This window comes from Podarcis erhardii (genome assembly GCF_964252035.2).
Source record: "Podarcis erhardii genome assembly, chromosome: 15".
NCBI classification, from domain to species: Eukaryota; Metazoa; Chordata; class Lepidosauria; order Squamata; family Lacertidae; genus Podarcis; species Podarcis erhardii.
In genome coordinates this window covers 11,456,574-11,564,728 of record NC_138505.1, presented here as the reverse complement: position 1 = coordinate 11,564,728, position 108,155 = coordinate 11,456,574, and the positions used below count along the sequence as shown (strand labels likewise).

The window sequence follows — 108,155 nt, the reverse complement described above, 5'->3', positions numbered from 1 at the left end:
GCTTGTTAGAACCACCAAACTAGTCAGTGGGTAGTCAAAAGGCAGTGTGGTATAGTGGTTAGTGTCGGACTGAGACCAGAAGAGGGTTCAAGACCCCACTTGGCTAGGAAGCTCATGGGGCGGCCTTGGGCCAGTCACTGTCTCTTAGCTTAACCTACCTCACAGAGTTGTTGTGCAGGGATTAAATGAGTGAGAGAAGAACCGTGTACACTGTACACCTCCCTGAGGTGGGAGGAAAAGATGCAATAAATCAGTCGCTCAGATGTAGACTTTTCTTTGTGTTTGGGGGTCACGAGGTGTATGGCTTATGGCTTATGCAGCAGGGAGTAATCCGTTCTGCCCCTCAGCTACCCTGTTTTGTCTGACTCTGCCTCCACCCAGCCACAACTCTGGATCTGGTAGTGTTGGGTGGGGGTAAAAAGGTTCGTTATAAAAGGCAAGAGACCTAACAAGAACCCACGTGCCTGAACTAAGTACAGTGGTACCTTGGTTCTCAAACCTAATCCATTCCGGAAGTGTCCGTTCCAAAACCAAGGCATGCTTTCCCATAGAAAGTAATGCAAAATGAATTAATCCGTTCCAGACTTTTAAAAAACAACCCTAAAAAACAACAGCAGTTTAACATGAATTTTACTATCTAACGAGACCACTGAGCCATAAAATAAAAGCAATTATCAATGTACTGTAGTATAAAATAAATAAGACAGTATTGTAGATGATAAAAATGAAAATTTAATTTTTTTCTTCCCTGCACTGATGATAGTCATTGTTGGGAGGGGGGGCTGTTATCCATTTCCGCAGTCACACAATCAATAAATCAGTAGCTGAACTGGGTTCCACAGAGTCAAAAAAACAAATTAACCGAAAAAGCCTCAAAAACAAAAATGCAAAATGGCAAAAACAAAAGCGCCAAACTTAATCCATTCCGGAAGTCCGTTCAACTTCCGAAATGTTCGAAAACCAAGGCACAGCTTCTGATTGGTGCAGGCGCCCTGGACACAATAGCCGACAACCGCATTGGACGTTCAGCTTCCAAAAATTGTTCAAAAACCGGAACACTTCTGGGTTTTCGGAGTTTGAGAACCAAAGCATTTGAGAACCAAGGTAGCACTGTAGTTTATTATTTGCTGTCCTTTAAGGCCATGTGGGCTGCCTCTCCCTTCCTAATGGTGCAACCTGAAAAGGCACTCTCACCTTATACTGCTTCTCTGTCTCATAATCCACCTGATAGGAAACAAGTTTCTACCTGGTGAAGCTTTCCTGATGCAATATAGTGGCTAAGGCTTCATACCTTACTTTTAAAGTAACCCTCCCCCCACAAAAGAACCCTGGCGACTGCAGCTTTCTATAACTCCCAGCCCCCTTATCAAAAACTACAGCTCCCAAGGTTCTCCGAGGGTGGGAAATAACACTTCAAATATACACCCACACTTCAGAAAGGCCCCAGTTCAAATTTCACCTCTGCCACTGACTGACTACATGTCCATAGAAGGGGGGGGGAGATAATAGTACTGTATATTTTGCTCCATAAGACACACTTTTTTCCTCCTAAAAAATATGGGGAAATGTATGCGCGTCTTATGGGGCGAATGTGTGGTCCCTGGAGCCGAATTGCCCAGGGGCAAAAAGCAGATCGTGCTTTTTTTTTTTCAGAAAGAGGGAAGTGGGTATTGAAACAAAGCCGCTGAGCAGCTGATCGGCAAGGGATCGGGAGGGAGATAAGGGACTCGAGAGATAAAGGAGGCTGCCTAGGAGGAGGGAGGTAAAAGCACTTGGATCCTCAGGATTTTTGCATTGGATCACCCCAAATTCTCCATCAGATCACATAGCATGTCCACGGCTACAGCCTGCACCAAAAAAACCATGCATCCACTGTTTTGTGGGGCCAATGGCACAAAAACATGATTACAAAGCATGGATCCACATGGATTCTCAAGATTTTTGCACTGGGCTACCCCAAACTCACCGTCAAATCACATGTCATGTCTTGTGGCCACAGCATGAACCACAAAAATCAAACATCCACTGTTTTGTTCAGAATATTTTTTTTCTTGTTTTCCTCCTCTAAAAACTAGGTGCATCTTATGGTCAGGTGCATCTTATGGAGTGAAAAATACAGTGCTTCCAGGGTGTTGGTTAAGGATTACTGAGACAATGCATGCAAACTGCTTTGAGCCACTCAAGCTATTTGATGGGGTTTTTCTGTTGCTGGAAAATGCACGTTCTGGGTTGGAAGGCTGCGACAGGACCAGACAACAAGCTCCAGCTTGCCAAACCCCATCCCCCACCGTCTTGCAGCCTCCTTAATTACTATTATTAGCTACGCGGTGCCAGAAGGCATGCCGTAAACAGCAATTTGCTCAGCCTTTTCAAGGCATAACCAGGAGCACCGGCGTCGAGGAGGCAAAAATGTGTGCCTGGAAGGCAGGAGAAACGAACTTGCTATATCCTACCTGCTTCTAGGCACTGAGCGGGGAGGGATTAATTATAGGAGGGATAATCTGGCACCCCCCCTCCTTCCTCCACTCCATTTTACAACCCAGGGCTTGGTGGGAACACACCTCTCTCCAGTGTGCATTGCAAAGTGTTGCAGTTCAAATATGAAAACACAGTGAGGTATGATCATAGATACCAGGGATAGGGGACTTTCACTGTCTGAAGGGCACATTATTCTCTGGAAATCAATGGGGCAATGTTCCAATGGTGCAGGAGTGTCAAAGTCTACTATTTATTGCAGGAGAGACCCCTCTCCAGTAACCTACAACCACCTGAGGATTAAAGGGGAGCTTTTTATCCTGTGTACAGGTTTCCTTCATGACAGTCACAGTCAGTCAAGAGCTATAGATATATATGGACAGAAAACATACTGGCATATATACTCCGCTGCTGCAAGACTTTGTAATAAGGCTTCATCCGTAAATCTCCACACACTCCGTTCATCCCACGTTCCCAAGACCAAGCAAGAACGCCTAATTTCAAAATGCTCGTTTTTATTTTCTATCTTGATCTTAACATTTACATGTAGTGGGGAAATAAGGTTCACAGTTTCAAAGAGCAAGACGGATAAAAACAAAAGGACGACGTTAAAAAATAGCTACCTCGTTTTGAGCCTGCTGTGGGGAGACTTGGCCCTCCCGATGTTGCTGAACTACAATCCCCATCTTTGTTGGCCATTCTTGCTAGGGCAGATGGGAGCTGTAGTTCAGAAACATCCAGACTGCCAAAGCCTACTCACCCATTTTAATTAAAGTTGGGGGGGGGGGGGAGAGAGGCAGACAGGAGCACAGCCACCCCTCCCTTTAAAGGTGGCAGCGGTACCAGACAGAAATATCTAGGAAGACTTTTGGAAGCCTTTGGGGGCCAAAATGAAGAATTGGGGGGGGGGGGGTTAAGACCTTCCCTGTGCAGGGTTAGTTTGCACTAGGAATGGGGGGGGGGCTGTGGCCTGCCTGATGCTGCTGAACTTCAGGCCCCTGACCACTGGGCCCGACTACCGAAGGCTTACTTATTTCATTTATTTCATTACAGTGGTACCTCGGGTTAAGAACTTAATTCGTTCCGGAGGTCCATTCTTAACCTGAAACTGTTCTTAACCTGAAGCACCACTTTAGCGCCGCAATTTCTGTTCTCATCCTGAAGCAAAGTCCTTAACCCGAGGTACTATTTCTGGGTTAGCGGAGTCTGTAACCTGAAGTGTCTGTAACCCGAGGTACCACTGTATATCAATTTTTTCTCCAAGGAGCTCAAGTACAAGATACTCCCCCCTCCTCATTGAATCCCCACAACAACCCTGTGAGGTAGGTTAGGCTGACTGAGGCAGTGACTGGCCCAAGATCACCCAGTGAGTTCAACGGTTGAGTGGGGATTCGAATCCTGCTCTCCCAGGTCTTAATCCGATACTCTAACCACGACACCACATTGGGTAGTGATATGAGAACTGTAGTCCATTGGCATCCAAAGTGCCACAACTCTGCATTATACCCTTCCTGGAAAAGGAAGGCAATATAAAACCTTGAAGAAAAGGCAAATTAATACCACTTCAAAATCACGATTTGCAACCTGTTAACACAGCTCCCTCCCCACCAGGGACACACAATGGACCCCCCTGCCAAACCCCTCTTTGGTTTCCACCACCTGCTTCGAACTGCCAAGAAGAAAATTCCAAGGCGGTGGTGGATGGTGGCCAGGGAATGACTTTGTTGGGCAGGCTGTGAGTTCCTCAGAACAGGCTGCACATTTTATTTATTTAAATAATTTACATGCTGCCTTTTCTAAGCGTTGTACAAGAGAGATAAGAACATAAAGCAAGTTAAAATTAACCACAGAATCACAGGGCTGGGGAACCCCCTCGCAAACTGTGTGCTGAAACAGAAAAAGTTGTCACCAAGCGCTGGGAGTTCAACAGGGAGAGAGGGTGGTCGAACCACAATACGAATCATGTGTCTGAGCCACGGGGAACCATGAAAAGCGCCCTCCTCCTCCTCAAATACCTCAGTAATTGCCCAGGGATATAAGGCATGGCCTGGATCCTAAAATAATAATAAAAATACTTATGGAGATCTGTGTGCTTCCCCTACCATATTGGTGGTGGGTGGGAACCCAAGGCAAGGCAAAACTTTTAAAGGACATTGGGGGTAGAAGATTCAGCATATCTCTGACCCTCATATTGGCTAGGCTGCGAGACTACCATAACTCAAGGGTTTCAGTGGAAGCGGGTACATGAGGGCGGAGGCAATGCTGTCCCACTAACCTCAGTCTGCCCCTAGCCAGCCCCCACCCGCCTGCCTTGTTACATCCAGTCCAGGGGGTGGCACTGCCTGCCCTTTTCCTCAGTCTCTGCGCTGCCCCTTTTACAATTCAGCAGGGGGCATGGGGACAAAACTAGAATGTGTTGGTTCTGCCTGCCACTGGCTCTCTGGCGCCACCTACTGTGGGGCTCCCCACCTGCCACCCTATCAGTCCCAATATCGAAGGAGACCTGGAGTTCCATGTCCATCTTTGGTTCTTGTTTAGGCCAGTGAGAAATCCTGAGGCATAAAGAGTTAATGTCCAAATTCAAGGATGTACGTAGCAATAAGGGTGCGGAAAAAACTCGGGAGACAACCCCCGTTGTCCAAGGGGATGGGGAAGCTTGTCTAAGAAGGTCAATCAAGAAGCCTCAAAAATGCTTAAGAAGCTTCTTCACTTTTTACCTCCTCCACTCACCCACCCAACACATCTTACAGCCCTTTTGGGGCGGAGGAAAGAGTCACTTGGTGGTCCTGGACCCCTTGAAGGAGCGTGACATCATTTTCTTGAGCTCCTTGAAGGAGCGGCTGCGCCGGAGCTTGAAACTGCGGACTGGCAAGTCGGCAGAGTCCAACGTGGCCGCAGTGCGAGGCCACCTGTCCCCAAGCTGATGGAGGATCCAGTCCCCGTTCAGGCTGACGGCGCTTGTGGCGTCCATCTCTCCAAGGCTGCCGCCGGCAAGTCCAGCCCGCTGCCGAGGCGGTAGGTCAAGATGGCTGCTGCCCAGGAAGCAAAACGATGTTGGCGAGTCAGAGGAAAAGGCAAGGTGGCGGTTCAGCACTTGGGGCGGGTGGAAGGTGCCGGCTTTCAGCCGCTGCCGTCCGGGGGCTTTGCTGGAAATCTCCAAGACCGATGTCCATTTCGGCTTGACTGCTTTGCCTCTGCTGGCTTGTGGGTCGCTGTGGCAACCCAGCCCCGCCACCGCGTGGACGTTGATTTCCGAGCTGGCGCGGGCCCTGCTCCCCATGCGAGCAGACGGCCTACGGCGAAGGCTCAGCCTGCGTAGCAGTTCCCGGGGGCTCAGCCAGCTCCTCTCGGCCGGCTTCTCCTGCCTCTCGGCTGCTTTCACCAACTCCCGCGAGGCATGTTTGCCTTTGTACAGCCTGTCAAAGTTTATAGCAGCCTGCGGCAACGAGGCCTCCTTTCTGAAGGGAGCCTCGGCCTGGACAACATGACAACGGGCCACGTTGACCCAGCCCAGGACCTCTCTCTCCGATCCGCCATGTTGCTTATTTGGGTAGGGGATGACGGAAGGTTCCGGATATGATGGGAGAGGATCAGGCAGGGACACCACCGACGGCTCGGTAGCCTTCATGAGGTTGGTGGTACTGGACTGGACTGAAGCGATCTCCAGAAATGGAGTGAAATCACCTTGGCTATCCAAAACCCGCGAGTCCCGTGCCCCTTCGGAACCTTCTGGAGAACGCAGATGCGAGCAGGTAGAGATGCGCCGCCGGATCTTCCACCCGGGCGCCGGTGCCAGGAGCTGGCTGGCACCCAGGACAGAACTGCAGACGGAGGACATTGACAAGCTCTTCTGATTCCCCGCCAGGTATCCGGACTCCGGCCTGCTGGCTGCTGAGCGGCACTTGTAACGCAGCACCAATTTGGCCACGTACTGGTCCAACCGGGCTCTCTGCTGCTCTTTGGAGCATGTGGCCGCTCTCTTTGGGGAGCTGTTGCCAGGCTGCTCCAGCGGTCCCTCATCCAGATCCTCCTGAGACGAGCTCTGGGAGAGGCTGCTGGTGAAGAGGGGGCTCTGGAGAGCCACGGCATGCAAGGGGCTCGGGTAGTGGTAGATCTCGTTGGTGTTCCGGGAGACAAGGTCCGACTTGTACTGCAGCAGCTGGAGACTCGGGTTCTTTGGGAGTGGGAGGGACAAGTCTCCGAGGCCTAAGAGGAATTCAAGGTCACCTGCAGCAAGGGAACACAAGAGACTTATGGGTAACAGGAACCAACAACCGTAGGCCGGGCAAGGTAGAAGATGGACTGTCTCTTTAACAGGGATTCAAGGCAGGCAGAAGCTACCTGGTTGTAGCCAGCTAAGTTAGACTCACTGCAGACCCATTGCTATTAATGTTCTTAGCGTAGTCATACCTATCAATTTCAATGGGTTTATTTTCAGAAGACCTAGTATTGGGTATTGCCCATGTTCAATCATTCTTTGAACTCACATGGGCATAAAACAGGGATGGGGAATCTGTAGTCATTCAGTAACATCTGAATTGGGGTTGGGGTTGATGGAGTAAAACAAATTTAAAAGATCATATTTTGGGGTGGCACAAATCTGTTTCTGCAGCCCATGGCAGCAGAGTCCAGTTGCCCTGGGGGTCAGGTGCCATCTCGTAACTAAAACCTAACACCTGAGTTGAGTTTGCTTTCTTCCTCCTCCCCTTTTTCCTTGTGTGTCATGTCTTTTCAGTTATTATAAGACTGAGAACAGGGTCTGCCTTATTAATGATCTTCATAAACCACTAAAGGTAAGGATGCTTCAAAAAGGAAGTAATAATAAAGAGAAAAACTTCCCATTTATCGATTCAAACTGAAAGGGAGGAAGAAGGTTCTCAGGAAGCTGAACATAGAAGTCAGGATCACCTCATGGAACTGGGGGGTCATAGGAAACCTGTCTTATGGACAACATCCACACTATACACTTTAAGCACCATTATACCACTTTAACAGTCATGAGCTTCTAGGAGGTGTCATTTTTTTTAAGGGTACTGAGAGTTCTCAAGGTAAAGGTAAAGGGACCCCTGACCATTAGGTCCAGTCGTGGCCGACTCTGGGGTTGCGGCACTCATCTCGCTTTATTGGCTGAGGGAGCCGGCGTACAGCTTCTGGGTCATGTGGCCAGCATGACTAAGCTGCTTCTGGCGAACCAGAGCAGCGCACGGAAACGCCGTTTACCTTCCCGCCGGAGTGGTACCTATTTATCTACTTGCACTCTGACCAGTGCTTTTGAACTGCTAGGTTGGCAGGAGCAGGGACCGAGCAACGGGAGCTCACCCCATCGCGGGGATTCGAACCGCCGACCTTCTGATCAGCAAGTCCTAGGCTCTGTGGTTTAACCCACAGCGCCACCCGCATCCCTATTCCCTTCACAGAGCCACAATCCCCAGAATGGTTTAACAATCTTCCAAGGGAGCTCTGTGTGGGGAACAGGGGCCTCCTAACAACTCTCTATACCCTTCACAAACTTCAACTCCCAGAATTCTTTGGGGGAAGCCAAGCTATTCCCCCAAAGGACTGTGTATCCAACTGCTCTATCTGTACAGTGTAAACGTGGTCTCAGTTTTTTCTAGCCCTACCTGGAGATACCAGGGATTGAACCTGGGACCTTCCACATGCAAAACAGGTGCCCTACAACTGAGCTACGCTCTTGCCCCAGACATGTGCAGCCCAGTCTGTGTTCTTTGTTGTACTCTCCCTCATTCCTCCCTTTTAACTCCTCTCTTGGTTGGAGCAGAGGAGACAGGCTCAAGCACACAGCCATCTGCAAAGCCTGAGAGTCCCTGTTCATGCAAGCACGTCTCACCTGTCGACACAGGCCTCCTGCCGTCCGCGCCAGAGGCGTTTGCCAAGGTGAGACGCTGCAGCTGGAGGTCTAGGAGGCGGACAGCAGCCTCGTCGGTAGAGCGCGGGCGGGAGAAGGTGGCCTCCCGCAGGCCTGGCAAGTGGGAGAGGGAGCCAATGCTGCAGCGGGAACCCCCAGGCCCATCGCTGTGGACGGAGGCACAGGAATCAGACAGGGAGCCCATCTCGCTTGTCTCATAAAACCCTGGAAAACACAGAGAAGGAAGATGCAGTGCTCTGGCCGTGGTGGAAATTTGAGGTGGCAAAAATCTGGCCACATGTCAAAAAAGCAAACACAAAAAGTCTTGTTTACACAGAGGGAAATCAAGAAAAGCCACGGTTTATCCTGTCTAGTTTGACGTTATTAAATATATACATGTGGGGGCAGAGGCTTCAAATATGCCAGCCAGAAATACACATTTATGGATCTCTTAATAGCTAAAAGTTTTGACACTCAAGATCAGTGACTGGTATCTTGGGAACTCTATGCTGCACACTATGAAACTTGGGAAGAGAGGCAGAACAAATCAGTCTAACCCCTGATTTTTGTTCTCTATTTTATTTATTTTTACTTTGCTGCAATTCTGGGCATTTCTCCTATGTATTTGTTATTTATTGTTTGCAGCCTTGTCTTTTACATTTTCAGTAAAAATTAGATAGTGCAGCATTCCGGACGGACGTTTAATCGGATTTAAAGAAAGGGGATCAGATGTTTTCTGGGAGAGGGACCGGTGTATCGTAGGGATTGCGACCTGTGAGACTAGGAAGCGAAGTATTTGTGGAGATATAGGGATGCAATGCTCATAAATGAATCTTTGAGGTGCATGTTGTAGCTGTGTCTAGTGGAGGGTGTCTTCTTTTTGGTCAGAAAATATTGTTTGCGTTAGCTTTGTTTCGGAAAAATCCTTAATATTTTCAGACATTCACCTACTTTTCCATTCCATTGCTCTGGTGCAAGGACTTAACAGATGGGACAATGGAGGTGGATCATGCAAACCCTTCTGGTTGCAGAGACTTAGGGTTGTGTCCAAATACTATTTCTACTCAGAGCAGAACTACAGAGGTTAACAGACATGATTAACATGTTCATTAGATTCAATGGGCCTACTAACTGAATATAACCTTTATATCTCAAGACTAAAAGGTTCATAATTATAAGCACCATGCTCTAATCAACTGCCCTTTCTACATTTGAACATATATAATGCATTCGTCAGTCTTGTTTGGATAGCTATTTGGACACATGAACTGCCTATATTAATATAAACATTTAAATCAGAACCGATGGACAATTCTTATTGCTGATGTGAGCCAGCTGCCTGCATTTTCTTTCTTTTTTTCTGTTAAATTTACAATACAAATAAATCAAACAATTCACCAGGCAGGTAGATTCCTCCCCGCTGAACCTGGAGCAGGCATACCTGAGCTGGGCCTGGAGTCTGCCTCCAAGATTTCTTGGGTATCTCCCCCATTGACTCCAGCTTTCTTGGAGGAAAGGAGTTGCTCGCTGACCATCCGCAACCCAAGGCATCCCTTCTCTGATCCGTCCCCCATGTGAGCACGGAGCACCCCGGGGTCTGCCTCAATGTTCTCTGATGAGCTGTAGGTGCGAGGCTCCTTTGGGATCCCCAGCAGGTCCTCAGATTTGCTCCGGTCCAACTTAGTGGTGGTGGGCAGTCGGTTATCGCCCAGGCTGCTTTGGTCCTCCTGTTTTTTTGCAGGGGGGGAAAACAAGCAAAAGTTTTGTGAGACAGAACAGCAGAGGAAAAAGGAAATGGCTGTTGATTTTTTTAATCAGGCCAAAGTTTTGCTATTATCATACATGCCCACTTGACCACTTTGATTTGCGCAGCCAGCTCTTTCGCAAGTGCTACATGATCTCCATTCCACACTCATAAAGTATCAATCTTCCAGCATGGCAGCACCTGCAACCTGGAACTCCCTGCCCATTGAAATTAGGCAGACATCTTTGTTGTACTGTGTTTTTTTAATTTAGGCAGGCCTACCCAGATATGTGAGGGACACAGGTAGTGCTGTGGTCTAAACCACTGAGCCCTTGGGCTTGCCAATCAGAAGGTCGGCAGTTCAAATCCCTGTGACGGGGTGAGCTCCTGTTGCTCGGTCCCAGCTCCTGCCAACCTAGCAGTTCAAAAGCATGCCAGTGCAAGTAGACAAATAGATACCGCTCCGGCAGGAAGGTAAATGGTGTTTCTGTGCGCTGCTCTGGTTTTGGCGTTTCGTTGCGCCAGAAGCGGCTTAGTCATGCTGACCACATGACCTGGAAAAACTGTCTGCGGACAAACGCTGGCTCCCTCGGCCTGTTAAGCGAGATGAGCGCCGCAACCCCAGAGTTGTCTGTGACTGGACTTAACTGTCAGGGGTCCTTTTCCTTTACCTTTTTTTTACCCGGATATGTGACATTGACATATACCAGTGTGGTGTAGTGGTTAAGAGCGGTAGTCTCGTAATCTGGGGAACCGGATTTGCGCCTCCCCTCCTCCATGTTCAGCTGCTGGGTGACCTTGGACTCGTCCCACTTCTCTGAAGTCTCTCAGCCCCACTCACCTCACAGAGTGTTTGTTGTGGGGGAGGAAGGGAAAGGAGAATGTTAGCCACTTTGAGACTCCTGAAGGCGGGATATCAAATCCAAACTACTCTTCTTCTTCTTCTTCTTCTTCTTCTTCTTCTTCTTCTTCTTCTTCTTCTTCGTCTTCTTTAATATGCAATTTTATTTTATTTTATGTATATACTGTATACGGAAGATTGTCTCATTCCTTATATACCCAATTGATTCCCGCACTTTGCAGATGAGGGCCTCCTGTAGATGCCATCTTAGGAGGAGGTCTGCTCCTCACAGTAGAGGAATTGGGTCTTTAGCACTGTGACACCTACCACGAAGTTCCATTTCCCCAACCCGTGATCGTTTCCTCCTCCAAACAGGCAGTCCTCATTTGCCTGTTTCCATTTCTCCACCCCAATTTTTTTCTTTCAAATGGTGGAGGTGACGATGAATGGACTCACCTGTGGCCCATCTCAGCAGCATTAATTTTTTTTTTATTTTACTTACTGATGACATTTAAGCCCCACCTTTCCTCCAAGGAGTTTAAAGTAGGGTACAATCCTCCACATTTTCTCCTGTGAGGTCAGGCTAGGCCTTGGCCCAAGGTCACCCAGTGAGCTTCATGGCTGAGTGGGGATTCGAACTCTGGTCTCTCTCCAAAGTCCTAGTCTGACACTCTAACCACTAGGCCACACTGGGCTCTTGGATTTCTCCACCGATGTCTATGAGCAACACCCGCTTCTGTCTGCAGGCGTGAGCCAGGACGTGACCTATCCAGATAAATACGAAAAATGCAGAAGGGAACCTCATTCTTTACGCCACTACCTTCAGCCATTCCATTCTCCTGTCCACCTGGTTTTCAGTCCTGCCCCCCTCCAGTCGAGCCCTCATGGGTCTATCTTTGCCTGTTCCCCCCACATTTAAGGGTCTCTCCCTTCAATATTTTTAAGTATTTGTAAACCTCAAGGTTGACCCTTCTCTTTTGTGCAGTGGTAATTTTTCACTACGGAAGGAATGCAACTCTTCTCCCAGAGAGCGGAAAGAGAAGGAAGGAGCCCCACGCTCTGTACACAGAGGTTTCTGATGCTTTTATCTTGCGACTGACAGATGTGTCCCTTCATTGGATTTGTCTAATCCCATTTTGCAAAAGCCAGCTAACCACCCTCAGGCTTTTCGGGGCCCCTCACTAAGCCCCACGCTGGAACGTCTCCCCCCACCACCACACGATAGCAGGCCTGCAATAACAGCTTGAGAGATAAATCATGGCTTCCCCCAAATAATTCTGGGAAGTGCTGTTTGTAAAGGGTGCTGAGAGTTGGTAGGAAGCCCCAGTTCCTCTCACAGTCTTCCCAGGATCAAATCAGAGCTCAGTGAGGAGAATTGGGCGGCTCTTAACAACTCCCAGCACTCTCAACCAGCTCCAGTTCCCAGGATTCTTTGGGGAGAAGCCATGACTGTTTAAAGCGGTCTCATAGGAATACAGGTGGCCGCCATTTTGGGCGTGTTCGATTGACGCGCGACTGCTGACCAATGGGTTGTTTTGGATCTGGAGGAGGGGGGAACAGGGGCAGAACGTGGCGGGCTTATGCGCACGCCGCCGAGACGTTCAGGGGCCAGGTACAGAACCCGCACACAAAATGGCTGCCACCTGTATAAGAAGTTGTCCTACAGCAAATCAAACTTTGGGCCCATCTGTGGCAGGGACCGAACTCTATACTAAGAGTAAACTCATTCGCTATCTGCTAATCCTTATGTAGTCAAAAAAGTGTGACTTTTGCAAAAAAAAAATGGGGGGGGGGAGAAACAGATAGCAGCAGGCTTGGGGAAACTCCAAGGTTTCTCGAAGTACAAACAAATCTTTAGATTAAAAAAAGCACCCTAGGGGAAGGGGGAAACCCCAAAGTAGCTCAAAAGGCAGCTGAGAATGCTCAGCTGGACACAGGGAGTCCCCACTCAGCAACAAAGCTCACTGGGTGAACCTGGGCAGGGTGAACAATGGAATGGAGTATCCTGAAACAGGGCATGGCTGGCTGGCTGGCTGGCACCCTACACAGTTCTCTGTAAACCCTTAAGGTGTTTTATTTACAGTGTGCACATTTGGATGGCCACCTGTCAGGAATTCTTCATCTGCAACTCCTGCACTGCAGGGAATCGGACCAGATGACCCCTTGAGGGGGTCCCTTCCAAATCTTAGGTTCCTAAGGCAGGCTGACAGCAAGGCCTGACTCCAAAACCGAAGGTATTAACCGGTGCGGAAAGCCAAGAGGAAGCAAACATGCTGCAGCTTATCTACTAACCTACCCTGCCTGTCCCTCCAGACTGCACCTGGGCCAGATTCCAAGATTTATTGATCTCTGTGGGGCGTTGGAGGGGTAAAAGTTGCAACATGCCTACGGAGTTTTCCCCCTCCCCACCCCACAACCGTGAAGACAGCTGCTTCACGCAAGGAAAGGGGGAGCGGGGAAGAGTCCCATTTGCTGAGCCAGCAGGAATGAAACACGAACAGGAGAAGGGGGATGGTCTATCCTCCTCCTCTTTCTTCTCCTAAAGCCAGGCAGCTGTCACCATTGTCTTGGGGCCTCCTGGCTACCCATTGAAATGGCTAGCGAGACGGCCGGACGCACGTGCCATGTGGCAGGTGCATGGCGTGTGTGGCTGGCAGAGGGAAGCAGCCGTTCCTCTGGGCTTGGGCCCCCAAAGCTAACAGGGCCCAGGTTGGGGCTGCCATTTTGTCTACATTAATTCATTACCACCCCCAAATCTGCCCCGTCGGTGGAGCGAGATGCAATGTTTTGTTTTCTACATCAAATTTTTGGTTGCCTCTTTTCCCCCAAAAATCAAGTTAATGTGACTGACATTATACAAATTTGCACATTGAAACCAGCGTTTAAGAGAAAACGAAGACAAAATCCAAACGTCAGTTTTGCTTTCAGAAGGTGGGTTTAAAACATCCTGCCAGCTCAAGGAGGCTGCAAGTGATTAGAAGCCAAAAACCTGGCGAAAAAGATATGTAAAGATGGCACCGGGCGAGCCTCCCCAGGGTGAGCATTCCACAAGTGGGGAGCCACCACTGAAAAGGCCCACTTTGGTTTTGCCACCCTCTGGACCTCCCTTGGAGTAGGCACACAGAGAAAGGCCTCAGATGATGACAGGCCTGACACCTCTGTGAAGGCCAGACACGCTTGTAATTCTCAAGAAGGAAACTGTTGCAAAGAAGACTCTCTTTTGCGTGTTTACGTCATTTTTAAATTGAAATTTAACATTCACTAATAAAGAAACAACCCAAATGCTTGTTTCGAGACTGCTATAACATTTTGGTTATATAGTCCACCCAGGAATAATAATCAATCATAGAATTGTATTTATTATTCCAAAAAGGCTGCTGAGATGAGAAGATGGGCTCAGGTGGGGATATAAGATCAGTGTTAGAAACTCAGAGATGTATAAACTAGGCGTCAAATGGCTCCTTAAACCAGAGTTACAGTCAGCAAAATAAAAAAAAAACAAAAACCATGTAGGCCACTTTGAGCTCCTTGGAGAAGGCAGCGAGATATAAATGCAATAAAAATATAAAAATAAAAATAGTAAGAAAAAGTGTCAGATCCAAGGTTCATCTAAACCAGCAAATCCTAATTCTATAGTGGCCAGGCAGGAGCTTCTGGGGGAAGCTCACAAGCAAGGCAAGAAGGCAAATACATTCCCTTGCTGTCTCTCCCTGCCATTAGGTAATCTGAGATATATTCCCCCTGCACTTGGAGGTTCCAGTCTTTGCCGGCTAATGGACAATGGCAGACGGAGCCCTTCGCTGGTTTTCTGGTTTTCTAATCCTTTTATTTTGATTTTAAAGCCAGCTAAGCCAGTATCTACCACCACATGTTCCGGCAACACATTCCATAAATTAAGAACGTGCTGTGCGGACAAAACGCTTCTTTGCACATTGAGCAAATGTCAGCCTTTTTTTGTGCATGACTTAAAACAGGCAAACCCGCCTTATACTGTTTTTTTTAAAGTCTTTTGTTTACCTTCATGAGAACTTTGTGAACTGGATCGATGTTGTTCTCACTTTAGAGATAAGGAGAGCAGAGGCCGACAGATGAGAGCCAGAACAGTATTTTAAGAGCTATTGTGTGGCGTACTGGTTAGAGTGCCTGGGCTTGGGAGAAAGAGACCAGGGTTCAAATCCCCATTCAGCCGCAACGCATGCTGGGTGACCTTGCACCTGTCAACTGAAACCTACCTCACAGGGTTGTTGTGAGGATTAAAAGATTAAAAGAGATGGAGACCTCCTTGGAGAAAAAAGTGGGACATGCAATAATAAATAAATGCAAAGTTCTGTTGGTTAACCAAGAGACGTGTGGCGAATGCGGTGGAAGTCTTTTATAATATTTTAACTAGGATTTATATATTGTAATGTTTGAAGTATGAATTTGGAATAATTGATTATGAAAAGTATTTATTTTCTTTTTTCTTTCTTTTATCTTTTGTCTTTCTTCTTTTCTAGTCAGCATTCTGGAAAATTGTGTAGATAAATGGTTATGTATTGTTTCTATTTCTTTTTTCTATTCATTTTTTTGGTAACATTTAATAAAATTTAATAAAAAAATAAATGCAAAGTTCTGATCGGTCTTCACTACAGCCCTCGATTCTGGGCAGGAATGATGGAGGCCCAAGTTTGCAAAACACGGCAGGCCCAGGCTCAATCCCTAGTTATCCCCAGGTAGGATGGGGATGACGACTCTCTGCCTCAAACCCAGAGCAGAGCCTCTGCCAACCAGTGCAGACATTCCTGAGCTAGCTGGACCAAAGGCCTGATCTCATGCCACCCTCGGCTGATATGCCACCCTTCCTCGCCTAGCCTGGAAGATAGCGCTGTTTGCCCATGATTAGGTCACTGGGTGTGTGCGGTGGCCTCTCCCTGCCACGGGTGGAGCTCCCCGCAGGCAGCTGCCATCTGTCCATTTGACCAAGAGCTCGTTCTCCCATAAAATGAAGCGAGCTGTTTAAGAGGGGTGTGTCAGCATGCAGCAGGGAGAAAGAAGAGGGCTCGAAAGACAAATCAACTTTCAAGCCATTAGCATTTCTCTCCCCCCCCCCCACCTGCAATAAAACAAAAACAGAAGGCTTCTTCACACAACACCATTGAGCAAAGATAGAAGCTGTGTCTATGGAAGAGCTAAGTGCACAGAGCATCTGCTTTGCATGAAGAAGGTCCCACGTTCCCTATTTTCTAGGGACAGGCATGGATTTACAGACGCCGTCCCGGTTTCTGATTTGATCCCAGAACGTCCTTGGGATGTCTCTATTTTCATCGGAGAAATGTTGGGGGGTATGTCAGTATAAAAATGCAGCATCGTGTGTACACATGTCTGCAGCTTTCCCAGCGGGATGAAGAAGTCTCTGCCATGGGCATCCCATTTTGTATCGCTTTTAAACTCATCTCCTGTTATTGCTTCCCCTGCTGTAACTGCTTTTACTCTTATTTTCTACCCTGCCTTGGAACCTATGTGGAAAGCAATCACTTATTACTGACCATTTATACACCCCTGAATTTCAAATGTCTCTTAGTAAAAAGTTTCTGAACAATAGGATAAAGATAAAAATCAGTTTGAGCTATAAAATCAGAATTCAGTTATTATGCCTGCTGATTATTATTTTTTTAAAGTCTTCAGCAGCAGCAGCAGCTGGAAGTTCAACAGGGAAGGGGCCCTGTCTGACTTCAAGTGCAACTGAGTTCCATAAAGCTGGACCCACGATACTGTGCAAACAGGTCCTGGGGGGTACGAACAGCTCCTGATAATAACATTAAAAAAGTTAACTCTGCCACATTAAATGTGCATTCTGTAGTTGACCTTTTTGGTAATGTTTCATTTTGAAATCTTTAAGATAATATTTTAATTTCCTGTTCAACATGTTGCTTTGATTGTATACTTTACTCTCTTCACTAATGCTTAATTCTGGATTGTTTTATTTGATGTTTTAATGTAGGTTGCAAACTGCTTTATGGTTTTTTCTTAATACAGAAATAACAACAACAACAACAACAACAACAACAACAATAATAATAGGTCCTCCATATTAAAAAAAAACTGACTCCAATATTAAAAGATAAATAAAATAGCATGTCAGGAAGAAGCAGCCTCAGTCCTGATATGCTAAATGCTTTCTCTTCAGGGAGCTGGAGTTTTTTTTTTTAAAGAAATTAAAAAATAGTTGTAATAGGTGCCAATTTAAACAGGCAACACCCCTCCACCTATAGTCTAAAAGCTGTGCAATCAGTGTGCGATTTTGTTTCTCACATGAGTCAGCTCTACATGGGCTGCTTAGGAGGAGCCATAGCTCAATGAAGAGGCGCTCCTGCTTTGCATCCAGAAGTTTCCAAGTTCAATTCCCGGCTTTTCCACTTAGAAGAGCCCTAGGAAGCAGGACTGGGAAAGAGCTTCTGTCCCTCAGAGGAGGCAGTGCTGACTCCTGACAATGAGATTTTCAATGAAGTGGTTTTGCTTTAGTGCAAGCTCATTGTAGCACAAGCACCTTGCTTGAACCATGTGCGCCCTTTCCCAGAATGCATTTCGCATGCTCTACCCAGAATCCCCTGCGAGACACACAAGGGTTCTGCAGCGGGCGAGACAACGCATATTTAGGGTCTTCCTCAACGCAGGAAAAGAATGGAAATTCAGAGCGATGGGAAGAAGAATTGTGCATCAGCGAGACTCTTGTCAGGTAGTTCAGGTCTACAAATCTGAGCAAAAACAAGGAAGCTGGAGGAGAGGGAGAGAGGGACAGATACTGTTCCCTCCAGGTGGCAGATGTGCCAAGCAGGAAGTCACCGCGGTGAACAGCAGGTGCTTTGTTTTGCTGTGCTCTCTCACCCCACCCTACGCATGCAGGGGGAATGGCCGGCCTACGCCCACAGCTGGCGAGCCAAACCACAAGGCAAACCCCACCTGCCAGGACTCCCAGCACGGGGAGGACCTCTGCAGCAACAGCTGCCACCGGCGTGAGACAAAGAGGAGCCTGGAAAACCAAGAGGGTTCGCCGGTGCTGTTTCTAGCCCAGATTCCCTGAATTATTTTACAGTATTTTATTCCGAGACTGCAGGAAAAGAGAAGATCTCATTTACAAAGGAGGCACTGCACTCCAGACACAAGCAGGCTCTGACCACATCCTAACACCCAGAAGTCAGTTTGTTTTTTAATTTTAATAACAAATGACCCTCTTGGTGAGACTTGCGAGATGCACTATTGTAGGGGCAAATCCACACCACGTACAAATTCTAATACAGTACCACTTTAACAGTCATTGTCCCCCTCCCACCCCGAGAATTCTGGGAAGTGTAGTTTGTTAAGGATGCTGAGAGTCATTAGGACAGGCATGGCCAAACTTGTCTCTCCAGCTGTCTGGGGACTACAATTCCCATCATCCCTGACCACTGGTCCTGTTAGCTAGGGATGATGGGAGTTGTAGTCCCAAAACATCTGGAGGGCCAAGTTTGGCCATGTCTGCATTAGGAAATCCCCTGCAGAACTACATTTCCCAGCACCCTTAAATTACATTCCTCAGGATTCTTTGTGGAAACCATAGCTGTTAAAGTGGTATAAGGCTGCTTTGAATTCATGGTGAGCATGTGACCTCGGTACCAACAGTCTCCTGCTCTGCCTGCAAGATGACACTCTTGTCCTCGTACTCTTGAGCTGTCATCAATCAGATTTAATATGCTTTAATATGCTTTTGTCTATTTATTTGTGCCTTTATCCTATATTTTTATCTTGTGAACCACACCAAGATCTTACGATGAAGGGTGGTATATAAAATAAATAATAAATAAAATAAAATTACTAGATCAGTGTTTCCCAAACTTGGGTCTCCATCTGGTTTTGAACTACAATTCCCATCATCCCTGACCACTGGTCCTAACTAGGAACGATGGGAGTTGTAGTCCAAAAACAACTGGAGACCCAAGTTTGGGAAAACACTGGCCTAGATGGAAAAAAACTATCTCCTGGTCTATCACAGCTTCCTGTGTTATCCAATTTAATTCATCCCAGAAGGGGCACCAGCTTCCTAATTTTGCACTTACAATAGGCAATTCTGAACAAGGATCCCAGTTCACAGTCTATGGTAGTCACCAAAACATGATGTGGAATGCGGACAAGGATGAATAGCAAGGATGATTCAAGAGAGAGAGAACAGTCAGAAAATGAAAGTGACATTTCCTGGCATATTTATACATACAGATGCCTCATCAACAGGCTGTAGTCTCAGCTTGTGCAAGCTTTCAGGAGAGGCAGAACGCTTCATCAGACCAACGTCAAGGTGCTCTGTGCTGGCAAGCTGCTAATTTACCAAAATTCATTAATTTGCCAAAATTGCCAAAAGCTTCCCAAAACACCTTGCTCAGACCAGAGAGAAAAAGCAGAGCTAACAATTCGGCAGAAACCTTTTTGTACGCAATATAAAACGGGAAGCTAGTTACTGGGTACGTCTTTGATGCAAAACTGGTAGGGCAACTCCGTACAGGGAAAATCCAGAAGAGGAGCATGCAAACTTTCAAACAACACGCCAGCCTTTGTTGGTCAGTTAATAACAACTGCTTCCTCAGTGGCCCAGCTGTCCAAGTTTCGATGCAGCAATCCCCCCCCCCCCCGCTAGCAAATTCTTTCAGAACAAGAAAGGATGAATCACAGAAAAGGAAAAATAACCCCCCAACCTGCTTTCAGGATATAAACAGTGGATTCCTTGCTGCCGACGCCACCATTACAGGTGGGCGGATTCCAAAACACGTGTGTGGTTGCAACAACAGAACCTGGGCGCTATTCCAGACAAACATGCAAGAGTTTGACCTTGCACATATTTGGTGTAAACATTCTGCCCTGTGCAAGATTCAGCACACAAGACATGGGGTCCTGACAGAATCATGCCATTTCCCCAAAACGTCGCCACAGATTCTCCCCTTCTCGTCATTTGAACACATTGCTCCTATAGTTCCCATTCCTTCAACCTTCCCAGACTACCACCCTCTCTTCTTGTTCCTCTATTCAAGAGCTCCTCTCCTGCATTCATTAAACATCTGCCACGTCGGCAAGCCTTACTTATTTACTTCCCCAAGCTCACACACCTGCCTGATCTTCCTAGTTTCTGCCACAGCCCTTCGGAATCCAGCCTTCCCTGAGGTCAGGGCACCTGGACCGTACAAACCAAATCTTTCTGTCTCCAAATCAACCCCACTCCCGTTATCCCCCAAGACATACACTCTACCCCAACTGCTGACTTCCCAAGCTCCTCAGGGCAGGGACCACTCTTCCTTAGGTTTTGTTTTTTAACTCGGCAAAGTACCGTAAATCTCTAAATAATAATAATAATATAATAATAATAATAATTTATTATTTATACCCCGCCCATCTGGCTGAGTTTCCCCAGCCACTCTGGGCGGCTCCCAATCAGTATTAAAAACAATACAGCATTACATATTAAAAACATCCCTGAACAGGGCTGCCTTAAGATGTCTTCTGAACGTCAGGTAATTCTTTATCTCTTTGACATCTGATGGGAGGGCGTTCCACAGGGCGGGCGCCACTACCGAGAAGGCCCTCTGTCTGGTTCCCTGTAACCTCACTTCTCGCAATGAGGGAACCGCCAGAAGGCCCTCGGCGCTGGATCTCAGTGTCCGGGCTGAACGATGGGGGTGGAGACGCTCCTTCAGGTATACAGGACCGAGGCCGTTTAGGGCTTTAAAGGTCAGCACCAACACTTTGAATTGTGCTCGGAAACGTACTGGGAGCCAATGCAGATCTCTCAGAACCGGTGTTATGTGGTCCCGGCGGCCACTCCCAGTCACCAGTCTAGCTGCCGCATTCTGGATTAATTGCAGTTTCCGGGTCACCTTCAAAGGTAGCCCCACGTAGAGCGCATTGCAGTAGTCCAAGCGTGAGATAACTAGAGCATGCACCACTCTGGCGAGACAGTCCGCGGGGAGGTAGGGTCTTAGCCTGCGTACCAGGTGGAGCTGGTAGACAGCTGCCCTGGACACAGAGTTAATCTGCGCCTCCATGGACAGCTGTGAGTCCAAAATGACTCCCAGGCTGCGCACCTGGTCCTTCAGGGGCACAGTTACCCCATTCAGGACCAGGGAATCCTCCACACCTGCCCGCCTCCTGTCCCCCAAAAACAGTACTTCTGTCTTGTCAGGATTCAACCTCAATCTGTTAGCCGCCATCCAACCTCCAACCGCCTCCAGGCACTCACACAGGACCTTCACCGCCTTCACTGGTTCTGATTTAAAGGAGAGGTAGAGCTGGGTGTCATCTGCATACTGATGAACACCCAGTCCAAACCCCCTGATGATCTCTCCCAGCGGCTTCATATAGATATTAAAAAGCATGGGGGAGAGGACAGAACCCTGAGGCACCCCACAAGTGAGAGCCCAGGGGTCTGAACATTCATCCCCCACCACCACCTTCTGGACACGGCCCAGGAGGAAGGAGCGGAACCACTGTATAACAGTGCCCCCAGCTCCCAGCCCCTCTAGACGGTCCAGAAGGATGTTATGGTCGATGGTGTCAAAGGCCGCTGAGAGATCCAGCAGAACTAGGAAACAGCTCTCACCTTTGTCCCTAGCCCGCCGGAGATCATCAACCAGCGCGACCAAGGCAGTTTCAGTCCCATTAATAATAAATCATTATTTGGAATATGTTTCCCTGCAAAAAGCTCCAAGCAATGAACAGGTGTTGCCAGCTGAAGTTAGACTGTTCTTTTCTTTATAAACAACCACCACATCTCTATGCCCAACACAGAATCATAGAACTGTAGACCGCGAGAGTCAACTAGTCCAACCCCCTGAAATGCAGGAATATTTTGCCCAACATGAGGCTCAAACCCATGACTCTGAGATTAAGGGTCTCATGCTCTATCAGCTGAGCTATCCCAGGGTGCTTAAACAGGCTAACTTTTTTATTTTAAAAAACCCTAGATTTCTTGTAGACAACTGACAGGTTTTCAAATGAAACCAGCAAGGCACACTTTGGATCTCTTTCAGCTAAGGTAAGGGTTGGGAACTTGATGCATGGGGGGGGGGGCCCTCTAGGCCTCTCTGTCTGGCCCTTGGGACTCTTCCATGTCCTTCACCAGCCCTTGAGCATCTTTGCCTGACTGGAATGAGTCTCCCAACTACAATAATGCCTCCTGCTTACCTGAAGTGAAGAGGAGCTTGATGCATAAATCTCTGACTTTCCTGTAGCCCCACCCACACCTCACAAGTAGCCCCCAGCAGGTTGCCGACCCACCCCCAAATTAAGGCGTAAGTAACTTTTCCTGAAGTGGTCTCAAGTATGTCCTTTAAGCAACAACACACAGAAGTGCATTTCTGTATCAGACCCACCTAGGCCCAAAGCTCTTTCTAAAAATCCTTACAGCAGTGGTGCAGCCAAGCAGCTTTAGACTCTAAACCAGGCATCCCCAACCTTCAGCCCTCCAGATGTTTTGAACTACAATTCCCATCATCCCTGACCACTGGTCCTGTTAGCTAGGGATTATGGGAGTTGTAGGCCAAAACATCTGGAGGGACGCAGGTTGGGGGTGCCTGCTCTAAACATAATGGATACAGGGCTTCTTTAGGTCTGATGATTTCACTTTCTTCAAAATGGGTTACATTTCTGAAAAATTTATCAGTGTGGTTGAGAAGCCTCAAGGTCGATCAGAAAAGGATCCTTTACCAATTTATTGATTTCCCTATATTCAATATGTTCCAATCAAGCAAGGAAATCTCCTCACACACACGGCTAGTTCTGGAGAGAGGATAATTTCAGTATCTTCAACTTGTGTTATTTACCGGGATTCTGTACTTGTTTATATGTTGTGTGTGTGTGTTTATACGTTCATTCTGTTATTGGTGGTGGTTGTTGTTACATAAAAGCTAATTTTAAAAATGGGGGGGTGCTCTACTTTGTTTGGGGCCCCTCCTGCTCACCCCACCCCAAAGTCTTGCCCCGAAAGGTATCACTGCCCAACAACCAGCAAGCAAGCTACTCCCCCCACCTCAAAACTAGAAAGCCAGCTTTACTCGAATGCATTTTACCTGTGAATCGCTGAAGAGTCAAGGCACAACCCATCACAGAAGTGCCTCCCCAAAGGCCCACATTTTGTCTACTCAGACGCAAGTCTCACTGTGTGCGATTTATCATGTGCAGATTTACACTTTGCCTTTCCAGAAAATACCTAAACTGCCTTCCCACGTGTGTCGAAACAGACAAAATATAATAAAAAAGCAAGTCCGGCAATGAGCTCGTCGTAAACAGCCTTTTAAAACAAACCTTGTAAAGCACTGTTTAGTGGGGGAAATGTCTTGTTCGGCAATAAGAGCATCTTGCCTTGTACAGTATGCAGAATCAGAGTTGGAAGGGAATCCAAGGGTCACCCAGTCGAAACCCCTGCAATACACTAATCTTTTGCCCAACCTGAAGCTCAAACCCACAACCCTCAGGTTAAGAGTCTCATGCTCTACTGACTGAGCTATCCTGCCCCGTCACTCCCCACTTGAACACACACACCCTAAGCCGCTGCTTGACAGTGTTTACAATGCAGACTAAGGCTCCGACTTGGTACATTTCCCCCTAAGTTAAGTGTGCGCAGGACTGCAGCATTGCAATCAGATACAGAAATGCCTTTGAACTGAGTGGGACTCTGGCTGCAAACACATCATACCTTTACAGCAGTCCTCCCCCCAGAATACTTGGAATTGTAGTTTAAGGGTGCTGGGCTGGGAATTATAGCTCTGCAACGGGTCAACTACAACGGATTACATACCTTGAGGCACATGCAGTATAATTATATATAATGCATACAGTATAATTATATATAATGGATAGCCTGGGATGGGGCTATCTGATTGCAATCCTTTGCACACTGGCTTAGAGTAGATCAGTTTAAAAGCCTGCACTGGAAACCTAGCAAGCTAAGCCCCTCCTGGCCTTATCTACCCCAACCTGTAAGTTTACTCCTGAGTAAGCATGCCTAGGAGCGAGCATTTAAGAGTCTGGCATAGCTTTCCTTTTGTTCTAAGATATGCACCCTATTCTTTTTTCCTTTTTTAAAGTTTTGGGATGTATATATATTTTTAATGTTGCACTTTGTTGCACCCATCGGCTGGCTTGGAATCGCAAGTTATGTGAATTAGTGGATTGTCAGTTTTGTAGACTGCCCTGAACTCTTTGGTGCAAAAGGCAGTTAAAGGGCATTTTAAGCAAACTTTCCCCACCATTTTCTCCCCCCTCCCCTCAGATCTCTCTCTCTCTCTCTCTCTCTCTTTCACACATACACACACCTGTTGCGTCTCGCCATCTCTCCGGCTCCCTTCCAGAGCGCGTTCCACCGTCTCCCTTTGTGTCTCCCGCAGGAGATCCAGCTCGAAGATCCCGGCCAGGCTGGCTTGGAGGCGCTCCCCGATCCGCAGCCGCTCGTTCCCGGACCACAGCGACGGGGGCACTGCTCTGCGGCCGGCCATGGCCTCCCCCCCCCCCCCGAGACGCGGCTTTCTAAATCCCCGGACTCCTGTCCCTTTTGGAGAGATCGCCTCTCATGCGCCCGCAGCTGGGGACCGGCCTTTATGGGGGGGCCGAGGAGCGGTAGATCCCTACTGGAGGCAAGGATCGGAGGGGCCACCGCAATTTGGGGTGATCGAGGAAGGGGGGGGATCGCAAGCAAAGCAGCGCCAGAAGCGTGTCGCGGGGGAGGGAAGCACCGGCTTCGCACGCGCCGGAGCGCGCCACCAACTCCAGGGCGCGCAAGGCGACGCCGGACTCGGACGATCGCAAAGAAGCGACCCGCAGTTCAGACAAAGGGGCAGGTTTTGAAAGTGTCACGTGGAGACAGGTTGCCTTCTCTCTCTCTCTCCTCCCCCTTTCCCTCCCAATCAACTTGCCGGCTTCCGATTGGCCCGAGCGAGAAGCAGGAGGGGCGGGGACCAAGATTTCCAAAGAGCGAAAAGTTCGGAAAGTTTCTGGCTCGGATTTGAAAGGGACGCCAGATGGCCCCCAACTCAGCTGCAATGCTATGCACGCTTCAGCCCGGGAGCAGGAGGCCCATTGAATTCAGTAGCGCTTGCTCCTTTTAGAAGGCACGAGGATGACAAAAAGGCCCGCTTACCGAGGTGGTTTTACCGCCTCTCTCCCTCCCCAGATAAAATTTATTAATAGTATATACCGATAATCCCCTTCATGGATCACTGCCTCTCCATTCTGAAGGAAATCAGCCCTGAGTGCTCACTGGAAGGACAGATCCTGAAGCTGAGGCTCCAATACTTTGGCCACCTCATGCGAAGAGAAGACTCCCTGGAAAAGACCCTGATGTTGGGAAAGATGGAGGGCACAAGGAGAAGGGGACGACAGAGGACGAGATGGTGGCAGTGGCGTAGCGTGGGGGGTGCAGGGGGGGCCGGCCGCACCGGGCGCAACATCTGGGGGTTAGGGTTAGGCGGCGCAAATCCACGGGTTAGGGGGCGCAAATCCATGGGTTAGGGGGCGCAAATTACTTGCCTTGCCCCGGGTGCTGACAACCCACGCTACGCCACTGGATGGTGGGACAGTGTTCTTGAAGCTACAAACATGAGTTTGACCAAACTGTGGGAGGCAGTGGAAGACAGGAGTGCCTGGCATGCTCTGGTCCATGGGGTCACAAAGAGTCGGACACGACTAAACGACTAAACAATATACCGATAATATGCTTTATATTATCTGTTGGTAATAAATATTAATTATTGGTTTTATTTTTTGCAATAATTATTCATCAGTGTCATTATTAACAACTAAACGGTCATTATTAATGATCATTCCTTCACTGTGCCTGGTGCTTTGCAGAATGCAAAGAGGTCCCTCCCCACAGGAACTTAAAACAATTCCTAAAAAATCAACAGCAGGGATGGGGAGACAGGGAAAACTTGAGTGGATATTACAGATAAATATGTTTATTTTCATCCCAACAGCCTCTCCAGTCTTGCTGGGTAGCCTTCTTGTAACAATAGCAATGGAGATCAGCAGCAATGGGGACCAGCCACTTCACTATAGGTTCCGATCAGGTTCAGTACATTTAAAAAGAAAATAAAAATAAGTTCATTGAAGTTCATACATGGATCAGCCAAGTGTGCTGAGGCATAGCTGCCCATGTGTGGCTGGAAGAGTGCAAGTGTCCTTTTCTTTAACTGCAAAAGAGATGAAAGTACACTAGGTGCTTTTTTAATTCATCTGCTCCTGTTTCATTTTGTAATGATGCAAGTTGATGTGTCAGTTTCTCCATCAATGCTGTCTCTTGATGAAAAAAGGTTTGTTGAATGAGATTTCCAGTTTTTCGCAATAACTCGTTGCACTTGCTATAAGGAGAAAAGCTGTAAGATCTGTAAACATAGCTTTTGGTGGTTGCTCATTGAAGTGATAACATTTGATTTCCTAAATCTTGTAAGACCCTTTAAAAGAGCCTCTTCTTGCCTCTTCCTGCAAAATTACTTTGCATACTTAATTAAGATGTGATAGATTTCTATTTCCCCTTAAGCTAGATTCAGTCTCATTATCCCTCCCCCCCCCACTTGTCACTTTGTATTTAGCTAGGAGTTATTTCTGCTAAGTCACAGTTTGAGAGTCATAAAACCTTGGCCTTGTAGCACATTCCTAAACCCAGGGGCAAAAATTGCACGGTACAGATAAGGACTTCAATAAAAAGCTAGCTGAATAGCTAGTGGAGTGCTGTATTGGCTGCTAATGTCATAAATGAATGAAAACATCATCTGAAATTGTTGTGATCCTACCAGATGACTTCACTGCTTGACTCATGCTTTCACTGGAAGAACATGAGAAGAGCCCAGCAGGATCAGGCCAATGGCCCATTTAGTCCAGTATCTTGTCCAAGCAGGAACTGAGTGCAAAACCACTCTCCCCACTTGTTCTTTTTTTGTTTTCCCCCCTATTTTATTAAATTTTCTTAGTAACATAACATTATTATTATATATATTCTATAAAACAAAGAATACAGAACAAAATTCATTCATACTACAATGCCTAACTACATAACATTAATATATTGGTTTCTGAAAAAAAGGCTTACATAACAAAATCAATTCAAAATACCGTCCGGTTTATTATTTTTTTTTCTCCTCCCTCCCCACTCCAGCCCTCCCCGCCCCCGGTCAGGCCTTCCTTCTTCATATTTTTATCCATGTACACAGTCTGTTCATTCGAGCTTATATGTTAGGGTTGGCTTCCCTTCTTTCTATCCAGTTCCTGTAAAATGCCCATTTATTTGTGATTCTTTGGCATTTATTTTCCCATCTATCCTCTGCCACTATCTGTGCGAATGTTTCTGATTGTACGTATTCAAAAACATCATCATTCCATTTTTCCATATTCCATTTGGCCTTTTCTTTCCATCCCAAAGCAATAACTGCCATTCCAGCTAGACACTCTCCCCACTTGTGATTCCAAGCAACTGGTATTCAGAGACATCTTGCCTCTGACAGTGGAGGGAAAACATCGCCATCCTGGCTAGTAGCCATTCATGGCCTTCGCCTCCATTAATTTGTCTAATCCTCTTTTAAAGCCATCTCAGTCGGTGGCCATCACTACCTCCTAAGGGAGAAAATTCCACCATTTAGCTGCATGCTGTGTGAAGCCGGACTTGCTTTTGTCTCTCCTGAATTGTCCAACCCGTTCAGCTCCATCCGATGTCCCCGGTACTCACCTCCGACCTGTTAACCTGCCATTGTTAACCTAAGGAGCAAACAAAGCCCAGCTTTTGTCTGCTTAAGCTCAGGAGAACACACAACATCCTGCTCAGATGAGGACCACGCTGACTCAAGAAACTAAAGAAATGGAGTTCAGTGATGAGCCAACATGAGAAGAAGCCTTGTTTTTGAAGTTTGAAGGAAGAGGCTGGGAGAGATACGAATCCAAAATCAGGGTTGAGAATTTGGAAAGACTGAAGCACGGTTTCTCGCTGAGCCATCACGTAATATTCAATATGGAGTGATGCAAATAAAAATAGATTTCATAGTACAGTGGTACCTCGGGTTAAGTACTTAATTCGTTCCGGAGGTCCATTCTTAACCTGAAACTGTTCTTAACCTGAAACAGCACTTTAGCTAATGGGGCCTCCCGCTGCTGCTGCGCTGCCAGAGCCCGATTTCTGTTCTTATCCTGAAGCAAAGTTCTTAACCTGAAGCACTATTTCTGGGTTAGCGGAGTCTGTAACCTGAAGTGTATGTAACCTGATGCGTTTGTAAACCGAGGTACCATGGTACTGTATAACTTCAGATGGATCTGCTGGGATGGAGAGGATCAGACTATAGGACAACCAGGGACCCTTAGTGGAGGGGAGCCCACACCAGTGAAAACACCTTCCACCAGAACTCCATCTGTCCACCCATGGACAGTGTGGCGAGTGGAAGTCATACTTGCCACTGACCCCACTAGCATAATAGCAAAAAAGGAGCATGCACCCTTGACTTAAAAACTGCTTGGTTGCTGTGCCCACACTTTGGGACTATTGTTGCCACACACTCCTGGATCCTTGCGGCCACTACTGGCTTGTGCCACGTCACTGTGGTGTAGTGGTTAGAGCAGGGGTCAGCAAACATTTTCAGCAGGGGGCTAGTCCCCTGTCCCTCAGACCTTGTGGGGGTCTGGACTATATTGTGTGTGGGGAGGGAATGGACAAATTCCTATGCCCCACAAATAACCCAGAGCTGCATTTTAAATAAAAGGGTACATTCTACTCATGTAAAAACATGCTGATTCCCAGACCGTCCATGGGCCGGATTTAGAAGGCGATTGGGCTGGATCTGGCCCCCAGGCCTTAATTTGCCTACCCATGGGGTAGAATATCACACTAGGACCTGGGGGAGCAGGGTTTGAATCCCTACTGGGCCATGATGCTCGCTGGGTGACCTTGGGCCTGTTACTGCCTCTAAGCCTAACTGTTATGTACTGAAGTTCTCACCCTTGGCCAGCAGGGGGATATTGTAGATAGTTATGCAAATAAGGGATCGAAAGTGACGTTCAGTGATTGGATAGTTTTAGAAAATTGTTACAGTTACGTTGTACTGGAGCTCTATATAAGCAGGCTAACTGAACCCTTCAGCTCAGTTCTGTTCTGGCCTGTGAATAAACAAGAGCTGTTTGAAGAATCGCTGTGTCGTCTGATATGTTCACCCACAACTTAACACTAAACGACTTCACAGGGTTGTTGTGGGGATTAATTGAGCAGAAGAACCACGTATGGTCCACCTTGGAGGAAAAAAAAGTGGGAAATAATTGCAATAAATAAGTGATAACATAAAAATACAGCACATTCACTTGATGCACAGTTGCTTTTGTTGCCTTCACCCCAAAACCCTAACACTTTGCATTCACCTGTTGTACAACAGGTGCTGATGACCCTAGCCCAGAGCTCTCCCCCCCATTTTGTTGGAGCAGCCGTTCCCCACACAGCACCACTGCTTTGTCTACACTGACTAGCAGCAGGTAGAGGGCTTTCTCCTTGTCCTACCTGGAGATGGAAGACTCGACTTGAGATCTTCTGCACGCAAAGCAGATGTTCGACGACTGAGCTACAGCTCTGTCCCAAAGAGGAATACAAGAAGCTGCCTTGTACCTGTCTGCCCACCTAGCTTGGTATGGTCTACACTGATTGGCAGCAGCTCTCCAGGATTTCAGCCAGCCCTATGTGGAGACTGGGCTTGTGACCTTCTGGATGCAAAACGGATGTTCTACCACTAAGCTATGGCTCTTCCCCAAATTTCAACAAAACATCCACAAAGGGCAAAAATAGGGTAAAAAAAAAAAAAGGCAGCGATTCTCTCACCTCCCACCCCCTTCTCTGGATAATACAAATAGTTGGAGCTTTATGCATTAAATGTGAAGCTGGTATCCTCCGATGGCTGTGAATTCTTTGTTAAGCAAGAACATGCACAGGAATAATGGGACTGTGCTGAATAATAGTAACAGCCTGGGGCTATTTACTGAGAGTGAAGTCAGCTGCTAGGATTGTATAAATTCCTTCCCATCTCTTGTCCAAAGGACACATTCATCTGACCCACAAGAGGGGTTCCTAGAACAACAACAATGTGATTCCTGTACTTCTAACTGTAAGTGAAATTGGAGGGGAACTGCCAATGATGGCTTATACTGTACTGGAACAAAATAAATTACGAAAATAAAAAAGGCCCAGGACCAGAGAGAAAGACGTCAATTGTCCCCCCCCCCCCATTCATATTTGGGCCCAGGAAATAGGGCTTAACTTGAACTGGGTTTGAGGCCTGATCTCATTCCCCATATTGATCTGGCTTAGCAATAGAGGATATTAGCTGTGCCTCTGAGCATAAGCTACAATAAATGTGCCATGTTTAAACAAAAAGCCCAGCTTAGGGTAATACCCCATCTAAATTTATATCAGCAGATCTGAAGGGAAATAATAAGATTCTTTACCAGTGGTGTCTAACCCCCTGTAAAATTTAATTTAATATATAGGCTTGGATTTCATGGTTGTTATAGATGTGGTGCAGCTAAAGTAGACTTTATACTTAACTTCTGGAATTGCTCCAATTAATTAAAGTGAAAACAAATGGTACATAGTATTATATCGGATATGCCAGGAAGCCATATACCTTTGGAACCAACTAAGTTATTTCAAAGATGTTATCTCAGAAAGTGATCAAGAAGTGTTAATTAACCTTATGGGGATGCAAAGGTAATGATTGTAAAGAATTGGAAAAACAACGTACTTCCTACTGAGTGTGAATGGATGGAAAAGATCTGGGTTATTGTGATGGTGATCAAATAACCTACTGCAAATCTACAGTAAAACAACCTACATTTAAATCAACTGGTTAAGTTTATGGAGCGATTCCCCTCCTCCAATGTCCTGGAATAATAAATTCAGTGACAACATACAACCTTGTAAGTCTTTAATTTATTGTAATGTCATCAGCCTATTTTAATGTTATTGCGCTATGTAGTTAGCTTTTTTCTTGTTGGCTCTTTCTTGTTGATAAAGGTAAAGGGACCCCTGAACATTAGGTCCAGTCGTGGCCGACTCTGGGGTTGTGGCGCTCATCTTTACTGGCTGAGGGAGCCGGCATACAGCTTCCGGGTCATGTGGCCAGCATGACAAAGCCGCTTCTGGCAAACCAGAGCAGCAAACGGAAACGCCGTTTACCTTCCCACCAGAGCGGTACCTATTTATCTACTTGCACTTTGACATGCTTTCGAACTGCTAGGTTGGCAGGAGCAGGGACCAAGCAATGGGAGCTCACCCCATCACGGGGATTCAAACTGCCGACCTTCTGATCGGCAAGTCCTAGGCTCAGTGGTTTAGACCATAGCGCCACCCACGTCCCCTTCTTGTTGATATGATGATCTAAAATAGAAATTATGAAAACAGCAATTACAAAAACAGACACACACCAGGGTTGGCATGAACTGCACTTCGCAAAGTTCCCTGGGAGAATGGTAGCTCTGTGAGGGGAACGTAGGGTCATCTAATAACTCTCAACACCCTTGAGAAACTACAGTTCCCATAATTATTTTTTGGGGGGAATGCTATTTAAATTGGCATGGTGCTACTTTGAGTGTGTAATGCAAATGGGCCTTAGAAGTAGCACAGTGCAGCAGTTAAGAGTACAGTGGTACCTCTGGTTACATACACTTCAGGTTACAGACTCCGCTAACCCAGAAATAGTGCTTCAGGTTAAGAACTTTGCTTCAGGATAAGAATAGAAATCGGGCTCTGGCAGCACAGCAGCAGCGGGAGGCCCCATTAGCTAAAGTGCTGTTTCAGGTTAAGAACAGTTTCAGGTTAAGAACGGACCTCCGGAACAAATTAAGTACTTAACCCGAGGTACCACTGTACAGCCTGGGAGACCAGGATTCAAATCTCCACTCTGCCACAAAGTGACTTTGGACCAGACTCACTCTCTCATTAACCTATCTAATGTATATACCTCACCTTTTAAAAAATACTTTTTATTTATTTTCCGTTTAATAATATACATTCACATCATTATTATCCACTTTACCTCCCTGGTTCTTTAGAGCCTATCAACTTCCTTCTCTCCCGTCTCATGGCTTTCAAAATTAACCTTTATATCATTGCATTTTGTACGTTTTCCAATTCTAATTACACCCATTACACCCAAAATAACTCAAAATTTAAATAAATATAGAAAGGTAGAAAACTTCTCCTTACAAGTCTTCAGACGACCCTGCTAGTGATGTTAATTGCTTACAATAATCTTTCAGATGTCGTATAAATTTACTCCAGTCTTTTTGGAATACTTGATCGTGCTGGTTTCGGATTTTTCCTGTCAGCTTCGCCAGTTCTGCAGAGTCCATCATCTTCATCTGCCACTCGTCTTTCCTTGGTACTCCTTTTTGTGTCCATTTTTGGGCTGAAAGAATTATTGCCGCAGTTGTTGCACACATAAACAGTCTTTTATCTTCCCTTCGTATCTCTTCACCCACTATACACCCACTGGTTTTTTAACGATTTTCTTTAAATATTTTCTTTAACTCAGTATATACCTCACCTTGAGCTGCTGGGAGGAAAGGTGGGTTAGAAAGACAAAAAAGAAATAGAAAAACATTTCAGATGGTTGGAGGAGGGGGAGCTTAAGAAAGCAGCTTGACCGAATGCCATAGAGTAACTGAGATTTCCTGAGTTCACAGCTCAACCCTAAACCAATACCTACCCATCTATTACGCAGAAAAGTCCTTCCTCGGTGTTGGGAAATTGCATTCACCTGTCCCAGCTGACATGGGTAGACGACACCTCCGCTACAAACTTTGTCCAACTCCTTCCTTCCTTCCTTCCACGCGAGTTGTCATAACTGCGTCCCGTGGCGGTGCGTTCCGCCGGCCAACTCCACCAATGTGGCCAAATGGGCTTCCTCTATGGAGACCCGCCCCTGAATCTGAATGTGGGCGAGTCTCAGGGTGGGCTCTCCCCACCCTCCACCTCTCCACGTCCTTCCCCGGACCTTGGAGGTCCTGATCCTGGAAGCAATTTGGGAAAAATTTAGGCGTGACTCTGGCACTATTTAAGCGGCTTCAAGGGAGTCAAATCAGAGCTACCGCTGGGGACGATTCTTCTTCAATTCCCCTTCCCGCCCCAGCTTTATTTTCCCCCTTCCCTTTTTAAGAAAAAGGTGCGGTTCCTTCCAAGATGGATTCTTTCCCCCCATTCAAGCACCGAAAAACCTTCGGTAAGACTTATTTTCTTTCTCCCCACTTATTCCCCAACCCCCCAACCCCCTTCTCGTGTAAACGTTCGATTTCGCGATTCGGAGTTGCTCTTGTTTGGCCGCTAGCGCCCCCTGCTGACCCAAGGAGCTGAGATTAATTCGGTAAACTGGGGTGGGGGGCTAGACTTTGGGCTGTCCTGCTTTGGGGAGAGCTAATTTTGGGAGGGGAGGTCGAGGGAGAGGTGTTTTTTCCTTATTGCCTTAATTGACCCAGTTTTGTAATTTTCCACTCTGTCTAGCCTCCAGGAAAAGTGAAGTGGCCACGATCCGGATGAAGTTTCCTGGCAAACTGCCGGTATGTAGGCTTCTCCTTATCTTGTTGGGTTAATAGGTATGGGGGCATGTTGATTTGGGCTTGCTTTGTTGTACTGGACTGTTTTGCTTGTTAAAAGTAAGCTGGGCTATGGTTCAGCAAGGGTTTGTGTATAATGCTTAAACAAACCATGGTTCAGTGAAATTAAGTAACGCAGCTATGGGCAGTGCCTTTTTTTTCGAAAAAAATGTTTAGGGGTACTCTCATTGTGACTCAAGAAAACCACCATTTTATAGTTCAAATCGGGGAAAATAAATACAGTAGGTGGACAAAATTACGAAGATTCACAAAATGTTTAGAGGTATGCGTACTCCTGCGTACCCCCAGAAAAAAGCACTGTATTTAGAGTAAAAGCGGGGGCTGTTTTGCTCCTGGTTCTGTGCTTGATACCCAACCCATCGTGTTGTTAGTTAATTTAAAAATAATTAAGATTCCTTACGTGTTCCTAGGCTTGTAGTTTGTTTGGCTCCCAACAACCAGTAATTGTAATCACGATTTGTTGTTCTTGATTCACCATTTTGTTCCCGGAAGACAAACCATGAACCTTGGGTTCACATAGTGCTAAGCCAAACCATGGTTTACCTAGTAGCGCAGGAGGACCAAAGCAGCTGTAATTGGTGGTCTGGCTGCCTGCACTCTTGCTTGCCATTGCTAAATCAATTAAGTCAAGTAATATATCATTGTAACTGAGAGAAATTCAGTTCTCATTTTGTTTATTTTCTCCATATATAACCCTCCCTCAACCTTCCTGTCCATGCAACAAATATTTTTCTTCTTTATAGGATTGTAACTGAGCTTAAGTGAAACATTCCTGACTCCCAGCTGATGCAGTTTTCCCCCCAAAATAGATGGTTATTGGGAAATCTTAAAACAATTATTTAGCCCCATATTGCAATCAAAAAACCCCCACCCAGAACCCCCACCAATAAAATCACATCCTTGCTCCTAAAATAAGATGCTGCACCCCTGCAGATTATTATTATTAATTGAATTTATTATTTATTGAATTTTGTTCAAAGATTAAAATCAAGATATAAAACCACAAAATACATAATAATAATAAAAACAACCACCCAATGCCCCCCCCCCAAAACACACACATTTTAAAAGTGCATAGGATGTAAAACCAAAAGCCTGGTTAAAAAGGAATGTTTTTGCCTGGCGCCGAAGGGTGTATAATGAAGGTGCCAGGCGAATTTCCCTGGGAAGAGCGTTCCACAGATGGGGGCCACTGCAGAGAAGGCCCCATTTTTGTGTTGCCACCCTCCGGACCTCTCGAGGAGGGGCACACAAAGAAGGGCCTCAGAAGATGATGTCAGGGTCCATATGGAAAGAGGTGGTCCTTGAGGTATTGCGGTCTTGAGCCGTTTAAGGCTTTATAGGTCAAAACCAGGACTTTGAATTGGGCCCAGAAACTAATTGGTAGCCAGTGCAGTCTGGCCAGGACTGATATACATAATATGCTCAAACCGTCAGGTGAGCAACCTGGCCACTGAATTCTGCACCAGCTGAAGTTTCCAACTTGTCTTCAGAGGCAGCCCTACGTATAACGCATTGCAGTAATCTAACCTTGAGGTTACTAGAGCATAGACCACAGTAGTTAGCCAGGGGTCAGCAAACTTTTTCAGCAGGGGGCCGGTCCACTGTCCCTCAGACCTTGTGGGGGGCCAGACTATATTCTGAAGGGGAAAAAAGGAACAAATTCCTATGCCCCACAAATAACCCCGAGATGCATTTTAAATAAAACGACACATTCTACTCATGTAGAAACACGCTGATTCCTGGACCATCTGCGGGCCGGATTTAGAAGGCAATTGGACTGGATCCGGCCCTTGGGCCTTAGTTTGCCTACCCATGAGTTAGGCTATCCCTGTCCACATAGCTGGGCCACCAGCCAAAGCTGATGGAAGGCACTCCGGGCCACTGAGGCCACCTGAGCCTCGAGTGACAGCAAAAGCTCCAGGAGTACCCCCAGGCTACGAACCTGCTCCTTCAGAAGAAGTGTAACCCCATCGATCTCCCACCCATCTGGTCTAGGGAACCACCCACAAGCAGTACCTCTGCCTTATCTGGACTGAGTCTCAGTTTGTTGGCTCTTATCCAGTCTATTCCTGAGGCAAGACACTGGTCCAGCAGTGAACAGAAGAGTCAGGCAAATCAGCAGCAGGCTGATTAAACCAGTGGCTATTAGCCATTATGGCGACAAGTAGAGCCTTCCTGTACAAAGACAGCCTATCTGAGTACTTGGACAAATTGGAAACGGCTGTCTTCACTGTAACCATTTTGCTTAAGCTTCCCAGGGGAATCTGGCCGTCTGCTGTTGAAGACCCATCTCAGACGTGGCTCTTCTTCCTTTGCAGATAATCCTGGAGCGCTACCCCAAGGAGAAAATGTTGCCAGCCTTGGACAAGACCAAATTTCTGGTTCCCGAAGACCTCACCATGGGCCAGTTCATCACAATCATCCGGTGAATGAGCCTCCGGGCAGCCTGTAAAAACGGGAGGCTTTACCAAGCATCTGGCTGGGTCCCTCATCCTTCTGCAACCATATGTTGGGCTGGATTTAAGCAGCGATTATGTTAATTGGATTTTTAATGCTCTGGCTTGGTGTGTGTGTGAGCGGGGGAGAAATATTATTATATTGGCACACAGGGAAATAGGCTTGGAGGGGTAGTAGTAGCTGGGGCTGGTGGGGAGGAAGGCATGGAGGCGGAGCTATAGCCAATGACAGCCAGGGCTGGAGCCAATCGCAGGCGGAGCCAGCTCCCGATTGGTTGGAAGTCAGAAGTCGGGCAGGTGTGGGCAAACTCAGGGCAGCGAGCCATGCACCCTAATGGACCAGACAGTTTTGGGGCAGGTGAGGATGCAGAATTTGTTTAGGCCACCCGGAAGCCATGTTTTGACTCGTGCCCGCTTCCTCCCTCAGCAACCGAATGTGCATTGGGTCCACTCAGGCATTCTACTTCCTGGTCGACGGCAGCCGCAGCCTCGTCAGCATGTCTTCCACCATGTCTGAAGTGTACATGACGTACAAAGATGAAGATGGCTTCCTCTATATGACCTATGCCTCTCAGGAGATGTTCGGCTGATGGCAAATGGGTCGCCTTTGGATGCCGAGTTCCTCGTTTATTTTGTCTGGGAGATGTGATCACCTGCATTTTGGACACCAACTACCTCTTCCCACCCCCACCCCACCAGATTATGGGTTTCTTGGAACGTAGGTTTTGATCTACCGAGGTGAAACTCACCCCCACCTCCTTGCAGTTGCCCCGGTATCTCTACCTCCTTGAGAAAGAGGTACCCCAAACCGCACCTTTCTTAGTATCGCCAAGGCATGGCCTTCCTAAGCACGCACCACGTCAAAGACCTTCCTCGCCTTCCCTTCTGCTCCCAGGTTGATACAGTAGGAGACTGCTTTGATGGTCAGGGATGGGCATGAAACCATTGACCTTCCCAATGTTGGGCTCCCAGCTCTCATCAGCCTGGCCCAACGGTCAGGGATGGCGGCAGATGTAGTTCAGCAACACCAGGAAGGTCGTTGGTTCCCTATCCTTCAATTCGGGAGTGGTGGCTGGTTATGTTATCGCTCCCTCTCCCATACTCCCCATTACCAAGTCCATAAATGGAGATTTCCTCCAATACTCTTTCTTTTGACATCCAGGGATGATGGCTCCAGGGGTAGCCTGTGTGGTGAAGGTTTTGCCCGCTGGAATGAGATCATCTCTTGGATCTCCTGTGGCAGATGGGCCAGTGCAGCCTTATTTTTCAAGGCCCAACCACAAGGTTTCATGTGCAGAGGTGAAGGGGATCTGTTTTTTCTATTTAATTGCAAGTATTAAGACTTCTGAAAAAGGGAACATTGGAACAACTGGGTTTATAATATAAAATTATGGTTTACTGTAACAAGGGGGAAATGTCACTTTGTTCAACACTTCAATTACTTTGTACCTTGCATATTAAATCTACCACTCTTGAGTAGAAAATACAATTTAAAAACATGTTTTGCGTGCCAAAATCTGTTTTTGTGGGGGATGGCACTCTTCTCTTCCCCATGCACCTTGGTTTCCTAAATGACATAATTGGCATCAAAGTATTCTGCTTCAAGCCTGATTCAGACTCTTGGATATCTCAAGAAGATGGATGAAAGCAAAGGAGTCTTTGCTTAAGATCAGCTCTGCAGAACCCCAGCTGACCCTTGCCCCCTTCCCTGCCATCCAACTGGAAATTGCTGGTTAGTCTTGGAGGACACCTTGCATTATTTTTCTGCCTATTGTAGCACTGGTAATGTGTCAATCTAGATACCGTGTGATTTTTAATTGTACGGTTATTGCGTCTTTTATTTCTTACACTGTATTAGTTTGCATCCTGTAGACATCAAACTGCACTTCAGTAAAATGCAATGTAAGAAGTTAAAGAATAAAAATACTATTTAAAATGAATGTTAGTATTTAACGTGGCTATGCCACGGACCACAATTTGGGAATCCCTAGCCTTAGAGGAGAGGAAACCCCCCACCCACAAACCCCCCCACCCCAAAATCACACAAGAAAGATCACTGGAGCACTTGATGCTTGGTTTTTTTACTGTTAAATGGGTATCCTTGGCAGTGAGGCTGCTTTGTAGCTGCTTATAAGAACAAACAGGTTGGAGAAACACATTTCACAGTGGGAGGGTTGGCAAGTCCTGGAAGGAAGGTTGAGGCTGGCAGTGGCTGCTCTGAAGTGAGCAGGCTTGAAAACGGGAAAGAGCGTCGGAAGTGGGAAAAGTTAAAATCTCACCTGCGCTGTGACCCTGGCAAGCCCCATCTCTCAGCCTTTGATCTTTGTCTGTAAAATGGGAGCATTTCAAAACAGGGATGCAGCTGAGGGGGGGGGGTCTGTGCACTGCCTGCTTTAGACAGGGCTAGTGCCTATTGGGACTATAATAATCATAATAGTAGTAATATAAGTTATTCCTTATACTCCACCCACCTGATGAGGTTGCCCCAGCCCCTCTGGGCAGCTTCCAGCATAATAAACACACAGAAAAATGTCAAACTTCTGGATACAGGGCTGCCTTGTAGGATGGAAGGCAGGGAGACCAACAGTAGGTGGCGCCAGAGAAAATGACAGGCGGAGCCACCCCCTGGTCTGAGGGTAAGCAGAAGGCAGAGCCAAGGAGGTTGGCGGCTAAAGTCAGGCATGAAGTTGGCGGGGCAGTGCCCCACTTTCCCTCGCATCAGCCTCCACTGTTTTAGACTATCACGACATCCAACGTGTCACAAAGAGTGGAGCAGAGGGCTGTTTTGAAAAGGAACACTGCCTACTTCTCCCAATGAGTCCCACCTGCACTGCATGGTGGGATAGGGTCAGAACCATGCCTTTCAACATAGTCTTCCTCACAGGCACTTCTCCCCCTATGCAATCTTTTTCTGTGCATCCAGGAGGGCTAGAGCCGTTCCCATCCCCCCTGCTGTCAAGTGAAATTCTGATTTGCAACAACTGTCAGGAACAAAAGGCTTTCAGGCCTTTCCTCCCACAAAACAGAATGCCCTCTAGGCAGCAATACCTAGAGCTCAAGCTTAAATACCGCTCCAACTTCATATTAAACCTGCAGCCACGAGTCTGTACATAAATAAATACTGGAGTGGGAGGACGAACCCTTTCCCCAGTTCCTTTTACGTTTGCTTCTTCCAAACGATGCACAGGGATGACCCAGGTGCAAACCTGCATTTCCCAACAATTCACCTCGTGGTAAAACAAACAAGAAATTCTCAAGGGCAAGGTGGGGAAATAATTAGGAAGCCAGGAGGGAAGGTTGAACCTGATAGGATGAGCCCCCATCATTGGCTCGGACAGTTAGGGCTCTCTCTCTCTGCCTCCTGGCTTCTGCACAATGTTTTACAAAAGGGATGGGGTTGTTGTTTTTTGTCCTTGCATGTTGGGAACCGTCCATCTGCTCAGTCATGAACCACCTGCCCTACGGCCCAAACTGGGCGGGGGTATAGGCCCCCTACGAAGGGTTCTCAACATCCTGTTTGCAACGCTTGGCTGCCAGGTCCTCATTGTGGGCCTTGCGGATGTGCCGGTAAAGGTCTCCGGACTGCGTGTAACTCCGCATGCAGTAGCGGCACTCGTAGGGGCGTTCCCGCGTGTGGACGGTGGCGTGGCGCCGCAGGGTGTAGGAGCACGAGAAGGTCTTTCCGCACGTCTTGCAGGTGGGGACGTCTTCCGTGAAGATGCCAAAGTTGGAGTGGGACTCGTAGTCCTGCAAGTACATCTGTTCGTGCAAGGGCGGAGTCACCATGTTGGAGAAGCTTTGTCCGGCAGGCACAGGGATCATGTGGTATGGGACGTGCTCTTGAGGCAGGAAGCCGCTCTCAGAAGAGACCTCTTCCATCCCACCTGGCTCTTCAAAGCTGTCGGGGTGGCGCCCACAGCCTCCGGCAGGCCCTGCCTCTACAGCGGACCTCTGGAATATCGTCTCCAGCCTCAAATCCGCGCTCTGCCCCTCCAGCTGATCCATCATGTCCGGCTCCTCGTCGGAGATCACGATGGCTTCCACCTTGACCTTGACAGAGGACCTGCTTGGCTCTTTCTGGCAAAACACACCAAGACCACCTGTCTGTTGTTCCACATACCTCTCCGGAGGGCCGGCATGACCCTCAGCTGCGTTCCTCGGTGGCGAGCAGCTGTGTGAAATTGTTTCGGTGGAGCTGCTAGGGCTGGAGAGGGAGATGTCAATGACGGGGGGTGGAAGAGGCCTCACAGGAGGAGGAGGAGCTTCCATCCCTGGCTGAGTGGTGTCCGCCATGTCCAAAGTGGAGGCCAATGGCTCCTCGGAAACCATTTTCTCTCCGCCTTTCCACTCCTGCTTCTTGCTCTTCCCTGCTTCGCTTGGCTGAGGGGGCGGCAGCGGCTGGGCTCCGGACGTTTGAAGTTGGCACTTGGAGGTGCTGGGCAGAAGCTCTGAGCTGCCCAGGGGATCCTCCTCCTTCTTGGTGCTGTCGGCTTCTGCCAAGGCGCGGGCCTGCAGCTTCTTCTTGCACACCTTGACGATGTCGTTCATGTGCAAGTAGCTGGCGGCCGCCAGGATGTCTTCCACCGGCATGTCGTTGAAGGAGAGGCTGCCTTTGTACATGAATTCCAGCAGCAGCCCGAAGGCGGGCGCCGTGACGATCTCATTGTTAATGGAGACCAAGTCTCTCTTGTCCAGCCGCTCCTTATAGAACATGTGGAAAAAGGCACTGCAGGAGGCCAGCACTGCCCGGTGGGCCAGGAACTGGGTGCTGCCCACGAGGACTGTGCAGTCACAAAGGAAGCCCTCGTGTTGCTGCTCCCAGAGGCTCTGCAGCAAGTTCTTGCTGTGGTTGGGGAACTCCATGCTGGGACAGCTCTTTCACGATGCGGGGCTGACCAACAGCATAGTCCAGACTCCTTGAGACGGCAGGGGAGGGGGGAGAGGGAACGAGAGAGAGTGGGAAAAAAACTTGGTAACTTGTAAGAAATGGCTTTTAGGATGCTGACCCCTTACTCCTTTATTTATGCAGAAAACAGAAAACAAAGGGGTTAGTACTAGCCCTAAATGACTTGAGAGCAAAGTACCCAAAAGGGCACCTAACCCAAAATCAACTATCTCACATTCTACAATGAGGTGTGTCTGCCTCCTTCATTATTGACTTTCAAGAGGAATATGGCATTTAAGGGCTGACCGTAAGATCAAGCTTGAAATCAGAAGTTGGCTGTAATTTTAGAATGTTTCTGCCTGCTCTCGGAATGCTTAAAAATATTAATGATATGTGCCTTAGGCAATGCAGGATATTAATCTGAGTAAATAGTAATGAATAATGAACATTAAAAGCTGCCTTATGCTGGCTGGAACACTGATCTCAATCTAGCTCTGTGTTGCCTGTTTTGCCTGGGAAAGACTCCTCAAGGTCTCAGGTGGACGTTTTTCTTAGCCATTCTACCTAACAGCCTTCTAAACTGGAGAGGCTGCAGACTAAACATGGGAACTGCCAGATGTAAAAGGTAAAAAAAGAGAGAGGGCACTGCCAACTCCGCCGCCTGAAACTCCATCTCCCAAGCGTCCAGATTTTCCCATCTGGAGGCTGCAAAGCAACGGCATGTTGACTTAAGGTCTCCTACAACCCCCACACCAACTCCTGTTCTACAGCCCCCTGCCCCCGTTACTGTGCTCCTCTGTTTGCAGATATTTCACCGGCTGCCAACCAGCTCCCTGCCCAGATTACTAATGCCAATCCAGAATTTCCCAATTTCCCGTTCTGAACCCACAACCCCACCATCAAATACCTCAGTTTGCACCTTCTAATTCCCTAAACCAGAGGTAAAGGTAAAGGTAAAGAGAACCCTGACCGTTAGGTCCAGTCGTGGCCGACTCTGGGGTTGTGGCGCTCATCTTGCTTTATTGGCCGAGGGAGCTGGTGTACAGCTTCTGGGTCATGTGGCCAGCATAACTAAGCCGCTTCTGGCGAACCAGAGCAGCACACGGAAACGCCGTTTACCTTCCCGCCAGAGTGGTACCTATTTATCTACTTGCACTTTGACATGCTTTTGAACTGCTAGGTTGGCAGAAGCTGGGGGGATTCGAACCGCCAACCTTCTGATTGGCAAGCCCTAGGCTCTGTGGTTTAACCCACAGCATCACGGCCCTCCAAATGTCACTGAACTACAACTCCCAGCATTCCTGACCACGCTGACTGGGGGGCCGATGGAAGTTGGGAGGGCCACAAATTCCCTATGTCAACTGTGTGCCCACTGATGTATTCCTATGATGGCAGCGCGCACACGCCATAAGAGAGAACAAAGTCTGTGTTCCCCCCTCCTGCCCCCTCCTTACCCTATATCCCAGCTCCTGGGACTTCTCCCCGTTATTTGATCCCAACCCCCCAATAATTATATAATAATCTCCTTTCCCATAAGGTCGAAGGATCATTTGTGGCTCCCCCTCAACTGACCTCAGCATTTCCACCCTCCTGCCCCCCAATGAAGCCTGCAAATATGATGGAGACCCCCTTATAATGAATACCCCCTTTTATTTCCTTCTGCCCCGCCTTGGCCTCTGTGACCCCCATAATAAAAGCAGGGGAACCCCACAAATACTCCTCAATTTGCCCCTCCCCCACTGCGTGACCCCCTCCCCAAGTTGCCCCCCTTTCCCAGGTCCCACCCTCAGGGGGAGATAACGTGCTTCCTCCCCCCCACAATGCACTACAGACATATATCTATAAGGGAAAGCGCCCTTCTTCCTCCCCCCCAACAGGGGGTGCGTTGGGTGGTGGAAGAGCGCCTTCTTTCCCCCACTTACCCACCACAAAGCGGAGGCCTCGAGGGACCCGCCCCCTTCTGCCTGATTGGCTGCGCTCGCTAGGGAGGCGGGGCTCCCTCTCGTCACTCTCTTGCCTCCTCGCCTCCTGAGTGGCTCCCGCTCCGCCCGCCTCCCCAGCAGCGCTCATTGGGACTGCTCCTCGCCCGTCGCCGTTCTCGGCCAACTGTCTTTGAGTGCGTCGCGCCGAAGGGAGCTGAGGGGGAAAGGCAAGGGCGGGCCTCTCTCCCCCTGCTCTTTCTTCCGATTGGCTCAGCCTACCTCCGTCAGCCGCGACGACCGCGGTCCGCTTTCGGCCCGGTGATTGGAGGAGGCGAGGAGCCGCCGCGCTTTCTGGAGCCTGAGTGGTCACCCCACCCTTGGCCCTTATCGCCGATTGGTGGGATCGTCCTAGAACTGAACCGGAGGAGGGAGAGCTTCGGTTTCCATAGTTACTAGGGAGTTGTGAGGCGATGGACGGAGACCATGCAGCTGTTGCTGCCTATGCAAATATTGTTTTGCATACATTTTGCTAATATATGCAGGCTACATAATTACTCATTGCTCACAAATACAAAACCCCCCCAAACTTTTATTATTTTCACAATAATCATAATAATTATAACAAGAGTAACTATATTTTATATCATTATATTTATTACTAATGATTAGTATGAGTAAAGTGCTTTTACATATATCAGATGCTTTGCAGCAAAAAAATTAAAAACCATTTATTGTCTTTCCCCCTTTTTTGTTCTTTGTTTTGTTTTTCAAATGGATGCTTATAGTTGTAATGGTCCATTGTGAACCATCCCAAACGGCAGTAAAGAAAAGTACAGTATATTGTCGGCATTTGTCTGTCTGGCAATGGAGTGTGCCTCTGGGGGTGAAGCCAAACCACTGGCGAATCGCAGCACCTGCTATGGCTGCAGAGACCGGTAACTCGTAAGCGCTGCCTCCTATGTTGTTTTTGCTGTGTTTGCAGAGTACTGAAGTTACCTCCCTGGGGCACAAGCCTGGACAGGGTTTATGGAGGTCCTGAGCTGCTTGGAAGACATGACCCTTCTCTCAGCCTCACTGTTGTGGTCCAAAGGAAAGCAGAGCAATACACCAACTTGGCTGCAGGAGTTGCCGGAAGGAGGCATACAAGACACCACCCAACCACCTTAAGGACTCTGCTCTGGATTAGGGTTTACTCCTTAGCCTTTTGTTCTCCCGAAGATGTCCTTCAAGGCAGTGAGTATATGGATTTTTCCTTAGCAGGGGTGTTCAATTTTTTTTCAAAGAGGGCCAGATTTGATGAAGTGAACATGCGTAAGGGCCGACCAAAGTTGTTGAGCTTTTCTTAGGAGTTTACCTCATGAAATAAACTGCCACAGGGGCCAGATTAAACTGACTGGCGGGTCGTATTAGGCCCCCCAAACGGACTTTGGACATACCTGCCTTAGGGTTTACTCCTGAAGACATTCTCATGAAAGAGTATAGTGGATGGGCTACCTTCCCAGGTAGACGAGCCCCATCTGCCCCTCATTTCCCTCTACAGCACTTACAATAACCGCCTTCTTGAGTGTTAAACCCATTATTGGTCTCATCTGTTCAATCCACCAGAGCCTGTCTTTGCATGCAAGGGAAATCCCTAACTCACCAAGAGTTTGAAACCCATTGGCTAACCTCACCTGGCACCTTCCATTCTTATAATCAATAAGACATTGCACATTTATTTGTCACTTTTACCTAACTAAAGTTTTACTTGGATGCCACAAAATTATTATTATAGTATTGGGCTTTATCCAACATTACTCCTGCTCAGAGTAGGCCCATTTAAATTAATAGGCAAGTCTTAGGTCCTTTAATTTCAGCGGGTCTATGAGTATAATTTAGTTGAGTATGGCTTTTTAATTATTATTGACCAGGTGGAATGTATAATGTAGTTCACTTCCTTATTCATGGGAAGGATATTTCCAGTAGTACAGTCGTACCTTGGAAGTTGAATGGAATCTGTTCCGGAAGTCCGTTCGACTTCCAAAACGTTTGAAAACCAAATTGTGGCTTCTGAAGCTCCTGCAGCCACTCAGAAGCCGCGGAAGCCACGTCAGACATTCATGTTCCAAAATAATGTTCACAAACAATCATTTCCGCATTTGTGGCATTTGGGAGCCAAAACATCCGAGTTCCAGGGCGTTCTGGATCCAAGGTATGACTGTACAGATCAATTGCATTTTAAATATTTAGAATATATCATATTTATAATTATATATATATATTTTTATATATTAGGCATATTTATATCCTGCTTTTCTACTTTAAACCATTCAACAGCGCTACTGTAGATAGCTAGCAACAAATGATGAAAGAAGGGAAATGCCAAAAATTAACAGTGTTCAAAAACCTCTGAAATCAGGTGTAGGTAGACTCATAGATGTGAAAATAGATGGATATGTTCTGCCTCCACTGTTAGAGGGATGGAGGAGTGGGTGGCATGGGTAAGTGCTGGCTTAGGGCAGACAGAGGCTGTTGGGGCAGCGTCTCATTTTCCCTAATGGATGATCCTTCACTGTGTGTATTAATTCACTTCAAACCATGGTAATCCATGATAAGCTAGCTCTGCCCTGAACATCTTTGCCAAAGCCCTACACCTGGTGGCACCAGCAGGCTTAGAAGGCCAATCAAACATCCTTCGCCTGGGCTGGAAAAACAGATACGACAAGGTCTTCTGCTTTGTTTTTGTGTCTTTGGCTGCTTGCCTTCCTGCTGCTGCACCGGCTGATGTTCCTCTTTCTCTCCTTTCCACAGCGGCCACTAGGAGTCAGCTGTCAGAAGCGAAGCCTGTATATGTAAACAACCCGCCAGCCAATTGCTGCCTCCTGTCATTTCAAATCCATCCAGTGGGTTTCTTTTTGAATTGTTAACGTCTCTGTGAGTCAGAGCCTTCCTGACAGATCGCTTGCGCATTCAAACAGGGCACCCGGCGGTGGAAATCTTCGGAGGGAGCTGGTTGTGGTGGGCGATCCTTCCTACCAGCTGAAGATCCCTTCCTTCTCCGACCTGACACGACATGAGGAGGAAAGAACCCACATCGGGCAGGTCCAGGGATACCCCGGTGAGAAGGTCCAGTCGCTTGCAACCGGACAGAGTTGGAGAGCAGGTGAGGCGTGGTAAAGTTCGCAGGGCAGGGTGCATGCTCAGATCCCAGCATATCCATTGAAAGGGAGTTAGGTTCCCGGGCTGGGGAAGACCCTTGCGCTGCCAGAGTTAGGCAGCTAGATGGACCAATCAGTCCGAGTGCCAAGCTGCTTCCTGTACCAGATGGACAGCTCCTCAGTGGGAACAAGCTGCCTTTCCAGCAGTGAAGAAATCTAACATAGTGGTTCCCTAATTTCCACCACTTCTTGCACCACTTGAAAATTTCTGAGGGTCTCAGCGCACCACTGAATTATTTTTTTTCTGCCTGCTGTAGCAGTTGTGCGGTGCTGTGCTAGACCAGGCATAGGCAAACTCAGCCCTCCAGATGTTTGGGACTACAACTCCCATCATCCCTAGCTAACAGGATCAGTGGTCAGGGTTGATGGGAATTGTAGTCTCAAAACATCTGGAGGGCCGAGTTTGCCTATGCCTGTGCTAAACGCTGCATAATTTCTAACTGTATTCTTGTTGCTGCTTTTATTTCTTACATATTGTATTTAATTGTACAGTCGTACCTTGGATCTCGTAAACCTTGGCTCCCGAACAAATTGGCTCCCGAACGATCAAAACCCGGACGTGAGTGCTCCGGTTTTTGAACGATTTTCGGAAGCTGAATGTCCGGCGTGGTCTCCGCAGCTTCCGATTGGCTGCAGGAGCTTCCTGCAGGCAATCAGAAGCCACACTTTGGTTTCCGAACGTTTTGGAAGTCGAACTGACTTCAGAAATGGATTCCGTTTGACTTCCAAGGTACAAATGTATTACCGTTTCACAGCACACAATGCAAATTGTATCACAGTAAAACGCAATATAACGAAAGACGCTGTACCTCCCTTCTCAGAGGTAGTATGCCTCTGAATAGCCCTCTTCAAATATCTAAAGGGCTGCCACATGGAAGATGGAGCAAGCCTGTTTTTTCCTGCTTCGGGGGGTAGGACTCGAACCAATGGCTTCAGCTTATAAGAAAGGAGATTCCAATTAAACATCAGGAAGAATGTTCTGACCGTACGAGCTGTTCGACCGTGGAACTGACTTCCATGAGAGATTGTGGACTCTCCTTCCTTGGAGGTTTTTATGCAGAGGTTTGATGGCCATCTGTCATGGATGCTTTAGCTGAGATTCCTGCATTGCAGGGGGTTGGACTAGATGACCCTTGGGGTCCCTTCCAGCTCTATGACTCTGTGAATATCAGTTGCTGGGAATCACAAGGGGGAAGAGTTGCACTTGCACTCATGCCATGCTTGTGGGTTTCCAACAAGGATTGGGCTGGCCGCTGTGAGAACAGGATGCTGGACCAGATGAGCCATTGCCTTGATCCAGCATGTTCTTCTTATGTCCTTACGTTAAGCAATACAATTAAAAATCAATATGAATACTTAATGTGATGCATGTGCTGTTTCTGATCTTCAACCACTAATCCACAGACCTACCACAAAGCACCTAAACGAAGCTCACAGATGACTCACAGACACAATTTGGGAATCCCCGGGCTAGAACAATACTTCTCCTGATTTCTAGTTACAGTACCAGCAAAGCAATTATTACAGTGGTACCTCGGGTTACATACGCTTCAAGTTACAGACTCCACTAACCCAGAAATAGTACCTTGGGTTAAGAACTTTGCTTCAGGATGAGAACAGAAATCGTGCTCCGGCGGCGCAGCAGCAGCAGCAGGAAACCCCATTAGCTAAAGTGGTGCTTCAGGATAAGAACAGTTTCAGATTAAGAACAGACCTCTGGAACGAATTAAGTACTTAACCCGAGGTACCACTGTATTTCAGATTGCTAATGAAGCAAAATTCAGATTTCTGGGTGCAATTGACAATGTTTCTGCCGACTCCGTCCCCAAACTGGCAATAACGCTGATGGGTTTTGTCAGCCCACAGCAATAGGGAATCCTATTGCTGTTGTTAGTAGCATTACTTGGTTGCATTATACCAAAAGTCTCAAGGTGACTTTGCAAGACAATTAAATCAAAACTAAAAGATAACCACCACAGTAAAAGCTGAAATCATGTACAAATATGTATCATTTGGTGTGGTGTGAATTGATTGAACAGGTGAGCAACCATCCCCAGCAGCAAAAAAATGCTGTTAGTGGTGATGGACTTAAAATGATATTTTCAGTATATGTCTGTGTATGATTCTAAGCCAAGGTGAAACAGCAAAAGTGTCAATGTAAGATGTCTAATATGTCTCATTTCACGGCATTTATAGTCAATTCATACATTTTAATTAAAGTAAATCTTAATTTTTAAAAATATATCTATATGCATATCTGTATCTCTATATCTAATTACCAGGCAGGTTCCTAAGTGGTTTCAGAGTATTTGCTCTCTTTGGCCAGAATACTTGCAGGACAGGAACAAAATTTCCCCTTAGATCCTCTTAAAAAGCTGATAATTCGGGAAAGGGGCCTGAAACATTCCTGAGGGGTCAGCCTCCCTCCCTCTGGTGCTGAAGGAAATTGCCTCTGTGCCACACTAATGTGTCAAATGCTTGAACCAGGAATGGGAAATATCTGGCCCTCCACCGGTTGTTGGACTACAGCTCCCATCAGCCAGCATATGACCATTAGCTGGGAATGATGGAAGCCGGAGCCTGGCGACATCTGGAAGGCCACAGGTTCCCTAAACTGGCCTTTAAACTTCATATTTGATGGAGGAGTGAATCTTGAATCGATAGCTGGATTTGGAACACCACTTTTGGAAGGGAAGCCACAGTTCAGTAGCAGAGCACAGACTTTGCTCTGTAGAAGGTTCCTGCTTCACCTCTTGGCACCTCCAGTTTAAAGGGAACTCCTGGATGATGATGACGACGACGATTTTATTTGTACCCTACCCATCTGACTGTGTTGCCCCAGCCACACTGGGCAGCTTCCAGCACACAGTGGTGCCCCGCAAGACGAATGCCTCGCAAGACGAAAAACCCGCTAGACAAAAGGGTTTTCCGTTTTTCGAGGCGCTTCGCAAGACGAATTTCCCTATGGGCTTGCTTCGCAAGACGAAAACGACTTGCGAGTTTTTTCCCTTTCCCCCCCTTTTTCTAAGCCGCTAATAGCCGCTAAGCCGCTAATAGTGCTAAGCCGCCAAGCCGCTAATAGGGTTGCTTCGCAAGACGAAAAAACCACTAGACGAAGAGACTCGCGGAACGGATTCTTTTCGTCTTGCGAGGCACCACTGTATACAAAAACATAATAAAGCAGTAAACATTACACTTCCCTATACAGGGCTGCCTTCAGATGCCTTCTAAAGCCTCTGAGCTTGCAAGGAGTGACACAGATGAAAGTTTACAGCAGCACCCTCCACCGACCATGCAGACAAGTGGGCTTTGGTGTCTGGGTGAGGAGGAGAAGGGGAGATCTCAGAGAGGTTGGGCACACTAAGGGCATCGTGCTCAAAGCCCATCCTGCCCCCACAAACTGGAACGGGCACTGACCATACTGGCTGTGGGAGCTGGAGTCCAGTAACTTTTGCATGGCTGCAGGTTTACCCATCAGCGGCGGCTGGTCCAATAGGGAGGCAGTGGCAGAGCGTGCAGGAGATTAAAGTTGCGATTCGTGGCACCTCTTCTTTAAAAAGATCACAGGCTGCTGAGCTGTGAAAGACTCTCCAGCTGAGAAACCAGAAAGCCAGATGGCAGCCTTGACAGCAATGCTGGGGTTAGATCACTCAGAGGCCTGACTTGGGCAGCTCTTGCAGCACAGGCTCCTTTCAAAGGGCAGGAAGTTTTCTGTGTGAGTGGCGGGCGGAGGAGGCGGGCAGAGAGCTCCTATCTCTTTATGACTGTAAAAACATCTGTGCAGCAAGAGGAAACTCCCAGGGGAGCTGCCTTGTGCTAATTGCAAGTAACGGTTGCGGAAGGCACCCTTTGGTCGGATCCTTTGCACACACGTGTGCTTTCTCTCGCACAATCCGTCAGAGCACCAATACTCCCTCAAGTCGCTTTTGGATGATGACAGGGTGATTGGTTCTCTTCCTTTATTTTTTAAATACATTTTATTAACGTTTGAAAAAATAATTTAAAGGTTAATATCAGAGAGCTTTTCATCAAGGATAAAAAAAAACTAAGAAAGAAAAAATTCCAACTCCTCATCTGTCAACTATATGTAGAAAATTATTCAACACAGCCACTCCAAGATAACACCCAACAAATCCACTTTCTATAAACTAATATTACCTTCAGTCCTCAAACCCAGATACAGTGATACCTTGGTTCTCGAACTTAATCCGTTTGACTCCCGAAACCATTCGAAAGCCAAGGCGCGGCTTCTGATTGGCTGCAGGAGCTTCCTGCACTCAAGCGGAAGCCGTGTTGGATGTTCGGCTTCTGAAAAACATTTGCAAACCTGAAATATACTCGAAGTCGAGAGTCGATTTCATGCTCTTTATTCAGCTCATAGTGGTGAGGAGGAATGGAAGTTCCCCCACAATGTCTTCTTTATATACATTATTTACACAATTGGCTGCACGTGATTGGCTAATTCCGGGATTCTCCTGTAGGCCAATCAGGTTGTGGATTAACTTCCACCTGGAGCTCGATTAGGTGGCTCCTGCGGACCAATCATACAGCTGCATTGTTCTAGGACCAATCAGACTGCTGCATTTTGGATCCTATTGTTCTAGGACCAATCATCAGACTGCTGCATTTTGGATCCTATTGTTCTAGGACCAATCAGACTGCTGCATTTTGGATCCTATTCAACTCAGTACATAACAAAACCGGAACACTTACTTCCGGGTTTGCGGTGTTTGGGGGCCAATTTGTTCAGGAGCCAAGCCATTTGAACACTGTTTCGTGTTCATTTTCTTTTTCATGCAAAACGTCTATAATGGGTTTCCAACCTTTAGTAAATGTTGACAATGGTTTACTCTGATTAAAACATCAAGGGTGATCAGTTCTGATGGCTCCTTGAAACATCTTTTTAATTTCGGAAGGCACCAGGATTATTCCCAGGATTGTTGGGGGGCAGAGAGGATGTGCTTTAAAAGTGCATTAGGTGTATCGTGCATACACAGTCCTCATCAACCTTCTTTCTGTACAATAAGAAAACAAAAAACCCCTGCTAAGAGGAAGTGCCCCACTATACTGTAAGGCACCAGCTGCCAATCAACACGACTCTGCACTGTTTCTCAAACGCAGGGTTCAAGGGAACCGCAAAGCCTCAGAGGAAGTCATGTCGCTGACATCCTTTCTCCCAGGGAGAGCATCAGAGCTCACAGGAAGCAGGCCGAGCCAGCCAAGGACCCGTCGCCCAGTCCCCCCAGAGGTTCTTCGCAATCGTCGGAAGAAGCAGAAGCTCATGAAGACAGCGGGCAAACCGTGTTGGAAAGAGACACTCCCTTGGTGAGTCTATTTCAGCTAGTTGAGGCAGCTGGACTTTGGCATAGCTGTCAACCATCCCTTATTTGGCGGGAAAGTCCCTTATCCCAGTGCCGTGTCCCGCTGCTATCCCTTATTGATGATGTCCCTTAAATTTCCCGGGTTTCAAAGGAAGCAGCTTCTCTCCCTCCCTCCCTGCTGGCCAGGGAGGAGGGAGGCTCCAACTGTGTTGCTTGGCTGTGTTGCTCACCCAATAAGGAGCCTAAGAACGACTGGGGGGTGGAGCTTGCATGCTTTGTGCCGATCAAATCGGCCGCGTTGCCTTTGCTCAGCGCTTCCCAGCAGAGAGGTGACGGTGGTTTTCCTTGCTGCATCCCCTTTGCTGGGTTGCTGCGCTGTGGGAACCACCGCTTGAGGCTTCATTTGGCTGCTGGTTGACTAAAATCCCTTATTTTGACTGCTGATCCCTTATCTTCGAGGCTCTTAGTCCCTTATTTTCAAATCTGTAAGTTCACAGCTGTGGACTTTGGCCATAGCTGTGCAACACAGACAGGGTCACTCTCAGGGCTGGGGGGTGTATAATCCAAACCCTTCTCCAAATTCAGGACCAAACTAACTGTACCACAGGGAGATATACTTACCGTATTTTTCGTCCCATAGGACGCTCCGTCCCATAGGACGCACCTACTTTTTTGGGGGGGGGAATAAAGGAATTTTTTCCCCTTTATTTCCCCCCCCCAAACCAGGTTGGGGAACAGTGGGATGGCGGCGCTGCGCCTCCCTGCTGTCCCCCGAGCTTGTGGGGCTGGCCGATGTCTGTCCGGCGCGCGGGGCACTCTGCTTCAGGGTGCTCCACCCGCTGGGCGGCAGGCTGCTATCCGCAGCGTGGGGAGCCCTGCGGGGAACTCCTGCAGGGCTCCCCACTCTGCGGATGTCTGTCCAGCGCGCGGGGCGCTCCGTGCTCCGCGCTGCCGGCTGCCGCCCGCAAGCCCTGCGCGCCGGGGGGGGGAGTTCCCCCGGGCATGCAAGGCTTGCGGATAGCTTCCTGGAGCCTGGAGAGCGAGAGGTGTCGGTGCGCACCGACGCCTCTCGCTCTCCAGGCTTCAGCGAAAGCCTGCATTCGCCCCATAGGACGCACACACATTTCCCCTTCATTTTTGGAGGGGAAAAAGTGCATCCTATAGGGCGAAAAATACGGTACTTATCTATTGCAGGAGTAGGGGAAATTTTCTGGTCCGAGGGCTGCTTTCCTTTCTAGGCAACGTTCCGAGGGCCACACGCCAAAACTGACCTAGGTCACACAGGCGCATCATTTATTTGTAGCACATCGCTTCCCCCAAATAATCATGGCAAATGTGGTTTTGTGGTTTGTTAAAGGCAATTGGGCATTGTAGCTCTTTGAGGGATGGATTAACAGTCCCCAGGAGTCTTTGGGGAAAGTCATGTGAATTAAATGTGTGGCGTGGATGCGGCCTTCCTTGAATCTGGCGTGACTTACTTCTGTGTAAGGAAGCGCAAGATTGCTGAGTCAGGTGACAATGTGAACCAGGGAGTGTTGAAAGGGCTAGAAAAATAGGCGCAGGGATACAGGAACTCTTTGTCAGACCCTCAAGCTGTTGTTGGACTCCAACTCCCATCAGCCTCAGCCAGCATTGCCAACAGTCAGAGATGATGGGAGCTGGAGTCCAGGGTGGGGTGGGGGCATTCACTGCTCAAACAAACAAACAAACAAACAGGGAAGTACCATTCGGAAGGTCAGCTGCCTTGTTTCTGTCAGTCAGGATTTGGTTCACAGGCAGAGTCCATTACAATGGTGCCTCGGGTTACATACGCTTCAGGTTACATACGCTTCAGGTTACAGACTCTGCTAACCCAGAAATAGTACTTCAGGTTAAGAATTTTGCTTCAGGATGAAAATAGAAATTGGGCTCTGGTGGCGCGGCAGCAGCAAGAGGCCCCATTAGCTAAAGTGCTTCAGGTTAAGAACAGTTTCAGGTTAAGAACGGACCTCTGGAGCGAATTAAGTACTTAACCTGAGGTACCACTGTAATAGTAAGAGGACGACGACAACCAAGATGTCTGCCAGAGCTGGGCTCACTGAACATAAAAAGACATCCCTCCATTTTCCTTTTCAGTCCCCCTTTGTCAGGCTGAGGAGACTGGATGTGCCACAGGAAGAGGAGCCTTCCCCACCCCGAAACGGGGCAAAGGAGGTAACAAGGGATGCGTAACAAGAACAGGGGTCTTTTTTTAAGCAGAGCCATCTGAGGAAATGGCTGCCATCTTCCTCCATACCCCAGAAGCTGCCTTATACTGAGACCACTGATCCACTTAGCTCAGTATCGTCTGCACTGACCGGCAGCAGCTCTCCAGGATTTCAGGCAGGGAATGTCTCCCAGCCAGACCTGGAGGACTGGACATGGGACTGTCAGCATCTTGTACCGCAGAAGCAAGCAAACCAGAAACTCTTCCATTTAACTGTGTTTTCAATTTTGTCCGAACCGGGGGAGGAAAGAATGTTAAACCAGCTTACAACCATGGCCTAATATCCTGGCTTGTTTCCTGCCTGTTACTTCTTGTTTTCCCATTTGGATGAAATGTGAAACTACAGGTTGAGTGGAGAACCTTGGGACTGGATGCGGCCCTCCAGGCCCCTCTGTCAGGCCCTTGGAACTCTCCCAGCCACACACACACCCTCTCTCCATGCCATGGAGTTAATAATTACATTTGTAGCCCCACCCACTTCTTCTGGCCCCACCTACCACTGGATTGTGGCCTCCGGAAAGTTACTTAGAAATGAAATCGGCCCTTGGTCTGAAAAATGGAAGACTTCCTTGTTTGGTAGCTCGCTTGCTCAGAGGGATAGCGTGTGTGTGATCAAAAGACTCCTTCGGATCTCGGCATGTGAAGCCAAGATACGATTTTCACAACATGAGCTTTTTCTTCTCTTGCCAGCTGCCTCAACCAAACATTGAGTGGGAAGTGGTGAAAGACAAGAGGGCCCGGCTACAGGTTCTGGAGACCTCTCAGCCGCGCAGCACCAAGGCCAGGCCCCAGATGGAGAGGAGGACAACCGCCAGCTCACAAGGCAGGGTGGAAAACGAGACGTTTGCCCTTGGGCAGCAGAGCAGGGCAGGAAGCGCCGCCAGGTCCAAGGCGCCAACCATGAAGAAGGCCGACTCCTCTAAGTCACAGGCAGGAGCCCCCCAAAAGTGGGCCAAGGTATATTAGAAAATCCCAAAGCATGCTCCAACATACCCCATATATTCTCACTAAACTGCTTTAATCTGCGGAACAGGTACTTTCACAAGTGCCATGTAATGTTTATTCTACCCTGGCAAGGAAACAATCCTTTGACCATATAACACCGAGACCATATAACGCCAAGACCATATAACGCTGATACCATATAACACTGGTCTTGAAAGACCTACATTGGCACTCAGTGCTTTTCCGAGCACAATTCAAAGTGTTGGTGCTCACCTTTAAAGCCCTAAACGGCCTTGGTCCAGTATACCTGAAGGAGCATCTCTACCCCCATTGTTCTGCCCAGACACTGAGGTCCAGCTCTGAGGGCCTTCTGGCGGTTCCCTCACTGCGAGAGGCCAAGTTACAGGGAACCAGGCAGAGGGCCTTCTCGGTAGTGGCGCCTGCCCTGTGGAATGCCCTTCCACCAGATGTCAAAGCGATAAACAACTACCTGACATTCAGAAGACATCTTAAGGCAGCCCTGTTCAGGGAAGTTTTTAACGTGTGATATTTTACTGTATTTTTGGTTTCTATGGAAGCCGCCCAGAGTGGCTGGGGAGGCCCAGCCAGATGGGCGGGGTATAAATAAATTATTATTGTTATTATTGTTATTATTATTATTATTATTATTATTATTATTATTATTATTATTATTTTAGTGTGGAAGCACTTACTCTCTAGAACTCCCTGCTGATTGATAGTCAGCAAGCACCTTCGTCGTATTGTTTTTGGTGCTTGCTTAAAACTTTGTATTGTTGTTTGGGCACGTCTAAACATTCCGCACAAAAAAACAAGTCCGCGGTTCCACACAAAGGCAGGGCAAGAACTGCCACAATGGTGAGGCAATGCAATTAAAAATAAAACTGAAACAGATTTAGAAACATCTCAGTCTTTAGCAAAATCTAAAAATGTACAGAACAGTCGCAGGCTCCCACAGCTGATAATTTCAAGGTTGCCAGAAACTGTTGCACACATTTGTTTTGAAACTTATGGGTTTTATCTATATTTTGGTAAATTTTAAGTGATTGTGTTGATATTTTCTTCTGAATATTTCATATTGCTTTATGGCAACTGATTAGGGTTTCTTGCTGAGTAAGCGGTATATAAATCCGGTTAAATAAAAAAATCAACATGGAGGCAAAAACACACAGAGTTTGAAATGTATGAGATACTTGCTTTCTCAGTGGGGTTACAAGAGGGCACCCCCAGACTCGCTATTTTTGAGTGAAATTCAGTCACCTATTGGCAAATTCTGGCTGTGCAATTCTAGTTGTTTTGGAGCGCTTGTGCAACAAACCCACTTCCACAAAAGATCTGACTTTTGGCGACAAGGAAAGCAATAGTGAAAATGCAGTAGGAAATGTGTGGGATTACATTTGCTTTGACACGCTTTCAAACCTCTCCGCAAACAAATCAGAATGAATGCTCATTCAATGAAGGCACATAAATGACTCAGTGGTAGAGCCTCAGCCCAGTATATCTGAAGGAGCGCCTCCACCCCCTTTGTTCAGCCCGGACACTGAAGTCTAGCTCTGAGGGCCTTCTGGCGGTTCCCTAACTGCAAGAAGTGAAGCTACAGGGAACCAGGCAGAGGGCCTTCTCAGTAGTGGCACCCTCCCTGTGGAACGCCCTCCCACCAGATGTCAAGGAGATAAACAACTACCAGACTTTTAGAAGACATCTAAAGGCAGCCCTATTTAGGGAAGCTTTTAATATTTGATGTTTTATTGTGTTTTTAATATTCTGTTGGGAGCCACCCAGAGTGGCTGGGGAAACCCCGCCAGATGGGCATTGAAACCCAGGCAGATGGGCAGGAAGACATTCCCTGTCTGAAACGCTGATAGTGGGGTAGGAGAGCTGGAAAAAATGCCAATATATTTATTTCACATCTGGCAACCCATGCACCCTTTGTTTTCAGATAGTGCATAGGTAGACAGATCGAAAAAGCTCAGGACACAAATTTTCGTGGCCCTCCAGCAGCTATGGCGGCTCATTTACCAAAAGTAATTTATTTAGCGTTAACTCCAAAAGTGTATACTCGATGCTGACCAAACTAAGCCTCCTAGAGCAAAATGTACATTGGGCTTAGCTTGGAGATGGCACTAAATAATGTCCTTCTTCCTCTCAATCCCTTTTGTCTTCTTAGCGTCTCCCATATCGGTCTGTTCTCTGTTTCCTTCTTTTCTTTCTTATCCTGGGCTTTGTTTGCTGGTTCACATGGAAACACGGAAACCCTGGCTCCTTCCTGGGGCTGGCGGGATACGAAGCATGGAGATGGAGCAACTTCCCGAAACTGTGGAATGGGGTGGAGGAGTGCAGTAGTCAGTGCAGGCAAGTAAGGGGCATGCGCATGCAAGGGCTACTAGCTATTATTTTTTATTGTTAATTCAATTTAGGTACCGCCTTTTATCAGAAGATCCCAGGGTGCGGTGTACAGCATTAAAAAAACACTGCAGAACAATTAACAAAGAGACTCAACGCACTGCATAACACAAATGTTGTAGACAATTTTGTTGAAATATGACAGGCTTTTATAAAACACTTTACTGATAATCCTGAAGAACAGCAACTACCGAAATCAGAGGCTGGACTTTGGCAAACTTCACTAGATTGATCTGTCCTGGAGGGAGGAGCGGGGCAGGTTGTTTTTGTATCCTTCTCTTTCTCTCTTTTGTAATTGTTATGTATTAAAGGTAAAGGGACCCCTGACCATTAGGTCCAGTCGCAGACAACTCTGGGGTTGTGGCGCTCATCTTGCTTTCCTGGCCGAGGGAGCTGACATACAGCTTCTGGGTCATGTGGCCAGCATGACTAAGCCGCTTCTGGCAAACCAGAGCAGCGCATGGAAACGCCATTTACCTTCCCGCCAGAGTGGTACCTATTTATCTACTTGCACTGGTGTGCTTTCGAACTGCTAGGTTGGCAGGAGCAGGGACCGAGCAACGGGAGCTCACCCTGTCGCGGGGATTCGAACCACCGACCTTCTGATCGGCAAGTCCTAGGCTCTGTGGTTTAACCCACAGCGCCACCCGCATCCCTTAATTGTTATGTATTAGAAATCAATAAAACTATATTTAAAAAGGAAACACTGAAAAAAGGAAAAACGGGCTTTCAGTTGGGGGTGTTGTAGTCCAGGGTTGGGGGGAACCAGGGCAGAGCCTCGCCCTCCAAGCCTCTTGGTCTGGCCCTTGGCACTTTTCTCAGGCCGCACCCCTCTCACCATAGCACGGCATGTGGGATGGAAGAGATTCTGAAAAGAAACCCAAAATCCATGGGGTTTGCCAACCTGTCCAACATAGAAAACAGCACCACTTCATTTCTTTAGCCTTCACCTGCTCCCCTCTCTTCTTCCTGGCTTTAGCCTTGTGTTGGTGGAGAGCATCCCGTCCACTTTGGATTACGAAACGCTGACTCCTCACCATCCAACCATCTACCAGGCTTGGATGAACCTCCTGGATGGGGCCAACAGCAGTGTGGAGATAGCAGCTTTCTACTTCACCCTACGGGACTCCGATGTTCACGTGGAGGATCCCTCTTCGAAGCAGGTCAGTCGCTAGGATGGGACAATCTCGGTTCCAGTTTTTCTGTTTCTCCTTTTTCCAAGCTTCAGTCCTGTACGTTTCCACATCTGTTTGCATTTTTTAAAAAAAAGCCACGTGAAAATTAACCAGCATTTTACTGTATGCAATTTTGCCTAACGCACACATTTTTGCAAATCAGTTTCTCCCAATAGAATGCATTTTGTATGTTGTTTTCTCTTATAGGTGCATTGTTATGCACTCTTTACCCCCAGAATATTATTTCTTGCATGTATTACTTGATAGGAAAACTGCATGGCAAAATTTGGAGAACTGTGTGTTTGTGTAATGCGGTTTGTGTCGTTTGTGTGAATTAGCTGGATATGCCTTTAAAAGCAAGGTGAATCCAATTTATCCCTCATGTGTTAGTCCTTGGCAGCTAGTGCTTGAGAGGCAGAACAATGCAAGGATGCATACAATCTTTACAGAGAAAATTATGCATCTTTACTAAATTAGGTAGGGCAGAGGTTTTCAACCTTTTTCTTTTGAGTCCACAGTTCCCTTGACCAACTACATTATTTCTTCACACCCCTGTGGGTCTCAGGAGCCCAGTTATGTCACCCCTTGCCTGCTGAGCCTCTCATCCTTTTTTTTTTGAACACCCCTGTGAACAGTTCCTTCAGCCTCCTCTCCTCTTCCCTCTCCTTGGGAGTCCTCTGGGCAGCAGCCCCTAGTCTCTGAGCTTCCCCTCACCATTCACCTGCAGAGCTTATAGCCAGGACTGCTGCAATAGGCAGCTGTGCAAACTTTTGGGAGGCAGAGACATACACAACCCTGGCCATCATGTAGGGAGGGTCTGTGGTGGGAGTATACAATCCCATTGTTTCAAGACTAACATTGTAGGGAAGTGAAAATTTGTATCTATTTTTTGCACCAGCAATGTTCCCCCCAGAGGGAGGTGCACCGTTCCTGGAGGTACTGCAATACCAGGTCGATGCATGGAGAGGATGGAGCAAGCCCCTATTCCATCTCCCAGCTCCAAAAATCCATTTAATATATAGTCCTCAAATAGAGGACATATCAGATATTAAACTGATAAGAACAGATACTACACTTGATCTTAGCCAAAAGGCCGAGAAGCGATACCCAAGGAAACAAAAATTAAGCAGGACTCCTTTCCCGATGCCTTTTGAGCTGTTGGTGGGAACCTGGGTGCTGCAAAGCTCTCACCGCCCCCTTGGAATCAGCACCGTTTCCAATTCCACAAAATATACTCTGATAATGTTTCTGCTTCCGTTGTCCAGCTAAACAGCCTCTTGATGGACAGTTTAATCTCAAAAATAGTGGATTCTGTCGACCTTGTCAATTTCTTGCTTGATGGGCATTGGTGTGCAATCTGCATAAACCCGCCCACTTACCTGTTAGGTGCTGCCTAACTGCAAACTTGCTGCACACCAGCAGAGGTCGCAAAGGTTTCCCTTTGATAGCTTGCTGTTCATTCTGCAGGATGCTGAGCATCCTGCAAAAACAGCTGTGCAAGCCGAGCAAAGCAGTGCTGCAGAATAAATTTCCCCCTTAAAACATTGAAACGCTGTAAAAGGAATTCTTGATGTGTAATGACTGCAGAAAATCTTTCTGGTTCTGCAGACCCTTTGAAGCTATTTCCTAGAAGAGCCACAACCTTTATGTTTACCTGAAGATTTACTTCCTTCTGCCCTTTTAGCTTTGATTTGAGCATGAAATGCACGTACAACTTGGTCACGAGTGTTTAATACCATCCTTTTACTGACTTTCCTTAATTAAATAAATTGCAGGTATCTCTGCCCCCCAAATTAACTCCCTTTGCTTCACGCACATAGAAACGAACCCGCAAATCTATTTGAGGTGGAGATGTGAGCATCTCTAGGTTCCATGCATAGCAATACTGTAGTAAGCGTTGTGCTTGTCGTTCTTGCAGGGCAAGGCGGTGTTTGAGTCTCTGCGGGCCTTGCCTTCTCGTGGGGTGAAGCTCAGCATCGCTGTGAACAGCCCCCAGTTTTCCCAGTACGACACAGATGAATTGGCCCGCCACGGTAAGGTGTCACGTAGAGCAGAGTTTTTTGTACTACCTGGAAACCCTTCAACATTCAACTGTTAGCCAGCTAAGGCTGTTGTATGCATTATTATACCATTAAAGCACACTCATTCCCTCAAAGAATTCTGGGCAAGTTGTTAAGGGTCAGTGGGGGTTGTAACTCCTGTGAGGAGTAAAGTAGAGTGCCCAGAATTCTTTGAGGGTGAGAATGTTCAGTAAGCCCGCAACTTCTGCTCATTGAACTTGTGCACATTCAGCTTTATGCTCTTGACCAAAATAATAATAATAATAATAATGATAATAATGATAATGATGATAATAATAATAATAATAATAATAATAATAATAATAATAATAATAATTAAAAAAAATAAATAAGGCAGACAGGCATCCAGGAGAAAAGATTTTGGCAATCCCACCCACCATTGAACAAGTGTGTTTTTACTACAGTGGTACCTCGGGTTACATACGCTTCAGGTTACAGAATCTGCTAACCCAGAAATAGTACCTCAGGTTAAGAACTTTATTTCAGGATGAGAACAGAAATATTGCTCTGGCGGCGCGGCAGCAGCGGGAGGCCCCATTAGCTAAAGTGGTGCTTCAGGTTAAGAACAGTTTCAGGTTAAGAACAGAACTCTGGAATGAATTAAGTACTTAACCCAAGGTACCACTGTATATGCAATTTTGGCTTTTGGTGCAAACCCCAGAACCCCCATGTAAATTGTGGGCTTACTGTACTTTGAATATGTTTTATGTTGGAGTTAGGTGTGTACGTGTGCATATAGTGTATATATTCAGAGCTGTAAGAAGGGTCCCTCCGGAGAGCCATCTGGCAGAGTCCCCTATCTCTCTGGCCTTCCTGATAGCCCATTATCTTCCCCAGGGCTTTTCTTTGGGGGGGGGTGAGGTGCTGGTATTTCATATCCTTGAGTACCCCCAGAAAAAAGCACTGACTTCCCTTTGTCTTTGGTTAATGGCTGATCTCCCAGGTGATTTCCTGAACACAGGAAGCTGGTGGGGTCTGTATTTTAACACTTTGCTAAATCTGAAAGGGAGAGAATCTGTATTCCCAAGCGTGAAGGCTAGAAGCTTACTGAATTCTGAACACTCAGTTCTGCCTTTGGTGGCAGAATATACATAGACTTTGGATGTGTGTGGTCTGTAATGGCATCGGCTCAGTGGGTTTGCTTTTGGTAACTGGAGTAGCACAGGGACTGAGCTACAAATAGTGCTTCGTTCGAATCTCACTTCATAGTGAGGCTACATAGACTTAAATGAGCCATTCTCCCTCATCTTCAGCCTTGTCTTTCCAGTACAGGAGTAATACTGGGGTTGCAATGAAGGGGGCAGAGGCAAATCCAGGGGGAGATAATTCCAAAGGCTCAGTGGTAGAGCATCTGCTTTGCATGCAGAAGGTCCTAGGTTCAATCCTCAGCATCCCCAGGTATGGAGGTGACTGGGAGAGTCTCCCTGCCTGAAATCCCAGTAAGCTGGTCAGTGTACACCAGGGGTCGCCAACGTGCGGCCCATGGGCCAGAAGCGGCCCGTGAAGACCGTTTTACTGGCCCACGAGCCGCCCCTGAACCAAGCTGCCCGCTCGGCAAGTCCCCCACGCGCTGCGCTAAACCGGTGCAGCAGGGTGCAGGGACCTGCTGTGATAGGAATTTTGAGGTCTTAGATATATGTTAAATGTTCATAACTGTACCAACCAAGCACATACATAGATCATCACAGGAAGACCGACCAGGAACCATTTTGATTTAAAAACTGTCTCAAACTGAACAAATGTTTTCTCTGCAAGGTCAAAGGAAAATGGAAAAGCCTCCCCATTGTCTTTTCCTTCACAAATCTTGTCTTAAGGGTATGTCTGTGTTTGAATAGGGTGTGAGCCTGTGACCTGTGTAGCAGGAACCCCCCCACCCCAATCATTCTGTTTGTATAAACTTCACACACACACACTACATACGCCACATTTCTGTTACAACGCCACATTTCTGTTATAAATTCATAGAAAATCAACCATACATTGGATTTGCACTGTTCCATTCTTATTTTACTCCATATGACAAGAACTAACAAAGGGGGGTGGCTTAGTCTTGGTCTCAGCACATACACAGGAGCCCTGCCCATACCAACCCTGATGATCCCAGACAGAAGACAATCAAGATCACAGAGAACCTGCATATGGGAGTGGATTCAAACAAAGGACACTGATCAGATCTTCCCTCAGGGGGCAGGAAACTGCAAACTGCCCTTTGTCCTCTGGAAAGCACTCATGGGGAGGGGGAAAGGAGGAACCAGCCAGGTGACAAGACACTCATGTTACCACCACAACTCCTCCCTCAGCCCCTCCTTTCTGTAATGTATGCCTCCCTCAACCCCTCCTTTCTGTAATGTATGCATGATGTTTCTGGGGGTGGGCTAGACCTAGAGGAGGGGAATTTCAAAAGTTTTTATAAGACCTTGCACACTATTCTTCTGGGTCTTTCCTCTCTCCTGCACGTGAGGGGAATACCCTGTTGCAACAGTTCAATAAAGGCCAAGCCTACAGGCTGCTGTTTTGCTCCAAGTTATCCTGGTTGGTGTCTTTGTTTTGTCCAAGGGAGCCCTCGGATTTTTCCTGCAACACCTGGCCCAGGAACTAAGTATTTATTATTACAAAAGACTGGCCAGGCTCCCCAGGCAATCCAATCAAGTAACCTGCCAGACAGGAGATAAACAAGGACAGGAGAAAAACAACATTCAAATTTCTGTTTAGACCGCCTTTTCTGTGATGTATGTATGATGTTTCTGGGGGTGGTCTCGATCTACAGGGTGGCAATTTCAAAAGTCTTTATAAGGCCTTGCGCGCCATTTTTCTGGGTTCCTCCTCCTTTCCTGCGAGTGAGGGGAGCACCCTGCTGCAACACATCAATAAAGATCAGGCTTACTAGCTGCTTTGCTTCTCAATATTCTCTGGTTGGCCTCTGTTATTCTCTCCTACCAATAGGGAACCTATGTAAGGACTCTATCCGGGCTCTTGGATACCCCATAAGGGAAAAGGGCAATTTTTGTTTACAACACCTGCCAAGCGGTGCCAGAAATCGCGTCTGCGCAGGTGCGATTTTCAGAGTCTGGACATGCGCAGAAGCGATTTCCGGCGTTGCACTGCGCCAGTCTGGCCCATGGACAATCTCCGTGGGAGTGAACCGGCCCATGGCCAGTAAACCTTGCCGACCCCTGGTGTACACACTGCTGAGTTAGGTGGACCAGTGTCATGATATGGTGTAATGCGCCATTCCTGTGCTTCAATAATGCAACGTTGCAGGGCTGTCGTAAGGATTATAAAAAGCTGAATGCGCGTGACGCACCATATAAGCGATGGCGACCCAAAGGCCTCTTAACATCACTAGGATTATTCCAATGGGGAAATGGAAGGCCTTAAATTCTTGCCCCTTCCTCCCGCAGGTGCAGATGTGCGGTACGTGGACATGAAGAACCTGACGGGCGGCATCTTGCACACCAAGCTATGGGTGGTGGATCGGAAGCACATCTTTGTGGGCAGCGCCAACATGGACTGGCGCTCCCTCACTCAGGTACCTCTGGGCGCCGTGGGTGGAACAGGTTCAAGAGCATGGGCAGGGGATGGCTGCGCATTAGAAGCATCTGAGGGTGTGCTCTGGGGATTGTCAACGGAGTGGAGACTCTCACAACCCACAGAACAATTGTCAGGGTCAGGCACTCTGCTGGGCCTATACTTTTGCCCATCGGACTTGGGGGGGGGGCGGGCGGGCTTTCTTGCTAGCAGTGGCAGAAGCCATCAACAGTTCCTGAGCAACGCTAGGGGTGCTTCAAGACCCCCCGGGAGCTATGGACCCAGTTCTGTGCAACTCTCTCCTGGCTGAGACCAGGCAGGTCCTTTCTCCCTGTTGAACTTCAGGCGCTTGGTCAGAAGACTTTTTAAAAAAAATACCCTCTCCGCAGGCATTAGAAATACGTATTCTGATTTTATTTTTTATTCTATTTATTTTATTTTATTATTTTTTATCGATTTCACAAATTTATATACTGTACCACTCGATTATAATAAAACCTCAAAGCTGTTAAGAAAAATAAGAAAAGAATAAAACTCCGTGCAAAACAGCTAATAATAACAATTAGAAACAGTTAGAAAATGAAAATTAACATTCTAACTGTCTGGATAGGCCTGCCTAAATGAAAATATATTTTAGCAAGTGCCAAAAAGGGCACAGTGAAGGTGCCTGCTTTATGGTTAAGTTTAACAGGTTCTTTGTTGTATTGTTTGTTAATGTGAGGGACTGTGGTGCCATATAGCACATAAATAACTGAAATATAACAATGATGATTAACATTTTAAATTGCTACAATGCCCCAGAGCAATACTGCACCAGGGGCATAGTGGGTAATTAAAATGGCTGCTGGATTCAGCTGCTTGGTACTTCTCAGAGCATCGGTCCATGGGGGAGGCAACTTAAAGAGGCGGCCCAGGGCAGGTGTCTGCAAAGAGCCCCACCTGATTTCTAGTGCTGATGCTGGCTCTACAGTTCATAGAGCATTTTTGTCAAACAGGTGCAGGTTGATACAACTTGAGAAAATAAAAAATGTTCAAGGTGCAATGTGGGGTGGGCCGGTGAGGGGTGTACCCTGAGGGCCAGGCAGAGGGGCTGTGTTTTGTCCTTAAGCCCAAGTCTCCCCATACCTTGGGGTTAGCCTAGACAGACAGACAAATCTCCTAAGGTCCTGCTCACCTTGTTCCTTCTGTCTTACAGGTTAAAGAGCTGGGCGCTGTGCTGTACAACTGCAGCTGCCTAGCTAGGGATCTACACCGAATCTTTGCCATATATCGCTTCCTGGGGAAAGAAGGGGCCTCCATCCCGCCCAAGTGGCCGGCGGACCTGGCTGCCAAGTCTGGCCTGACTCATCCCCTGAAGCTGCAGCTGAATGGCACCGGCGGTCAGCTGTATCTGTCTGTAAGTTGGGGCGGGGTGGAGAATATTTTTCGGCCCACGGGCTGGATTTCCACACTGGGTGAATGACAGATGTGACTCTTCCCTTTGCACAGTAGGCGACATTCCGGCCTATCAGGGATCCCAGGACCCTCAGCCTCACTGGCCTACACCCACAAAGTAGCTGTGTCTCTATTTCTTTCTTCTTTTTCTGCCACCAGTTATCCCCAAATTCTTTGAAACTTCCTAGTACAGTGGTGCCTCGCAAGACGAAAATAATTCGTTCCGCGAGTCTCTTCGTCTTGCGGTTTCTTCGTCTTGCGAAGCACCCCTATTAGCGGCTTAGCGGATTAGCACTATTAGCGGCTTAGCGGCTTAGTGGCTAAGAGGCTCTTAGCGGCTTAGCGGCTTAGAAAAAGGGGGGGGGAAGGGGAAAAAAACTCGCAAGACTCGCAAGACGTTTTCGTCTTGCGAAGCAAGCCCATAGGGAAATTCGTCTTGCGAAGCGCCTCGAAAAACGGAAAACCCTTTCGTCTAGCGGGTTTTTCGTCTTGCGAGGCATTTGTCTTGCGGGGCACCACTGTAATGTTAGCCTTGGAGCCATCAGAGACAGGATGAACTTGAACTGGGTTTATTCAGTGAGAAAACTGACCCACATACAGGGCACTCAGAGGTGGCGGTTGGCAGTTTCTGTAGACTTGAGAGCCTCTGCGACTAACACAAACCTCCAGACGGCTTTTTCCCTTAAGCAAAATTTCCTGGTCCTCCACACCGGCCAATTACTTCCATACCTCCCTTCTCCAACTGCCTCTTTTTACAGTTAAAAGTCAGTCAGAAGTTAGAATTACTTATATTATTGCATTTATACTCCACCAAGGAGCCCGAGGCGGCCTGCATGGTTTTATCCTCATAATTTCCCTGTGAGGTAAAGTTAGGCCAAGAGGCCCTGGCTGACCCAAGTTAATCCAGTGAGCTTCATGGCTGAGGGTAAGAACCCAAGTCTCCCGGGTCCTAGTCGGACAACTCTAACCATTACACCACGCCACCAGGTGAGAGTATTACGAGAACAACTCCCTATCCATTTTCTTCACACCACGTATCATTTTAACACCAGGTTCTGCTGTCCCTTACTTGATTTTTCCGAAACTAAACAGCCTCAAATGCTGTATGTTGCTCAGCCCCCTTGATTTGTCCCCTCCTCCTCTTCTGCCCCCTTCGAAGCTCTCTGATTTTGTGGTTCCAGAGCTCTCCACCAGCCCTCTGCTCCTCAGGCAGAACCTCTGATCTCACCGCCATTTTGAGCACCATCGAGGATGCTGAAGACTTTGTCTACATTGCTGTGATGGACTATGAGCCCCAGTGCACATTCTGCAAACCAAAGAGGTAGGACGAAAAGGGACCGAAAAGGCACATAAAAATCTGAACCTAATAAGTGATAAAGGCATAAGGGGTAGGGGCCATAGGCCAGCGGTGGAGCATCTGCTTTTTAATGCAGAATGCCACAGATTCACAGAATGGTCACGTTGGAAGGGGCCCTGAGGATCATCTAGTCCAACCCCCTGCAATGCAGGAATATGCAGCTGCCCTATATGGGGATTGAACCTGCATCATTGGCATTATCAGCGCCATTCTGTAATGAAATGAGCTATCCAGTTGATAATATCTCCAGGCAGGCTGAAAACCTGCAAAGCTGCTACCAGTCAGTGTAGAGAGTACTGAGCTAGATGGACCAGTTTGGTCTGAACCCTTATAAGGCATCTTCCTGTTTTCCTAAAGCTAAAGTTGGCCATGCCTATTCCCTTCAATGGGTCTACCCTGAGTGGAACTTGCCCTGGACACAAGCTTATTGTATTTTAGTGTTTTGTTGGAAGCCGCCCAGAGTGGCTGGGGAAGCCCAGCCAGATGGGCAGGGTATAAATAATAATAATAATAATAATAATAATAATAATAATAATTATTATTATTATTATTATTATTATTATTATTATTATTATTATTATTATTATTATTTAAGCTTTAGAGTGGCATATATCTGCTCTGGAATTCAGATGTCAATGGAAAATGGCCCGTTAGGACTGTGTTCACACATCATACATCTAAAGCCCATTCTCTGTCCCCCCAAGAATCCTGGGAACTGTAGATTGTTAAGGGTGCTGGGAATTGTAGCTCTTTGTGGGGTAAACTACAGTTTGCAAGGTATTCTTGTGGGGTGGGGATCATGGGCTTTCAATGTATGGTGCGTACGCAGTTTAGCCGCTTTGTAGGGGCACCACCAGCTTTGGGTTTCCAGGGACTAAAGGACTCCCCGTTCCCTATACAGTGGTACCTTGGGTTAAGTACTTAATTCGTTCTGGAGGTCCGTACTTAACCTGAAACTGTTCTCAACCTGAAGCACCACTTTAGCTAATGGGGCCTCCTGCTGCCACTGCACGATTTCTGTTCTCATCCTGAAGCAAAGTTCCTAACCTGAGGTACTATTTCTGGGTTAGCAGAGTCTGTAACCTGAAGCGTCTGTAACCCGAGGTACCACTGTATAATAATTCTGTTGTGCTTGGCTTGGCACTCCCAGGTTCTGGCCGGTCATTGATGACGCTCTGCGCACTGCGGCCTGCGAAAGGCGGGTGAAGGTGCGTCTCCTGATCAGCTGCTGGAAACACTCGCATCCTGCCATGTTCGTCTTCCTGGATTCGCTCAGAGTCCTCAGCTACGAACCTCTGCATTGCCCCATTGAAGTGGTGAGTCTCAGAACCAGAGAGAACAAGCAGACAGGCCTGCTTGGATGCAAGATGTTTGGCGCCCCTAGGTGCTTCCTCCACTGTCAGAGCCGGCAAGCTTGCAAATGACAGTGACTGGGAACTGCAGGAGGGGAGAGTTTCTGTTGGGCTCAGATCTTGCTTGTGGGCTTCCTGCAGGCATCTGGTTGGCCGCTGTCAGAATAAAAAGGTTGCCTGGAGGAGCCCTGGGGAAGGTCCTAGTCCGAAGCTCTAACCCAGAGCTTGCCACAGCTGGGTTTCCAGCTCTTTTTGGACTACAGTTCCCATCATCCCTGACCACTAGTCCTGCTAGCTAGAGATGATGGGAGTTGTAGTCCAGCAACAGCTGGAGCCCCAAGTTTGTGGAAATTCTGTTCTAACCACTACACCGCAATGGGCTCCACTCTGTTAATGGTGTTAGTCAGGTTCAGAAAGCTGCAGGAATCCAATTCCGAATCTGGAGTGCCAGAATTATAGGAACGTAGAACTTGGGAAGTGAAGGTTTGAACTCAAGCCTCTTGGGCAGGGGTCAGCAAACTTTTTCAGCAGGGGGCCGGTCCACTGTCCCTCAGACCTTGTCAGGGGCCGGACTATATTTTTGGGGGCGGGGGAAATGAATGAATTCCTATGCCCCTCAAATAACCCAGAGATACATTTTAAATAAAAGCACACATTCTACTCATGTAAAAACACGCTGATTCCCGGACCGTCCGTGGGCCGGATTTAGAAGGCGATTGGCCGGATCTGGCCCCCAGGCCTTAGTCTGCCTACCCATGCTCTTGGGCATAGCCTAACGCTCTAATCTCTACACTGGATGTGAGGAACCTTTGGCCCTCCAGATGCTGCTGAACTACAACTCCCATCATTCCTGGCAAATTGGCCTTGTTTGCTGGAACTGATGGGTGTTGTAGTTTAGCAGCATCCAGAGGCTCAGAAGGCTCCCTGCTTCCCTGCATCAAACAGTACCTACCCAATTAGGCCAGTTTGCAAAGAAGCGAACAGGCCTTACCTCTGGCTCCGGGTGGGGTGCAGAACCAGAGGAGGCATCTCCCATTAGTGGTATAGCAGTAGGCAACTTTTTTCTCCTTTCAGAAACTCTTTGTCGTTCCCTCGGAGGGAGAGCAGCCACCGATCCCTTATGCGCACGTCAATCACAACAAGTACATGGTGACCGACAGAATCGCCTACATTGGTATGTAGACCTTGTCTGTGTTTTATGGCTCTGTCCCTAACAGTTTCGCGATGGGGCGGCCAGGGCTTCCGCTTAGATGTCCTTTGAAGTCCCTTCCAACTGTGATGATTCTAAGCTAGTACAGTGGTCCCTCGGTTTTCAAACGTCTCAGTTGACAAATGTTTCATAAATCGAACAGCGAAAACCCGGAAATGAATGCTTCCATTTTTGAACATGCCTCGGAAGTTGAATGGCTTCCGCTGTGTGTTTCTCAATTTTCTCAATGAAATTTGCAGGCCACCCTTTGCACCTCGGTTTTCAAACGTTTTGGAACTCGAACGGTCTTCCAGAACGGATTACGTTCGAAAACCGAGGTGCCACTGTATCTATTTTGCTTTGGGGGCAGGGCAGGGAGGGGCTGGAGAATCTCACCTTAGTGCCATGAAATGCAAAGATGCATTTGGCACAATGTGAAGTTTGATCCTCCTTCTGTGGCATAGACCGGGTTGCTCAACTTGCTCTGCTGTTCTGCCTCTCTGGACCTGCATCCTTGCCTGTCTTTTGCCCTTCTCTGCTTCCCTGAGTAGGAGGAAGTCAAAGGGGCAGTTTTAGAAGGAGCCCTTCCTTGTCAGAGAGTTTAAAGATGCCCATGGTGGCAAACTGTTGCTGTACCTCAAGGCTCTGGAAGCTCAGACTTGTGGACCCCAATGTCCACTGTTATACTGAATTAGATTTATCAGTTTCTTCTTCCCAAGGGTCTCCAATCATTACTATTATTGTTGTTTATTAAATTTGTATGCCACCCTATACCCGCAGGTCTCAGGGTGGTTACAACATAAAATCGCAATATAAAATCACAAAATACATAATAAAAACAAAAACACAAACAACCCAATAATCCCACCCCCCTAATACATTTTAAAAGAACAACTTGACCCAGCCCATGAATGTCCCCAAAGCCACCTCCTAGCCTACTTCCTCCCCTTTGGATTTTTCAGCCACCTAAGCACCCAGGAAGTCCCTGATTTGCTGTGCATTTGTGTGTGTGTTTCCCTCTTTGCCAGGTACCTCCAACTGGTCTGAAGATTACTTCACCCGCACTGCAGGCGTGGGTCTGGTTGTCAACCAGAGCGAGGCCTCTGCAGGAACCCCTGGACAAACCCTGCGCCAGCAGCTGGAGAAAGTGTTTATCCGGGACTGGGACTCTCCCTACGTTCAGCCACTCAGCAAACACTGGGAATGTTCGAGGAAGTGACGGCAGAGGGTGGACCATTCCACTCCCTGCCTGGAAACAGGTTCAGGGCTCAGCCTCGCTCTGACCCCTTGACCTGGAAGCACTCCTTTCAACATCCTGCAGTTCAGAAGCTCTTGCCTTGGTGCCCCTGCTCCTGCGCTTGCGTCCCGGAGGAATCTGGCCAGCAGGCGATGCTGGGGGTGGGGGGAAAGGAAGTTGGACTCTTTGGGTCATCAGTCCGACCCAGAGCGGCTGCTTCTGAAACGCCTAAGCAGCCGCTCATTCAGTTGGCGCAAGTGAGGAACAGCTACAGCTGCTTAGCCACCAGAGCTGGAGCGCTCTAGCGCATGCCTAGGGAACCTGCAGCCTTCCATATGTTGCTTAACTCCCATCAGCCTCAGCACAGCCAACTCACTGCAAGGGATGATGGGAGTTGGAGTCCAGCAACATCTCGACAGGTTCCTCACTTCCCCACTGTAAGGTGGGATGAGCTGCAGCTAACAGCAGAAATGTGAACTCAGGGTGGGAGGAGTAGGGCAGGAAGGGGGTTGTAGCTGCCTCCCAGCTTCCTGTTTACACCAAGGATGGGGGAGCCTTCAGCTACCCACCTCCCATGTTGATGGGCTTCACCACCCTGATCGTTAACCGTACCAATGGGAGTTGGAGTCCAGCAAAATGTGGAGGGCCACCAGTTGGCCACCCTTGCTTTACAGGAGGAATGGGGGGGCCCTTGGTCCTGGGAGCCAAATACGACCCTCTGGACATCTCTGTTGGGCTCACCTGCTCCCCAGGTGGCATCCTTCCCTGGCCCTGCTGTCAGGCCTTTTCCCCAGGAATTGTGGCTCCATGGTGATAATTCATCTTGCTGGCCTGGTTGGAGGATGGAGAGACATGTGCCTGGAACACAGCCTAGTTACCGTATTTTTCGCTCTATACGACGCACCTTTTCCCTCCTAAAAAGTAAGGGGAAATGTGTGTGCATCTTATGGAGCGAATGCAGGCTGCGCAGCTATCCCAGAAGCCAGAACAGCGAGAGGGATCACTGCACTCCCTCTCACTGTTCCAACTTCTGGCTTAGCTGGGTGCAGCCTCTTCAGGGCAGCAGGGAGCCTTCATCCCGCTGCCCTGAAGAGGCTGCGCAGCTATCCCAGAAGTCATACAGGCTCTGCGCAGTGCTCCCTTTAAAGAATTGTTTTTTCTTACATTCCTCGTCTAAAAACTAGGTGTGTCTTATCGTCGGGTGCATCTTATGGAGCGAAAAATACGGTATGAATATCAGAGGCTGGCCCATTAGGGCAAATGGGGCAGCCTCAACTTGCCCTCACCTACCTGCCTGCCTTCTTACTTACGGCCAGTCCAGGGAACAGCCCTGCCTATCATCTTCCTCCTGTGTAGCCTCAGTGTTGTAGAACTCAGCAGGGAGGAAGACGAGGATGTGACTAAACTGGAATGCTGGGTTCAAGCTGTGACATTGGTTCTGGCTTCATTGTTGGGCTCCTTTGCCTTCCACCTCCCCGGTCCCAATGGGCACCAGCCATCGCTGTGGAGAAAGCTTAAGAGCCACATCTGTCTCTTCAACCACATTTTTTACAGCCCCCCCCATTCACCACTGGCCTGGGGCCCCAAGAAGGCAATGTGTAAATGCTGCCCCACCAGCCTGGCTTTACAGAGACAGATGTTTACATTCCAATATTTCTTTTCGTTTGCTTGCTAGCTTGCCAAAGTTTTCCAGTTGCCCAGTTGGCAGAGAATGGCGCTGCCTTCTGCCTTGCTCTCCCCTTGCTGCTTGACCCGAACAAGGTCACATCTGTACCCTCCGTCTAAAGCTGATGTTTTGGGACTACAATTCCCATCATCCCTGACCACTGGTCCTGTTAGCTAGGGATGATGGGAGTTGTAGTCCCAAAACATCTGGAGGGCTGAGTTTGCCTATGCCTGGTCTAAAGCATTCTCTTAGTCATGGCTTCCCCCACAGAATCCTGGAAATTGTGGTTTATTAGGTTTCGCTTATCAGCTCTCAGAACACTTTATGAACTACACTTCCCAAGATTCTTTGCGGGAGGCATACGTGTTAAAGCGGTATGAGAGTACCCTGGAATGTACTGGAGCATTTGAAATAGGTGTAGATAAGCTCTGAAGGGAGGGGGCTGCTGGGACTCAAGTAAGATGATTAGCTGCCTTCCTGCAGGTGTTTTTATTCTAGGGGCATGGCTGTGTATGTGTGTGCATCTTTCAAAGATATATCTTAGCAGTGCAGCTATGTACAGGTTTGCTAAAGGGATGATGTTGTTGCTTTTTTATGTTGTATATCCGCTATAAGGGAAGAGGATCAGCAGGGAAATCAACTAAAAATCAGAAAATGGGTAAATCAGCCAGAAGTCAGATATCAGCTGGAAATAAATGATGAGGCAGGGAAATCAGCTGGAAATTAGAAATCAGTATGATAGGGAAAGGGTCTTTAGGTAGATTTATTTTGGGGGGAAATTAACTCAGGGAGCATGTTTGAGTTGGGGAGTTATGTGCCTTAAGCTGCAATCTTGTGTATGTCTACTCAGAAGTAAGTCCCACTGAGTTCAATAGAACTCCCATGAAAATTGCTGTGGAATTGCAGCCTAAATTTATATGAGCTTTAAGCAGTGAGTGAGACAGTTCACCCTCTTTGGGGATAGGGAAATGCTTGGGGTTGGGTTGGGTTGGGGCTGGAGTTGCATTCTTAGCAGAATTTATTTTTGATATTACAAGTGTTTTTAATAAAGAAGTCAAATTTTGTTTGTATCTTTTCATTGACTGCACACCCAACCAGTTTTTAAATTCTCAATATAATCTAAAGAGTGCAAGCCATGCTTCTGGTTCTTTATGGAGTACAAGAAGACAGGTCTCTGCCCTGGGGAGCTTACAGTATAAAATGTGAGGCAGAGGTAAGGGACGGAAGTGGAGGCAGGAATAAATAAGGAAGCAGTATGCTGGGTGTGGAGAACATTTGGGCCCTCCAGGAATTGCTGAACTACAGCTCCCATCAGCCTCAGCAAGCATGGCCAATGGCCAGAGATGATGGGAGTTGTAGTCTAGCAACATCTGGAGGCCAGAGTTTCTGATACTGTACCTGCTGCCCTGGACTCCTTTGGGAGGAAGGGCAGGGTACAAATGTAATAAATAATATGCAGTGACCTGTTTATTGAACATTCATCCTGATGCATTTGCAAGGAGGCTAGACAATGTTCATTCTGATTTGCTGACAGAAGGTGGTTTACAGCAGGGCACGGGGAGTTTAGAGGATTATGCCAAGGCTTCATAGAAAAGGTGGGTTTTGAGGAGGAATTTGAAGGAAGTGCTTTGGTCTTTGCCAGCTGAGATGTATATTGCTAGGACCCACCCTATTCTTGTAGGATTGCAATTTGTTTTAAACTGTGGTTAACATTTTGTTTTAAATTGTTCTGACCTGCCCTGGGATGGTACGATGAAGGGTGGGTAATAAATTGTATTAATAATAATAATAATAATAATAATAATAATAATAATAATACAGGAGGTATCTCATGGGCATTTGGGGAGTTTCAGACATATGGAGAAAAAAGCACTTCCAGATGGTAATAATCTCTGGGTTTAAACTACCTCACAGGGTTGTTGTGAGGATAGAACAGGGAAAGGAGGAAAGCATCTATGCTGTCTTGAGCTTTGTGGAGGAAAAGTGGAATATAGATGTAATAATGAACAGCGATAATATGAAAACAACAGTATGATGACATAGCTTAGTAGAGCAAGACACTCTAAATCTCAGGGTTGTGGGTTTGAGCCCCATGTTGGGCAAAAGATTATTTCATTGCAACGGGTTGGCTTAGATGACCCTCATGGTCCTTTCCGACTCTACAATTCTATGACAAATAAAAATACACACACAAAATAAAAAGTGAGTAAAAGCAGCTGCTAAAACCAGTTTGTTGCTCATTGTTTCCAGCAAGTTAAAAGCAATCCATTAAAAAAAAAAACACCCTTGGATACATAGCTCTGGTAATGGGCAGACAGCCTCCCTCAAAGCACAGGGAAATTACAGGTAGCTCTCATAGGACGCTCCACCTAGGTGTTCAGTGTTACAAGCACTGACTGGCAGCAGCCTTCCAAGGTTTCAGATAAGGAATCTCTCCCAGCCCTACCTAGAGATGGCAGGATTTGAACCTGGGACCCTCTGCATGAAAAACAGGTGCTCTGTCGCTGAGCCATAGCCCGCCACCCCCTAAGCAAGGGAACCTATGGCTCTCCCATTAACCCCAGTAAGCATGACCCAAGACAAGTGATGATGGGGACTGTGAGTGGCTACTAACCATACAGTACTGGCTATGTTCTCCCTCCAGGGTCAGAGGCAGCATATGTCTCTGAATACCAGGCTAGCTGGGCCCCTGGCCTGATCCAGCTGTAAGACTCTTCTTATGTTCTGATGTCTAGCAAACGTCTATGGAAAGAGCCGCCCCCGCTCCGTACACCTATACACATCCCACTATGGGAGAGCCCTGTGCACCCGCCATGACACTATAGGCACTGGCATCGACCGCTGAGGCGCACGCGCAGGCGAGCAACGTTCCCTTCCCCTGCCCCGGCAGCTTCCTGTTTGCTTCGTTAGGCGGCAATGGAATCCTATCGCCGCGCAGCCAATCAGGACGAAGCTGCCTTGCAACATTTAGAACGCGCGGTGCCTCTGCGTTCCTTCCGGTCTCGAAAAGAAAAGAGAGGTGCGGACGCGCGCGCGTGCGCGCAGGCGGGCACCAAGATGTTTTACCATGTGAGTATTTTTCTATTACTGGGGAGCCTTAGGTTTTAGCTCCTTTGCTACCCAGGCACCCCACGTGGGACGTGAAAGATGGGGTCGCGGGGGCAAATGAATGATGTGCAACGTCAAGGTGGTATTCTGGCCCTTCCGTCGTTATGTAGTCTTGGAATAAATAACTCAGTCGGTAGAGCAGGAGACTCTTAATCGCAGGGCTGTAGGTTTGAGCCCCCCTTGGGCAAAAGATTCCTGCATCGCAGGGGGTTGGACTAGATGATCCCCGTGGCCCCTTTCCAGCTTTCCAGTTCTAGGATTCTACGTTTTGGTTGCAATCTGAGGAGTTCTCTCAAATTTCGGTGGCACCCAGTTGGAAGAGGAGGAGATCGTGGACAAGGGAGATCAAACGCAGCGCTGCTACTGGCCGCCCTCATCAGGTGCTATGCAGCCGAGTTTTACTCAGGGTAGACCTGTTGAAATGAATGGCCCTAACCTAGTCATGTTCGTGGATTTCAGCAAGGCTGCCCTGAACAGAACCTTGACTACCCCAGAGCAGCCCAGCACTGTTTTGTGACAGTTAGCCTTAGAGGGTTTTTTTTAAAAAATGTATAGGACTTTATTTATTTATTTATTTATTGCAGTTATATCCCACCCCCATCGTTCAGCCTGGACACTGAGGTCCAGCTCCAAGGGCCTTCTGGTGGTTCCCTCACTACAGATGTCAAGAAAATAAACAACCTTTAGAAGACATCTGAAGGCAGCCCTGTTTAGAGAAGTTTTTAATGTTTGATGTTTTATCGCTTGTTGTTGTTATTATTATTATTTATTTATTTATTTATTATTTATTTATTTATTATTATTATTATTATTATTATTATTATTATTATGTTGGGAGCTGCCCAGAGTGGCGGGGAGACCCAGCCAGATGGGTGAGGTGTTGCTATTATTATTATTATTATTATTATTATTATTATTATTATTATTATTATATTATCCCCTCCAGAACAAGGTGGCATATGTGACTCTCCCCCATCTTATTTAATTCCCTTAGGTTGAGAAGCACTGAGGTCCATGGCCAAGTGGGGATTTAACCCCTGGTGTCCCAGGTAGTGATCCGACAGTTTAACCACGACACCACTCTTGCTCTCAAATCAGCCTGGATCATCAGAAACAGATCTGTCACTCCATTGACTATGATGGCAAATGGAGTCTCCCTTGTCCACAGACATGATATCTCTGAAGCAGTTGCTGTGGTCACACATCAGGTGGCAGTTGCATCTGGCTGGCTCCCTGTTGACATCTGGATGCTGGGCTAGAGTCAGATCTTTGGGTGGCCCAGCAGTTCTCTACTGCAATCCTAAATCTGCTTACTGTTAGTAGACCTCATTGAAAATACTGGGCAAGGGTCACAGCTCAGAGCATTGCATGCAGATGCTCCCATGCTTCCTTGAGAAGCCAGTGTAGTGCAGTGCTTAATTGTTGGAGCTGGGAGACCTGGGTTCGATTTTCCCCGCTCAGCCATCACACTCACCATGTGAGCTTGGGCCAACCATTGTTTCTCTGCCTACTTTGCAGCAGGGCGGTTGTGGGGATTAAATGAGGGGGAGAACCATGTGCAGCACCTTGAGCCTCTGGGATATGAAAAGTGGGACATAACAGGCAACCAATCAGTAGTAAGGTAAAGGGACCCCTGACCATTAGGTCCAGTCGTGGCCGACTCTGGGGTTGCGGCGCTCATCTCGCTTTATTGGCCGAGGGAGCCATGTGGCCAGCATGACTAAGCCGCTTCTGGCGAACCAGAGCAGCGCACGGAAACGCCGTTTACCTTCCCGCCGGAGCGGTACCTATTTATCTACTTGCACTTTGATGTGCTTTCGAACTGCTAGGTTGGCAGGAGCAGGGACCGAGCAACGGGAGCTCACCCTGTTGTGGGGATTCAAACCACCGACCTTCTGATCGGCAAGTCCTAGGCTCTGTGGTTTAACCCACAGCACCACCCGCATCCCGGTAGTAAGTTAGTGCTTTTTAAAAAGTAGCCAAGTGTGTTATTGGAATTAAGCTTGTGACTAGGTGCTGCAATGAGTCCCCATTCTGCGACAGAGCTTTCTCCCTCCACTTGCCTTCCTTTGGCTGTGTAGACCAGCTGTCACAGTGCAGTGGGAATAAGATCTAATGTTGCTATCTGCTTAGTGGCTGTTGCACTAATGCAGGGGTCAGCAAACGTACCGTGCCTTGGGCCGGTGTCTCCAGTACCGATCGCGTGAAGGGAGCGCGTACCCATATGCGTGCGCACACGCTATTTCTGACGCACTTCCAGGTTGGAGGACCACCAGAAATAGCTTGTGCGCATGTGCACGGGCCTCTGACCCAGATGTGCACCGGAAATAACGATTGCACATGTGCACAACACTTGTGCATGCGCACAAGCTATTTCCGGTGCTCCTCCAACCCTGCAGTGCAGTGCCGGTAAGAGTGGGCGGCGGGGGTTGCCATGGGCCAGATAAATGAGTTCCTTGGGCCTTATCCTGCCCTTGGGCCTTAGTTTGGGGACCCCTGCACTAATGTCTCTGCTGTTCCACACCTGTTTTGCCTCCAGATCTCATTGGAACACGAAATCCTGCTGCACCCTCGTTACTTTGGGCCCAACCTTCTCAACACTGTTAAGCAGAAGCTCTTTACCGAGGTGGAGGGGACCTGCACGGGCAAGTAAGTGAAAGAGCAGAGTGGGATCCTCTTTCCCCGTGATACTTGGCGGTGTAGATCAGCAATGGCCTGGATGAGCGCCAATAAAGCACTGCACATTTAAACCAGTGTCATCCCTGGTTTTCCCTCCAGAGAATCCTGGGAACTGTAGTTTAAATCCGATCTTTATATGGAACAATGAGGACTGATATCTTACTTCATTTTTAGGTGAAGGTTCATAACTCAGTGGGCAAGCATTTTGGCAGCTGTAAGGTTCTGCAGACGAGGACTCTGCTGCAAAAATAGTAATGGGTCTTTGACACACACCCCCCCCCCCACAACCCCACATTATTGCACCACTGCCCCCTGAGAAGCAGGATTGGATTTCTGCAATGCACTCTACGCAGGGCTACCTTTGAAGGTGACTCGGAAACTATAACTAATCCAGAATGCGGCAGCTGGACTAGCGACTGGGACCATATAACACTGGTCCTGAAGGATCTTCATTGGCTCCCAGTGCTTTTCCAAGCACAATTCAAAGTGTTGGTGCTCACCTTTAAAACCCTAAATAGCCTTGGTCCAGTATACCTGAAGGAAGATCTCCACCCCCATCGTTCTGCCCGGACACTGAGGCCCAGTGCTGAGGGCCTTCTGGTGGTTCCCTCATTGCAAGATGTGATGTTACAGGGAACCAGGGAGAGGGCCTTCTCTGTAATGGCGCCCGCCCTGTGGAACACCCTCCCATCAGATGTCAAGGAAATAAACAACTATCTGACTTTTAGAGGACATCTGAAGGCAGCCCTGTATTGCGAAGTTTTTAATGTTTTATCATATTTTTAATATTCTGTTGGGAGCCGCCCAGAGTGGCTGGGGAAACCCAGTCAGGGGGCTGGCATATAAATAATAAAACGATTGTTAATTATTTCTCCTCCTTCCCAGATATGGTTTTGTAATCGCTGTCACTACCATTGACAACATTGGGGCGGGTGTGATCCAGCCTGGGCGTGGCTTTGTCCTTTACCCGGTCAAATACAAGGCCATCGTCTTCCGGCCTTTCAAGGGCGAAGTGGTGGATGCTGTTGTGACTCAGGTGAACAAGGTGAGGTGAAATGTCTTGGGCCACATCCGCACTATACATTTAAAGTGCTATAGCTCCGCTGTATACAGTCGTGGCTTTCCCCACAGATTCCTGGGAAATGGAATTTGTTAAAGATGCTGAGAGCTGAAAGTTTTTAGGAGGCCTTTATTATCCTCACAGAGTTCCCAGAGTACCATATTTTTCGCCCTATAGGACACACTTTTTCCCCTCCAAAAATGAAGGGGAAATGTGTGTGCGTCCTATGGGGCGAATGCAGGCTTTCGCTGAAGCCTGGAGAGCGAGAGGGGTCGGTGCGCACCGACCCCTCTTGCTCTCCAGGCTTCGCGGACCTCTCCACAAGCAGCGGGAGCCAGCGCTGGGCTCCCACGGCTTGCAGAGAGCTGCCTGTTTGGGGGCTGGGGTCGGGGGAAGCTCGGGCCTCCCCCGCCCCAGCCCCGCGCCTGGGGGGGGAAATAATTCCTCCCCTTTATTTCCCCCCCCAAAAACTAGGTGTGCCTTATGGGACGGTGCGTCCTATAGGGCAAAAAATACAGTAGTTTAACAATCATTAATAATAATAATAATAATAATAATAATAATAATAATAATTTGTGCTGGTCCTGAGGGTTAACCGTGAGGTCCGAGTCCAGTCTGAGGTCAAGGGTGCGGTATGGAGGCTGTCCGTCGAAGCTGAAGCTGGGTCCAAGACGGTGAGTCTGGTGAGGTCAGGAACTTTGGCAGAAGAGCAGGACAGAGTGCAGGCAGGAACAGGCTACCAACAATGTTGCTCCCGCAACCTGGAACTGGGCTTGCTGGCTTTTATCTGCCCCGAGGCATAGGGCGGCCCCGATCCACAGGTGACTCGCCTCTCCTGGCCTGGAGGTGAGCACTCCTCCTGCGGGAACTTAGTTCCCTCCGCCTGTCTGCCCTGAGCCTCTGTAGCTCAGGAGAGGCTGGAGGGTTACCGGACCCAGAGGCCACCTCAGCTTCCCCTGACGGGGCTGAGAGTGGAGCACCTGCAGGCAATGGGTCCTCCATCACCTCAGGAGCCAGAGCAGACTCAGCTGGTGCCTGCACCTGAGGATCCAGCACAGGTGAGGACCCTTCAGGCTCAATCCCCAGCCCCGGCTCAGCTGGTTCTGGAGGTGGGGACTCCTGTGCAGGCTGGGATTCCTCAGGTTCAGCCTCTGAGTCCGAATCCCAGGCCATCACATTATTATTATTATTATTATTATTATTATTATTATTATTATTATCAATCCTCATTCCCAAAGAATTCTGGGAACTGTATCTGTGAGGAGAAAATGGCTGCCTAACAACTCTCTACACCCTTGACAAACCACAACTCCCAGGATTCTTTGGGGGGAAGCCATGCCGGTTAAGAGGAAGTCCTTTTGCACTGGAGGGTCCCTCTGACTCGCTTTGCCGACGTCTGCCCCCAAATCCTAGCCTGCCGTTCCTTGTGCGAATGCCGACATGCTTTCAAGATGGAGGTTGCTTGAGAGTGATGTTCCTTGTTGTTCTCTCACCAGGTCGGACTCTTCACTGAAATTGGGCCCATGTCTTGCTTCATTTCGCGACATGTAAGTGCCCTAGGCTTGGGGGGATGAGGGGCAATGTCTCAGCGGCTTCCAGAAAGGCTGTGAGGGTGTCAGAGAAGGCTGTCCATCCTCTACCACAGAACCATCAGCCCATCTTCCCTTTCACCTCCCCTTCAGCTGCTCATATCCCCTCTTAATTCTCTTTGCAGTCCATTCCCTCTGAAATGGAGTTTGACCCCAACTCCAATCCTCCGTGCTACAAAACTATAGATGAGGTAAGTCATCCTCTCCTTTGAACCAGTTCAGAGAGTGGCTTTGCCTACCATCTTCCTCCTCCACAGTCTCTCTGTTGAGGATGGGGACAAAACTTGCATTTGTTGGCTCTGTTGTTGGCTCTGGCGCCACCTACTGACTGGCTCCCTGCCCTCTGCCCTACCATTCCCCAGTGGGCACCAGCCAGCCATTGAGCACAGCCCTTCGCTGTCTCTTTTCCCCCCAACGCAGGATATTGTCATCCAGCAAGACGATGAGATCAGGCTGAAGATTGTGGGTACCCGTGTGGACAAAAACGATATCGTGAGTTGTAAAAGTATTTATTTGCAATCTGACTTTTTCGACCAAATGATTTTTGAAAGCAGCTTACAGGTAACAATACAAAACAATACAAAACAAAAACAGCAGTTCACACACAGACACCCACCACCCTCCTGGCTCAGAGGCAGTGTGGAGTAGCGGTTGGAGTGCTGGACTGGGACCTGGGGGACCAGGGTTCAAATCCTCACTGGGCCATGGGAGCTCCCAGTCACTGCCTCTCAGCCTAGCCTCGCCTACTTCTCAGGGCTGTTGTGAGGAGAACATGAAGAGGAGGGAGAGGGTGTATTCCATTTCGAATAATATTTTTAACAGATGCTTTTTGTTGATTTTATTCTTAAATGTTCTATACCGCCTCGGTATAGTTTTATGAAAGTGTGAGTTATAAGTAAATGAAGAATAATGTTTTAAAAAATTATTTCGCAGTTTGCTATTGGGTCCCTCATGGATGATTACCTTGGTAAGTTTCCGTCTCTTCCCAGCATGGTGGATTCAAAAAGCTGCTATTTTAAAAATAATTGAATTATTTGGCGGGGGGGACGGGGGACACGACTTTAAAAGGGGAAGGGGGAGCTTGAACGATCACTAAGGGTTAAAGTATAGCCAGCCGTTGTGATGGGATTATCTTACCACTACAGAAGTGGGGGGCCTGTTTCAGCTTGGGGGGGCCACATCCCCTCTGGGTAATTTTCTGGGGGCTGTGTTGCCTGCGGCGGGTGGGGTGGGAGGCGAAAGTGGGTGGAGCAATGGGTGTGAATTTTACTTTATGGTAGGCTAGTTTTGAGCGCATACCCACCCACACCCTCGGGTGACTTGTGCTTTTTTTGGACATCATGCAGGTTCAAACCACAATGGGAATTCATTACTGTTGCACTTTGGGGGCGGTGGGCTCATGTCTCCCCCTCCTACTTTTCCCCACAGGCCTTGTTAGCTGAAGTAACCCGTCCCTCGGCTCTGTGCGGAAGATCCTGACCTGTGGCTTCTAGGAGTTGTATTTATAACAAACGAACGCCATTTATCCAGGACTGCCGGCAGCTGGGTGATGAAGGCTGGACGGATATGACCCCCTCCCTTCATTAAAGGGTTTCTTGTTCTGTGTTCAAGTCTGCCTCCTCCGTGTTTTTTCCTTCCTCTTCCCTGCCCACCCCCTCCAACCTCCTTTTGTTCCCATCCTTTCCACATGGGGTGGGGCAGGATGGGAACACAAGAAACTGCCACCTAGCTCCATACTTCCTACACTGACTGGCAGGCAGTCTCTAGGGTTTCAAACAGGGAGTCTTTCCCTTTTTATTTTTTAATTCATCTTTATTGATTTAAAATATCATCTTACATATACCTTACAAATAAGGACAGCAAAATTAAACGCAAAAATATAAAAGAAAGAAATACAGTAAATAAGGATAAAAAGCAGAGTTAACAATAAGAGATGAGCATTGACTATGTCATCCTGTCTTTTCTAATGAAGTCTTCTGAAAGAAACTTCCAATCATTCTCATTGCACTTTTCCTATTGTCTTAATTTTATCGCACAGTTTGTTTTATAACTTTTCCTGTCTATTTTCCTAGTATATTTACTCCATTTGTTTATTTGTTTACCATCATTACTACTACAAAATTTATTTTCCTAAGTTATTTCTACAATCTTTAAAATTACAAGAGTTCTTAAAATCCTGCCAGTGTTTCAATCTGCTTACAATACTTCTGTAAATACATAATGAACATTTTCCATTCTGCTTTAAACATCTTGTCATCTTGACTTCTGAGCTTCCCAGTTGATTATGCCATTTCAGGATAGTCCATTAACTTGGTCTGCCATTCTTCTTTGTTTAGGACTGTTTCTTCATTCCATCTTTGGGCTAAGAATATCCGGGCGGCCGACGTAGCATACATAAACAAATTTATCTGATCTTTGATATCTCTTTACCTACAATTCCTAGTAAAAAAGCTTCTGATTTTTAGTAAAAAAAATTTCATTTCATTGTAAATCATTTCCCAAAAGTTTTTTTACCACCTTACATTTCCACCACCTTATGTTTCTTTACATTTCCAACAATTTTTTGTTCTTGTTCTGTACATTTTTGCGAATTAAACCGGGGTTAAGTACCCCTGGTACATCATTTCCATGTAATTTTATTTCAATAAAGTACATGCTGTAAATTTCAGATCTGTCTTCCAAAACCTTTCCAATCTATCATTTGTAATGGGGCTTGCCATGTGGACGAAATCCTTCGGTTTTCACTGTAAACGCAGCTTTTCTATTGAGTACGGTCTCCGTTGAAAAAATCCTTCAGTTTCCACCCCATTGAAGAAATCCTTCAGTTTTCAATTTTTAAAGGCGGTTGTTGTAACGTGTCCGGTCGTGAATTGACTCACTGGAAACCCAGCTTTCGTTTTGAGTTTTCCAGTTTTCCCATATCCCTGTTCTTGTAATGGGTCCGCATGGCCACTGGGTGTCACTGTAGCGCTGCTTCAGAAAACAATCCTTGTTCTGGTATTTACATGAAAACCAATAAAATTATTTGGACAAAAGAAATGCTGTTTAGAAGAGGAGGTGCTGGTCCTAATTTCTGTGGCTTCCTGTGCCAATTCCCCTGCCTCCCCCCCAAAAATAAACTAAAATGACCTGTTTCATAGAATAATGTATAACTTGTTTTAGAAAATTGTAAGAGTGTGTTTTAGGGTGAAACAAACCCTTTCAAAACAACAGCAGCTGTTTTTCATGTTTTCCTTCAGCCTTTAAGCTTTTAGCAGTAGATTAATCAACAAAAGTTTTATTATATTCATTTTATTTATTTTATTTTATTTTATTTTATTTTATTTTACTTAAGTAAGTACCACCGGCACATCATTTTCATGTAATTTTATTTCAATAAAGTACATGCTGTAAATTTCAGATCTGTCTTCCAAAGCCTTTCCAGTCCATCACTTGTAATGGGTTTTGCCAGGTGGTTGTGGGAGGGAGAGATTTTTTTGTGCCCCCACTTTCACCTGAGTTTCAGAGCGGATCCTGGCAGGCTGATATTGTGTCCCACATCTTTTGCCCATTTTATCATAACAGATTTGACCTGTTCCTCTTTGGTGTCCCATTCCAAGAGCTGATTATACATTTTTGACAATAATTTAGTATCATCTTCTCATATCTCTCTTTGAAATCTTGATGCTTCATGACTAAATATTTTCTTTTTGTCACTTTTTAAAGTTTCATTTAGCTGAAAATATTGAAACCAGTCTGTAACCTTTTCTCTAACTTCTTCAAACTCCTTTAATTATAATATTCTGTTGTTAGGCCACGGGGTCCTGGTGATTTTCCTACCTTTGCTTGTTTAATTGCATCCCAAACCTGCAGAGCTTATCTTCTTGGCTTCCTTGGGGTGTTTTTCTGTTCTCAAAGGGAATGCTGAAGTCTGCCATTAGGATTTCCTTGCCTTAGAATGCGTGTAGGTTTAGGGTTAGAGTTAGATTCAAGTTTAACTTTAAAGTTAGGATTACACTTTGGGCTATGGCTAGGGCTAAATTTAGGGTGGGGGTTAGGGTTGGGGTGAGAGTGGATGGGGTTGGGGTGCTGGCATCTGGGAGGGAGACCTTGCCGCCTCCCCTTGTTCCTGGCAGCCAGGCCCGCTCCGACTTCCCATTGCAAGGTTCCGCTGAACTCCCATTATGTTCTGTATCAGATATTATTATTATAATAAGAGAGAACATCAGAGCAACATAAAATAATAACATTGTGGGTCAAAGAGGATGGATCAGAGACCAGTACAAGAGCCACTGACCAAAATGACGGAGGCACAATATGGTGTTGCTGTCTGCGTCTTGAATAAATCCTTCGGTTTTCACTGTAAACGTGGCTTTTCTATCGCGTATGGTCTCCGTTGAATAAACCCTTCAGTTTCCACCCCTTTTGAAGAAATCCTTCAGTTTTCACTTTTTAAAGGCGGTTGTTGTAACGAGTCTAGTCGTGGTTGAGTTTTCAACTTTTCCCATGTCCCTGTTCTTATAAATGGTCCGCATGGAATAACCCCAAGAGGCCACCGGGTGTCACTGTAGCGCTGCTTCAGAAAACAATCCTTACTGTTCCTGTTTGCCTCCCTCAAAAAAACAAAACTTAAAATGATCTGTTCTGTAGAATGATGTATAACTTGTTTTAGAAGATTGTAAGTGTGTGTTTTAATGGTGAAACAAAGCCTTTAAAAACATCAATAACTGTTTTTCATGTTTTCTTTCAGCCTTTAAGCTTCTCGCAATAGATTAATCAACTAAAGTTTTAGTTGATTAATCTGTTGCTAAAATCTATTCTGAGTACGGTCTCCGTTGAATAAATCCTTCAGTTTCCAGCCCGTTGAAGAAATCCTTCACTTTTCAATTTTTAGAGGCTGTTGTTGTAACGAGTACATCGTCGTTGACTCACCGGAAACCCAGCTTCCCTTTTGAGTTTCCAACTTTTCTCATGGCGCTCTTCTTGTAAATGGTCCTTGTTCTTGTAAATGGTCCGCGTGGAATAACCCCAAGTGGCCACTGGGTGTCACTCTAGCGCTGCTTCAGAAAACAATCCTTGTTCTTGCATTTACATGAAAACCAATAGCATTATTGGGACAAAAGAAATGCTGTTTCGAAGCGGAGGTGCTGGTCCTTATTTCTGTGGCTTTGTGTGCCAATTCCTCTGCCTCCCTGTTCTTGTAAACGGTCCGCATGGAATAGCCCCAAGAGGCTACTGGGTGTCACTGTTATTTTTACTATAGGAAGAAGATTCACCAGCACTTTATTGCCAGCCGCTCCTAATAAACCCCTTTATGTATGCAGTTCGTCCAGAATTTTATCCCAATACAAAGCATTTTTGTTTCTCATTTTCACCACTATGTTCATTTCCACGCACACTTTCCTCTCAAATGCACAAACACTGGCTGCTTGGAGAAGCTGCATAGCGCATTTCGGACCAGTGAGAATTTTTTAGAGCGGCTGTGTTTTGAATTGTTTTGGAAGGTGCGCATTTGGTAAACACAATTGAAAGGGGTCTGAACTGGATTCTTCCTGCCTCCTGCGAGACGAAGGGGAGCAGCGCCAGGTTCCTGCAGTGCTGAAAGGAGAGAGAAAACATCACATTTTAGTGAAGCGGGTCTGTGGCTGGGGAGGGACGTTTTCTGGGCCTTCCCAACACCATGGCCTCTAAAGCTCACCTGGTGCCAGGTTTCAGGTGCTTCCATCTGTCTTTTCGTGCCAGCAATATTTTGGCCCCCCAGAGGAAAAAGCAGCGCCATTCCTGGAGACCCTGCAACCCCAGGCCGATGTGTGGGGTGGAAAGGTCATGAGTTGGGCATACTATCTGCCCACACCACAAGCTGGGGTGTGTGGAATGAACACCTGGCAATTCATGCACCTCTTTGGTTGCAGATAGTACACGGGTATATTTGTCTAAAAAGCCTGGAACACAATTTCCTCCACCCTGTAGCACCTATGGCAGCTCATTTTCCAGAAGTCATGTATTTAGCATTAACTCTGGAAGTGTAGGCTTGATTCCGACCCAACATATTTTGCTCTAGGAGGCTTAGTTTGGTCACAATTGAGTGTCCACTTCCAGAGTTAATGTGAAGTACATTCTGTTACGTTGTGGGTGGACATATCAGACGACACAGTGATTCTTGAAACAGCTCTTGTTTATTCAGAGGCAGAACAGAACTGAACTGAAGGGTTCAATCAGCCTGCTTATATAGAGCTCCAGTACACATAATTGTAACAACTTTCTAAAACTATCTAATCACTGAATGTCACTTTTGATCCCTTATTTGCCTAACTATCTACAGTATCCCCATGCTGCCCAGGGTGAGAACTTCAGTACATAACACATTCCTTCTGGTAAAAGAGCCGCTGTAGCTGCTAGAGGGCTGTGAAAATGGGTGTCCCAGGCTTCTTAGAATCGCCTGCGCATGTACTATCTGAAACCAAAGGCGTGCATTGGTTGCCAGATGTGAAATCCCCTGGCATTATATTCAGCACTCTTTCTTAGGGTGTGGTTATTTCAGAGAAGAAGCCAGGCCAAAAAGGGACGCTTAACAGAGAAGTATCTTTATTGCCAAAGAAGAGTCGAGAACAGGAGGGCACAGGGCCATCTCTAGTGGAAACGGCAGCATATCGGCATTGTGGACATCACAGTCAGGACTCAGCCTCTTTCCCTGAGTGCATCTGCCGGCAAAGGACTTTTGCAGAGCTGGTTGTCTTTTTTATAATATATTTTTATTTGGTTTTCAACAAACATAAGATAAATGATAAAACAAAAGCAAAAAAGAAAAAAATATTTACACAAAAACAATATCAAATCTGTAAAATGGGGTTATCTGAATGCCTGGACTTCCCTCCACAGCCTCCTTGGGTCCCAACAATTTTCTTTTCAGCTGCATATCATTGTTCTTTAGTCGTTTAGTCGTGTCCGACTCTTCGTGACCCCATGGACCAGAGAACGCCAGGCACCTCTGTCCTCCACTGCCTCCCGCAGTTTGGTCAAACTCATGCTGGTAACCTCAGAAACACTATCCAACCACCTCATCATTACTACTCCAAAATTTATTTTCCTAAGTTATTTCTACAATCTCTAAAATTACAAGAGTTCTTAAAATCTTGCCAATGTTTCAATCTGCTTACAATACTTTTGTAAACACATAACGAACATTTTCCATTCTGCTTTAAACGTCTTGTCATCTTGACTTCTGAGCTTCTCAGTTGATTATGCGATTTCAGGATAGTCCATTAACTTGGTCTGCCAGTCTTCTTTGTTTGGGACTGTTTCTTCATTCCATCTTTGGGCTAACAATATCTGGGCCGCCATCGTACATAAACAAATTTCTCTGATCTTTGATATCTCTTTACCTACAATTCCTAGTAAAAAAAGCGTCTGATTTTTAGTAAAAGTTGCTTTAAACCTTTTTTTTCATTTCATTGTAAATCATTTGCCAGAATTTATTTACCACCTTACATTTCCACCACACATGATAAAAAAGTACCTTCTGTTTCTTTACATTTCCAACAATTTTTTGTTCCTGTTCTGTACATTTTTGCTAATTTAACCGGGGTTAAGTACCACGACACATCCTTTCCATGTAATTTTATTTCAATAAAGTACATGCTGTAAATTTCAGATCTGTCTTCCAATTCCTTTCCAGTCTATCATTTGTAAGGGGGCTTGCCATGTGGTTGTGGGAGGGAGAGATTTTTTTGTGCCCCCACTTTCACCTGAGTTTCAGACTGGGCCCCGGCAGGCTGATATTGTGTCCTACATCTTTTGCCCATTTTATCATAACAGATTTGACCGGTTCCTCTTTGGTGTCCCATTCCAGGAGCAGATTATACATTTTTGACAATAATTTAGTATTATCTTCTCATATCTCTCTCTGAAATCTTGATGCTTCATGACTTGGGCTGTTTTTCTGTTCTCAAAGGGAATGCTGAAATCTGCCATTAGGATTTCCTTGTGTTAGAATGTGTGTAGGTTTAGGGCTGGGTATGGGTTTAGGTATAGCATTAGATTAACTTTAATCTGAGGATTACAGTTTGTTCTCGGGCTAAGTCTAGAGTTATTGTGGGGTTTAGGGTGAGAGTGGGGGTTGGGGTAAGTGCTAAGGTTGGGATAAGGGTTAGTGTTGGTGTTAGTGTTAATGTTGGGGATAGAGTTAGGGTTCGGGATAGAGTTAGGGTACAGGATAGGGTTGGGGTTGGGGCTCTGGCTAAGGCTCTGGCTAAGGCTTGGGCTAAGGCTTGGGCTAAGGCTTGGGCTTGGGCTAACGCTTGGGCTAAGGCTTGGGCTTGGGCTAACGCTTGGGCTAAGGCTTGGGCTAAGGCTTGGGCTTGGGCTAACGCTTGGGCTAAGGCTTGGGCTAAGGCTTGGGCTTGGGCTAACGCTTGGGCTAAGGCTTGGGCTTGGGCTAACGCTTGGGCTAACGCTTGGGCTAAGGCTTGGGCTAAGGCTTGGGCTTGGGCTAACGCTTGGGCTAAGGCTTGGGCTAAGGCTTGGGCTTGGGCTAACGCTTGGGCTAAGGCTTGGGCTAAGGCTTGGGCTAAGGCTTGGGCTTGGGCTAACGCTTGGGCTAAGGCTTGTGCTAAGGCTTGGGCTAAGGCTTGGGCTTGGGCTAACGCTTGGGCTAAGGCTTGGGCTTGGGCTAACGCTTGGGCTAACGCTTGGGCTAAGGCTTGGGCTAAGGCTTGGGCTTGGGCTAACGCTTGGGCTAAGGCTTGGGCTAAGGCTTGGGCTTGGGCTAACGCTTGGGCTAAGGCTTGTGCTAAGGCTTGGGCTAAGGCTTGGGCTTGGGCTAACGCTTGGGCTAAGGCTTGGGCTAAGGCTTGGGCTAAGGCTTGGGCTTGGGCTAACGCTTGGGCTAAGGCTTGGGCTAAGGCTTGGGCTAAGGCTTGGGCTTGGGCTAACGCTTGGGCTAAGGCTTGGGCTTGGGCTAACGCTTGGGCTAAGGCTTGGGCTAAGGCTTGGGCTTGGGCTAACGCTTGGGCTAAGGCTTGTGCTAAGGCTTGGGCTAGGTCTAGGGCTAGGTCTAAGTTTAGGGTTAGGATGGCCGTTAGTGTGAGGGTTGGCGTGCTGGCATCTGGAAGGGAGACGTTGCCACCCCTTGTTCCGAGCAGCAAGGCATCCTCCGATTTCCCCTTGCAAGGTTCTGCAGGCATCCCAATATGTGGTGTATCAGATAGTATAATAAGAGAGAACATCAGAGCAACATAAAAGAATAACATTGCGGGTCAAAGAGGATGGATCAGAGACAAGTACAAGAGCCGCTGACCAAAATGACGGAGGCAGAATATGGCGTTGCTGTCTGCGTCTCGATGAAATCCTTTGGTTTCCACTGTAAACGCGGCTTTTGTATCGAGTACGGTTTCCGTTGAAGAAATCCTTCAGTTTTCACTTTAAAAATGTGGTTATTTTAATATTTGCGGTCTATGTTGAAGAAATCCTTCGGTTTTCACTTTAAAAATTTGGTTTAAAAAAACTTTTAAAATGTCGTTTTTGTAATATTTACAATGTTCAAGATTTTTTTCAGTTTCCACCAACTAAGTTTGTTAATGGTATAAGCTTTCTTGTGCACGCACACTTCTTCAGATACACTGAAACAGAAGTCACCAGACCCTTCTATATATAGTGAGAGGAGGGGGCGGGGTATTCCTCAGAAGAGATGTGGGAATGGATGATTGGCTGTTTAGAAGGGGAGCGTGAAGAAATATTTCAGTTTTCAATTTTTAAAAGCTGTTGTTCTAAGGAGTACATCGAGTACTGTCGTCGTTGACTCACCGGAAACCCAGCTTCCCTTTTGAGTTTCCAACTTTTCTCATGTCGCCGTTTCTTGTAAATGGTCCTTGTTCTTGCAAATGGTCCGCGTGGAATAACCCCAAGTGGCCACTGGGTGTCACTGTCGCGCTGCTTCAGAAAACAATCCTTCCTGTTCTGGCATTTACATGAAAACCAATAGCATTATTTGGACAAAAGAAATGCTGTTTAGAAGAGGAGGCGCTGGTCCTAATTTCTGTGTCTTCGTGTGCCAATTCCTCTGCCTCCCTCAAAAAAATAAGCTAAAATGACCTGTTCCATAGAAGAATGTAGAACTTATTTTAGAAAATTGTATGTGTGTGTTTTAAGGGTGAAACAAACCCTTTAAAAACAACAGCAGCTGTTTTTCGTGTGTTCATTCAGCCTTTAAGCTTTTAGCAATAGATTTATCAACAAAAGTTTTATTATATTCATTTTATTTATTTTATTTTATTATTCATTTTATCTTATTTTATTTCATTTTACTTAAGTAAGTACCACCAGTACATCACTTTCATGGGATTTTATTTCAATAAAGTACATGCTGTAAATTTCACATCTGTCTTCCAAATCCTTTCCAGTTGGGGTGAGTGGGGGGTTGGGGTGAGAGGGGGGTGAAGGGGGTTGGGGTGAGAGGGGGGGTGAAGGGGGTTGGGGTGAGAGGGGGGGTGAAGGGGGTTGGGGTGAGAGGGGGGGTGAAGGGGGTTGGGGTGAGAGGGGGGGTGAAGGGGGTTGGGGTGAGAGGGGGGGTGAAGGGGGTTGGGGTGAGAGGGGGGGTGAAGGGGGTTGGGGTGAGAGGGGGGGTGAAGGGGGTTGGGGTGCTGGCATCTGGGGGGGGGAAAGACCTTTTCCCCTCCCCTTCTTCCTGGCAGCCAGGCACCCTCCGACCTCCCCTTGCAAGATTCTGCTGGGATCCCATTATGTGGTGTATCAGATATTATTATAATACGAGAGAAGATCAGAGCAACATAAAGCAATAACATTGCGGGTCAAAGAGGATGGATCAGAGACAAGTGCAAGAGCTGCTGATATAGTGTTACTGTCTGTGTCTCGAATAAATCCCTCGGTTTTCACTGTAAACGTGGCTTTTCTATCGAGTACGGTCTCTGTTGAAAAAATCCTTCAGTTTTCAATTTTTAAAGGCTGTTGTAACGAGTACATGGTCGCTGACTCACCGGAAACCCAGCTTCCCTTTTGAGTTTTCAACTTTTCTCATGTCGCTGTTTCTTGTAAATGGTCCTTGTTCTTGTAAATGGTCCGCGTGGAATAACCCCAAGTGGCCACTGGGTGTCACTGTCGCGCTGCTTCAGAAAACAATCCTTGTTCTGGCATTTACATGAGAACCAGGAAACCGAAGAAATGCTCTTTAGAAGAGGAGGCGCTGGTCTAAATTTCTGTGGCTTCGTGTGTCATGGCTAAAAGTTGCCCGCTCTTTCTTTAATGCTTAAAAAGCCACCTGAACCGGGTAGTATATATGTACTCAAACTGGTGATTGCGAAGGGCAGTCGCCCCAGTCTCCTGGGCACTGACTGGTTCCCCGCCCTGGGACTGAGTATATCAGGGCTTAATTCAATCCAAACCTGCCCTGAGATGAGCGAGGCATTATGCAAAGAATTTGCTGGTCTCTTTAATGGAAAACTGGGTTGTTATAAAGGGCCCCCAGTTGACTTCGAATTGGACCCTGGGGTGGCCCCAATCCGACTCAAACCAAGGCGAGTGCCATTTGCACTGCAACCCAAGATCGAAGCAGAGCTGGATAAATTGGTACCAGCAGGGAGTTCTCTCACCCGTGGACTCCGCTAAGTGGGAGACTCCAATCGTCACGCCCCTTAAAGCAAATGGGGAAGTCAGGATCTGTGCTGATTACAAATGTACTATCAATAAGGCACTCAGGGGAAACTCATACCCCATTCCAGTCGTATCACATCTGTTGGCTAAACTGGCTGGGGGCAAGGTGTTCGCCAAACTTGACCTGGCACAAGCTTACCAACAGCTGCCAGTAACCCCACAATCAGCGGAAGCACAGACTATTGTCACACATAAAGGGGCGTTCAGAGTTAACAGATTACAATTTGGAGTTTGTGTGGCCCCAGGGATTTTTCAAGGGCTCATGGAACGCCTGTTAAGAGGTCTGCCTGGGGTCTTGCCATTTTTTGATGACGTTTTGATTGCTGGAAAAGACCCACAGGAACTGGTTGCGCGTGTCCGTGCAGTGTTGCTCAAGTTCAAGGAGGTGGGATTGCAACTAAAAAAGGAAAAATACAGTTTTGGGGTGCCAACTGTGGATTTCTTGGGGTTTAAAATTGATGCATCAGGCATCCACCCCACAGATGCTAAGGTTAAGGCCATCATCGAGGCACCGCGACCACAGAACAAGACGGAGTTGCAGTCATTCCTGGGACTTATTAACTTTTATCATTCGTTCTTACCCCAGAAAGCTTCGGTAGCTGAACCATTACATAGACTGTTGCAGAAAAAGAATGTGTGGCGATGGGGGCAGGAGCAGCAGAAGGCTTTTGACTCCTTGCGAAGAATGCTGAGTAGCAAGAGCGTCCTTGCTCATTATGATGAGTCGAAGCCGCTGGTCCTGGCATGTGATGCCTCTCAATACGGCCTGGGGGCGGTGCTGAGTCATAGGGAACCGGATGGGTCGGAAAAGCCCATCTCTTTCTATTCCCGTACGTTGTCGCCCACGGAGCGCAACTATGCTCAAATTGACAAAGAGGCACTTGCAATTGTGGCAGGAATCAAAAAGTTCCATGATTATGTGTACGGTCGCCATTTCTCCATTGAAACGGACCACAAACCACTGTTAGGGTTGTTCAACCCGAACAAACAAACGCCACAAATTCTCTCCCCCAGAATGTTGCGTTGGTCGATATTCCTGAACGGGTTCCAGTACACCTTGACCCATGTGCCGGGGAAACGGTTGTGCCACGCTGATGCGCTGAGTCGATTGCCCCTTCCTGGCGGGAGCAATGAGGATCCTGCTCCAGCGGAGCACATAATGATGCTGGAAACACTTCCGGGGGCTCCTGTAACGGCTACTGATATAGCTGAGAAAACGAGGAAAGATGCTGTTCTCTCCCGTGTGCTCACTTGGGTGGGGAGGGGGTGGCCAGGTGGTCCGCATGAAGACAAATTCAGGCCTTATGCGACAAGGCAGCACGAGTTGTCCATGCATAAGGGTTGTCTCCTGTGGGGAGATAGGGTGATCATCCCAGCACCACTGAGAAACAGGGTTCTTGAGACGCTTCACATGGGACACCCGGGAATGGTCAGGATGAAGTCGCTAGACCGATGTTATGTGTGGTGGCCCGGAATGGACCAGAACATAGAACAATGGGTACGAACATGCAAGGCATGCCAAGAGGTGCGGCCAGAAGTGGCCAGAGCACCAGTTCACTGGTGGGAGCAGTCCAGATCTCCCTGGAGCCGGCTGCACTTAGATTTTGCTGGGCCATTCCAGGGGAAGGTCTTTTTGGTTATCGCCGATGCATATTCCAAATGGTTAGAAGTGGCGATGGTCCCTAGCATGGCATCAGCTGCCGTAATCAAGGTGTTGAGGCAGCTGTTTGCAACCCACGGGTTACCTGAGACCATTGTATCAGATAATGGGGCAGCTTTTGTATCCCAAGAATTCAGGGCATTCTTGGCTGATAACTTCATAAGAGGGGTCACATCCGCGCCCTTTCACCCATCCTCCAATGGGCAGGCGGAGCGCATGGTAAGAACAGCCAAAGAATCCATTGCGCGCTTAATGGAGGGTAACTGGTCAGGTCGCATCGCGCAAATGTTATTTTTGCAGCATGCGACGCCGTGTACTGCGACGGGCAAGTCGCCAGCTGAGCTGCTCTTGGGTAGAAGACTGGTAACGGTGCTGGATTATGTCCACCCAGATAAAATGCCAAACCGTAATTCAAGAGCAAACCCCCAGGCTGAGACTGACACAACAAGGTATTTCGCCCCTGAAGATCTGGTCTGGGTGAGGAACTATTCACGAGGTTCGCGGTGGGTGGCTGGTGTGGTCACCCGGGCTAGTGGACCTGTGTCCTATTATGTGACCTTGGAAAATGGGCAAGTTTGGAAGAGACATATAGATCAGCTGAGGCGCCGGGCGCTCAGCAGAGAGGAGTCTGATAATTCATCCCTGGCTAACAACGCAGAGCTACAAGGCCAGGGTGAAAATGGCCCAGAGGTGCAGTCACCAGGGGCCTCAGCAAATGAACCAGGGTCTGCTGGTCCTCAGGATGACGAGGTACAGGTAGGGGACCCTGAGATGTCTGGGACTCCATCTGTTCCTGACGAAACCCCAATAGCAGCCCCCCTACCACAGGTGACACCCAATCCAGAACCGGCAACACCTGTTGTCAGGAGATCAAGTAGAAGTTGTAGGACCCCACAGTAACTGAGAGATTACGTCTGCTGTGCTCACTAGGGGGGGAGGGGTGTTGTGTATTGAGTCAAAGGATTTTATATCTGTATTATTATTGTCTGTATTGCATTAGGGTAAAGTAACTGCCTTTTGGTTCCAGAGGGTACAGCTACTATTGGTTCATTTAAGCTGCTGTATTTGGATCCTCTGTCTTATTGGTTGCCTCCAAAAGGCAGGACTGTGATTGCCTGATATTGTTCCCTCCAAAATGTATCCTTTCTAGCTTGTTCCCTGTCCCTATAAATGTAGCTCTCCCCTCCTCAAGTCTCAGTCTTGTTTGCTTTAATAAAGAAGTGTTACTAGAGAACTGTCTCCAGCATATTATGTCAAGAGAGCTGAAATCACAAACCCCACGTCACAACAGATGCTTCATGACTAAATCCTTTCTTTTTGTCACATTTAAGTTTCATTTAGCTGAAAATATTGAAACCAGTCTGTAACCTTTTCTCTAACTTCTTCAAACTCCTTTAATTTTTATAATATTCTGCTGTTAGGCCACGGGGTCCTGGGGATTTTCCTATCTTTGCTTGTTTAATTGCGTCCCAAACCTCCATCTTCTTGGCTTCCTTGGGCTGTTTTTCTGTTCTCTTTTTTATTATTATTTTTATTAATTTTCCAATAAACATAAATACACAATAAAACATCAAATTCTCATCACCTGTCCTATTTTCATTTAGACTTCCATCAACCTGTCTGATAATTTTCCGTTTTTCTGTTCTCAAAGGGAATGCTGAAGTCTGCCATTAGGATTTCCTTGCCATAGAATGTGTGTAGGTTTAGAGCTAGGTTTAGGTGTAGAGTTACATTAGTGTGGATTAGGGACTGGATAAAACTGGGAAAGGAAGAAGCATTAGATTTGGACAGTCACGATACCAGATTTGGATGGCCTGCATACTTATGGTACGGGAAAGGGGAAGTGCACAAAGGATTTTACAATCATATACGCAGGAGATCACTAATGAGGGTGTGGGAGAGATACAAGGATCTAATAGAAGAAAAAACACCCTGGTGGTTATCTCCAACTGAAGCTTCGTTACTCAAGCCGCTTGGCAAAAAGGGGAATTGGTCTAGATATAGAGCAGTGTTTCCCAACCGGTGTTCCGCGGCACACTAGTGTGCCGCGAGACGTTGCCTGGTGTGCCGTGGGAGGGAGGCGGGCGAGTCGGGCGGCGAGAGGCGGGGCGGCGGCGGCGAGCACACGCGGGGCGGGGAGCGAGCTCCCTCCAACATCCCATCGCCCCGTGCTCCGCGCTGTTGTAGGCCAGCCCTGTGCACCCGGGGGACCTCCCCCCGAGAGCGCAAGGCTTGCGGGCGTCAGCTGGCAGCGCGGAGCACGGGGCGCCCTTCGGAGGACGCCCCGTGCTCCACGCAGGTGTCCGCAAGCCTGGCGCACCCGGGGGATCTCCCCCCGGGAGCGCAAGGCTTGCGGGCGTCAGTTGGCAGCGCGGAGCATGGGGCGCCCTTCGGAGGACGCCCCGTGCTCCGCGCTGGTGTCGGCCAGCCTTGCGCACCCGGGGGATCTCCCCCCGGGAGTGCAAGGCTTGCGGGCAGCAGCCTGCAGCGCGGAGCACGGGGCGCCCTCCAGAGGACGCCCCGTGCTCCACGCAGGTGTCCGCAAGCTTGGCGCACCCGGGGGATCTCCCCCCGGGAGCGCAAGGCTTGCGGGCGTCAGTTGGCAGCGCGGAGCACGGGGCGCCCTTCGGAGGACGCCCCGTGCTCCGCGCTGGTGTCGGCCAGCCTTGCGCACCCGGGGGATCTCCCCCCGGGAGCGCAAGGCTTGCGGGCAGCAGCCTGCAGCGCGGAGCACGGGGCGCCCTCCAGAGGACACCCCGTGCTCCACGCAGGTGTCCGCAAGCCTTGCGCACCCGGGGGATCTCCCCCCGGGAGCGCAAGGCTTGCGGGCGTCAGCTGGCAGCGCGGAGCACGGGGCGCCCTTCGGAGGCCACCCCGTGCTCCGCGCTGGTGTTGGCAAGTCTTGCACACCGGGGGATCTCCCCCCGGGAGCGCAAGGCTTGCAGGCAGCAGCCTGCAGCGCGGCGCACGGGGCGCCCTCCAGAGGACGCCCCGTGCTCCGCGCTGGTGTTGGCCAGCCTTGCGCACCCGGGGGATCTCCCCCCAGGAGCGCAAGGCTTGCGGGCGGCAGCTGGCAGCGCGGAGCACGGGGCGCCCTTCGGAGGACACCCCGTGCTCCGCGCTCGTGTTGGCAAGCCTTGCGCACCCGGGGGGCGCATGGGGCGCCCTGAAACAGAGGGTTCCCCATGCTGCGGACTGTAGCCTGCCGCCGGACGCGCGGGGCGCCCTGAAGCAGAGCGCCCCTCGCGCCAGGCAGACATGGGCCAGCCCCACAAGCTCGGGGGACAGCGGGGAGGCGCAGCACCGCCATCCCACTGTTCCCCGACCTGGTTTTTTGGGGGGGAAATAAAGGGAAAAAAAATTTCCTTTATTTCCCCCCTCAAAAAAGTAGGTGCGTCCTATGGGACGGAACGTCCTATGGGACGAAAAATACGGTACTTACTATTTCATAATAAAGTAATTATAAAATACTTTCTTTGTGTTTATTTGATTCCTATTAAAGAGAGTTACTTTATATATAGTCAATATAGGCACAGAGTTAATTTTTTAAACATTTTCTAATGGTGGTGTGCCTCGAGATTTTTTTCATGAAACAAGTGTGCCTTTGCCCAAAAAAGGTTGGGAAACACTGATATAGAGATTTGCTGAAGGATGGAAGAATGAGGAAATCCCAACGAAAGACCAGTGGCAAGAAAAATGGATGAGCTATGCAGAGTTGTCCAAATTGACATACAAACTACATGATAAGGACAACTGCTACTTCAAGGAAGAATGGGAACTTTTTACAAACTAAAAAAAACCCACAAAATGAATTGGACTCCTTGACAGGTTTTGAATAAACATCCACAAATTTATTAGTAGACGATATGACAGATAAGCCAATGATATGTACAATTTGTAACATGCAGAGAATAACATGTGCAGAGAAATCAGAGAGAGGAGCTGAGGGAAGTCCGGGGGGGGGAGGGATTGAAGGGGGTTGGGAAAAAATGGGAGAGAAATAATGTATGTGATTAAATGGATTGATAATTTGGTATGTTGAAATTGTTTAATAAAAATATTTTTTTTAAAAAAAGTTTTAGGTTTAGAGTTAGATTAAAGTTTAAATTTAAAATTAGGATTACAGTTAGGACTAGGGCTAAGTTTAGAGTGGGGATTAGGATGGGGGTTAGGGTGAGAAGGGGGGTTGGGGTGAAGGGGGTTGGGGTGCTGGCATCTGGGGGGGAGACCTTGACTCCCCTTTTTCCTAGCAGCCAGGCACCCTCCGACTTCCCATTGCAAGATTCTGCTGGGATCCCATTATGTGCTGTATCAGATATTATTGTAATAAGAGAGAAGATCAGAGCAACATAAAAGAATAACATTGCGGGGAAAAGAGGATGGATCAGAGACAAGTGCAAGAGCTGCTGACCAAAATGACGGAGGCACAATATGGTGTTGCTGTCTGCGTCTTGAATAAATCCTTGGTTTTCTCTGTAAACGCAGTTTTTCTATCGAGTACGGTCTCCGTTGAAGAAATCCTTCAGTTTTCACTTTTTAAAAGCTGTTGTTGTAACGAGTCCAGTCGTGATTGACTCACCGGATACCCAGCTTCCATTTCGAGTTTTCAAAAGCAGCTGTGTTTTGAATTGTTTTGGAAGGTGCGCATTTGAGAAACGCAGCTTGAAAGGGGACCTGAACTGGATTCTTCCTGCCTCCTGCGAGACGAAGGGGAGCAGCGCCAGGTTCCCTGCAGTGCTGAAAGGAGAGAGAAAACATCACATTTTAGTGAAGCGGGTCTGTGGCTGGGGAGGGATGTTTTCTGGGCCTTCCCAACACCATGGCCTCTCAACCTCGCCTGGTGTCAGGTTTCAGGTGCTTCCATCTGTCTTTTGGGCCCAGCACTATTTCCCCCCAGAGGAAAAGGCAGCGCCATTCCTGGAGACCCTGCAACCCCAGGCCGATGTGGGGGGTGGAAAGGTCACGAGTGGGGCAGACTATTTGCCCACACCACAAGCTCCCTAGTGAGGGGGAGAGTTGGGGGGGAATGAACATGTGGCAATTAATGCACCTCTTTGGTTGCAGATAGTACATGGGTAAAAGTAAAGGGACCCCTGTAGGTCCATTCCTGGCTGACTTTGGGGTTGTGGCGCTCATCTCACTTTATTGGCTGAGGGAGCTTGCGTACAGCTTCCGGGTCATGTGGCCAGCATGACTAAGCCGCTTCTGGCAAACCAGAGCAGCCCACGGAAACGCCGTTTACCTTCCCACCAGAGTGGTACCTATTTATCTACTTGCACTTTGACATGCTTTCGAACTGCTAGGTTGGCAGGAGCAGGGACCGAGCAATGGGAGCTCACCCCAATGCGGGGATTCGAGCCGCCAACCTTCTGATCACCTGCGTCGCAGTACACGGGTATATTTGTCTAAAAAGCATGAGACTCAATTTCCTCGACCCTCTAGCAGCTATGGCAGCTCATTTACCAGAAGTCATGCATTTAGCATTAATTTCCTTCTGGTGGCGGGTGGCGCTGTGGGTAAAACCTCGGTGCCTAGGACTTGCCAATCGCATGGTCGGCGGTTCGAATCCCCGCGGCGGGGTGCGCTCCCGTCGTTCGGTCCCAGCACCTGCCAACCTAGCAGTTCGAAAGCACCTCTGGGTGCAAGTAGATAAATAGGGACCGCTTACTAGCGGGAAGGTAAACGGCGTTTCCGTGTGTGCTGCACTGGCTCGCCAGATGCAGCTTGTCACGCTGGCCACGTGACCCGGAAGTGTCTGCGGACAGCGCTGGCCCCCGGCCTATAGAGTGAGATGAGTGCACAACCCTAGAGTCTGTCAAGACTGGCCCGTACGGGCAGGGGTACCTTTACCTTTTACCTCCTTCTGGTAAAAGAGCCACCGTAGCCGCTGGAGGGCTGTGAAAATGGGCGTCCCGGGCTTTTTAGACTCACCTGCGCATGTACTATCTGAAACCAAAGGGGTGCCTTGGTTGCCAGACGTGAAATCCCCTGGCATTATATTCAGCACTCTTTATAAGAATGCAGTTATTTCAGAGAAGAAGCCAGGCCAAAAAGGGATGCTTCACAGAGAAGTATCTTTATTGCCAAAGAAGAGTCAAGAACAGGAGCAGGAGTCACTTCCCCAGTTGGACACAGAGCTATCTATAGTGGAAACGGCAGCATATCGGCATTGTGGACATCGCAGTCAGGACTCAGCCTCTTTCCCTGAGTGCATCTGCCGGCAAAGGACTTTTGCAAAGCTGTTTTTTTAAATAATAATATATTTTTATTTGGTTTTCAACAAACATAAGATAAATGATAAAGCGAAAGCAAAAAAGAAAAAGTATTTACACAAAAACAATATCAAATCCATAAAATGGGATTCTCTGATGCCTGGACTTCCCTCCACAGCCTCCCTGGGTCCCATCAATTTTCTTTTCAGCTGCATATCATTACTACTCCAAAATTTCTTTTCCTAAATTATTTGTACAATCTCTAAAATTACAAGTGTTCTTAAAATCCTGCCAATGTTTCAATCTGCTTACAATACTTTTGTAAATACATAATGAACATTTTCCATTCTGCTTCAAATATCTTGTCATCTTGACTTCTGAGCTTCTGCGTTGATTATGCCATTTCAGGATAGTCCATTATCTTGGTCTGCCATTCTTCTTTGGCAGATTATACATTTTTGACAATAATTTAGTATTGTCTTCTCATATCTCTCTCTGAAATCTTGATGCTTCATGACTAAATCCTTTCTTTTTGTCACTTTTAAAAGTTTTATTTAGTTGAAAAGTTTGTAACCAGTCTACAACCTTTTCTCTAAATCCTTCAACTCCTTTAATTTTTATAATAATCTGCTGTTAGGCCACGGGGTCCTGGTGATTTTCTTATATTTGCTTATTTAATTGCGTCCAAAACCTGCAGATCTTATCTTCTTGGCTTCCTTGGGCTGTTTTTCTGTTCTCAAAGGGAATGCTGAAGTCTGCCATTAGGATTTCCTTGCGTTAGGATGCGTGTAGGTTTAGGTTTGGGGTGAGGTATAGCGTTAGATAAACTTTATTCTGAGGAGTACAGTTTGTTCTAGGGCTAAATCTAGAGTTATTGTGGGGGTTAGGGTGAGAGTAGGGGTTGGGGTAAGTGTTAGGGTTGCTGATAGGGTTAGTGTTAGTGTTGGGGATAGGGCTAGGGCTAGGGGTAACTTTAGGGTTAGGGCGGGGTTTAGGGTGAGAGTGATGGTTGGCGTAAGGGTTAGTGTTAGTGTTGGGGATAGGGCTAGGGCTAGGGGTAACTTTAGGGTTAGGGCGGGTTTTAGGGTGAGAGTGATGGTTGGCGTAAGGGTTAGTGTTAGTGTTGGGGATAGGGCTAGGGGTAACTTTAGGGTTAGGGCGGGGTTTAGGGTGATGGTTGGCGTAAGGGTTAGTGTTAGGGTTGGGGATAGAGTTAGGGTTCGGGATAGGGTTAGTGTTAGTGTTGGGGCTAGGGCTAGGGCTAGGGGTAACTTTAGGGTTAGGGCGGGGTTTAGGGTGAGAGTGATGGTTGGCGTAAGGGTTAGTGTTAGTGTTGGGGATAGGGCTAGGGGTAACTTTAGGGTTAGGGCGGGGTTTAGGGTGAGAGTGATGGTTGGCGTAAGGGTTAGTGTTAGTGTTGGGGATAGGGCTAGGGGTAACTTTAGGGTTAGGGCGGGGTTTAGGGTGAGAGTGATGGTTGGCGTAAGGGTTAGTGTTAGGGTTGGGGATAGAGTTAGGGTTGGGGATAGGGTTAGTGTTAGTGTTGGGGATAGGGCTAGGGCTAGGGGTAACTTTAGGGTTAGGGCGGGGTTTAGGGTGAGAGTGATGGTTGGCTTAAGGGTTAGTGTTAGTGTTGGGGATAGGGCTAGGGGTAACTTTAGGGTTAGGGCGGGGTTTAGGGTGAGAGTGATGGTTGGCGTAAGGGTTAGTGTTAGGGTTGGGGATAGAGTTAGGGTTCGGGATAGGGTTAGTGTTGGGGCTTGGGCTAAGGCTTGAGCTAAAGCTTGGACTAAGGTTTGGGCTAAGGTTCGAGCTAAGGTTCGGGCTAAGGCTTGGGCTAAGGCTTGGGCCTGGGCTAAGGCTTGGGCCTGGGCTAAGGCTTGGGCTAAGGCTCGGGCTAGGTCTAGAACCAAGTTTAGGGTTAGGATGGCGGTTGGTGTGAGGGTTGGCGTTGGCGTGCTGGCATCTGGAAGGGAGACGTTGCCACCCCTTGTTCCTAGCAGCAAGGCATCCTCCGACTTCCCCTTGCAAGGTTCTGCAGGCATCCCAATATGTGGTGTATCAGATAGTACAATAAGAGAGAACATCAGAGCAACATAAAAGAATAACATTGCGGGTCAAAGAGGATGGATCAGAGACAAGTACAAGAGCCGCTGACCAAAATGGCGGAGGCACAATATGGCGTTGCTGTCTGCGTCTCGACTAAATTCTTCAGTTTTCACTGTAAACGCGGCTTTTCTATCGACTACGGTCTCCGTTGAAGAAATCGTTCAGTTTTCACTTTAAAAATGTGGTTGTTGTAATATTTATGGTCTCCGTTGAAGAAATCGTTCAGTTTTCACTTTAACTATGTGGTTTTTGTAATATTTATGGTCTCCGTTGAAGAAATCGTTCAGTTTTCACTTTAACTATGTGGTTTTTGTAATATTTATGGTCTCCGTTGACGAAATCGTTCAGTTTTCACTTTTAAAATGTGGTTTTTGTAATATTTATGGTCTCCGTTGAAGAAATCGTTCAGTTTTCACTCTAACTATGTGGTTTTTGTAATATTTATGGTCTCCGTTGAAGAAATCATTCAGTTTCCACCCCGTTGAAGAAATCGTTCAGTTTCCAATTGTTAAAGGCGGTTGTTCTAACAAGTCTGGTCGTGGTTGACTCACCAGACACCCGGTCTCCGTAGAAGAAATCCTTCAGTTTTCACCAACTAAGTTTGTTAGTGGTATGAGCTTTCTTGTACATGCAGACTTCTTCAGATATACTGAAACAGAAGTCACCGGACCCTTCTATATATAGTGAGAGGATGGGGCGGAGTATTACTCAGAAGGGTGGTGGGAATGGATGATTGGCTGTTTAGAAGGGGAGGTGCTGGTTCTAATCTCTGTGGCTTCCTGTGCCAATTCCTCTGCCGCCCTCCAAAAAATAAACTAAAATGACCTGTTCCATAGAATAATGTATTTATTCTATTCTATTCCATTCCATTCCATTCTATTCCTATTTAATTCTATTCTATTCTATTTGGCTCTATTTTATTCTGTTTTGTTCTCTTTTATTCTATTCTATTTTAATCTATTCTATTATATTTTATTCTCTTTTATTCTATTCTATTCTATTCTATTCTATTTGGTTCTATTTCATTCTATTTGGTTCTCTTTTATTGTATTCTGATTAATTTTAATTAATTCTATTATATTCTATTATTTAATTTAAGTGAATTCTATTTTATTGTATTTTGTTCACTTCTATTCTATTCTATTTTGTTCTCTTTTATTCAGCCTATTTTATTCTATTTTGTTCTATTCAGTCTATTTTATTCTATTTTGTTCACTTTTATTCTATTCTATTTCGTTCTCTTCAATTCAGTCTATTGTATTCTATTTTATTCTCTTCTCTTCTATTTTGTTCTTTTTTATTCTATTCTATTTAATTTTTATCTATTCTGTTTTATTATCGATTACCAATTATCGATTATTGATTCTGTTCTATTTTGTTCTCTTCTGTTCTGCTTGTTCTATTCTATTTTGTTCTCTTCTATTTTATTCTATTTTGTTCACTTCTATGCTATTCTATTTTGTTCTATTCAGTCTATTTTATTCTATTTTGTTCACTTTTATTCTATTATATTTTGTTCTCTTCTATTCAGTCTATTTTATTCTATTTTGTTCACTTTTATTCTATTCTATTTTGTTCTCTTCCATTCAGTCTATTTTATTCTATTTTGTTCACTTCTCTTCTATTTTGTTCTCTTTTATTCTATTCTATTTAATTTTTATCTATTCGATTATCGATTATCGATTATCGATTATCGATTATCGATTATCGATTATCGATAATCGATTCTGTTCTATTTTGTTCTCTTCTGTTCTGCTTGTTCTATTCTATTTTGTTCTATTCTATTCTATTCTATTCTATTCTATTCTATTCTATTCTATTCTATTCTATTTTGTTCTATTCTGTCTATTTTATTCTATTTTGTTCTCTTCTATTTTGTTCTCTTTTATTCTATTCTATTTAATTTTTATCTATTCTGTTCTATTATCGATTATCGATTATTGATTATCGATTATCGATTCTGTTCTATTTTGTTCTCTTCTGTTCTGCTTGTTCTATTCTATTTTGTTCTCTTCTATTCAGTCTATTTTATTCTATTTTGTTCACTTCTCTTCTATTTTGTTCTCTTATATTCTATTCTATTTAATTTTTATCTATTCTGTTCTATTATCGATTATCGATTATTGATTATTGATTATCCATTATCGATTCTGTTCTATTTTGTTCTCTTCTGTTCTGCTTGTTCTATTCTATTTTGTTCTATTCTATTTTATTCTATTTTGTTCTATTCAGTCTATTTTATTCTATTTTGTTCTATTCAGTCTATTTTATTCTATTTTGTTCACTTTTATTCTGTTCTATTTTGTTCTCTTCTGTTCTGCTTGTTCTATTCTATTTTGTTCACTTCTATTCTATTCTATTCTATTCTATTTTGTTCTATTCAGTCTATTTTATTCTATTTTGTTCTATTCAGTCTATTTTATTCTATTTTGTTCACTTTTATTCTATTCTATTTTGTTCTGTTCTATTCAGTCTATTTTATTCTATTTTGTTCACATCTCTTCTATTTTGTTCTCTTTTATTCTATTCTATTTAATTTTTATCTATTCTGTTCTATTATCGATTATCCATTATCCATTATCCATTATCGATTCTGTTCTATTTTGTTCTCTTCTGTTCTGCTTGTTCTATTCTATTTTGTTCACTTCTATGCTATTTTATTCTATTTTGTTTTCTTCTATTCAGTCTATTTTATTCTATTTTGTTCACTTCTATGCTATTCTATTCTATTTTGTTCTATTCAGTCTATTTTATTCTATTTTGTTCACTTTTATTCTATTCTATTTTGTTCTCTTCTATTCAGTCTATTTTATTCTATTTTGTTCAATTCTATTCTATTCTATTCTATTCTATTCTATTCTATTCTATTCAGTCTATTTTATTCTATTTTGTTCTATTCAGTCTATTTTATTCTATTTTGTTCACGTCTATGCTATTCTATTTTGTTCTATTCAGTCTATTTTACTCTATTTTGGTCACTTCTATGCTATTCTATTCTATTTTGTTCTATTCAGTCTATTTTATTCTATTTTGTTCACTTCTCTTCTATTTTGTTCTATTTTATTCTCTTTTATTCTATTTTGTTCACTTCTCTTCTATTTTGTTCTCTTTTATTCTATTCTATTTAATTTTTATCTATTCTGTTCTATTATCGATTATCGATTCTGTTCTATTTTGTTCTCTTCTGTTCTGCTTGTTCTATTCTATTTTGTTCTTTTCTATTCAGTCTATTTTATTCTATTTTGTTCACTTCTATTCTATTCTATTCTATTCTATTTTGTTCTATTCAGTCTATTTTATTCTATTTTGTTCACTTTTATTCTATTCTATTTTGTTCTCTTCTATTCAGTCTATTTTATTCTATTTTGTTCACTTTTATTCTATTCTATTTTGTTCTCTTCTATTCAGTCTATTTTATTCTATTTTGTTCACTTCTATTCTATTCTATTTTGTTCTCTTCTATTCAGTCAATTTTATTCTATTTTGTTCACTTTTATTCTATTCTATTTTGTTCTCTTCTATTCAGTCAATTTTATTCTATTTTGTTCACTTTTATTCTATTCTATTTTGTTCTCTTCTATTCAGTCTATTTTATTCTATTTTGTTCACTTTTATTCTATTCTATTATATTTTGTTCTCTTCTATTCAGTCTATTTTATTCTATTTTGTTCACTTCTATTCTATTCTATTCTGTTCTTTTCTATTCAGTCTATTTTATTCTATTTTGTTCTCTTTTATTCTATTCTATTCTATTCTATTCTATTTAATTTTAATCTATTCTATTCTACTCTATTCTGTTCTGTTCTTTATTTTAATTCTATTCAATTCTATTTTATCCTATAATTTAATTTAATTTAATTTTATTCTATTCTATTCCTATCCAATTTTATCCTATCCTATCCTATAATTTAATTTAATTTCATTCTATTCTATTCCATTCTATTTTATGTTATTCTCTTCTCTTTTATTGTATTCTATTTAATTTTAATCTATTCTATCCTATTCTCTTTTATTTTATTCTAATTTTATTCTGTTTTATTTTACTTGATTCTATTATTCTATTTAATTTAAATTCTATTCTATTCTATTCTATTATTTAATTTAAATTCTATTCTATTCTATTCTATTCTATTCTATTCTATTTAATTTAAATTCTATTCTATTACATTAAATTGTAATTTATTCTATTTTATCCTATCCTATCCCTTATTATAATATTTTATTCTATTTCATTCTCTTCTCTTCTCTTCTCTTCTATTCTATTCTATAATTTACCTGTAATTCTATTCTATTCTATTCTATTCTATTCTATTCTATTTTGTTCACTTTTATTCTCTTCTCTTCTTTTTTTCTATTTTATTTAATTCTATTCTATTCGGTTCTGTTTTATTCTATTTTGTTATCGTTTGTTCTATTCTATTCAATTTAATTTTAATCTATTCTATTCTATTTTGTTCCCTTCTCTTCTATTCAGTTCTATTTTATTCTATTTTGTTCACTTTTATTCTATTCTATTCTATTTTGTTCTCTTTTATTCTATTCTATTCAATTTTAATCTATTTTATTTTATTCTATTTGGTTCTATTTTATTCTATTTTATCTTTTGTTCTATACTATTCTATTGAATTTAATCTGTTCTATTCTATTTTATCCTATCCTATTCTATTCTATTCTATTCTATTCTACTCTATTCTATTCTTTTCTTGAATTTAATTTAATTCTATTCTATTCAATTTTATTCTATCCCGTTCTAGTCTATTTTTTTTATTCTATTCTATTCTGTTTGATTTTAATCTATTCTATTCTATTCTATTCTATTCTATCCTATCCTATTCTCTTTTATTTTATTCTAATTTTAATCTGTTTTATTTTACTTTATTCTATTAGTCTAAATTAATTTAAATTCTATTCTAATTCTATTCTATTCTATTCTATTTCATTCTATTCTATTCTATTCTATTCTATTCTATTCTATTATTTACCGGTAATTTAATTCTATTCTATTCTATTCTATTCTATTCTATTCTATTCTATTCTATTCTATTCTATTCTATTCTATTCCATTCCATTCCATTCCATTCCATTCTAATACAGTGGTGCCTCGCAAGACGAAATTAATTCGTTCCGCAAGTCTCTTCGTCTTGCGAGTTTTTCGTCTTGCGATGCACGGTTTTCCATAGGAATGCATTGAAAATCAATTAATGCGTTCCTATGGAAACCGCCTTCCCCCGACCTCTTCTGGCGGGCGGCATTTTAAAATCGCCCGGGACAGCGGAGGACTTCTCCGCTGTCCGGGCGATTTAAAAGCCCCTGGGAAGGCAAGCAGGGGGGACAAAGACTTTTGCCCCCCCCGCCTTCAGAAGAGGTCCAGGACAGGCTTCGCGGACCTCTCCGCAAGCAGCGGGAGCGCTCCTTGCGGAGAGTTGCCAGCGCGCCCAGGCTTCGCGGCCCCGCCGCCCGGCTTCGGGACATCGTTCCGATGCCAGGCGGCGGGGGGAGGCTTTCCCGCCCCGAAGCCGGGCGGCGGGGGGAGGCTTTCCCGCCCCGAAGCCGGGCGGCGGGGGGAGGTGTTCCCGCCCCGCCGCTTGGCTTCGGGACATCGTTCCGATGCCGGGCGGTGGGGGGAGACTTTCCCGCCTCGCCGCCCGGCATCGGGGCATCGTTCCGATGCCGGGCGGCGGGGGGAGACTTTCCCGCCTCGCCGCCCGGCATCGGGGCATCGTTCCGATGCCGGGCGGCGGGGGGAGACTTTCCCGCCTCGCCGCCCGGCATTGGGGCATCCTTCCGAAGCCCGGCGGCGGGAGGAGGTGTCCCCGCCCCGCCGCCAGGCTTTGGAGGAGGTCCGAGGACAGCGGGGAAGACGAGCTGCGCTTCCCCACTGTCCCGGAGATTTCCCTATGGGCTGTCGTCTTGCGAAGCAAGCCCATAGGGAAATTCGTCTTGCGAAGCGCCTCCAAAATGGAAAACCCTTTCGTCTAGCGGGTTTTCCGTCTTGCGAGGCGTTCGTCTTGCGGGGCACCACTGTATATGTTATTCTCTTCTCTTCTCTTCTATTTAATTTTAATCTGTTCTATTCTGTTTTATTCTATTCTATTTGGTTCTATTTCATTCTCTTCTCTTCTATTTTGTTCTCTT

At 46.7% G+C, this 108,155-nt stretch overlaps 5 protein-coding genes and 2 long non-coding RNA genes across 9 annotated transcripts; 3 read left to right on the top strand and 4 right to left on the bottom strand.

Moving 5' to 3' along the window:
* Positions 1 to 2,973: 2,973 nt before the first annotated feature.
* Positions 2,974 to 4,960, bottom strand: LOC309330142. Its single transcript, XR_014151306.1, has 2 exons — positions 4,093 to 4,960; positions 2,974 to 4,059 (listed from the first exon to the last, which is right to left on the bottom strand). It is a non-coding gene; the product is annotated as an uncharacterized lncRNA (long non-coding RNA).
* Positions 4,961 to 4,968: 8 nt separating this feature from the next.
* On the bottom strand, positions 4,969 to 24,416 carry LOC309329852 (uncharacterized protein; the record flags this gene model as incomplete). Its single annotated transcript, XM_081840968.1, has 4 exons — positions 4,969 to 6,702; positions 8,324 to 8,566; positions 9,783 to 10,068; positions 24,237 to 24,416. 4 exons carry the CDS (start codon positions 24,414 to 24,416, stop codon positions 5,249 to 5,251), a joined length of 2,163 nt encoding a protein of 720 aa, XP_081697094.1. The 3' UTR covers positions 4,969 to 5,248.
* An 8,436-nt stretch (positions 24,417 to 32,852) lies between these two features.
* Positions 32,853 to 37,506, top strand: LOC309330780 (microtubule-associated protein 1 light chain 3 gamma-like). The gene is made up of 4 exons (XM_081842631.1): positions 32,853 to 33,155; positions 33,434 to 33,489; positions 35,868 to 35,974; positions 36,433 to 37,506. The coding sequence occupies exons 1-4, from the start codon at positions 33,116 to 33,118 to the stop codon at positions 36,593 to 36,595; spliced, it is 366 nt and encodes a 121-aa protein (XP_081698757.1). The 5' UTR covers positions 32,853 to 33,115; the 3' UTR covers positions 36,596 to 37,506.
* A 564-nt stretch (positions 37,507 to 38,070) lies between these two features.
* Positions 38,071 to 43,083, bottom strand: ZBTB3 (zinc finger and BTB domain containing 3). Of its 2 annotated transcripts, none has more exons than XM_081841122.1 (2): positions 42,813 to 43,083; positions 38,071 to 40,921 (listed from the first exon to the last, which is right to left on the bottom strand). In XM_081841122.1, exon 2 carries the CDS (start codon positions 40,866 to 40,868, stop codon positions 39,498 to 39,500), a length of 1,371 nt encoding a protein of 456 aa, XP_081697248.1. In that variant the 5' UTR covers positions 40,869 to 40,921; positions 42,813 to 43,083; the 3' UTR covers positions 38,071 to 39,497. The 2 variants fall into 2 exon arrangements, with proteins under 2 accessions (XP_081697248.1, XP_081697249.1); XM_081841123.1 differs by having other exon boundaries at positions 42,817 to 43,083.
* Positions 43,084 to 43,827: 744 nt separating this feature from the next.
* On the top strand, positions 43,828 to 70,389 carry LOC309329760 (5'-3' exonuclease PLD3-like). The gene is made up of 15 exons (XM_081840769.1): positions 43,828 to 44,045; positions 45,603 to 45,954; positions 51,131 to 51,334; positions 53,088 to 53,118; positions 53,360 to 53,523; positions 54,266 to 54,532; positions 56,706 to 56,940; positions 57,866 to 58,104; positions 60,035 to 60,149; positions 63,599 to 63,726; positions 64,921 to 65,121; positions 66,341 to 66,480; positions 67,667 to 67,832; positions 68,943 to 69,042; positions 70,086 to 70,389. The coding sequence occupies exons 2-15, from the start codon at positions 45,865 to 45,867 to the stop codon at positions 70,274 to 70,276; spliced, it is 2,271 nt and encodes a 756-aa protein (XP_081696895.1). The 5' UTR covers positions 43,828 to 44,045; positions 45,603 to 45,864; the 3' UTR covers positions 70,277 to 70,389.
* A 4,472-nt stretch (positions 70,390 to 74,861) lies between these two features.
* On the top strand, positions 74,862 to 82,006 carry POLR2G (RNA polymerase II subunit G). Of its 2 annotated transcripts, none has more exons than XM_081841412.1 (8): positions 74,862 to 75,029; positions 77,608 to 77,717; positions 78,633 to 78,792; positions 80,304 to 80,354; positions 80,522 to 80,587; positions 80,817 to 80,888; positions 81,330 to 81,363; positions 81,825 to 82,006. In XM_081841412.1, the coding sequence occupies exons 1-8, from the start codon at positions 74,877 to 74,879 to the stop codon at positions 81,836 to 81,838; spliced, it is 660 nt and encodes a 219-aa protein (XP_081697538.1). In that variant the 5' UTR covers positions 74,862 to 74,876; the 3' UTR covers positions 81,839 to 82,006. The 2 variants fall into 2 exon arrangements, with proteins under 2 accessions (XP_081697538.1, XP_081697539.1); XM_081841413.1 differs by lacking the exon at positions 74,862 to 75,029 and adding an exon at positions 75,112 to 75,147.
* A 630-nt stretch (positions 82,007 to 82,636) lies between these two features.
* Positions 82,637 to 98,392, bottom strand: LOC309330137. Its single transcript, XR_014151302.1, has 3 exons — positions 97,327 to 98,392; positions 95,068 to 95,693; positions 82,637 to 84,138 (listed from the first exon to the last, which is right to left on the bottom strand). It is a non-coding gene; the product is annotated as an uncharacterized lncRNA (long non-coding RNA).
* Positions 98,393 to 108,155: the final 9,763 nt, after the last annotated feature.

Coding starts and splice junctions, on each gene's coding strand:
- LOC309330780 (XM_081842631.1), top strand. CDS start 33,116: ATGGATTCTTTCCCCCCATTCAAGCACCGAAAAACCTTCG. Junction 33,156..33,433: donor CAAGCACCGAAAAACCTTCG/GTAAGACTTATT, acceptor CACTCTGTCTAG/CCTCCAGGAAAAGTGAAGTG. Junction 33,490..35,867: donor AGTTTCCTGGCAAACTGCCG/GTATGTAGGCTT, acceptor CTTCCTTTGCAG/ATAATCCTGGAGCGCTACCC.
- ZBTB3 (XM_081841122.1), bottom strand. CDS start 40,868: ATGGAGTTCCCCAACCACAGCAAGAACTTGCTGCAGAGCCTCTGGGAG.
- LOC309329760 (XM_081840769.1), top strand. CDS start 45,865: ATGAGGAGGAAAGAACCCACATCGGGCAGGTCCAGGGATACCCCGGTG. Junction 54,533..56,705: donor CCCCCCAAAAGTGGGCCAAG/GTATATTAGAAA, acceptor TTGTCTTCTTAG/CGTCTCCCATATCGGTCTGT. Junction 69,043..70,085: donor CGACAGAATCGCCTACATTG/GTATGTAGACCT, acceptor CCTCTTTGCCAG/GTACCTCCAACTGGTCTGAA.
- POLR2G (XM_081841412.1), top strand. CDS start 74,877: ATGGAATCCTATCGCCGCGCAGCCAATCAGGACGAAGCTGCCTTGCAA. Junction 78,793..80,303: donor TTGTGACTCAGGTGAACAAG/GTGAGGTGAAAT, acceptor TTCTCTCACCAG/GTCGGACTCTTCACTGAAAT. Junction 80,588..80,816: donor GCTACAAAACTATAGATGAG/GTAAGTCATCCT, acceptor CCCCCAACGCAG/GATATTGTCATCCAGCAAGA.